Source organism: Callorhinchus milii, unplaced genomic scaffold (assembly GCF_018977255.1).
Source record: "Callorhinchus milii isolate IMCB2004 unplaced genomic scaffold, IMCB_Cmil_1.0 Scaffold10, whole genome shotgun sequence".
In the NCBI taxonomy this organism is placed as follows: Eukaryota; Metazoa; Chordata; class Chondrichthyes; order Chimaeriformes; family Callorhinchidae; genus Callorhinchus; species Callorhinchus milii.
Genome location: NW_024704751.1, coordinates 8,654,685 through 8,796,800, shown reverse-complemented (window position 1 = coordinate 8,796,800; position 142,116 = coordinate 8,654,685). Strand labels below are relative to the sequence as shown.

The following is a 142,116-nucleotide window of genomic DNA, read 5'->3' as shown; positions in this document are numbered from 1 at the left end:
TCGAGATTCCCTTGAGTTGCGAAAACCGCTATACTACTGTAAATATTCTATCACTTACTATCCGTCACTTCACTGTCACTGACAGGCATTATGAGAGGGAGAAGCTTCCCACTTAATTCCTAACACAAAAATTGTGCGTGCGTGCGCATGTGTGTGTGTGTGCGTGTGTGTGTGTGTGTGTTGCGAGCATATGTGTGTCACGCAAAGGGCAGGGAACTGGATAAAGAGAAAATATTCCTGTTACGTTTAATAAAAGATGAAACACCCAAATTCATCAGAGAGAATGACGCGCTCAACAGTTTTGCGCCACCATTACCTCATTGCATAATCAGCATTCAGCATGTAAAAAGGGAAGTGGTTTGGGGTTGGGCAATTGGGCGCTTGCAACCAAAGGACACTGTTTACACTTAATGAGTAATACTATTGAAGCAGTTCAACACGTTGAATCAAGAATGTATCTTCCGCCCACAAAATACAGTCAATCCACTTCACAGTGTATCTTGCGAAACACTGAGATGTCTCGACGATGCGATAAGGTGCTATCTCCGATGCAAGTATTAGTATTATTTTCTGCTGGACAGACGGAAGGGATATTACATTTGTAGCGTTGAGAACGGAGCAAATTGTTGCATTCGTAAAGTGAAAGTTTCTGGAAACGAACGCGAAGAGGAGAGCAAACAATGTAACACGATGTACGCTTTGAAACGTTAAACATTAACTGTTTCCCAATCTGCTGTCCTGACCTGCAACCCGAGATACAACACTTCCAATCGTTTATTTATTTCCAGTTTACAAAGCAATTCGTGTTTACCGAAAGTCTTGTCACACATTTCGTCACTGCGGAGTAAACAAAAAAAAATGATTCTGTACTTCAGCTCGCACGGTTTTAGCCAAATAGCCTGCTCTCATTTAGGTAATATAAGTCTCATGTCACTTTTCTTTTTTAATCCCCGATAAGAACACGGTTGGATCTGTGAACTTCTTAAAATGAAGTGCTCCACAGCCCAGAATTAAACTTGCTGCTCTTTCCTGAACCCCCGCCATGTACCGATGTCCTTTTGAGGTTAAGGTATCGAAAAGCGCACAAACATATTCCGGTGATAGCATCATAGCTTGACTGGTAAAGATCATTTTGATTGTAGAATCAAAAAGCCCTCTCAATATCACGTGCTATTTGATTAGTTTCCGAGCCAGTCAGTCCCCTCCTGGTTGGAGCATGTAAGAGTGAGCGGATTGCGATGGATTCCGATATGAGAATGTGAGTGGCATTGAAACACTTAACTATTCTTTTATTTTTTTTTGCTGCAGTAAGGAAATTAAATTAGCTTCGTTCCATTTTCGCTCTGGAATTACGGGGCGGGAATCGGGAGGAAGCAGGCTGCCTTAGCTTAACACGGCACCAAATTCCGAGGCTATTTCCTCTCCAAACGGAAGGATGGAAAACTAATCTTAATTTGAAGCAGTGTAAACGGCAAACGTCTATAATCCTGCCCTTCCCTGTGGAGTATTCTGTAGCTCGACCGTCATGGCAAGTGCATCATTATTGATCAAACACAGTGCAGTGGAGCTGGCAACACAATACCATTCAATCCAGCCTGACTTTCAGGGCACACTGCCAGAGAATGGCCGTCTGGCCAATTGGGAGGCAAGACGCTAGAAACCGACTGATATCCTGCGCAACTAAAATACAACCAGATTTGTGCTGCGACCACAGAATTAATAACATCTCGAACGCTAGCCCCCAGTATGAAACTGAGCGGTCTTAGTCAGACAACCCCCAGTCTGCGCTGAGTTAGCTGATCAGCTTAAGTGATCCGGAATGCTTACCCTGCGTGAGCTGCGCTATACAAATACAAGCTGTTGTTGTTGTTGATCTCAGCCAAGGTGGCTGTTGGCCACGGGGGTTGAATTTAGCTCTATGCCCTGGGCTACACAGGGGCCACAAGGGAAACATTAGAATAGTTTCTGGACCGATACAGAGAAAATCACTCTCCGAGGTCTTCTTTCCTGGAACACACGCAGATAGACCTCCTCTCCACCCCCCTGGCCCCACCTCTCAACCCTCGCCCCCACCCCCCGCCCCGCATAACACAGGCAGGCAGCTGTGTTACACAACTTTTCGTTTCAGACCGTTGATAATCACAAAGGCAGTCCTTTTTAACATTCAACAAAAATTAGCATTTACATGTGGGGTAGTGTTCCAGAGCGCGTCACAGTGGAGGAGTCTGACACCGAGCCAAGAGGAGAGGGAGGGGGGGGTGAACTTAAGCACGATCAAAAAAGGAACGTCTTCAAGCGAGATTTGAAAGTGGGGAGGGAGAGAGTTTCCAGATATTCTGACCATACATCTGACCGCACACTGTAGACCTCCCTCGCTCCCTCCCTCCCTCCCTCACTCACACACACACACACACAAATGAAAACTCACTGTTGTCTTCATAGCTGTGACGTCCATTATACACCAATTAGCATTTCGGGTCTTGGATACAAAGTGTAGGGATTTTCCAATAAGCTCTACTGTCTGTTAAGCTCGTGTTCCACAGTCCCAGGTGCCACGTTTGAAATGCTAACAGGAACACCCACACACAAAAATCATTTACCGCTGCCCAACTTAGCAAACACATGAGGAGTAAACAGAGCCTTGGAGCCCAGACTTTGCCCAGTGTGTGGTGAAAGCCATGAACGATAATCTGGAAAGCTTTCATTATGAACTCGAAGAATCTATAGCACAAGTATGCCCCCAACAGGTGATCAAACCGAGTTGGTGGGTGAAGACAATTAATTGCTAAGGGAGAGGAGGTTTCAACAGTAGGAACTGATCTGATCAGTGGGGAAAGAGCTGCACTTAAAGCACGGTACTAGCTTGAAGTCCTAGCAAAAGATGATCAGATTAAAAGCAGTACGGAGGAGTACTGCCATCGATTTGCAATCCAGCCAAAGGTTGTCATCATTTTGCCTCATCTACAAATTAGTATAACGGGGAGGGGGGTGTGTCAGTGACAGCTTCACAATTGCCAAGACCAACAGTAGAGTTTAAATTAACAGCTGGCGACCTTACCCGAGAGATGGGCCAGATTCCTAAAGAATACTTTGAAACCTAGGATTAAATAAAAATTCATCCGACAGAACCGAGGCGAATAAGATCCAACAACTTAGTTTTAAAATCTTGGATCCAAATCCCCAAAACGATATTCCTATTGAACCGGAGTTGTGGATAAATTGTCCATTAACTTACTAGGTAATATGTGGGTAACAATTTCTAAATCGCCTAGTTGAATAATCTGACTAGATAAATACATTGTTAACACACAAAAGTTGTGGCACATTTAAAAGCATCGAAAGCAGATAATAAATAATAATAATCCTTGCATTTGATATAGCACTTTTCACGTCTTCGAGACATCTCAAAGAGCTTCACAGAATATACTGTAAAGTGAATTGACTGCGTATTTGTTGGGCGAATAGAAATAATGTAAAGAGGAAGCAAGGATTATTATTATTAAGCAACTGTATCTAACGCCCAGGACAGAAATTACATTTTAATTTTACTGTAAAAATCTTTTTTTTTAAAAAAGCAGCACAATTTACTCATCCACAATCATAACAACTCCTGCATTTGACATAGCACCCGTCACATCATCAAGAACATCTCAAAGCCCTTCGCAAGATCTACTATAAGGTGAATTGACTGTATTTTGAGGGCAAACGCAGCAACCAATTTGCACACAACGACGACCCACAAGCAGCAATGGAGTGACTGACCAATTTGAGGGGATTTGTTGATCACGGAGACAGAAACTCCCTTCCCGTCAGCGTTCATCTGAACAGGCAGACAGGACCTCACTGAAAAGTCTCATCCGAAGGACAGCACCTCCAACAATGCAGCAAACCCCCAGCAGTGCATTGAAGTGTCAGTCCAGATGTGGGGCTTAAACCCACAACCTTCTGAATCAGAGGCGATAGCGCTAAATCTACACAAAGCTGACACAATTAATACAATAACCCTGCTATGCGCTACTTACACGTCCTGCTCTGACCATACTATTCATCGAGGCTTTAGCTTTAGGGTTGAGGAGAAGACTACACCTCTGGGCTCATCGGCATCCCAGGCAATGGCCAACCATCAACATTAGGAGCCAGTTCACGACTCTCAACCAGTTTTGCACCACAGCAGATAAACCACACGCACACAACCTCTCAACCACATCAGCTTATTTGGTTGACCACTAGCAAAAGGACCACACATAATGACTATATATCTTAGAACTTAAGACAGAATAACAATTTCAAAGTTCCTGAAAATAGTTCAGCATCGACGGAAGAAGCATCCACCAGAGATCAGTAAAGTGACTGCTCACTGGTCATCCACATGTAGTGTGGACACCCAGGAAGCTCTCTAAAACATGTAATATATTTTAGCGTAACCTGCCAAGATCACCTCACCACATGAACGGTGTGAATTACCTGACTGCACAAACCCAGCTGCCACATTGCTGTCTGACTTCACAAAACAGCGTCAGCTATTTGCACATTTCTTCCATTTTTTTCCAGTGACCTCTACATAACTTTCAGCACCACAAATAGCAGCAGGAGAGAGTTGTCAGGCTGGTTTCTGAACAAACACACCTTGAGTAACTGCTAAAACTCAAAAGAATGTCACAAATCCAAAACAAAACAATGGATATCAGATTGTCCTTCAGTTATGACATGAAACCGGGAATACTGTGTGCAGTTCTGGTCACCGCAGTACAACAAGGATATTGCAGCGATTGATGCAGAGGAGGGCAACCAGAATGATTGAGGGGAATGGAGGGATTTAAATAGCGTTCCTCGGTCGCGATCTGAAGATGGGGATGGAGAGGGAAAGGCAGAGGGAGAGTGTTCCAGAGAGTTGTAGCGGAAAGCACAGCCACTGATGGTGGAACAAACAACAACAACAACAACAAGATTCCATTTATAAAGCGCCTTTCACGTCAGGAGGACGTCCCAAGGCGCTGCACAGTTGGGTCAGGACCCGAGCATTGGGGGGAAATGGTCAGGGTGAGGGAGGGAAGGGAGGGAGCGAGGAGGGGGGAAATGGTCAGGGTGAGGGGAGGGAAGGGAGGGAGCGAGGAGGGGGAAGAGAGTCGAGAGGGGAGCTGAAGGCTCGGTCAAAGAGAAAGGTTTTGAGACCGGCCTTGAAGGAGGAGAGGGAGGAAGCGGCGAAGGCACTGGGGGATGGAGTTCCAGAGCCTCGGGGCTGAGAGGCTGAAGGCCCGGCCACCGATAGTAGGGCGGTTGGGGCGGGGGATGTGGAGCAGACCGGAGCCAGAGGAACGGAGGGTACGGGCAGGTAGGTAGGGGGATAGTAGGCAGAGAGGTAGGAGGGCACGAAGGACAAGCAGGAGGCCGAAGGCAGTCAGGAGGAGGCAGTGAGATACAGCACTTCAGATCTGACACTCCCATCATCTGTTCACCCACAAACATAAATGTTCTGCTATTCTGTATATGAACCATAGTTCCCAGAGCTCTATGAGTCAGGTCCTGTGTAAGGCTGCCCAACCCAGAAATGCACCATAATAGTCACATGTGAAAAAAAANCTACATTCCACAACACTCAAGTTTCTCGATTTTCTGTCTTAGTATTGAAGATTGAAGCACATTTCAGTCTCAGGGTTGGGCCACTTCCTGCATTCTGTGGTGAAGACGAACCAGAATTTGACGAAAATGTGCTTAAAATAATAATAATCCACGCATTTGATATAGCGCCCTGTCGCGCCTTTTGAAACACCTTAAAGGGCTTCACAGATTTCACGGTAAAGTGAATCGACTGTCTATTTTGTGGGTGACACGCGGTGGCCGATTGCACACAGCAGTGTCCAACGTACAGAGTCGCGGATTGAGTGACCGAATTATTATTTTAGGTATTATTACCCCGACGGAAGAGCGATCCGCCAATCTCCTGACAACCGTGAACACCGGTGGAAGGAAACTTGCCCAACATTTCTCCCTGCCCGGGAATCAAACCCACCCTTCGAGCCGAGGGCTCTGACCGCGAAGCTACCGTCCTCCACCTTAACGTGGGGTCTGCTCAAAGAAACAAAACCGATTCAAGTTCAAACCGTCCGGGTCCCGCTTCTTCTCCGACGCAGTAGGTTTTAACGCAGGGTATTAAGTTACTGTCCTTTCAATTGAAGGGGACTGTCAGTAAATATGTCCAACTGCTCTATCACCACACAGAGTGAATGCTTTGCTGTCGATCTGCTGTGTGCCCTGACTCTCAGGGAAGGAAGGACAGTCATTTCACAGACGCAGCAAATACTTTGTGAGTCATTCGTGTAGAGAAAAAAAAATCCCTTATTGGTGTAAGACAGTACAGAGGCCATTTCTCTAACTTCCTTTCCTGGGGGGTGGGGGGGGTGGGGGGGGGGGGGGGGTGAGGGGAAGCACTCATGATACCATCAGATGTATTTTTTTTGCTGCTGTGACAAGGTCACAGAGCGATGGCTGAGCTCTGGGCCACACCTTGATATCTGAACTGCAGTCACAGCCACTGAAGTCAGCCCTCCCCGACCAGACCCCCCCCCCACAGCCCCGACCAGAACCCCCCCCCCCCACAGCCCCGACCAGAACCCCCCCCCACAGCCCCGACCAGAACCCCCGACCAGAACCCCCCCCCACAGCCCCGACCAGAACCCCCCCCCACAGCCCCGACCAGACCCCCCACAGCCCCGACCAGAACCCCCCCCCACAGCCCCGACCAGAACCCCCCCCCCACAGCCCCGACCAGAACCCCCCCCCCCCACAGCCCCGACCAGAACCCCCCCCCACAGCCCCGACCAGAACCCCCCCCCACAGCCCCGACCAGAACCCCCCCCCCCACCACAGCCCCGACCAGACCCCCCCCCCCCACAGCCCCGACCAGAACCCCCCCCACAGCCCCGACCAGAACCCCCCCCCCCACAGCCCCGACCAGAACCCCCCCCCACAGCCCCGACCAGACCCCCCCCACAGCCCCGACCAGAACCCCCCCCCCACAGGTACTGCACATCACTGTCCAGCCAAGGGGTCCCCCCCTCACACAGACCATCCCCAGTGTGCGCTCCCCCCACAACGCACGTTCCTGCGCCTGAAGCGCATCCCCAGCGAAACCCACTCCCCTTCACCTCGACCTGATCCAGTGATCTGATCGGCTGCTCCGCACAGCGGATCGATAACCCGCCCCCACTGCCCCTGTGCGGGATTCTGCTGTGCGGGAAGAAAAAAAATATGTACAATCCCCCGTGAAGATCTTACTGTGGGGCTGAGGCTGGAGGGGGTCCCCTCCTCTGTGCGTTACAGCAGCAGCAGCAGCTCTGGGAGAGGGGGTGCGGTACGTGGAAAGGGATCACCGCACACACACACACACCGCACACACACATACACACACTGTACACACACACACACCGCACACACACATATACACACTGTACACACACTGTACACACACTGTACACACACACATATATACACACTGTACACACACACACACCACACACACACACACATATACACACACTGTACACACACACACACCGCACACACACACACACACATATACACACACTGTACACAGGGGTTACGAGGCACTGCACTTACCGGGGGCACTTGTGTTGAGTCGGGAGCGGTGGTGTTCCGGGGAATCGGTTTCCTTGTGTGTTCTCATTCAGAGAGACACAGCCAAGAGTCCCGGGGCCGCGTGGGGGGGGGGGGGGGGTGAGGGTGTGGGGTGTGTGGGGGTGTGTGCGTGGGGGGGGGCTGTGTGTGTGTGGGGTGTGTGTGTGTGGGGGGGGTGTGGGTGTGTGTGTGGGGTGTGGGGTGTGTGTGTGGGGTGCATGTGTGGGGTGTGTGTGTGGGGCTGTGTGTGGGGTGTGGAGTGTGTGTGGGTGTGTGTGTGGGGCTGTGTGTGGGGGGGGGGGGGTGGGGCTGGGTGTGGGGGTGTGGGGTGTGTGCGGGTGGTGGGTCAGGGCGGTTGAGCGGTCAGTGCGGGGCGGCCCCGGTGTCGGTGTCGGTGCTCGGGCTCAGTCCCCCCCACACAGTGACCTGCAACAGGAAGAGCTCTCGGCCAATCACAAGCCACGGAACGCTCAAGACAGTAGCAATATGTCGTGACGTAAGAGGGAACCCCCCCGAGGGGTTTCCCACTGTGTCGCTCTCCCATGTTCCCCCCTCCCAACCCCACTCTCCCCCCACACACTCCCCCACACCCCACACTCCCCCCCACACACTCCCCCCAACCCCACACTCCCCCACACACTCCCCCCCCACACACTCCCCCCCACACCCCACACTCCCTCACACACTCCCCCCAACTCCACACTCCCCCTCAACCCCACTCTCCCCCCACACACTCCCCCACACCCCACACTCCCCCACACACTCCCCCCCACACACTCCCCCACACACACTCCCCCAACTCCACACTCCCCCCAACCCCACACTCCCCACACACTCCCCCACACACACTCCCCCCAACCCCACTCTCCCCCACACACTCCCCCAACCCCACACTCTCCCCCCACACACTCCCCCACACCCACCTCCCCCACACACTCCCCCCACACACTCCCCCACACACACTCCCCCCAACCCCACACACTCCCCCCAACCCCACACTCCCCCCACACACTCCCCACACCCATACTCCCCCCACACACTCCCCCCAACCCCACACTCCCCCCCAACTCCCCCCCCACACTCCCCACACACTCCCCCCCCACACACTCCCCCCACCCCACACTCCCCCCCACCCCACACTCCCCCCACCCCACACCCCCCCACCCCACACTCCCCCCCCCACACACTCCCCCAACCCCACACTCCCCCCCCACACTCCCCCCCAACCCACACTCCCCCCCCATACTCCCCCCAACCCCACACTCCCCCACACCCACTCCCCCCCCACTCCCCCCCCACACCCACACTCCCCCACACACTCCCCCATCCCCACACACTCCCCCACACACTCCCACTCCCCCCAACCCCACACTCCCCCACACACTCCCACCCACACACACTCCCCCCCCACACTCCCCCCCCCAACCCTCCTCCACATTCCCACCCACCCCCACCACAGCTGTTTCCAGTTCAGTTGGAACATGGCGACCTTTCCAGGCGTTAAACCGTACGTACGGACCGTGTGGACGTTTCGTGTCTGTTCTCTGGGATCTGCGGAGTGAATGAGCGCCGCGAGAGTGCACATGGATTGCCAGGTTGTAAATCCCCTTCCGTCGCCCCAGAGAAGGCGTGAACCCGTCAGCAATATCCCAGAGGGTATGATCAACAACAACAACAACAAGAACTGGACCCTGTGGCAGAGAGGAAGGAGGACACACACATCACATCACCCCCCAGTGGGTGTTATCACAAGGCGAATCTTGTCCGAATGGCACCGGATCCTTAAATAATTGGGAGCAAATGCGGAGGGTTTCAAGCCAAAGGCACTGCGCAAAGCAGCAGCCGGAATGGCGAAGGAAAGTTCTCTCTGCAATAACCCAAGTTGTATACGAGAATGGCTAATGGTCGTTATATTCTGGTGTTATAATAATAATAATCCTTGCATGTGATATAGTGCCTTTTCATGTTTCTCAAGACGTCTCGTGATTCACTATTAAACGATTTATTAAGAAATTAATAACATTATAATATTAAACTCGAGGCTAGGCCAGCCCGCTGCCCCCGCCGGGAATGGTTCTGTAAAGATGATTGGACGAAATGGGTATCATCACGTGCTTTCACTTTACTCCACATTTCATACAATGTCTTTACTGTCTGCCTGAGAATGCAGGCGGGATCTCAAGTCTATTATCTCTATCAAAGGATAGCAGCACCGATAATGAAGCACTTTCCAACACCGCCCTACACTGGCAGCCCGTACTCTGAGCTCAAAGTCCCAAAGTGGGGTTGACCCAGAGATAAGCGATACCAAGTAAACCATGCAGACACCCGGCTTTATTTCTGGGTGTATTACTTTGCACAAAAGACATGCATCACTAACTCACTCAACAACAAAAACAACAACTTGCATTTCGTTCCTCCGGGTCTGGTCTCCTCCTCGTCCCCCGAGTCCTCCGCTCCACCCTCGGCGGCCGTGCCTTCAGCCACTTGGCCCCGAGGCTCTGGAACTCCCTTCCTCACTCCCTTCGTCTCGCTCCCTCCCTTCCCATTTTCAGGTCTCTGCTGAAGACCTTTCTCTTCGACCGCACCTTTGGCCTTCCTCCCCCTCTCCCCATCCCCCCCCCCCCTCTGGCTCAGCCCCGGGATCCGTTACCGTGAAGCGCTCTGAGACGCCGTCCGGCGTGGAGGGCGCTACTTCAATCCAAGTTGTTGTTGTTGTTTATATAGCTCCCTCCGCGCTTGTAAATTATACGTCTTTTAGACTAAACTGATTAAATTTATTTTCGGAACAGACTGCAAATTAGAACAACGCTCACTCACTTTGGAGACCATATATCCTATATTTATTTGTAGTAGTGATTCGTATTTCTTTAAAAAATGTCTGTTTATATCTGAGTGACCAGATGCATTACATTTGTTGACAGCCAACAAAGGATGCAAAGGGAAGGAAATGTGTCAACATTTCAGAGTTTGGGGAAGATTATTGTTTATCTGCAAAAATACACAACTTATACCAGTCTCTCTATAGTGACCCAGCGGTATATTTAAATGCGGGAGTATTTGAGTTGGTGCGTTACTCTTTTCAGGCGTTGGGTGGGAAGCAATATCACAAATTGGACAATGGTCACTATCTGCGGAGTTCTGTCGCTCAGTGGTTAGAGCGCTCGCCTTGGGCGAAATGTTTCTTTACTCCACACGCTTCAGTTTACCTCGCAGTCAGTCAATAGGAACCCGGTTTCTAGTCGATTGGCGGATTGCTTTTCTGGGGTACATGAAACGCAACGATTATCATCTGTGCTCTCTTTCGCAACGTGCTAAATATTAAGTAAGTCATTTCCTGTTAATGTGTAGAACCGTCCGTACAGTGAAGGCACAATGGGGGTGTCGTGCTCAGAAATATTAAGTGGATATCCTGGACATTACAGTCATGCTGGAGTATCCATGAAATACAATGTTGTTGACGCCTTTCCTCTTTGAAAAAATTGCGACACACCAAAAAAATAACTGTGTAGCTGCTGTCCTTCTCCAGTGCTGCAGGATTCTGTCGGGGGTGATTTCCTCTCTTAGCATTTCAATAAAGAAACGTTAAGTAAGTTTCTTTACTCCACAAACCTCTGTTGACCTTACAGTACGTAGGAACCCGCTTTTTAGTCGAATGGCGGATTGCTTTCCGGGGGAAATAATCCCTCCCAAAGAAAAATTAAATGTATTATGATTATAAAAAAATGTGCTGTAAGACACTATCCTGTGTGAAGGGCACTGTATATATGCAAGTTGTTGTTTTGTTGATTTGGCAACTCTCAAACATAACAAGGACTGATCCCAGGCTTACATTTGTACCAAAATAAAGTAAAGATAAATCAACATTATCATTATTATTCCACATTGTTCAGGGGGGAAATGCACCGAGGCTGGGTAGTTTCATGAAGTAGCGATAACAAATAATAAATAACAATAATATCTGCGGTTGAGAAGGTGCCTTTTCATGTCAGGAGGACGTCTCAAAGTGCTTCGTATCTGATCTGAAGGACGGCACTTCCAACAATGCAGCATTCCTCCCGCATCGCATCGCATCGCATCGGATCGTCAGCTGAGACCGGCCAACGATTTCAAAGTTCCCCCACACTCTGACTCAGAGGAGAGAGCGCTACCCACTGATCCAGGTCGACAAGAGCTTCCCGTATATGACGAGCTCCCAAACTCAGATGTAAGCGCTTCAGGACGCTACCCCACACGAAGGGCGCTGGATCAATGCAAGTTGTGCACAATCAGCATGGTGCAGACTTCGATGGATTTTACTTGGTGATTAAAGCCAGAATATTGAACTTTTTAACTCCTAATTTGTAGCGATAAATCAAATAGCGCGAGAGTACAGTTAGGAATAATCATTTGCACGCTGGGTCAGACTGTCTGAAAGTGCTATAAATGAGTGCAGCAGCTGATTGATCCCCGATGTCCTGCTGTTTGGGTTTATTGACTATTCCAGGACACTTCAACAGCTGAATGTTGCGGATCTTAAGGGAAAATGCAGAAGCCAAGAAAATGCTTGTGGACTATCTCAGGTTATTTTTAGACCTCTGGCTGCCTGTGTGCACATAGCTGTGCTGACCCACAAACTGTTCCTGTCATTCTTGCTCTCTGGCACTGTGCTCAAGATCTCTCGGGAGTCCAAGAACAAGTCTTTAGCAACAAGTGTGAATTTTTTTCTTGCTCCCTCCTTTAAAGCCCTAAGTTCTTATAGAATCATAGAATTTTACAGCATAGAAGGAGGCCATTCGGCCCATCGTGTCTGCTCTTTGAAAGAGCTATTAACTAGTCCCACTGCCACCGCTCTTAACCCATTTTTTTCCTTTATAAGGACCTATCCAATTCCTTTTTGAAAGCTAATATGGAATCTGCTTCCACTGCCCGTTCAGGCTTTTTTTTTTGGTCTTTCCCCTCGATCACAGTATTCCCATCTAAGATGATAAATAGGTTAATTTTTTTTTACCCCCCCCAGGCCTTTATCAGAAGTTCAACAAGGATATTCCAGGACGATTTTTACCCCAAGTTTTCATCCTCTTTATCCTGTCACCACGTGCTTGACTTCCACTGAGACTGTCTATCTCGGATCCCAAAACAAATAGAGTAGGGAATAATTGGCGCGTCCCACACCTGCAGCGCAGCGAGTTAGATTTAGTAAGGGAAAACTTTAAACAAGAAACGGAAAGACTGTATTTCAAAACTAGGCTCACCTCCCCAACTCCCCCCAGCTCAGTGTCGTGCACTCCGGGAACCCCTGCCCTGCGTGAGGGGCACCGCATAAATGCAAGTTGTTGTTGTTGTTGTTGTTGTATCTGACATGGCATGCTTGACAGGGTGAGGTTTAAAACAGATGGAGATTCTGGAAAATAAGTGTGTGTGCTCCACCAAGCATTGCTGTTTCAACAGTTACTACAGGGTTACAAAGGATGTTAGAAGGACAACAGGAACAAGTTTAAGTCAGTTAAATTCCCAAGTGATGTTATGATGTGCCAAGACAAGCACAAAACACATCTGTGCCTCTAGCCCTAAACACTTCCTAAAACAGTATCTGGGAAAGAAACACTAGGTCAGAAATAGGGTCACACAATTATACTACAGCAGTATAGTACGTAGTATTTATCTCAAACCCAGAGCTTTACACCGAAGAGAAGCTCAGATGAACCTTTTCCTTACTCCACACGCCTCAGTACACCGAACAGTAAGTAGGAACCCGGAGGTTAAGTCGATGGGCAGATCTCTTTTCCGGAGGTAATAATCCCTTCAAAAAAAAATGATAATAATAATAATTTGGTCACTCAATCCACGACCGCTCGGGGGACGCTGCCGTGTGCAATTGGCTGCTGCGCTTTGTCCACAAAATATATAGTCAATTCACTTTACAGTATATTCTGCGAAGCGCTTTGAGACGTCTCAGAGACGTGATAAGGCGCTGTGTCGAGTGCCGGGAATGTTCTGTTACACGCACATCAATATCAAGACCGCAGTGAATTTAGGGCAACAGTTCCTCCTTTAAGCCTCAGGTGGCAATTAACAGCCCAACAGTGCCGCCCAGTGGAATAGAGTGGAATTGCAGCCACATTTATAAAATTCTGTTCATCAACCGCGGACCCGTTTAAAAATTAATTCAAAAAATACATATATTCCACAGTAACCTCATGGAGCAGACTCCCCAGGGAGACAGGCTGCGGAAGCGGATCGTGTCGTTCGCTTCAAGAACAAATTTAGATAGATTTGGGCGAGGAAATAATAATAGCTTGTGATACAGTAATATAGATTTTTGTTGTCGCCTCATCACATCGTCAAGGCCTTGAACATTATAACACCGATAATTTCACATCAGGAGTGCTTCTCATTCTGCTTCACCGGATTTACTGCAAAGTGGAGTAACTGTATTTTGTAGGTCAACGCAGTTTGTATACGGCATTGTTCAGCTAACAGCCAATAAGTGAATGACCAATGATAATACCCTGTTTTTCTCCCCCCCGAATGGTGCCACAAGATCTTTAACCGCACCTGAACAGGGAGACGGGATGTGGGTTTAACATCTCATCTGACGTACTGGAGTGTCAACCTGTACTACGTGAGTTCAAAGTCCTGACACAGGGCTTGAACCCACAACCTCTGACTCTGAGGCCAGAGGCTACCAACTGAGCCGGGCTGACAACAAATTTTCTTCCCGCACAGTGCACAATAGACCACCACTGACCTTCACTTGTGATCATCCTTCCAGTTCTTCACATGACGGAGAGGGGAACAGAAGGGTTTGGGGATGGGGGTGGTGGAGGGGGAAGGGGGAGGGGTGCAGTAAAGGGATGGGGTGGGGGGAGACCTGTGTGGAGTATAAACACTGGCAAGGACTGGTTGGCCAGAGTGGACGGTTTTCTGTGCTGTTCGTTCTTTCTACATCCTCGTAGGCGGAGGTTAGAAGGTTCAGACACATGACTGGAAAGATGTTATATTCATCATTAAAACCACTGGATCAGTCACAAACTCCTGCTTAAAGCACAGCTTTAAGTAAATTCGGGACAAACTAGTTATTTAAGTAACACAAATCAAATATTGAAGCCGTCCACATGCATTTGCTGCCTTTATACACTGAATTAGAGGTTTTTTTTTAAGCAGGAAAGGAGTTTATATAATTGTTGCAAGGTTGGGAATACGTAATGTGATTGTCATTTTCTCTTGTGAGTCTAACAACTTAAGCCTATAAAGCATAGCTGAAGTCGTTCACAGATGTCATCTGAAGCCAAGATTAAATTTCAACCATTTACTCTCGTTCCATCTTCAAATCTTTTTTTGATTTAAGATGATGCATCTGTTTGCTTCCAGAAAATAAAAGCTTACGCTACAACAAGTAAAGGTAATGCTGCCCATGACATTGACTGACAACAGCGAGAGATTATTGCGCTGTTGTCACTGCAGAATAATGTCACAGGACTTACGGGAGAGTGTAACACGAGGATCGGTTTCAGTCCTAATGTAGATTTATCCAGGAATTAAGAGTCGACCGTACAATAAAAATTGATGGTGAACATTTAGAGGGATGATGTAATGTTTGTACACTGGAATTTAATGCAGGGAAGCTGAAAACCTCTGCTTATTCTATCCTCTAATGCACAGCTGTGAAAAGCACATTGGTTTCAAAATGAATGTTGGATGACAAGTGATCCATTAGCAACTTGTCCTGCCAAGTGCAGTAAAATGTCTTACAGTGAAATCAATTGTTAGAACCACTGGACCAAATCTTTTGCAATCTACTGTACCCGCTGGTGACCCCAAGGACACAACGACCGGCAATGTTCTCCTTTGAGTCCTGTTCCCAGTCTCAGAGGCAATATTTGCAGTAAATTCATTCTCTCCGTGGGTTTGGCCAAATATTTTAAATGCATTGTGTTTACGGGGAAGCAAGAGGATTAGCATCTGGTACGGTCCGTGCACTCTCTTCCCCGAGGGAAGCACAAAGGTTTAGACGCTCTGGGACACTACCCAGTATGAAGGGCGCTGGATATAAATGCAAGTTGTTGTTGTTGTTGTTGTACCTAATCCTCGCAGGTTTAGGTACAGGTTGGCAAGAGCCACGATTTGGGGACGCCACTGCTTGAACTTAACCAGTTAAAACCATACTGTTTACTATCACATACGCTGCCACACCAGCTAGGACCATGACTAGTCTGCTCCTCCAAGTTCTGCTGACGAAACAAAATAGAGATAGTTCCTCTATCGTCAACGCTGCCTTGAATTCCTGCAGATTACATGGGACTCGCAGTTTGGTTTGGATATTCTTACACACGGTGATGGGTTTCCACACGAGCTGAGGTAACATGTCGCCCGCAAAAAGGTTGAGAAGTGTGTCCCACATCCAACTCATGACTGAGGAATCCCAATCAGTTTTGTTTCAAAAGCTCACAGATCAAAGAGCCACAGACCTTTCAAACCTTCTAATCCATCTCGGTCTCACGATCCTTATTTTGTCTTACAGCTCAACGTCCCTCATGTGAGTCTTCAGCCCGTGAGCTTCTGACCCAGAGTTGAGAGTGCTGCCAGTTAAGCCGAACTGACACACGCACTCACACACACATTGGGGACAAAAAGGGGTAAAATCTGATAACGTCAAATGACTTTCTGCAGGACCCAGAAACGAACGACGGCAATCTCCTGAGCAACGCGTCCCACCTGAAGCGCGACAGTTAACATGACCGTTCAAAACCACACGGCCTTTCAAATTGTACAGCCCCACGACTGGAAATACCGTGAAAATGAACCACTGATATTCTGCGGAGTAAGCGACTCCTGAGCCTTCTGCGGACCTGGGCAGTTAACCGAAGTGAAAAACCCTATAGCCATTCCTCGCTCGGATTCCATGCAGAATGCAAATAGAACAACATATTCACGTTTTTTAATGTGGGGTGGCCCGAGGCACATGAGGGCTTATACTATATTTACTGCTTGATGCTCCCAGCTGCCATTCTTATCCATCTGATGTAACCATTTTTTTTACCCTCCCTGTTGCTGCTCGATGGCATTTCCTTCATGCGCGCTGAGAGAAGTGCATGAAGTTCGGGGTCACTAGTCACAGGTAAGAGGAAACTTTGTCGTTCTGTTTGCACTGAGGTTGTGGAAATGCAAGCCAAAGTAAACTCCGACACGCCGCTGGTGTTAAATATAAAGGGAGCTCAGACAACAGGAAAGACTGGATTAGTAACAAACCTCAATTTACTGTGTGTAAAGATGGGAATAATTTCTCTATCCACACTGATTTATACTGTGGACGGACGGACAGAGGCAGCAATGAAAAGTTAAGGAACGTAGAGGCTGGTAGGAGGAAACTTACGCGGAATTTTAAATCACTTATATCTAGGTTTTCTCTCTCTCCGCAGGTTTTAAGCACAGGCAGGCAAGCACTGCTTTATACCTGTCGCAACAAAATTATAGCTTGTTTCAACTAATCTGCAGTGTTAGATAGGACACAAGGTATTACCAATCAGTTATTTATCCTGCAGCTCAGTGGTTATAGCACTCGCCTCGCAAGCGAGAGACCTTGGGTGCTGTTCCCAGCAGGGTGAAACGCTGGGGAAGTTTCCTTACTCCACACGCCTCTGTTTACCTAACAGTAAGTAGGAACGCGGTTGTTAGCCGATTGGCGGATCTCTTTCCGTGGGTAATAATTCCTTCAAAAATAATAATAGTCGTAATTTGGCCATTCAATCCACGTCTGTTTGCGTGGACGCTGCTGCGCGCAATTCGTTGCCGCGTTTCGCCCACAAAAGTCAATTAGCTTTACAGTATATTCTGTGAAGTGCTTCGAGACGTCTCGAAGACGTAATAAGACTCTATATCAAAATGCAAGGATGATTATTATTATTGGTAACAACCCAAGACTAAACGGGCATGCGTGACGGCTTGGGTGTTTCAATCAGAAATCTTACCATCAAGCAATGTTATTTGAAGATGTTCTTATAAAGAAATATTTTTTGATGCTGTTCATTGTGTATTTGGAATAAGATACTAAATAGATTTTACAATGTGGCAAGATTGTTTACAGGTGAAATACGCAACAGAATTGATGTTGTTTTTTGTTTTTTGTCTAAACGTAAAATGCCAGTGAAAACGTTAAATATTCATGTACATTTTGCGGCTCGTGAATGAATATTCTGAATTACGAACGGCTTTTGTATTTATTCATCATTGCATTTAAGTTTGAAAAATCTTTTAAATGAACAGGAAATTGTGATTTAGATTTCTACCCTCAGGTAAGTGGCAAACAAGAGTTTCAATTCCAGAGTAAATCGGATCTAATTCGCAAGGATAAAATCAGGAAAGTTTGTGCTAAACGGGAATTACTCACCTGACATTTCTATCCATAGGTTTCAGTATTTGAATTAAAAATAACTAGTATTGGAAATAATAATAATACTTGCATGTAATATAGTGCCTTTTGTGCACTCCGAGACACCACTCTGCCTGAAGGCTGCTGTACAAGTGTCCGTTGTTGTGGTTTCATCACATCGTCGAGGCCTTGTAAAGTACCTCGCAGGATTTTACCGTTCAAGTGTAGTAACTGTGTATTTGTAGGCAAACGCCGAAGCCAGATTTGGGCACAGCAAAAAAAAAACTTTATGCAAAAGTCGACCCTTTAAGAATATTCGGTGTATGAAATGTGTGAGATCTAAAGTGCTACTGCCTTTAGGTGAAATTAGGAAGTTAAACGCTGTTCTGCATTCAGTCGGCTCAGCCTCAAAACTAGAAAAACTACTTCCGAATAAAAGGGGACAATAATACTGCAGTTACTTCCTTCCTCGGGATCGCTTTGCGAACTATTTTTTTTTTTTAACCGGACTCAAGTGCTCAAAGTAACAATGTTCCACGTAGGAGAGAGAGCTCGATTCATTGAGGGAGATTTAGAATATTGTGCAGAATGAACGCAGCGAAGTGACACAAGGCATTCGGGTCCGCTCCGTAACACCGGTGTGGGAGCCTCGCTATCGGGTCGTCGACCCGAAATGTTGACTCGCTTTCCTCTCTCCATAGATGCTGCCTGACCCGCTGAGCGTTCCCAGCCACTTGTGGTTTTACGCACACGCACCGCTGTGTTTTGCAGCGAGTCCAGTCAGCACTCGATGCATCTCAGAGAGAGAGAGAGAGAGAGAGAAAAAAAAGTATTTTTTATTCTTTTGTCGAGCTGCCTCTTAATCATAGCTTTACTGTTTTTCAGCTTTCAGTGTTGTTTGTCGTCCACTTAATTTACCCGAGTTGGATAACAACCGCCCGCTCCTTTTGGGCTTGTTTAACACACTCTTTGTAATCGGACATACCTCAGCCTCCGGCAAGAACAAAATCGCAAGATTTACTTTAATCTCTTCTATATATCTCTCTGTTCATGTGCACTATCTAATTATTTAATCTCACACCACAATTATGCCTTCCATTAAGTACCGCGTTTCCTCCAGATATTTTTCTTTGTATTTTCATCCTCGTTTTTAGTCTCCATGACTTCAATCCAATCCAATTTCATCCCATTCCCCGCATCCCTAAATCTTTCAACAGCCTGAGATAAAAGGTATTTTCTTCCCCTCCCATGATTGTTAAATCTTCCAAGAGTCCTCCTTTTGCCACTATATCAGTGCCCATTCCTTGCTGACGTAACCTTCTGCTTCGATGTTAGTAGAAATGTCTTCCTCCCTTATTTTCCCTTATTGAATAATCTAAAACGCCTTTAAGTCTTCGAATAATAACAGTGCATTGATTCTGAATTTGATACAGCGCCTTATCACGTTGTTGAGACGTCTCAAAGTACAATATTTTTATCCTGAAGTGTAGTAAATGAGCCACAAACAGCCATGTCCTAAAGGGATCAATTTTACTTGGGGTCGTGTTGGCTAAGACATTGAGAGAATCCATCCTCTACCTTTTACCTGATTTTTTTTCAGTGCATCTCTGGTTTGCACAGTTATACCTTCCTGTTATTTTAGCTTCTAAATTCCTCCGTAAAGTATATCAGCAGCACTCATTAACGCTTTTGTTAATCATATATTCCCAAGGAAAGCAGGGAAACAGATGAATGTATTTCATCCACTGTAGGCAACAAATACTGTGAGTCCTGAAAACAGTCGAACAAGGTGTCGGGAGGTGAATGTTTAACCAGATCAAATCAATAATTTAACCGTATATTTTAACAGCGATAACAATGTATAATTTATTACATTACAGGAAAATGAATTACTCCCCGTAAGGAGAAATAAATTGCAATGGTATCGCGGATGCAAATAACTTAACTGGCTGAGTTTAGTCAGGTTTGCCCACTGACAGACAGCAGTAAGTTATGCCTATTGTGTCCTAATCCATTTTAGCTTTTCTATTAATAATAATAATCCTTACATTTGATGCAGCGCCTTATCACGTCGTTGGGACGGCTCAAAGCGCTTCACAGGATATACTATAAAATGGAGTGACTGTGTATTTTGTGGGCAGCCGATTGCATACAGCAGTGTCCCACAAACAGCCATGAATTGAGTGACCACATGAGAGAAATGGACAACCTGTTACGGGATCTGGCTGGAGTCAGAGCGTCTGACTTTGAGCCCCAAGATTTCCTATTGACTGATTGATTGATGGAGGCAATATGGTCAGTGGAGCAATGGTATTGAGAAGCTGAGTGTTGAAGTTCACCGGTCACTCCCACACCCACACGTTGTGAAGTTTACAATCAACACGACCACTGAATCTCTGTGTGTAGTAAATCATTGTTTCAAATCTAGAGCTAAAGCTAAAGCAGGAACTGGAGCAATAAATCTTCCCTCGTCTTATACTGTACTGTACTCGACTAAGAAAGATTTATTTAAACAGTTTAAAAATATGAAATTTTGGGGAAGGAAATTGATTATCTGTTGCCTCCAATCAGTATTTCGAAGCGCTTTGAGACGTCTCGAAGACGTGAAAAGGCGCTATATCAAATGCAAGGATTATTATTATTATTACTTCAGCTTCTCTGCCCCAGTGCTTGTTGTTGTGCATCGACAGGGTTTACCTGACTGGGTGGGATTGTCGAGAGTCCTCACACTGTGTTGTCCTTGGGTCTCAGCAACGAGGGAGAACAAGACAGCCTGAGAACCGTTTAGCGTACGGCAAACAGCCATGGTGACCAACCATCAGTGAGCAGCAACAGATGGCATTCAGCGACCACAAGTACGACTTGAATCAAGAAGACATCATTGTCAATCCACAAACAGGTAATAATAATAATAATAATAACAATACTTGCATTTGTGACACAGCACCTTATCGCGTCTTCGAGACGTCTCAAAGCGCTTCACAGAATACACTGTCAAGTGAATTGACTGTATATTTTGCGGGCGAAACTCAGCAGCCAATTGCACACAGTCGTGGATTGAGTGACCAATTTTTATTCTGACTTAGCATCCCGTAGGGAAAACAACAACAACATCTTGCATTTATTTGGTGCCTTTCACCTTGAAGGTCACTAAGGCGCTGGACGAGGTTTTGCACCTGAGCTGGGAGTAGGATTCAGGAGGGGTGGGAGCCAAGGGGTGGTGATGGTGATGGTGGTGGGGGGAAGATGACCAAAGGCTCGGTCAAAGAGACAGGTGATGAGGAAAGTGTCCCCATCTTCCTCAGCTGCCACCAGCATTGTCAGGTGCCTCGAGACATCCTCCCAACCTGAGACTCACTGAGTGAATGTAAATTGTATTGTAGTGCAGTGAAACCAATTGACACTAATTTTAAGATTATATCGTTCTGTTTTGGAGGAGGAAAGAAATGTTGTCCTTCCAGCAACTATTGGGCAGGGAAACCAGCTGCAAAGATAAATCCTTTGAAATATAGAAGAGATTAATCATTATGATTTATCTACTGTTAACATGTCATTTCAAAGGTTGACACACAAAGTAGCTGAGCTATCTGACATGTTGATGGCCTGGGTGTTGTTTTCCTTCTATTAGTCAGAAGGGAAAGTGGCCAACGTTCCTTCCAGGGATTGACATGCAAATAAAAGCTTTGTCCGGGCTTGTCTGAGCTAAAGAGAAGCCAGAATTACACCGCTACGTCAAACTTACCTGAATGCAAATTATCAAAGGTATTTTAACGAAGACAGTTTCAGTCAAAGCATACACTAGATTCAAGAGTCAACAGCCAGCACTCAAGCAAATTGTTACCACTAACCATACTCACACTCAGTGCAGAGGCTGGATACCATGTCTACTTAGCCATCTTGTTGGGAAATAAAACTTTTGTCTGTTATACGTCTCAGAATCATTTGCACATCTGCTCGTTGAATGATAATGATAATAACTTGCATTTATAGAGTTCCTTTCACATAATATTATTATTATTTCGGTTAGCCGGGTGTCTGACACGTGCGGAAACCCATCACCGTTCTTGAGAGTCTCCAAACCAAATGAGATTGGCCAGAGCCCTCCGTCTTAATTAAAAAGCAATCCTGGGCCACAGACAGAACGCCAAGTGTGCCCTCCTTTAGCAAACAGAAAGCTACCATCAAACAAACATAATGAATTAGAGCACACTCTAGGGGCTATAATATAAATATTTACCACACCAAAAATAAATAGCAGTGTGAAAGCTGAAAGCCAGAATGCAGAACTAGAGCGGACTCTGATTGAGTTATTACATTTAGGTTCTGTTTAGCTTGTTACTGGGAGTGAAGGCATTGTCCTGCCATTAGTATTTCACAATGTTACCCTTACTTTAACTCAATGGTTATGACGATAATTAACGCTGGCGCTGGCGTTAATTTACTCCAGAGTTAATTATTGTGTCAGTGGTAGCACTCTCCGAGTCAGAAGGTTGGGGGTTACAGCCTCACATGGGGGTCTTGAACTCACATAGTCTAAACTGACACTCCAATGCAGTGCTGGGGGTGGGGGTTGTGTTGTCAGAGGCGCCGTCCTTCGGATGAGAGGTTAAAGCGAGATCCCACCTGCCTGTTCAGGTGGACGTTAAAGATCCCATGGGAATTATTTGAAAAGAAGGGAGTTTCTCCCTGTGTCCATCCTGGCCTTTCAATTATTAAACAATCCGCCTGATAAACCTGGTCACTCACTTCACGGCTGTTTGTTGGACAACTTGGCTGCTGCGTTCGCCTATAAAATACAGAGTCATTACACCCTTTAGAGTGTGCTCTGTGAAGCCTTTCGAGGCGTCCTGCGAAAGAAACCTATATCAAATGCAAGGATCATTATTTTACCAAACGCTGCAAATTGTACCTGTTTGTTCTCTGATGAGGATTGACTGATCAAGTGCTGTTGAATTCCCTGTTTTTACCAGAGATTGGAAAGCACCTCACCGAAGATCAGTCAACACTTTTAACTTAGCACCATTGGGCTACAAGCACTAAAGAGATTTGCGCTGTTAATTCAGACTGTAAAAGATAATCTTGATGGAATTTATCCCCATATTTAGTTTCATACGTTTTTCCAAAAATTAATGATAAATTGCTCGAGATGTCCCAGACCTTCTTTGACAAGGAGGAGGAAGGCAATAAGATGAGATGACTTCTCAAGGGTTGAACTCATTCCAGGTCCAAAAGTAACTCGATCTTGAACATGTCTTTGAACAATCCCAGCAGCTGTGGAATTACAGTAATCTACAGTTGAATCCTTTGATCAAGAATCAGTTCATTACAACCACAAGGTCGGACCTTTGTATTTTCAGAAAAATCAAGGCTTCTGTGATCTTTGAGTTGACGTAGGATTTCAACATTGTTCCCACTTGCATCCTCGCCAACATCAGAGGATTAATTACACAACTGTTTTTATATCATTTTAGTCTTTCCAATTTCTATATTGTTCTTTCGATACTGAGATTTCCCTCATAACTTAAACACCTGCTTTGACCTGGTTACACCTACATATTTTGCCATTCTGTAATATTGATTGCAGGCCAATATTATAATCAATTATACTAACCACCACCCAATAGAAATTTCCTGTTGGGCCTTTTAATAATAATAATAATAGTAATAATAATCCTCGCATTTGATACAGCGCCTTATCACGTCGTTGAGACGTCTCAAAGCGCTGCGCAGAATAGATTGTAAAGTCGACTGACTGTGTATTTTGTGGGCGAAACGCGGCAGCCAATTGCGCGCTGCAGGGTCCCACGGATAGTGTTGGATTTTTTTTTCCCCCCTTCTCTGTATCAGTCAGAATGGGTTCTTGTAGCTGAACGACTTGCCGCAGACCACCAACAATGCTGCTCGCTCTTCAGGTATCTGCTAGAGGGCATGTCACAACAGCTGGGCACTCACCACTCACTCCCCTTCCTATTCACCTGATGGGAAATCACCGAGCCTGAAGTCAACACCTCCCACAGCGGTGAGGTTAAAATGAGAGGGGGAGAGATTGAACAGCGATGTTCTGATGTTTGACACCGCTCTGCTGAAATAGAGAGAGCAATTTTCAGGAGGAAAGCATTCTTCAAGTGGACTCACCAGAGTGGGGGTATATTTTTGGCTTTGTTTTGATTCAGAAATCATCTTCCCGTTATCTTATTAATTCTGGGTGCTGTCTGCCTTCCGATTCAGGTGGGGACAAAGGCATTGGTTTTTCAAAGAAACGTGGATAAAATAATAAGTTTTTTGCATTTGTTACAGCGCCTTAGCACGTGGTCAAAAGATATCAAAGGCTACGTTGATTGACCAAATATTTTTGCCCCCCATGAGTTAACTCTACACCAATCCACATTGTGCCTCTTTATTCCACGTGGGTTTGGTATATAAATGCACGAGCCAACTGGGTTTTGTCAGCCCTTTTAATTCAACCCTCACCATCCACCCACCCCCACTCTGCACCAAGTACTGTAGTTGAGCTATATCTAGAGCACCAGCCACTTATGAACACTTAATGTACCTCAAAAGCTTTCCATCACTTTCATTACTTATCCATGAAATTAGATTGAACATTATTTTAGGATTTGACACATCTCGGAGGGGGGGGGGAGGTGGGGGGTTATCATTGATATCAACGGCATGATAAGGCTCTATCTCAAATGCAAGGACTGTCATTCTTATTCTAAGCATTGCTTTCATAATAGGATGCTTGGATCTAAATTAAGGTACTGAGCTTCTTTACCAACCATTACAACTCCAACCAGATGTACAGGTTGAAATCCTAGGACACTTGCTGGCAAGAATGGAGACGATTGCCAGACAGAAAAAGACTCCAGGCCACCAACACCCAACAAAAAAGCTACACCCACAATCTCTGCAGGACACATACGAGTTTACTTCAAGGCTTTGGTCTCGTTTGGAGATTCAGACCTTGCTGGTAAACTGTTGAAGTTTCGTGATTGCGATCTGCGATATCATTTGAATAAGTTGCCGAGCTCTACCCCTCATTAATCATGTCGAGCTTATTCATTATTCTGGCTCTAATCATGGCAGTGATTGAGAAGTTTCATGATACAGTGTTAAAAGTCCTGGTTGGGCGTCAAAACTGACATCAAGTAAATGGCAGATTCTGCGAAAATTAATTAAGGCCAAGAGCTTGAATTACGAGTTGGTTTCAAGTCAAAAACTCCGAAATGCAATATCTTGCAGCTGACAGGAAAACTCCATCACAGGAAGCCTCGACTGAACTTGCTGTTTGGTTAGATAGACCTGCAGTAAACGTTTTATCAGCATTGTCAGTTGACACAATATCAGATAACGGTGCATGAAATATAGCATTGTCCTTCCTTTGGTAAGTTGCCAAATAACTATTAGGCGATTACCAATGCTGATAAGACAGATGATACAATTGCCCGGTCTAGTTCCTGAAGTTATTGCACAATGAATTGCGCAATTTGTTTGTCCAGAGTAGAAGGTGACAGACATTTCTTTAACCAATTGCAGATTTTCTGGTGGATCAACCTCTCCAGATTCATCAAGTGCCAGTCAGTGCCAACGCCATGTTTCAAACCAACATGAATTACATGGCAGGACACATGGCTGGCAACTCGTTTCTGAACCAGCAACAAACTAACACTGAGCAAGTGGCCAGGGAATCACCATTACAACTCGTGCACGCGGTGAGTTCATTATCTTACTTACCTTCGTTTTCCACCCATCACACAGTCAAATAATAATAATAAACCTTGCATTCGGTACAGCGTCTTAGCACGTCTTCGAGACGTCTCAAAGAGCTTCACAGGATACGCTATAAAGCGAATTGACTGTATGTATTGTGGGCGAAACGCGGCAGCCAATTGCACACAGCAGCGTCCCCACACACAGCCGCGGGTTGAGTGACCAACTTATTATTATTTTATTTTAATTATTTATTTTTGAAGGGATTATTACCCCCGGAAAAGCGATCCACCAATCGACTAACGCTACACACCAGCTTCCTCATCCCTCCTCAAGCTGGGTGACTGAGCCGTACATTGACAGCCGTGAGGTTAATGCCCCAACAGAAAGTTTGCGTATGCCATTGATCAATTGAAGACAGGATTGTGAAGTGAACATCTTAACCATCAAGTTGTTTCCCAGGGCAAGGAATTGTCGTCCAAATAAAAGTGATTCAAGTTCAAGATTTCACCCACCCAAAAAAAAGTGTTTCGCCCACAAAATATACAGTCACTTTCCAGTGTATCCTGTGAAGCGCTTTGAGACGTCTTACCGATGTGATAAGGCGCTGTATCAAATGCGCGGATTATTAAGATCGTTATTATTATTCACACTCTTTCAAATTCATCACAAATGTTCACATCTGCAAATATATAGAGTCTTGCCTCAGTTTTACTGTACAAAAACGAACAATGGATTGATTTACCCGATTCTTCACGTCGTTGCTGTTAAGAACGGGGTGGGGGGCGGGGGGGAATGATTAATAATGTGCCATTTACCCCATGGGTTTTCAAAGTATTCGTAGATTTAATTCCACTCTCACTGACGGGACGCCAACTTGCAGACGTTTGCAGAGTAAACAATTCCGGCACCATCTATTCTCATGAGACACTGTGACCTTGAGTAATAGGTTCAGGAACAACAAAATAAAGAGCGTTGGCTGGAACCCGATGGTTCTCCATTTCCCATGAAGGCAAATAACTTCAGCCCTGTCCCTCGATTCCCTTCCCAAAGCTCCGCAGATCTTCGCAACCCTCTCTTTTTGGCACAAGTGATGTCATTTGTGTTTCATACAGTTCCCCAGAGAACCAAATCCTCAAAAAAAATACAGATCAGGGAAAATAACACTATTGATTTGTTACGGGTGAAAAAACCCTGACCTGTCAGTCACCAGCACGCAAGAGGAATGACATCATCTGGAAGTTTATAAAGGGATCAGTTGAGGAACACGCGATAACTTGTTAATCATGTGGCAGCTCCTGTAAGCTTAGATATACTGCTACATATAACAGCGAGTACTTCAGCCTCTCTCCCTTTGGAGCTCCACCCCACAGTCCCTTCGCCTCGCTCTCTCCCTTGCCTCCCTCAAGGCACGTCTCAAGACTCTCCTCTTTGACCACACCTCCGGTCTCCCTCCCTCTGGCCTCTGCTCCGGTCCAAATCCCTGACTTGTCCGGAACCTTGGGACGTCCTCCCAAAGCGAACGACGCTATATTATTATTATTATTGTCCTGCTTTCGTATGTTCCTTGATTCAGGACTACTGTGTTCCCGTTCAACTCTTGTCCAGCTCCATTGCATTAACAGTCAGCGAGATACTATTGATGAAATTCATCCCATTAACCTGCAGAGATTTTTATTTTTGAAAATTCCAATCCTACAGGAAACCATTCGTGGTTTAATATCCTTTTTTATAATTATCTTATAACAGCCCCTGAGCACAATTCTGTCAGAAACAATTGGAGTTGATGGATTCTAATAAATCTCTGCATTGGTTTTCAACCCCTCCTGGTAACCCGATCTCATGCTTGAGGGATATTTTTAATCAGAATATTAAAGCTTTTCTTCAAGAAGAACTGGCTTTGAAAGCACACAGGTCTGAAATTATTCCTTCCCAAAAAAAATCTGAAAAAGAAAACATCGTAACCAATGCGAAACGTTTGAGATCAGCCCAAATAATAATAATAATTATCACAAACAGCTATGGAGTGAGTGACCAATTTTACTTCTGGGATTGTTGGTCAGGACACGGGGATTGTTAACAGCCACCTGACCAGGCAGACAGGACCTCGGTTTAACATCCCCCCCACCGCCCCCCAGCACTGCATTGGACTGTCAGCTTAGTTATATAATTCCAAGTCCCGACATGGAGGTGGGGTGGGGGTTTTAACCCAGAATCTTCTGACTCAAAGGCGAGAGTTCTGCCCACTGAGCCAGGCTGACCCCAAACGGCAATAACTGAAACCCATCCTCTCTAATCCATTGATCTTCGGTCACTAATTCAGAAGCCACGAAAATATAATGGTTTTAGGCCAAATTTTGCTCTCACTGCACTCCAGCGCCTCGGGCCGTCCTCCCGACGTGAAGGGCGCTCTATAAATGTAATTTTGTTGCTGTTGTTGTTGTTGTTGTTCTGTTCCTCCCCTTCCCCGAATTCCATTAGATGTTATCGTCCATACTATAAACCACTCTTTGCCCCAAAACGAAAGCATTTCTGATGTTGACATGGAAACATAAATAAATAGATCCTGTTAAGTGCATTGCAGGTGTCCCATAAACAGAGAGCAATGTAACCACGGCAATGCCGTTCAATCCTCCCACATATCGCCAGACACTGAGAATAGCTTACAGCAACCGTCTAAGAACTGATCACATTTGTATCTTACGACAGGAACACAGATTATTAATAGATGGTGTGTGGGAAAGAGCAAGAACATTGCAATAACGTGGATTTTTTTTTTTCCTAATGAATATTGATGCCTCGATTCTAAAATAACAACCATCATTGTCGTCATCGGGTTACTCTCTCTCTCACTGTCTCCGCGGCTTCTCACCATCCTGTAGCGTACACACGACTTGATGTTGAGGTCCTCTCAAACCTCTCACGATAGGTTATCATTAGAAAGGAGGCAAACAACTTCACAGGTTCACGGAAATCCCAGACACCATGCTCTAAGACTAATTACGAGAGAGCAAAGAGCGTTTAGGAGACAACTGGTCAAACCATTTACTTCGATGTACGATGATAAACAACAAATTACGACTCAGCTCCAGAACGCAGAAATCTTTCGGAAATGTTAAATAATTCACACCAACCGTAAATCACACTGAATATCATGGCACAAAATAGCCAGAAGGAGAAAGGAGTGAAACATAGTAAAAGGCAAGTTTAACCAGAAAGGTCACAGGTTTTAATCCCCAGTTCAAAACCGGAACGATTAAGCGTCACCCAAACATGTCACACTGAAGCGTAAACCTCCGTTATTTCTGTGTTTTATTTGAACATTATTTGAATGTTATTTTTCCTGGGTCTAAAGGTAAACGTCGAAACGAATTTCTGTGGGGATAGTTTATTTTCGATGGATAATCAGTTGTCAGTCAGTCTGACTCGGTTGGAAGCAAAGTTGGGGGGCGTGAGATGTTAAACTGACTTCCCGTCTGCCAGACACACGGAAATGTCCATGTGTAGGTGGCGTACATGTTCGACCCTCTCCACTGTCTCACTCATTCATCGTGCTTCATCACTATGTTCTTTCTCAACAGATACAAGATTCAAAGTACCAGACAGACACTCTGTCGGGAGTGGGGCTCGAACAGCCTGAGCAGCAGAAGCTGCTGTGCTATCACTCCCAGCCACAACCCCTCTACTGTCCGATTCAGCCCATCCAGCAACAGGTAATTGAGATCACACCACCAACAACAACTACTTGCATTTATATAGCGCCCTTCACACCGGGCAACATCTCAGAGCCGTAGATAGTGGAATGCGAAGGTAAAGGGTTATTTCAGGAGAGACTGCAGGAAGTTTTTCTTTACCCAGAGGGTGTTTAACGACTGGAATAGGTTGGCTGGAAAGTCAGTTGAGGCCAGGACACTGGGACTCATTTAAAAAAACACTAATACAATCTCAAAGCTCAAAGGCTCAGGGGCGAGAGCCGGGCAGATACACATAATTATTACCAGCAATGCCCCCCCCAAACCATCAACCTCAATCCGAACCGACCTTGTGAAGGATTAACCCTGTTTGATGTGTGTTGCAGTATTGTGATGTTGCCGGTTACCCCGGGGCCTGTGCTGTGGTTCAGTTTCCATATCAAAGGATTGCACCTCACTTCACCCAGGAAGCACAGCACCACCTGTACCCCAAACCCATTTACTCTTACAGGTAAAGAGATTCTCTCTCTCTCTCTTTCTTGCGTGCAAAATAATTCTATCCACTGGCCGTTTGTAGAGTCCTGTAGTGTAGTGGTTAGCGCACTCGCCTCGCAAGCGAGAGGACCTGGGTTCGATATCCGGGCAGGGCGAACCCTTTACTTTATTTGGGGGATTATTGGTCAGGACACCAGGAGGAACTTCCATCTTGTTTCAAGTGGCGTCAAGGCATTTTTAACATCCACCTGAACCAGCAGATGGAGTCGGTTTAGTTTAGTGTCTCATCCAAAGAACACACTTTAGTCAATCCAAGACAGACTCTGTAAAGTATCATCCTTGAACCCACAACCTCTAACCCAGAAGGTGAGAGCACTGCCAACTGAGCCAGGCTGACACCTAAATTACTGATATCAAATGAAAAGGGTATTATAATGGTATAAAGTTCAGACATGTCAATATAATTGACTGAATATGATTTTGCCTGGATGTTCGGTCTTCAGCACTATCTGATAGTTTACCTTTGAGGTTTTTTAAGCAAAGGTTTTTTTTAATCCACGCCAGCGGTTAATTACATTTTTGCTTTCGAGCGCTTGAGATTTATTTCAGACACATGTCACAAAAGATGAGCTTCGTTTGAAGAATTTTAACATCATCAAAGATTGTCGAGCCTGAAATCGTACGAAGCTCTCCTAAAAGTATTGAGAACCATCACGTAAGAGTGACATTGGTTTATAAAAGGAACAAGGAATGCCTCTGTGATTGCTACCTTCACACAGGCTATTTTCCAAAATGAGCAAATCATATATACACTGTGCAGAGTTACAGTTAAACCAGTCACTTTACCGTAGCAGTTTAAAGTGCGGTTTCCTTTTTGAGATTTTGGGAAGCTAGTATTTCTCTTTTAATTGTAAACACGAGTACGTGGATGCTTGTTACCCAAGCTATGGCACATGTATCCACGCTACACACCGCATTTCCTGAGCTGCATATCCCCAGAGCAAACAGTTACCCCACGTGCCATGAAGGATTTAATGTTGTCTCGTATCACATTACTGCATTCTCTTCAAACAGCAAATAACAAATAAATGATAGGTGTCAGCCCGGCTCAGTTGGTAACGCTCTCGCCCCGACGAGTCAGAAGGCTCTGGGTTCAAGCCCCACATCAGGACTTTGATCTCGCAATCTGGGGGGGGGGAGGGTTGTACAGTTGGAGGTGCCGTCATTCGGGTGAGATGATGAACTGAGGTTCTCGCCGTGGCACTATTAGAAAAGAGATGGGAGTTTGTCCAAAATCTTCTGGCCAACAATCCCCCAAATAAAATTGGTCATTCAATTCATAGCTGTTTTTGAGACACTGCTGTGGTTGTGAGCAAGTGGGCTGCCACATTCGCCCACACATACACGGTCACGACACACAGAATATCCACAGTATATCCTGTGAAGCTTTTTGAGAATCCTCCCAATGTTAAAGGCGCTGTATCAAAGGCACGGATTATGGATTATCGCCACTGCACAGAGCAGAAAGTTACAGATGAACGGAACTGGTATCTTTTTTTCTGTATTACGTACAAGTTTCATAGATGTCAGTGCAGCATAATATTTTGTGACAGTCTAGACTATATGAGCTCAAAGTCCTGACGTGGGGCTTCAACCCACGAGCTTCTGACTCAGAGCCGAGAGTGCTACCCACTGAGCCAGGCTGAACCTGGTACCCAAATTACTCTTGAAAACTATTTCCCCAAAAATATCAGATCATAATCGGTGATGCAGGTCCCAGGCAATTAGTATAGGGGATGCACTACATAAATACAGGGATGAATATGTAGCACAGCACATGTGTTGGAGATATGAACGATTTCACTTCAATTATACAATACACTTTGGCGGTTGAAACCAAGTTGATAGAACCAGTTCCTTAGGAAGCAGGAAGCCACTAAAGGAAACCAATTTCAATACTAAGCGTTGGATCAAAGAATCAAGAATTTCTGACTCCAACAGCAAACGTAAATCTGAGTCTGTTCAGTAACACAATATCAATTTACTTTGTCAGTCAAACCAGACCTAAGTGGCCTGAGGGTATTTGTTAAGTAACATAGTATAATATACACGTATAATATACAGTATATTGTTGAGTAATACAGTAAAATTCAGTTAATTGAATATCAGATAATTGAATAGTTCAGTTTATTGAATAGAATTTAGAAATCCCAAACCATTTGTATGTCTAATCTAATCATACTGATCAGTTAAATGCAAGTCTGGTTATTTGAGTAGTCCGGTCTATCAAATATTTTTTACTGTCAAATTGAGTCTGCGAATATCAGAATATCTCTGTATATATCAGACGGAGAGGGTGGGGAGTGTATTAAACATGTAATAAATGCAAACCCAAATCTTCTCTCTTTTTGAAGCATTCTGATATTTATGGCTCTGAAGAACAGTAAAACAGGGAGTTTGCCCGTCAGTGAGATCTACAACTTCATGACTGAACATTTCCCCTATTTTAAGGTAAGTTGATCAGTTGCCACAAATTACCATCATAGGTATTTCTTAACAACAACAATAATCGTTGCATTTGATACAGCGCCTTATCACGTCTTCGAGACGTTTCAAAGCGCTTCACAGCATCAACTGTAAAGTGAACTGACTGTGTATTTTGCAGCTGAATGCGGCAGCCAATTGCGCACAGCGGCGTCTCCCACGAACACAGAACAAAACACAATTAAAACAGCTTTTTCTTTTGTTTTAATTCATAACATAAACCAGGTGCTCTCAGGAAGCTTTTAGGCTGTTTGTCTCGGTCAGGAATTTGTGATCACAACAATACCTTTGTTCTGATTGAAAGGTTTTATGTCGCTCAAAATCCCGAACACAAAGTTACCTTTCTCAGATCTCCCTGAAACTCTTTCACTTCTATCTTCCAATCTCTAGAAAGTTGCACCATTTGTGAGTTTATTCAAAGAATCTCCTTTCCTGCGTTATCTGTTCCCATCTTCCGTGTAACGTCAGAGGAGGCTAAAGGCTGATATAATCAAAGTGTGAAGAATTCTGAAAGGGTTTGACACGTTAAACTCTGTCCTCTGGTGGGTCTATCAGTTGCGGAAGGAAATAATAATAATAAATAATAATAATAATAATAAATAACCTTAAAAGAGGACTGAGACAAGGGGAAAGATCCCCTCACAGTGAACACTGGGAATGTGGAACAAGCTGCCCAGAGAGAGACAGAGAGGAGAATCCGGTCAATATACAGTCAATTCACTTTACAGTATATCCTCTGAAGAGCATTGAGACATCTCGAAGATGTGATAAGGCACTATATCAAATGCAAGGATTATTAATATTATTATTATCGGTGGTTATCTTACCTGGGCCATCGGATGCTCTATGGAGCAGGCTTGATGGGCTGAATGGCCTCCTCCTGTCCCTAATTTCCTATGTCCTTGTTGCCTTCAAATTAGTCAATGTTCATGATTGATTTATCACTGCCATATTCACGCGGGATTCATTCTCATGAATATTAAAAATTAATTTATATTAAAATAAAACGATTACCAAGTCTAAAATTGGACTGTCCGAACTCTGGCAAGGCCGCTGAGAAATTCAAAATGAGGAAAAAAACACCTTTGATCTCAGCAGCGTGCAGAAAACAAATGGGCTGATTAAGTAGCCATGATCTTATAGAATGGCGGAACAGGCTCGAGGGGCTGAATGGCCTCCTCGTGTTCCTATGTATAGTGTTCAGGGAACTCTAGAAATTTACAGCAGAGAATAAACCTGTTGCTAAACGTACTGTTCAGCGCTTTGAGGTGTCCTCCCGACGTGAAAGGCGCTCTATAATTGTAATTTTGTGTTGTTGTTGTTGTGGATGATCCACATACCCCACAGCTTATAAATTGCGTTTAAGAGGTTCACTCGTTTTCAAACACGACCCGAATATTTTCCTGGAGGGTGGGAGGTGGGGGGGCTTTTATTTTCCATAAATATCTTCATTTGCACATGAAAGTTCCGATCGGATAAACAGCGAAAAATTAGAAATGCTAATTCGTGAGGAGTTTAGAAACCTGAGCCAGTGCAGGTGCAGCAAGTTTTAATATGATAAATCATTAAATGATATTTCACTGTCAGATCACGAGATAAAAAAAGGGAAAAATTCCTGCACATTATATTTGGAACCCATCGACACAAAGAAGCTTTCAGCGAACAGTTTTAGGTTTCCAACCAGTCATTCTGTGTCCCCTGAATCGCCACGGGGTAATAACTCATTAAACTTCACGTGCAGTAAGCTCCTCCAGAGGAAACTCCGAGTCTCTAAGGCACGATGATGAACGGTAAGCACCCAGATTTGCCCCTCAGAACCACTTTCTGAATGATCTCCTCGGTGCTGTCATTGGCAGAGCAGGCCTCTTTTTGGGAGGTCAGCCGGGTGTCTTACACATGAGGAAACCCGTCACCGATGCTTACGATCATCCAAACCAAGCTGAGAATTCCATGCATCTATCCCACCTACACATGGAAATCCCAGAGATAGATGGTTGCAATGGAATGCGCTCTCTCTCTCTCTCTCTCTCCCTGGAGGGACACATCCTGTTTACCTAATTCCAGAAAGTATTAGGCGCAGGTTGGCGAGAGCCAAAGCTTGGGGACCCCAGAGTGTGCGTTGGGGGTAACTGCTGGAGTCTAACCGGCTAAAACCACAGAGCTTGCCATTGATATCGCTGTCCGGCAAGCCCTCCCGCTACTTGAGCAGCTAGGACCACCCAGTCCGTGTTGCTTTGCGTGTTTGCCATGTCAGGTGCCTGCCTTAGAGAGATGGAGGGTTTAAGATAAAGCGAAGTTTCACAGCTCTCTCTCTCACCAGCCTCCAGTGGCCAACGACAGGAAGCAGATCAGTCGCCTGCCTGTTTATTCTCTGAGTCTGTGAGGATAAGGGGGTTGAATGCAACCCAAAGGAAGGTGGGGGGAGTTAATAATAATATAGTAACAACCCTTGCATTTGATATAGCGCCTGATCACGTCGCTGAGGGAGTCTCAAAGCGCTTCACAGGATATACTGCAAAGTGTGGACTTTGTGAGCGAAACAACGGTAGCAATTTTACATTACGGCTTTGGTCCAACTCCCCCCCCCACCCCGCAATGCAACAGGCGTTCACATCCAGCAAAAGGGTAGAATCAATAGATTATCAAACGGTGGAAATATTTGAGATTTACCAAGAAAATCTCAGAGGTCCTCTCTTTGGGCTGTGCGATCAGTGACGCCCCTGGCCAGCAGTTGGCGCTGCCGCTACATTACACACCCCACAGCCTCTCTCATCGCTGAGCAAATTAAATTGGCTGTCGCATTTCACCCACAAAGTACACAGTCACTACACCTTACGGTACGGGTACATCCTGTGAAGCCCTTTGGGACGCCTCGAAGTCACGATCCTCTTGCGCCCCAGAGAAATCCGAAGAGCACCGTATTGTGCGACAAGAAAAACACCTCTCCCCCCCCCCCCACCTCCTCCCCACTCCGCACTCCATCTCCCCCTGGCTCAGAGTCAGACTGCCCCACGATCAAGCGCTCTAGGGCGCTACCCCATGTGACGGGCGTTATATAAATGCAAGTTGTTACTGTTGTTATTTTATTAGTAGCCGTAAACCGCTCACTCTTCATTGAACGCCTGGACGGTCAAAAGATGGGTTTGGCTCTTGAAACAGGTAAACTATTAATGTCGGACCCGTAACCTACATCGCAGTGCACATCACTGAACCTCCTGGTTACGTTACGTCTAAAAATGTTGCTGCAGAGCGCGCCGGACGGCTGGAAGAATTCCGTGCGACACAACCTGTCTCTGAATAAATGCTTCGAGAAGGTGGAGAACAAGTGCGGGGGTTCATCCAGGAAGGGCTGCCTGTGGGCCCTGAACCCAGCCAAGGTCCAAAAGATGCAGGAGGAGCTGCAGAAGTGGAAGAGGAAAGATCCATCGGCGGTGCGGAAGAGCATGGCCAAACCAGGCAAGTCAACAGAGAGAGCAATTGCATTGTACCTCACTGTGATCTGCCAGTTCCTCGGAATTTTCATGAGGATTATGTCCCTCTCTCTCTCTCTCTCTTTCTCTGTCTCACACACACGCACACGCACACAGACACGCAGACACATGGTTCTCTGGGAAGCTTGTCACTTTCGCTCACACTGAGAATATTATTAACTCAACATGTTTCCCTGTACCACCTCTGTTCCAAGGCTAAGGTAACGTAACGAGTGCTTATCGGTGGGTGAGACGGCAGGACTCATAGCTGCCCTCGCCAATAGTCAGGGTGAGAACTAACGAACCAGTTACTCACTTGAGGAGTGCCACGACTGAAAGCCACGAAACCCTCTGCAACTTTTCCGGCAGGAAGCACTGTTTTTTTTCCCTGTCTTCGATAAAAAGATGTAACGTGTGAATGAAACAAGCAACAATAATCCATCCATTTGGCAGAGCACCTTACCACGTCTTCGAGACATCTCAAAGCGAATCGACCATATATTTTGGGGGCAAAATTGCACACAGCAGTGTCCCAAATAGTCGTGGATTGAGCGGCCAAATTATTATTATTTATTTATTTATTTTGAAGCGATAGCTTCAGGCTCTGCATTCATCCCAACAAAGTTCAAAACAAACTCCCTTTGTTTTTGCAGATGAACTGGACAGATTGATCGGAGAAAAAAATGACAAAATGAGATCTTCCAAGATGACTTCACCTCCTCTCAATCCTCGAAACCCCAAATCTCCCCATCACCCGGTGGGTCACCCCCACACACTCGGTCACCCCCTGCCCCCAAACCACCCTCAGCCTCACTCGTACGGTCAGGTCAGGAGGCAGGTTAATATCCACCGGGATTGCCAACAAGAACTGTGTCACCCTCACCCCTACATTCAGGCCGGAGTCCAGGCTAACAGTGCTGAGAACTCGGCTGTTAACCCATCCCAGACACCATCCATTCACAGCAGCTCCGCCATCAACTCTCAGCTGCTAATGGAACAAGCTATGATCATTGAGACGCAGGACATTCTCATGGAAGCAGATATCAGCACAGACATCGATGCCCTTAACCCCAGTCTGGTGGACTTTGAGCTTCAAGGTAAGCCTTCTCACTCACTTTCAGATCATATTTTCGCCCACAAAATAACCAGTCACTCCACTTTACATTGTATCCTGCGAAGCGCTTTGAGACGTCTCGAAGACGTGATAAGGGGCTGTATCAAATGTAAGGATTATTATGATTATTAACCCCCTTTTACAATTTTAAATTAAAAAAAACAATAATAATCTGGTCACTAAATCCACGACTGTTTGTGGGGACGCTGCTGCGTGCAATTGGTCGCCACGTTTCGCCCACAAAAATACACAGTTAATTCACTTTGCAGTGTATCCTGTGAAGCGCTTTGAGACGTTTCGAAGACATGGTAAGGCGCGATATCAAATCCCATGATTATTGTGAGTAGTAGTACAGAGTGTGGCCTGATTTTCAGCCTAGATTCACAGCCCCAGCATCGTGTCACGCTCTCAGCCTGCAGCGCGGAGCTAATGAATCACACTTTCCTATTCAAAGTACAATAGGGTTTTCTTTCTCAAAACCTGTTACCGGTGGTGACATTCAGAGAGATGTCAGAGAGCTGTTCAGCAAAGAGGATGATCATGTCCCCCCTCCACACCCACACACACACACACACCAGGCAGCAGTCAGACACACACACACAAGCTCAGGCTGAATCTTCTCCCTTCTAATCTTCGAGTCAATGCGCCCAGCCTTGTGGCTCAGCCGCTCTCTCTTGCTTGATGTTAATTTGCTCAGCACACATCAAGACGGAATTTTGTGAGGTCCACCTGCAAAATACAATCGCCACGCTTTGCGGTTTGTAAAATAAAAAGTAAAAAAAAAAAGAAAATCCGGTCGCTCAATCCACGACTGTTTGTGGGGACGCTGCTGTGCGCGATTGGCTGCCGCATTGCGCCCAGAAAAAAATACAGAGTCACTACACTTTACAGTATATTCTGCGAAGCGCTTTGAGATGTCTCAAAGACGCGATAAGGCGCGGCATCAAGTACCAGGATTATTAATTTAATTAATGGTTACAGGCAAATTAATACATGAACTAATTTTCGAAACTTATTAATAACTTTAAAATGCCCCCAAAACACTAACCTTGGGTGTATAGAAGGTTGTCAAGTCAGGCAGGAATCCTGTTCTGGGTGTAGGTGTGTCCGTCATTGATTACCGTTTTGATTCCCAGGTAACCTGTGGGAAGAGCTAAAGGACGACAGTCTAACCCCAGATCACTTGGTCTCAACTGCTTCGTCCCCTCAATCGCCTTCGTTCTTCCCTTTCTACTGGAACGCGTTGGAGAGCAGTGATAGCACCAGCTCCCCGAGCTGTCCGGAGCCCAGCCTCGCTGACCTGCAGCTGACCAGTGTGTACTCCACATACACTGACCTAGACAGCAAGCCCAGCTCTTATCTGAACAGCACAGGCTGCACGCCTATAGCACTGATGTGACCAAGGACCATTCACAGCTCTGCATCGACCACAGCGCCCAGAGGTTGATAGCCTTAAAAGCAAAAGCAGTTTCACACCCCCCAGCACCGGACTGGAGCATAAGCCTAGACACCGAGTTCTAAAGTCACAACGTGGGGGTTTGAACCCACAACCTTCCGACTCAGAGGTGAGAGCGTTTCCGCTAATGTTACTGTCTCTGAGTGAGCCAGGCTGCCACCTCAGGTTGTAAGTTATTAAATATTTCTGATCAAGTGACCTGCCCCTGTGGTGGTTGGAAGCGAGGATAAACCTCGCTATCTGATGACAGCAGAGCTGGAAGGATGAAGGATGTGAAAGCCGACAGCAAATAGACAAATTATGGAGCAGGAAGTGCCGCTCAGAAATAACATCGTGGAGCCAACGCCAACATTGCAAACAGACAGTTTCAACATTGACTGGACGGCTGCTGGCGTTTATCCCAATCAATACGTGGGTGTTTGTGTGTTTGAGGGGGTAAGGAAGGGAAATGTTCATTAGGATAATTAAAAGGCATTTCCTCCCCTCACTCCCTCCTCCTTGTTTACCCAACACGCAAAGTAACAATAATAATCCTTGCGTCTTGATATTTGATATATAAAGCGCTTCGCAGAATATGCTGTTGTTTCGGATTTCCAGCATCTGCAGTATTTTGTGTTTTGTTCATACTGCAGTGAATTCACTGTGTACTTTGTGGCCGAAATGCTGGGTGTCCTGCATAATGTGTGGTGAGTCGATGTAACCCACAGTTGCACTGTTCAGACAGAAGCATTGCTGTGCCACTATAAGCCATAGAACATGGAAATGGACAACACCACAGGTAGGCCATTTGGTCCATCTATTCATGTCGGTGTTTGTGCCTTCAAGAAGCCATCCACCCTAGTCCCCAGTCCCTGCTCTCTCCCCGTGTGTAACCGCTTCAATACCACAACTCTGCGATGTTTTTTTTTACCCCAATACAAATTGGCTGACCAGAAACTTCTTACATAGCAGCAGGAGTAGGTGATTCAACCCCTTGAGCCTGTTCCGCCATCCTGTAAGATCATGACTGATCTGTACTATCCCTTGATCCAATACAAAATACAATACAAAGTTAGGTTTCTATATCTCTTCTCACGTCAGGAGGAGATGCCAAGTCCCTTTTGCTACCCTGACCTAACAAATATCTACCCACCTCAGTCTTGAAAATGTGAATGGATCCGGCCGTAATCCACAGCCCTTTGGGGGAGAGAGTTTCTGATTCCCATTAGCCTTTGCGTGAAAACGTGCTCTGCGTTTCAAACACCACGGCAGACTCCACGCGTCTTGCATGCGATGTAATATTCCACAAGATTTTGCTAGGTGACCAGTGTAGCAGAGTGGAGCTGTGTAAATGTTAGTCTCCAGCTATCACTTAGTATTAATCACCTGGATATCGGACATATTACTGCTGATTGATCTCAAAACGCAAAGGCATTGGGTCGACACTTACTTACTTTCCATTGAAACAGGGACCTTCTTCCAGCCAGTGCCAGACATAAAGCGTATCCCGACACAGTGCTGTAGAAAGGACGGGCGTTGAGTTCAGGCTGACCAGCTCCTTGCTAAAGGTCTAGCGCAGGCCATTTCCGACACCATATGGTGCATTGATGCATTGAGTATCCTAACATCAGTTCACGCTGACCTCAGCCACTCAGCGTGTGGGGTAGGAATTAAGGGCATCCGGCAGCTGGTTTCACAACAGCTTTGGTCAAAAGTCCCTTTTATTTTGCCAGGTAAATATTGGGTCACTTCGAGCTGTTCATTACCAGAGACCGTAATAAAATTCACTGTTCCTCTCGCTACCAAAATGGGTTTTACGAACCATTGTATATTAAAAGTCTGTTTGCCCAGTGTGTCAGTATTTAATAAACCAATGATTTGTCAATCAGTTTTTGTTTAATGTGTGCGATTGAGCCGCGATTAAAACAAATTCACATATGGCAGGCGGGGAGGGGGGTGGTGGGGGGTTGGGAGGGACCAGATTAATAATCCTTACATTTGGTACAACGTCCTTCACATCTGGGGGACGTCTCAAAGCGCTTCACAGAATGTAAAGTGGAGTGACTGTGTGTTTTGCGGGCAGCTAAATCGCCAGCAATGTCCCACAAACAGCCATGGAGTGAGTGACCAATTTTGTCCGATAGCGCCACGGGATCTTTAACATCCACCTGAACGGGCAGACGGGACTTCAGTTTAACGTCTCATGCGAAGGATTATTATGGAAAACTTACGCGTTAGGGTGAAGAGCTTGCAGTGCTCACATTGTACAGAGTGCTGCACTGTGATAAATACAGCAAGCAATCAGTTGTAAGTACAGTTTACGTAAAAGAAAGCCATGAATTTCAACACAGAGAATACTGGAATTCACAATCTGGCTTCAGAGCAGAGAGACGATTCTGCCCGGAATCTACCGCTCGCAAAGGATAATAGCTTAATCTCGCCGATGTCCAAAACACAATTTTCTGGAAAGTGCTGAGCCACAAAGAAACAGCTCAACACAATAAACATTTCCGGCAGACAAACCAGGGCTGTAGCTCAGTGGTTAAAGCGCTCACCTCACAAGCGAGAGGACCTGTGTTCGATTCCCGGGCAGGGCGAGGTGTTGGGCAAGTTTCCTTACTCCATACGCCTCTGTTTACCCGGCAGTAAATAGGTACCCGGTTGATAGTCGATTGGCAGATCATACATTCATTGAACTTTTCAGTAAATCCTGTGAAGCTCTGTGAGACACCGCGATGATGTTATAAGGCGCTGTGTCAAATGGAAGGATTATTATTGTCCTGAGAGAACAAGTCACTTTTCGAACACATACTGCGGGAGATGGGGGAAGTGGTTATGGGAACTGGGGGGTGGATGGGGGGAAGAGGGAAGTGAGGGGCTGGAGAAGCAACAGCGAGAGAGAAATGAAGAAACAACACAGGGCGGCTTTTAAAAGTTTTTTTATATTTAGAAATCTTTCAGATGACATTCCACTGCGCACCTTAACAATAAAAAGACTGGCAACTCTATATAGATTTACACATGGAGATCTCAACAACCCTCAATCACCGACAAGGTTACTTACACCTCAGCACAATAAACCTGGAAATTAATACTATACTCTAGAGGCTATCTCTAACCCACCCACCCACACCCCACCCCCCCCCCCACCCAGATCCTTCCTCTCTACTTAAAAAATAAATATTTAATTCAAGTGTTGTTATGTGTGTCGAGCACTAGGAACGGGAAACACACAATGGAATATCTGCACAATAAGATAGCGCTAAAGCGAGAATGTAATTGCACACAGACACAGTAATGTGACTGGACAGGACGTGAAGCGGACAGAGGTGATTGTCAACGGGATCTGGTGGAACTCAAACCCGCGGGGGTTGTGGGGTGGGGGAGGGAGGCGGGGGGAGGCGGGGGGATGAAGGGGGAATCTCCAGGGGACCCACCCCAGCAAAACACCGCGGGGCAAACACAGATTTCAAATCCCTTTCCACATTAAACATCAATGTGAAACACAAGACCCTCTGATTCCCACAGTCTTGGACGTGGAGTTTGGATGTTCGGCGGAAATTCGATCTCGGAGCTGGAGTCTCAGCTATGTCATGATGCAGGATAGATTGGAGGGGGGCGGGGGCGTGCGGGGGGAATGGGGCTGGGGGAGGAGAGGGCAGGACATGGGGAGGGGGCTGGGTGGATTCAAATCTTTTTTACATGTAGGTGTCATGCCCTTTGAGTCACCCCCCCCCCCACCCCACCCACCCCCATCTCCCTGAGGGCGAGTACAGAAGGATCTGGGGGTACGAAGTCTCTCCTCAACAGACAATGGGGGGAGTGGAGGTAGAGCAGAGAGTTGGAGGGAGGGAGGGAGGAAGGGAAGGAGGGAGGGAGGGAGGGAAGGAGGGAAGATATATATATATACACACACATGCACATCCACAACAGAAATGAATCCCCCCTCCACCCCAGCCCAACCCCCCCTCACTACTCCCGTCCCCACCCCACCCCCCCCAGGCCACCACTCGCTGTCCTTGGGTTGAGCGTGACTGAGCGGTCACACACCCAGGCGGGGTGCTGTGTGTGAGCTATTACGGCTGACGAGAAAAGCGTTGACGTGGGAAGGAGAATGGGGACATTGACACGCTTATCCCGACCGACCGACCGACTAAGAGTTAACGAGATACATTGTGCGCTCGGGGTGGAAGCAAAAAACCATTTGCAAATAGTCACTGAATCTGCGAGAGGAGGTTTAAACCCAGTGACGTTACGGGTCCCTGGAATCACGTTCCCTCAGTGGCTGGCGGGCGCTGGGCGGAGACGGGGAGCGGAGTCGGGGAGGTGGTTTGGGGGGGTGGGGGGGGGGCGGGGGATGGTGGGGGGGCCGGGGGGCGGGCGGGCTCCCCGGAGTGACTGTTGTGGACGCGGAAAGCCGGGTTCTGTTCCTCTCCGGGCTCAGGGCCCCCCCCCGTACGCGTAGTCGGCTTTGTTGTGCATCACCAGTTTGCTGTCCACGAAGTAGAAGCTGTCGGACTGCGTTTCGTATGGGTGCAGCACCATCTCGCGGACTGCGGGCAGAGAGGGGAGCGCTCACCAACACACGCCCGTCACACACACACACACACACAGCGCTCACCAACACACGCCCGTCACACACACACACACAGCGCTCACCAACACACGCCCGTCACACACACACACACAGCGCTCACCAACACACGCCCGTCACACACACACACACAGCGCTCACCAACACACGCCCGTCACACACACACGGCGCTCACTAACACACGCCCGTCACACACATAACACTCACTAACACACACTGTCCCATTCCCCCCCACCCCACCCCACCCCCACCGGAGTGCGAGCGAGGGCCGGGTACTCACTGAGCTCCTCGGAGAGCTGCGGGAATTCGTAGATGTGCTCACACGTGTTCTTGCTGCTGGGGATGCAGAAACCGAACTCAAAGTCGAAGCTTTTCAGCAGCTGCTCTCGGAAGTAGTGTCGCTCGATCATTCGGAAGTTATTGATGGGTTTGTCACCCACTGTGAACTCCACCCTGTGGCCAGACACACACACACACACGTCACCTACAGACAGACAGTGTCACAGACACACACACACACACACACACGCACACACACAGACAGTGTCACTGCCAGACTCAGACACCCACACAGACATCCACACAGACAGACACACGCACACATGTCACCTACAGACAGGCAGTGTCACAGACAGACAGACAGACAGACAGACAGAAACGGACAGACAGTGTCTCCGCCAGTCTCAGACACCGGCGCAGACATCTACAGACACACAGTTGGTTGAGGGGGCGGGTGGCTGATCCCCTCCATACACACACACACACACACACACACACAGCCCACGTCAGACGCACCGAGACACGGGTCCAGCTGACAAGTGACCGTTTTGTTTGGCCGGACAGGTGTCAGACACAGACGGAATTCCCTGCCTCCGTCCCACCTACACGTGGAAATCCCAGAGACAGATTGTGGGAATGGATTCCGCGCTCTCTCTCTCTCTCTCTCGCTCTCCTGCTTACCTAATTCCGGAGAGTATCAGGGGCACTTACGTGGCTCCCACCTGCCGCAGCCTGAGGAAGGCGGGGGTGAACTGGTAGCGGACAAAGCGGCCGGCGTTGGGATCGATGTCCTTCTTGTCCCCGTGATCGCGGTCTGGAAAGGAAGAGGGTCTCCGCTCGGCTCCGTCTCACATAGCGGCCGCACCCCGGAACGGCAGCTCACACGCTGCTCAGCCCCGCCCCTCAGCCCCACCCTGGTCCCCCCCCCACTCAGCCCCGCCCTGGTTCCCCCCCCCCCTCAGCCACGCCCTCGGCCCCTCACCCAGACAGCCCTCGTCGGTCCCTCCCCTCTGCGACACCTTATGCCCGTCCCCTCAGACGCGCCCTCGGCTGGGGGTAGGAGGTGCCCGCAATCGGGCACAGCGATGCCACGGCAAAAAAAATACCACTTACCGGACGCTGGGGGTTTGGTGATTTCAAACAAGACTGCCCCGGACTCCATGTCCCGGATCTTAAACCGGGTAAAGTCGATGTTGTAGATGTTGTCCTCTGGAGCGCACAGGTAATCTGGGGGCAAGAGAGGGGGAGGGGAGAGGGAGGTAAATACACCAGCCTCCAGCCCAGCGGACAGACCACCCACAGCATACACAGTCACTACACTTTACAGTGCACCCTGTGAGACGTCTTGGTGATGCGCTAAGGTGTTATCTCAAATGCAATTATTATTATCATAAAACATGCACAGTCACTACGCTTCGGAGCAAGAGCCTGGGAAAAACGCTACGAGACCCCCACCGACGAGGGGCTAAATCAAAACCGAGGATCATTATCGACGAGTACAATCACTGCCCCCGATGGAGATGGGGGGGGGGTGGTGGGGGGGAATCCCCTCCCCCCAGTCCCTCCGCCTCGGCCCCCTCCCTCCTTCCTCTTCGGCCGCCCTTACAGTCACCTCCTCCCTCCCCGACCCGGCATCGGGCTCCACAGCTGTTAAGCGCTCAGTTGTTGTCGGGATCGGGGAGGGGCCGCGAGGAGGGCGGGGTCGTGTGGGGGGAGGGGTCGTGCGTGGGGGGGGGCAGGGGCTGTGATGGAGGCGGGGCTGTTGCCCGTACCACGTGAACCACACCACAGCTTTGCCCGGATTTAAGCTGCCGCGGAGCAGGTTGCGGATAAGCAGATTGCTCAGTGTTTAAGCTCCTGCGCCTGAAGCTGCCGCCAAGACACACTCGCCCGAGCCCGAGAGCACGCCGCTCCGCCTCCCCACCCCCTCCCCCTGCGGTCGCACGCTCTCTCGCACCAACACGACACGCGATCCCAGCGGCGTCGGGGGCTTCGAGCAATCCGGAGTCAGGGAGAACCAGGATCCTCCTCCCTGGAGCCTGTGCTGAACACTGGGGCTGTGGCCGGGCGTGGGATTAGACCTTGGTTGGTCGAGGGCGCCCATTCCCCTGCACCCCCCCCCAACCCACCCCCCCACCCATATCACGACGTGATAAAGCGCTAAATCAAATGCAAGGAATATTACACCATCAACAAACACCCAGTCACTGCAGCTGACAGTAATTCCCTATGACGCTGCGTGAGCTATTAAATAAGGTGCCACTAATGTGAGGATTGGTATTGATTCATCTGTGCGACACTGGGTGACAGCAGTCACAGCCGGGGGCCAGAGGGAGCGTAATGAGGTGTTTGCAGGGTGGGTGGGGGGGGGGGGGGATACACACTCTGACTCACTATTGCTCTCTGATCATCATCCGAACATAAGAATTTGCAAAGCAATAGCAGACCAAGGTCCAACTAGTTGGCCTTCCACCATCCCGGCAGTCGCTTGACATGTTGTGACCCAAACTATGTACTGTATCCCCCCAGGTGTATTTTGAGCTGAAGCCTGGTCGGGAAGGGTTAATGCTCCTCCCCTCCCTCAGTCTCTCTCTCTCTCTCTCTCTCTCTCTCCAAGAGCAGCTCTTTGATGTGCTCTTTCTCCGATCGCATTATGCATCTGTCACATGCACCTGCCATGGCAACACGCAGCTCCCAGGCAACGGGATACAGTCAGTCAGTCAGTGCAGCGAGGGGCCTGGTCCCTGGATCTCTTTCCCCCTCCCCACATCGCCCCCCCCGCCGCCCCAGACACGCCAGCCGCCCGCTGGGATACCCACACCCTCACACTTACTCACTCACTCACGCCACACGCAAACGCACATCGCCACACTGCGGGTCGGGGGGAGTGAGAGCCACCAAGCCTTGGGACGTCCTCTCGATATGAAAGGCGCTATACAAATGCCATTTGCTGTTGTTCTTGCGAGACCGGCCACACTGCCCATCAGACCTCTTTGAAAAACTAATGCATTGAATCCCTGCCTTTCCCCCCACCGCCCCCCCCCCCCACCCCCACACATCCTGCAGATTGTTCCTCCTTCCACATCTATCTCCTTCCCTCCTGAAAGCTAATGTGGAATGTCCCGCCTCGGTCACCACTCCAGGCAGGACACGCCACCTCCCAACTCTAGATGTGCCCGGAGAAGAGGAGTGGGCTGGTGGAGAGGGGGAGTAAGGTGGGCTGGTGAGAGAGGTGTGGGAGTGAGTTGGGATTGACTGGGGGCAGGAGGGTGGTGGGGTGGGGGTTGAGTCAGGGGCTGGGGAGAGGGGTGGAGATACTCTCTGTTGGTTTATCCTAAACTGACCCCCTCCGGTCACTGACTCATCCACCAGCGAAAATGGGTTCTCCCTATCGACCCATCAAACGACTCGTCATGTTAGAAGCCCTCGATCAGGTCTACCCTCCCTCAACTCTGTCTGTTCAAGTGAAACCAGACCCACTTCCTCCAGTTCCTGCTCAGAGATCTTAGAGGTGATGGGTTTCACACACACGTCTGACCCCACAAAAAGTCAAACTAATCTGTGTTATCATCCATGTAAATCTCCTCTCACCTCTCTCATCTGAAGTGAGGCGGCCAAAACTAGACAACGATTTATACCAGTTAAGAGTCACCTCTTTGGTCGTAGTTCTATTCCCTGATTATATTCCTTCACCCACCTGCCCGCCCAGCTTTAGAGACTGCCGGACATTAACCATGAAATCAAGTGCGGAGGCACAGATAATAATACGTAACATAATAATCCTTGCATTTGATAGAGCGCCTTATCGCGTCGTCGTGACATCTCAAAGGCGCTTCACGGGACACACTGTAAAGTGGAGTGACCGTGTGTATTTTGTGGGTGAAACCCGGCAGCCAGTTTACGCACAGCTGTGTCCCACACACATTCGTCGAGTGAGTTAGGAATTTTCACTGCATCTTTTGGTGGTGGGGGGGGGGGGGGGGTCTGACAAGTGCGGAAACCCATCACTGTGCTTTAAGAGTCTCTAAACCAGACAGGGAGCCGCGTACAGATGTCACCTGCACATGGAAACGTCCACATATTGGAAAAAGTGCGCTCTCGCCCGAGTGAGGCTGCTCACTCGCGCTCACACACGCACGGTAATCTCACGGATAAGCGGGTTATTTATAACCCAGTCAGATTACGCTGGAGGTTTATTTAACTTCCTGTTTTTAATAGCAGCAAAAGCAAGCCTGGCGGGAGTGGGGGAGTCGGGCGCGGGGGGGGAGGCCAGGGGAGTTTCCTGCCTGAAAAGACATAGCGCTCTGTCACGACTTCGAGACATCACCAAGCGCTTAGCAGAATATACCGTAAAGTGCAGTGACTGTGTATTTGGCGGCCGAAACGGGGCAGCCAACTGCGCACCGCTGCGTCCCCCACAAACAAAACAGTCGTGGATTGAGTGACCAATTGAATCGACTATTTCTTAAAAATTATTTGGGTTTCGAAGGGGTTATTATCTTCGCCAATCGAACAACCGGCTTCCGACTTACTGCCGGGTAAACACAGGCACGTGTGTGGAGTAAGGACTCTTGACCAACGTTTCGCTGTGCCCGGGAATCGAAGCCAGGTCCTCTCGCTTGCGAGGCGAATGCGCTAACCACTAAGTTACAAGACTCCACGAATCGCAAAGGTGCTGGGTTTACCCCCGAGCCAGCAAGAGAAATATTCATTAATTTTCATTCTAAATTGGATTGCGCGCTGACTGTAATCTGGGACTAAGCTGGTTTGGTGCAGGCGGTAAATCCGTCTAATAAAAGGCACAGGCCCACTTTCCGCTGTAATCCTCAGGGCTCTGCTAACCAGGGCTCTTCACAATCAGCCTCGCTGCAAGTGACCTTTACTGACCAAAATAACCCGCATCAAAGGGGCCCCGCGCTTTCCTTTCCTTTTCACGCGGAAAAAAAATAGGATTTGTTCACAGAGGAGGAGAGGTGCTCTGCCCCTAACTCACACCCCCACCCCTCACCCCCCCCCCAGCCCACACCAAATCACACCCACACCCCTAGCCCCAGGCCAGGATTAATGTCCCATACCCATTCTCCCATTGGGATGGAGGAGTAATCAGGACTTGATTCAATCAATGCTAAAAGCTTTCACTGCGTGAATCGCAATGACCTGTTCACACGGCACCACCACCCTAACCCCCCTCTCTCCTCACCGCAGCTGCAAAGTTCACGGACTGTCACGTCCCCATGCCCCCCCCCCCCCACCTCCAACCCCATCCTGACTCCAGGTGCTGAGTCCAGCCGGGAGCACAGCTTATGTTGACGTGTTGGTGTTCAGATCTTTCACTGCATTTAACAACTGGGCTCCTCAGGTAGTCAGATCACATTATCATTCCCCCCCCACCACCACCACCACCGAGCAGCAGGTTTTCAAGCTAAACACATCAACAAGGCTGACTGAGCTAGCTCGAGGGGGAGAGGTGGGGGGAGACTACAGAGAGATAGAGGGACAGAAAGAGGACTCTGCGCTTTCTGGCCTTCCCACCAACAGGCGAGAGCGTGTGACTGACTGGCTAAATCGGTCGGTCTCACACTCTCACCTCTGGCTCAGGTGGTTGCGTGTTCAACGTCGGGGACTTTTGAGCTCACGGTCTAGGCTGACGTTCCAATGCAGTGCTGGGCTGAGCGGTCGTCATTGTAGCTGTCCTTCGGGTAAGATAATTAATTGTCCCGCTCCACTACTGAAAAGAGAACTGAGTTTCACCTGAAGGCCTTTTGTAAGACCTTCTTGTGGATCGAGTGACCAATTATTACCCCGGAAAGTGATCCATCAGGTTCCTACTTACAGGAAGGTAATCAGAGGCGTGTGTGTGCGTGGACTAAGGAAACGTGCCAAAGCTTTTGCCCTGCCCGGGAATCGAACCCAGGTCCTCTTGCTTGCGAGGCGAGTGCTCTAACCACTGCGCTACGAGACCAAAACTGTATGCAGTACTCGAGGGCGCGGTCCGACCAGAGAAGCCTGAATATAACACCTAGAGATCTAAAGTCAACTGATCGAACAGTGTAGCTCCCCCCCCCAGCATCCTTTTTGCCTTGTTTATTGCTGCCTCACACTGTTTTGACATGGTGAACGATAAGTCAGCCAACACGCCTGTTATTATTATTACCCAAGTTCCTATTCTTACTTCCTATATTTATTTATGGAGAAGCCTGAATTTATTTATTATTTATTCGTGTGGAACTTCATTTGACAGTAATTGACTACACCAACTGCCTGCTCGCTGGACTTCCCAACACTTCCTTCCCCAAGCTGCAGATGATTCAAAACTCTGCAGCTCGTGTCCTTTCCTGCACCAGGCCCCGGGAACCAATCTTGCCCCCGTTCTTGCCCGGCTTCACTAGCTCCCCATCCCTCAAGAGAATCGTGCTCAAATCCCTTCACTCCCTGGCACCTCTCTACCTCTCCGACCTCCTCACTCCCCAATCCACCACCCGGCACCTCCGCCCGACTGGCACCGGCCTCCTGCTCGTCCCTCACACCCTCCGCCCCCATCAACGGAGGTTGTGCTTTCAGCCACTACTCCCCAAAGCTCTGGAACACTCTCCCTCAATCCCTCCGCCTTGCCCCCTCTCTCCTCTCTCTCTCTCTCTCTCAAGTCCCGCCTGAAAACTTTCCCGTTCGACCGAGCTTATGGCCACCTCCGCCCTTCCCTCCCCGGCTCGAAGTCAGGCTCCACCACGGTTACGCGCTCTTGAGACGCTACCCTGCATGGACGGCGCTGTATAAGTGCAACTTGTTGTCGTTGTTGGGATACGGGGGATGGGAGGGGGGGAGAGGAGAGAGAAGAGACGGCCCCAAATGATCCAGAGCCAATCCTGTCCGCAACAATGTGCTGAAGAGGGGAGGGTGGCACCGATCACAGTGGCCTTTCTCTCTCTCACTCGGGGTTTGCAGCTGCAGGAAGTGTGTTTTATGTAGAACCTGTGAATGTGACCGCAGCGAAGGGGCAGGAAATGTAGATTAGACCCTCGCTGTAGCCACCGGAGAGAGAGAGACAGAGCGAGAGGGAGACAGAACAGAGAGAGACAGAGAGAGACAGAGAGAAAGACAGAGCCTTTGTGTAGAGAGCTGGAATCTTCTCAGGGCAGATGCAGGACGTAAAGCGATGGCTGTGAACGCGGCAGGAATACTAAAGTGTCTGGAATGAAAGCGCGGATGTTGTCAGAGAACTTTACACCGCGCTCTGGACTCAGACGCTGGTTAACTCTCTGTGACGGTCTCCAGTCTGGTTCCTGTGCCAAGCAGGTCTGCAGTACTCCAGGGCACTGCTGAGAATAATAATAATAATAATAATAATAATAATTTCTGCATTTGGTTTAGCACTTGTTCATGTCATCTCAAAGTGCTTCGCAGGGTTTATCGTAAAGCGGAGTGACCGGATTTTGTGGGCAAAACACGGCAGCAGCCAGTTGTGCCCCACAAACAGTCGTGGATTGATTGACCAATTTTTTGGGGGGAGGGATTATTACCCACAGAAAGCGCCCGCCAATCGACTAATAACCGAGTTCCTACTTACTGCTGGTAAACAGAGACGTGTGGAGTAAGGAAACTTGCCCAACGTTTCGCCCTGCCCGGGAATCGAACCCAGATCCACACTGATCAGAGCCCAGGCCATCGCTGGACCAACCGGGGGCAAGGACTCTTCCCACTCAGTCCCTATTAACCTTGCAACCCCCACGCACCCCACCCCCCCCCCCCCTCCCTGTTCTGGACAGGGTCACATTCCCTGGTTCAGGATATCCACTCCGACAAAGTGCAGGAAAACACTGCGAGGGGACAATGGGGCTTTTGGCAACACAGATAAACACACGGAGCAGTCGGCAGCTGTGTAACACACACAACCACCTCCAGGCACCATCTCGGCATCCACTGAGACACCCTTCACTAGGTCCACCAGCTCAGCCGCTGGCTGACAACAAGCCCCTCGACACACACACACACACACACAGCAACAACTTCAACAGCATCACAAATAACAACAACAAATCACATCTGTATAACGCCTTTCACGTCATGAAGACGTCCCAAGGCGCTGGTCAGTCAGGGATCCACAACAGCAACAACAGCAACAGCAACACCGGGAGAGAGAGATCAGAGTTTCTCTCTCGGAGGCTGACGACCGCACCAACAGCCACTCCGCTCATGGAACCCGTCCCATCCACTGCGTCAAAAACCCTTCACACAGTGCTCTCAATATCCTTTGACCAAACTCTCGCTGATCCCCAAAGGGTGTAATAACTTGTGAGTTCTAAAAAAAAACCAGAAGGGAGTTATCGACCACAGAACTTCACATTGTGGTCGGTGTCGGCTTGACTCTTCCAGCAGCACACTCACGTCGAAGTCAAGAAGGTCGTGGGTTCGAGCTCCAGGTCGGGACTTTGAAATATGCAGTGTCGGATGGCTTTCCAACGTATGTCCAAAGTATGTGAGGTGCTCTGCAATGGGGCAGCCTGACTCACGCATCCATTACAGCAACTTCACCCGATGCCCCTTGGCCAGCAATTCCCCCAGATAAAATTGGTCATTCACGTCATGGCCGTTTGTGGAATATGGATGTGGGCAGATTGGCCGCTCAGGGGAAAGAGGAGCGGGTCTCTTCGGAGCTGAGCCGGGCTGAGAGGCGACATGTTTGGCAACGCAGTGTCAGAATTGAGATAGCTGATTCCTGAGCCAAGTGGGTTTGCAGGACTCCAGGGCACTGGTGCTGACAGCCAAGTCAGCCCGGCTCATCAGCAGACTCGTCAGTGGGGGCAGGTTCAAGATGAACTGTAACACTTCAAATTACTTACGTTCAGGGCCTGTTAACCCTGCAACCCCGAGCCCTGACGGACCAGAGTGGTCCGAGCTGGACAAGCAGTCGGCAGGTTCGATTCTGACATTCCATCCTCTGGCAGGTTGTGTTCGAGCTCGCTCAGCCCCAGGAGGACTTCCAACCAGTCTTAGCCCGTAGCACCAAAATAACCAAATTGTGTGTCCGACTACAAATACAGAGTCACTGTACTTCACAGCAAACTCCTGTGGGACACTGCTGTGCGCAACTGGCTGTCACTTTTCTCCCACAAAATACACAGTCAATCAACTCTACAGTATATCCCGTGAAGCACTTGGAGACGTCTCAACAATGTGACAAGGCACTATATCAAATGCCAAGAATGAATTATCATTTTTCATATTCATAAATTCCATGTTATTAATTATTAATTGACGCAGGATTTATGGATGTGGCCGGTTTATTATTAATAATTATTAATAACGATTCATTATTAATAACGATTATACATAATTATGATCAACTGCATCTAAATTTACACGGGATTTATGAATTGATGAATTTTCTCCTTTTGGTAACAAAAATAATAAAATTATAATTCGAATAATAAGAACTTATTCAATTTGAAAAAGAAACCGGCTTCGGAACTAAGACAGGGGTTGGCTGAACGACGGTCCGTCATTTTTTCATAGCCGGGAAATGTTTGAGGCCGAATGGTTTCACGGGTGAAAGAGACCGGGTGTAAGTTTCGGGCCTGGATCCCTGGGCAGGGATTGGGATGGGAGATGCTGCTCTGTGTACCGACCGGGCTGCCCGCTCACTCTGCTTGACCCAGGGTCAGATTATAACCCAGGTAAATCAACCCTCGCCTGAGCGGCCTCAGATGGCCCAGTCTGCAGTCCCAGTATTAATAGTTCCCATTTTAATGTACAGTCGGTTCACTTTACAGTGTATCCGGTGAAGCCCTTTGAGACGTCTCGAAGACGTGATGAGGCGCTGTATCAAATGCGAGGATTATTAATATTATTATTATTATTAATGAATACAAAACGAATGGAAAAGGACAGTTCCGTCCGATTTTGCACCAGGTCACATTTAAAAACATCTCGTTTCACACAATGAGTTGTTTTTTTTTCCGTAAGCGCTTTGTCAAATCAAAAACACCTCGCAGGTGCTTTACATCAAAAAAAAACTTCTTAACAGTAATTATAATAGATAATAATGATCCTTTGTGTTTGATACAGCGCCTTGTCACCTCTTCGAGACGTCTCAAAGCGCTTGGCAGGATATTGGCAAACAGGCTGGAGGAATGGAAGCCTTTCCATTGCATGGATAGGAACTAATATGCAGAAGTGAAAGGGTGAAGGTGCTCATTTCATGCCACAGAGAAACTGTCGTGTGTACACATGTAGATCTAAGCGCAGCGATGGGTTTCCGCTCGTGGCAGACACCTGATGACTAAAAGCGAAAGAAAACGTCTGACTCAGAGGCAAGTTTGAGCCGGGCTGCCCCGCACTGAAGCACAGGGGACCTGCTGGTATGTAGACAAACGTGGCAGCTAATCCACACATTGCAACCAGATTAATGACTGAATAATTAAGCTATTTTAGGGAAATCGGATGGGGGAAGGGAACAACAACGTGAGACAGGATTCTGGATCCAGTCAAATTTTCAAGACCGAGGCAGATAGATGTGTTAGGTCAGGGTATCAAGGGACATGGCGGGTAGTTGGAGTTGAGAGGCAGATCAGCCTTGATCTTACAGAAGGGCGGAACAGGCTCGAGGGGCTGAATGGCCTCTACCATCCAGAGCACGACACCTCCGACAGTGTAAACGAGGCTCAGTCTCGCTCATACCTTGAGTCAGCAATGTAGGGTTCCAAACCACTGCCTCCTGCCTCAGAGCTGAGTGTTACTGACTGAGACAAACACATACCTCACAGCCAGTAGTTACCCAAAGAGCGACAGATATCTCTCGGGCTGATCAGGAAGCACAAATCGCAAGAATGGATTTACGATGGCAAGAAGCTCGAGAGGTTATCTGGTCACAAAAATTAGATTACAGTTTTGCAAACATCCCTATCCTTCGCCCCCAACCCTCTCCTCTGCTGCTAGAAGGCACCATAGCAAAACACAACCACAGGAGCTGGTAAATTCTGCTGATATCTCTTGCTTGTTTATATTGGCCTGCGAGTTGAAGGGGGAGCAAATACAGAAAAAATCTGCAGAAACACTACTTCGGTGAACAAGCAATAAATGTATGGAGCAGGTTCCCAAGGGAAACGGTGGAAGCAGAAAGTGTCGATGCTCTCAAAAGCAAATTGGATAGATTTCTGTTAGGAAATAATATCTCGGCATATAGTGTATAGATTGGGACACGACATGCCACGTGACTGCCAGGATGGTGGAAAGTGAACTGGATGGACCTTGGTCTTCTTTCGTCCAGCAATAATAATAATAATAATAATAATAATAATCCTTGCATTTGACACAGCGCCTGATCACATCTTCGCGACATCTCAAAGCGCTTCACAGGATATACGCTCAAGCGAATTGACTGTATACTTTGTGGACAAAACGTAAGCGATTCTCGTGTTCTTCACACGTGTGTGAGCCGAGGCAGCAGGGCACTCAACCACCACAGCCCAGGCCTACCCTAACCCTACGCGCACACAACACCTTTCCGGGGTTAGAGATAAAGTGAAACCCAGAGCGCCCAAGTCAGTTGCAGTGCCTGTAACTGATGCTCCCCGTCGAAGGTAAAATACCCACCAAGCTAAATTCAGCCCCACAACAGCTGTGGTCCCCTGGGCCCTGCCGATATTCCCCGGGGGGCGGCAAAAGGTGAAGGATGTGCGGGCGGAATCCTCCGTTTCAAATTTTTTTTTTTAATAGAGAAACGGTTTGAAAAATTGACTCGGGTGACATCACGCTTCTGAGGCTGGTCGCTGGCAGTTGAAAAGGAGATTTGGGGCCGGGGGTGGGGGTGGGTAGTATGTGTGCGTGTGTATGTGTGTGGTGGGGGGGGGTGGGGGTGGGAGTGGGGGGGGGTAAGGAATCACCGCAAAGCATTCAATGCAAACACTGAGGCCTGTCGGTCTCCGGTGTAACTGTGTGCTGATTAAACATCTTTCTTAAAAAAACAGTGCGTCTGTCGTCCCGCGAAGCGCTTTGAGACGTCTCGAAGACGTGATGCGTCGCTGCGTCGAACACAAGGATCATTAGGCATTATTATCAGTGCCAGTGCTCTGCCCTGACTGACACACACACACACACACACACACACAGATGCCCGCAAGAGGGTGAGAGAGAGGGTGGCGAGGGTGGCGAGGGTGGCGAGGGTGGTGGTGGGGGTGGGGGGGGGTCAGACAGGAGCTGACAGGTCCCTTGACTTAAGAAAGAAGCTGCTGGTCTTGATGGAAGTGAACGCCCGGCTGAGGCTGGGGTCGGCGGCTTCCCCCGCCTCCCCCAAACCCCTGCCCCCGGGTCACATTGCCCCATCCCACCCACCCCCACCCCCCACCCCCACCCAAACACACACACACCACATACCCCAGTCCTGGCTCACTCTGCCCACATCCCCAGCCCAACCAACACACCTCACCAGCCCAACCCCAGCACAGTCCTGCTCAGCACATCACCCACCCCCCCACCCCTTGCCCCCCCTCTCTCTCCCTCTGTGCCAGCCTTGCCAGCCTTGCCAGGCTCTCCCTGAGCCCTGGGGGGGTGGGGGGTGGGGGGGGTACTCACTCTGGGTGATCTTCTGCAGTCCCAGCACATCCTCGGGCGAGACGCTCTCCTTCTTGAGCAGCTCCTCCTCACTGGTGACAGACAGACCCTCCGACGAGCTCTTTTTCACCTTCATACCGACCGTCTCCTGTTTCTTACTACTACTACTACCGCCGCCGCCGCCGCCGCTGCTGCTGCTCAGGGCTTTAGTGCCAGAAAAGCTCATCTCTCTCCCTCCCTCTCCCCACCGCCCGCCCGGAGCCCAGAGCAATCCTCCTCCCGAGCGGCTTAGTGCGTGCAAACCCGACTCCCTCCTCCTCCCCCTCCCTCTCCCTCCTCCACTGTGGCCGGGCTGGGCTGGGCTGGGCTGCTGGGTGTTGTGCTGGGCTGTGCTGAGCTGTGCTGGGGTGTGCTGAGCTGTGCTGGGTGTTGCGCTGGGCTGCTGGGCTGGGCTGGGTGTTGTGCTGGGCTGTGCTGAGCTGCTGGGTGTTGTGCTGGGCTGTTGGGCTGTGCTGGGCTGGGTGTTGTGCTGGGCTGTGCTGAGCTGCTGGGTGTTGTGCTGGGCTGTGCTGGGTGTTGTGCTGGGCTGGGGTGTGCTGTGCTGGGGTGTGCTGAGCTGTGTTGGGTGTTGCGCTGGGCTGAGCTGCTGGGTGTTGTGCTGTGCTGGGCTGTGCTGAGCTGTGTTGGGTGTTGTGCTGTGCTGGGGTGTGCTGTGCTGTGCTGGGTGCTATGCTGAGTGTTGTGCTGGGCTGTGCTGGGCTGATGTCTGCTGGGGGCAGGACTGGGGCTCTCTAAGCCGTGCTGAGCAGGGCTGTCTGTGCTGGGGTGATGGGGGGCTGCACTGGCTCGGGGTGGTGTGTGTGCGCTGGGCAGGGCTCAGGTGGGGCCGGGCTGGGGGGTGATGTGTGCCGGGCTGGTCTGGGCTGGGTAAGGTGGGCTGGGGTGGGGGGTAAGGTGGGCTGGGGTGGGGGTAAGGTGGGCTGGGGGGGTAAGGTGGGCTGGGGGGGTAAGGTGGGCTGGGGGGGGTAAGGTGGGCTGGGGGGGTAAGGTGGGCTGGGGGGGTAAGGTGGGCTGGGGGGGTAAGGTGGGCTGGGGGGGGTAAGGTGGGCTGGGGGGGTAAGGTGGGCTGGGGGGGTAAGGTGGCTGGGGGGTAAGGTGGGCTGGGGGGGGGGTAAGGTGGGCTGGGGGGGTAAGGTGGGCTGGAATGGGGGGTAAGGTGGGCTGGGGTGGGGGGGGTAAGGTGGGCTGTGCTGTGACGGGGGGCTGTGAGGTGGGGGGGGCTGTGAGGTGGGGGCGGTGGGTCTCACCTGAGCGAGTGATACATACAAACCGTTACAATGTATCCAGTCAACCGCCCGCTCCATCCGCCCGCGGGGGGGGGGGGGGGGGGAGGAGCCGCTCATCACCATCACCCCCACATCCCCCCCCACACCCACAGAGGGCTCCGCTCTCTCACCCCCGCGTCCCATTCATAAATCTTCTCCCCCTCTGACCCCACAACCGCACTGGCTTTACCCCCACACCCCTCATTCGCACACAGCGGCTCCGGCAATGCTTCGCTGCCCGAACCCTCCCTCCCGAGGCGGCCGATGGTGCAGCCCTGATCCGCCAGGTTGGGGTGAGGTAGAAACCCCCCCCACACACACACTCTCCCCCCACACACACACTGCACCTGTACCCCCCCACACACACACACACACTCCCCCCCCACACACACACACTGCACCTGTACCCCCCCCACACACACACACTGCACCCCTCCCACACACACACACACACTCCCCCCCCCACACACACACTGCACCTGTACCCCCCCCCACACACACACACTGCACCTGCACCCCCCCCCACACACACACTGCACCTCTCCTCCCACACACACTGCACCCCCCTCCCCACACACACTGCACCTGTACCCCCCACACACACACCCACACACACTGCACCCCCCACACACACATCCCCCTTATACACACACTCTCCCCCCACCCCCCACACACACATTGACCACCGCCTCCACAACACACACCATCACCCCCCTTCACACTGACCACCCCCCCATCCCATCACCCCCCCCCCCTTCACACTGACCCAACCACCTCCCACCCCACTATCAGGAGGGGGGGGGGGGGTTGTGGGGGTAAGTGGAGGCTCCTCGTAGTTGAGCTGAACTAAGGAACATGTCACCTTGGAGTCAGTTCAGCTCAAGACCTGATGGGCTTCGATAGAGTATAGAGAGGTCCCGGTTGATCGAGGAATCTCTAACCGCCCCCCACCCACCCTCATCACTGAGCACCCCCCCACCACCACCACCCCCCTCCCCGCCCTCCCCCCACCTCACCGGACACCCTTTTTCCCTTCACCAAGCACTCCCCCCCCCCCCCCAGCCCCGAAACAACCCAACAGGAGGAGCGTGGAGCCTGTGAAGGACACAGCGATGGCTGCCCTGTAAATCCAGCCCTCGCTCTCGGGCCACCTTCATCCCCTGTTGGCTGTAGTCAGGTGCCCCAGTTGCTCACCTCTTGGCAGGACGCCGAGTGCCCCATACTGACGAGCCCCGGGTTTGAAAGGTTGAAATACTGAGGAACAGAAAAAGGAGATGCCGCAGAATATCATATCAGGTCAATCAGAAAAACACAAGTAGGACACAGATCCAGTCCCCAAACAGCAAAATATTAAAGAACCAATGGGATAAACTGATCAGAAATAGTTGGAGGAAACCAAATACTCCTGCCTGTAACTCTTCTCAAACCTTTAGCTACAAAGACCCCTCGATTTGTCCTCGTTCTTCACACTGAGCTAAACCAAAGCGAAGACAGACGTTGAATGGTTATTAATGTACTTAGTCATTAGCTTAATTACTGTGCTCAGACCCTGCAATTTCATTTATTCTGTAGCAGGAATTCACTGATAAACAGTTGATAAAACACAGTCATACACAGCAGTGGTTACAATGGGAACATAGCATTTACTGGGGAAAAAGTGGCCACTTAATTAACCAGTCTGCTTCAGACCTGTGCAGAGAGAGGGGTAAGGAGAGAGAGAGGGTGACAGCAAAGGAGGGAGAAAGAAAATTACACAGAGTGAGGAAGGAGCTGGTGATGACACCCATACAGGGGAGAGAGGTAGTGAACACACACACAAACAGCGAAGTTAGTGAACACACACATACATACATACACACACACACAGGGGAGAAAGTTGATCACACACACACGCACGGGTCAGTCGAGTGTCTTAACACGTGTGGAAACCCATCACCGTTGCTCCGGTCAGCGGGCTCCAGCCTGCTCCATGTCTCCCGCCCGACCCGCCCTACCATCGGTGGCCGGGCTTTCAGCCTCTCTGCCCCCACACTCTGGAATTCCATCCCACGGTCCCTTCGCCTCGCGTCCTCCCTCGCCTCCTTCAAGGCCGGTCTTAAGATCCATCTCTTTGACCGTGCCGTTGGTCTCCCTCCCCCCTCTCTGCCTTCCCTCACCCCTACACCATCCTTCCCCCATGCTCGGGCCCCGACACCTGACTGTTCAGCGCTTTGGGATGTCCTCCCGACGTGAAAGGCGCTCTATAAATGTCATTTTGTTGTTATTTTGTTCCTGGTAGGAGTATCCAAACCGAGCTGAGAATTCCATGCATCCCACCTACACATGGAAATTCCAGAGATAGATTGTTGGAATGTGCACTCAAACACGAGGGTGATAACTGGTCTCAAGCGCACACACACACACACACTTAATTACCCTCTGAGTAAAGAAAAAAACTTCCTGGTGTCAGTCCTGAAATAGCCCACACAGGGCAGAGAGCGTAACAGACACATACACATGGGGCATGGGGGTGGTGGGGGGCGGGGGGGGAGGGGGTCAGCGAGCTGAGAGTGACATAAAAGTCTCAGAATGAAGATAAGTGTTTCGCATTTTATTGCTTTGCAAACAAATAATAATAGTAATCCTTGAATTTGACACGGCGCCTTATCACGTCTTTCGGGACGCCTCAGAGAGAAGCTCACTTGGTTCCTGAGAGAAGCAACCGTAGGAAAAACACAATAAATTAATGGAACCGAAAAATAGAAAAATACCAAAAAAAAAATCTGTGCGCCTCGGGCTCCGGCAAACCTGGACTTGAGATGCTTCTTGTCTTCAGTGTATGTCTCCCATCTCCCCTTCTCTCCCCACCACCTCTCCCCCAGTCTGTGGTCAATCCCTCCCCCAAGCCCCACCCTCAAGGTTACTCCTTCTTGTCCCTCTGTTTGAGCTTCTTGCTGATCTTGAGCAGCGAGAGGAGGATGGGAACTCCCATGGGCAGGAAGAGTGGGATGTAGATGGCAAACTTCTGGTCGTCGGGGAAATACAGGAGGTGGAGGAGCGAGGGGTCGAAGAAGGCCGTCTCCGAGGACATGACGGCCTCTTTACTGGCCTGGAACGCGGGTGCCAACCTCCCCGCCTCCAGCTCCCGAAGAGACTCCTCCACACAGTCCACCGCCCGGTACACCTACCAGAGAGAGAGAGAGTCGGGTATCAGGGTGTGGCAACCACAGGCACACAGATTCCCCCCGTCCCACTGAGCCCCCATCACTGCCCCCCCCTCCAACCTATACACACACCAAGTCTCCCCAACACCCCCACGCACACACACCCCAAGCCCCCACCCCACAAACGCACACAGCAAGCTCTGTGCACACACATACACACACGCACACTCCCAAGCCCCCCGCTCCCACCGCACACAAACCAAGCCCATTTTCACCCCACCCCAACGCACTGAGCACTTCCCCCTCGCCCCTCTCTCCCCCACCCCAGTTGGGGTTGTGGAGCCCAGGAGAGGCCGGGGACCCACCTGAGCGGCGATGTGGTCGTTGATGACTATGTTGCCGATCTCATCCAGGAGCTGAGCGAGGGAGGTCAGGGTGTTGGTGGCTGTGGCGATGTTCTCCACCGTCCTCATCCACAGCAGCCGGTCCAGCTCCCAGTCGGTCAGAGCGGAGTTACCGGGGCTCTCGAGGGTGAACCCCGGGGGAGGGAGCAGCGTCTGTAACCCCAGCAGCAAGCTGGGGTGGGGGTGGGGAACCACAGCATCAGACACCCAGTCAGCAACCCCGTGGTAGCCCACAGCTCCCCCACCCATCCCTGCGCCCTCTCCCCACCCCCCCCACACACATACACACCGAGCCCCGCAGCTGTTTCTGACCGATGGCCTCTTTACCGGAGCTGAGCCAGGAAAACCTCCATCACCCGCTCCATGTCCACGTCAGCCGTAACCGGCAGCACCGTCTCGTTCTGCGGCTTCTCACCCACATTGTAAACCTGAGACAACACAAGATCACAAAATTACATTTACGCCTCGCCTTTCACGGGAGGGGGGAGGGAGGACGTCCCAAAGTGCTGGGCGGCTAAGGGTTGGGGCTCGCGGTCAGGCGGGATGGAGGGAGGGAAGAGGGTGTTTGTATGTAGGAGGGGCACACACCGAGGACAGGCACAACACACCCTCCGCCCCAAAAACCAGCACATGAACCTGGTGCCAAGTCCTGTGCTGCAGGGCAGAGAGAAAGAATCGCAGGGTTGCTGTGGAAACAGTCACCAGGAGACCTTGCTGTTTGGATGCTGTTGACAAGAGACGAGCAACGACACACTGCAGGGTCAGGGAGTTTGTCGAGTGAGGCTCTGAACCCGACAAGCCAGTGCTCAGCGTGGGCTGCGGTAGCTGGTCTCTCCCTCTCGGCCTGCATTTCACAGCCCTCAACAACAACGCGGGTAATAGCATTTGCCGGAGGTGCCGCGCTGCGGATGAGACGTTAAACCTCGGCCCCGTCCGTCTGTTCACGTGGGTGTAAAAAAGGTCCCGTGCCACTATTTGAACGGAGAAGGGAGTTTCTCTCTCCCGGTATCCCTGGCCAACAATCCCTCCCCAAATAAACTTGGGGTCATTCATTTCCTGGCTGTTTGTGGGGCAGTGGCAACAACAACAACAACAACAACACAGCGCCTTTTGCATCGGGAGGACTTCCTTACGACGCTGGATTTGGACCCGAGCTGGGGATCAACGGGGGGGTGGAGGGCAAGGTGGGTGGGGGTAGGAGAGTCTCCGAACGGGGGTGGAATCGAAGAGAAAGGTCTTAAGACGGGCCTTGGAGAAGGGGAGGGGAGGGAGGCGAAAGGGATGGAGTTCCAAAGGGTGGGACATAAAAACTGAAGGCCCGATCGCTGATGGTAGGCGGGCAGGGAAGGCCGGGGGCACGGAGCAGGCCGGAGCCCACTGAGTGGAGGGAGCGGGCGGGTTGGTACAGCTCAGGCACTCGGCACAAACCACCATCACACACCATGATGCCTCCCCATCGGGAGCTGTGGAACGCGTTGGTCTCGACAGGCTCCCCACGGCTGTCCCGGATGTAGAGAGGAGAGTGAGAGTATTCAGGCACGTAGAGAAGGAAGTTTAGAACTGGATACGACGAGGTAACACTGGAGCCTGGGGAGGAAAAGAAGGAGCATTAAACCCCTCAGCTGCCAACACACTCTCCTGGGGGTCACAGGCTGTGTGACTTGAGCTCACAGTCCAGGCTGACACTCCAGTGCAGTGCTGGGGGACGGCTGTATTGTAGGAGGTGCGTTCATGGCTTAGGCAAGTTTCCTTACTCCACAGGCCTCTGTTTACAAGCAGTAAGTAGGAACCCGGTTGTTAGTCAATTGGTGGATTGCCTTTCTGGGAGTAATAAATAATCACTTAAAAAAATAATTTGGTGACTCAACCCACGACTGTTTGTGGGGACACTGCTGTGCGCAATTGGCTGTCGTGTTTCGCCCACAAAATACAGTCAATTCACTTTGTAGTATATTCCGTGAAGTGCTTTGGGGCATCTCAATGACGTGATAAGGCGCTGTATCAAGTGCAAGGATTATTTTTATTATTCCGAGAAAATCATTGGGTCAGGCTAGTTTTGAAAGTTCAATGTCCCAAAGTGGGGCTTGAACCCACAACCTTCAGACTCAGAATTCAGCTATTTGCAGTCCAGGCCGTGGGTGGGAATGGGAGGAGGGGGCGCTATAGCAACTCCAACAAACAGCGAGTGCATTCAAATTTAGTCTGAGATTAGGCAGAGCTCACAGACAGACAGAGAACTCTTGGTTTAAAGTAGAATTAAAATGCTTGGCACACGTCTAGCGAACGCGAGACCCAGACAAAGGCGCTGTACACAGCCCCTTGTGACAAAGGTCGGTTTATTCCGCACACAAGACTCGCCGCATTCAGTCCTGCTGCTGCTAAATGCCTTGCCCGAGCAAAGCTGCTGAGAATGAGTCCGCTTCTGGCTCCTCGCTCACCCCCCCACGCCCCTCCGATCCGGCCTCCAAAAGCCATGGGTCAGCAGAACGCAGGCGGCAGGCGCCGGGGGAGAGGAAGGGAGTAGAGAAGGGGGCGCTCGGAGAAAATACAGTTGAGGGTGGGCTTTTTCAGGAGAGCGGGGACAACAGATTTGAAAGAGGAAAGATTGCAAGTGAGATAGCTCACCTTGTGGTGAGCAGCACCACCACGTGGCTGTAGTTGGTTTATAATAATAATAATCCTTGCACTTGATATATATGACGTCTTATCACGTCAGAAGGACGTCTCAAAGCGCTTCGCAGGATACAATGTAAAGTGCAGCGACTGTGTATCTGTCGGAAAAGACAGCGGCACAATTGCACGCAGCAATGTCCCACAAGGAGCCATGGAGTGAGTGACCACTATTATTTTGGGGGTGATTCTCGGCCAGGACATCGGGAGAGAGAGAAAGAGAGAGAGAAAAACTCCCTTCTCTTTTCCGATAGCGCCACAGGATCTTTAACGTCCACCTGAACAAGAAGATGAGACCTCGGTTCAACATCGGATACCGCCCCACAGAGGATAAACTCAGTTAAAAGGCAGCGTGAGGGATAATAAGAATCAATAAATGTCAAAAGATATTCATTTGTCAGTCAGACACACACAAGACTCAGTGTTTGGGGGCGGGGGAAGGGAGGATGCCTCACCGAGTTTGGCCTCCACCGGGTTGATGACATGGGGCAGACTGTCCTCCGTGAGGGTGAAGCTGGAAGATGCCTTGTCATAGCGGGGAGTAACTCCCAGAACAACATAGTACAGCACCTGTGAGGAGACACAGAGAAGAGAGGAATGAGAGAGAGAGAGATGTACACAGATAGGGATTGGGGGGGGGTGAGTGAGAGAGAGAGCCACACACACACACACACACACAGAGGAGTGAAAGTGAGAGCCACAGGGAGGGAGGAGTGAAGGAGACAGAGACACAGCTAGAGGAGGGAGTGTAAGAGAGAGACAGAGACACAGGGAGGGGGTGGAAAGAGAGAGAGACACACACACAGACACAGAGGGAGAAAGAGTTGTTAAGGTGCAGCATTAAAGCCCACTCGATGATCAAGACCATCCTACAAGGAAGCCACGTTGTGTTTGCTGATCTGGGCAGCTCCTGGTCTAGTGAGGAGGAGGAAGAGGAGTGCGGGGTGTTCCTTACCTGGGAGCTGACGGAGAAATTGGCGACGAAGGCGAGCTTGTCCAGGAAGGGCTGCACGTAGTCCCTCAGGCCTCGCTCGATGTCCCAGCAAATGTGGTGAGACCTGGGATCAGGGTTCAGTAAACTGAAGGTGATCTCATATCCTGTGGGGAGGAACGGAACAAGGCTGAAAACCCCGCAAGGGTTTTTTTTTTAATTCAACACTTTCCTCCTCTAACTTTATTCCTCCCCTTTGCTTGCAGGCGGAGGTGGGGAACGATTCCCCAGCTTTCTCCCCCCCTCCCCCAAATACACACACAAATACATTCAAACACACACAGTGTCTCTCCCAGGTCACTATGATTCACATATGAGTCAGAGACGTACCCTAACCTGAAGTAACAGCAACAATATAATCCTTGCAATCGACGCAGCGTCTTATCACGTCTTCGAGACGTCTCAGAGCGCTTCGCGGGATACGCTGCCAAGTGCAGTGACTGTGTAATTTGTGGGTGAAACCTGGCAGCCAATTGCCCGCAGCATCGACCCCCGCCCCCCCTCGCACAAACAGGAACAGTGACAAGCGGAAGTCTCACCCAGGCTGGATTTCAGAGCCCTCATACTGTCGGTCAGGGTCTCAGAGCTGAAGGTCCCCGGGGGGACGCGATCCGACAAAGCCGCCATCACCGAGTCCTCGGTGAAGGACATGGTCCCGAGAACCTGCCGCACGGCGGACCCCACGTCGCGCAGCGCCTCCTCGGGCAGGTGGGAGCGGGTGAGGGGGGAGCGCAGGAACGCCGCCCGGTGCTTCCCCACGTGCACCGTCGCTTCCGCCGGCAGCAGCTGGGAATCCTTGGGGATCACGTAGACCGTCACCGAGCCCGGAACGCCGGGAGAGAGTCGCTCCAGTGCTGCTCCCGCCTCTGAAAACGACCAGAATTAGAGAGGGGCAGAGCCACCAATGCCCCCCATCCCCACCCCCACTTCCCCCCAGAGCCCTTCCCTCCAAGCCATCAACCCATCTCCCCGAGAGTGCCCACCCCTCCCGGAGAGATCCCCACCCCTCCCCACAGCAACAGCCACGGCCCCCTCCCCCTTAGAGAGATACCCCATCTCTCACAAACATCCACACCCTCGTTGCACCTTTCTCTCGCTCCAGGAGCTCCCCACTCCCGCGCCCCCCCACATCTCTCCCTGCCTCAGAGTGGGGCGGGCAGTAGAGCATTTACTCTCAGGACAGGAGTCAGTCACTCTGTACCTTCCACAGTTTGGCTGTCGATGGCTTCCTGCTCTGTAACAGTGACGGCTCTCAACATCTCCTCGAACCTGTACTTGAACCCCGTTTTATCTGTGCGTGTGTGAGAGAGAGAGGGGGAGGGAGGGAGAGAGGGAGGGAGAGGAAAGGGAATGATTAAACACAACACGAGGGACAGGTGGGGGGCACAGGGACATAGAGGTTTGCGTTTCTAGAGATTCACAATCCGCGGGGGCCATTCTGGGGTGGTTGGGGTGGGTGGTGTGGGTGGTGTGGGGGGGCGGAAGAGGGTCAGGTACACAGCGCGGACGCAGAGCTTAAGAATCTGCTGGAATCCACACGCCACGTGTGTTACTCACGTGTCAGCTGTTTCTCTCTCTGGCTGAAGAGCGTCTGTGGCAGCAGCTTCCTGTGTTGCTCCGGTGTCAGCGTCCCCTTTGTGAAGACCACCTGCACCGGCACGCTCATGTCCAGCTGCCGCGGGGAGACCAGCGTTACTGCACCGTCAGCACCAATCACTCGCCAACCTGCGCCTGGACCTCAAGGGTCATCGACCAACACTCTGCTTCCCCTCAGCTCATCCTCAACCTGAGCTTCAAACTCCTTCGGGGTCTCGGACCACCCACCTCTACGGCCTCCTCCAACTCTGCTCTGCTGCCTGTACCAGTCCTCAACCACTCTGGAACGCTATATGTAGGGACGCTGTATAGATATATCTATATATATATCTATATATATACAAGTTGTTATTTGCATCAATCTAGCATTCTCTCCCCCCCCTCCCCCTAGCATTCTCTCCCCCCCTTCCCCCTAGCATTCTCTCCCACCACCTCCCCCTAGCATTCTCTCCCACCACCTCCCCCTAGCATTCTCTCCCCCCCCCTCCCCCTAGCATTCTCTCCCACCACCTCCCCCTAGCATTCTCTCCCCCCACCTCCCCCTAGCATTCTCTCCCCCCCCCACCCCCTAGCATTCTCTCCCCCCACCTCCCCCTAGCATTCTCTCCCCCCACCTCCCCCTAGCATTCTCTCCCCCCCCTCCCCCTAGCATTCTCTCCCCCCCTCCCCCTAGCATTCTCTCCCCCCACCTCCCCCTAGCATTCTCTCCCCCCCCACCCCCTAGCATTCTCTCCCCCCCCTCCCCCTAGCATTCTCTCCCCCCTCCCCCACCCCCTAGCATTCTCTCTCCCCCCCACCCCCTAGCATTCTCTCCCCCCTCCCCCTAGCTGTCACCTCTCCCCCTCCCACCCACCACCCCACCCCACCCCCACCCCCCCCCCGTATCCATGGCAGCCACAGTGACAGCCACCCCCGGCCTCCGGTCTCACCAGGAGCAGGTCGAGCGTGCTGATCCGGGAGTACGGCAGCGTGGCGCGGTACGTCTCCGTCGTCCTCCACCATAGCGGTATCCCGAAGACCAGCACCAGCACCGAGATGCAGCCCGCAGCGTACTGGCCCCGCAGCTGCTCTGAGAGACACAAAGGCGGCCAACGCCGGTCAGTCGGTCGGTCACAGCGACCGAGAGGAAAGCCACAGGGCAGAGGGGCAACGCTGTCCCCCCCCCCTCTACCCTAACAGCCCTAACTGAGTGTGTGGGGCAGACGCAGTCTCTGGCCTCTGAGTCAGAAGGTTGTGGGTTCAAACCCCACATCAGGACATGAAACCATATCGTCTGAGAGCTGACACTGCAATACAGTGCCGGGGGGGGGGGGGCGGGGGGGCATTGTCAGGCGGTGTGTGTGTGTGTTTGTGTGTCTTCAGAGGAGCGGGAACTGACACTGACCGGTGGGGGGGGGGAGGTGGGGGGGTGGGGGGGACACTGACCGGTGGGGGGGTGGGGTGGGGGGGACACTGATCGGTGGGGGGGTGGGGGGGACACTGACCGGTGGGGGGGTTGGGGGGGACACTGACCGGTGGGGGTGGGGGGGGGGTGTGGGGGACACTGACGGGTGGGGGGGGGGGTGGGGGGGCTGGGGGGGGGACACTGATCGGTGGGGGTGTGGGGTGGAGGGTGTGGGGGGGGGACACTGACCGGTGGGGGTGTGGGGTGGAGGGTGTGGGGGGGGGGGGGACACTGACCGGTGGGGGGGTGGGGGGGACACTGACCGGTGGGGGGGACACTGACCGGTTGGGGGGGTGGGGGGGGGACACTGACCGGTGGGGGGTGTTGGGGGGTGGGGGGGACACTGACCGGTGGGGGGGACACTGACCGGTGGGGGGGGGGGGGGACACTGACCGGTGGGGGGGGTTGGGGGGTGGGGGGGACACTGACCGGTTGGGGGGGTGGGGGGGGACACTGACCGGTGGGGGGGTTGGGGGGTGGGACACTGACCGGTGGGGGGGGGTTGGGGGGGGGGGGGGGACACTGACCGGTGGGGGGGGGTTGGGGGGGTGGGACACTGACCGGTGGGGGGGGGTTGGGGGGTGGGGGGACACTGACCGGTTGGGGGGGTGGGGGGGGACACTGACCGGTGGGGGGGGTTGGGGGGTGGGACACTGACCGGTGGGGGGGGTTGGGGGGGTGGGGGGGGGACACTGACCGGTGGGGGGGGTTGGGGGGTGGGACACTGACCGGTGGGGGGGGGTTGGGGGGGTGGGGGGGGACACTGACCGGTGGGGGTGTGTGGGGGGTGGGGGGGGGGGGACACTGACCGGTGGGGGGGGTCGGGGCCATCTCTCGCCGCCGGTAGAGGATGAGGGCCTGACACGCCGGAAGTGGGCTCAGATGCCGGAAGTGCTCTGGACTGACAGCGACAGCAGCCAATGAGAGCGCAGTGAGGGCGGGACCGGGGGCGGGGCTCACTCTGTGGAGACACATAGAGATCCTATAGAATCATATAGGAACCCCAGAGACATATAGAAACCCCATAGGAACATATAGAAACCCTATAGAACCCATATAGAAACTTATAAATTCTATCATAATAATTATGTCGCAAAGCACTTCACAGGATACACTGTGAAGTGAATTGACTGTATATATATATTTATATAAACCCCCACTGGGACAGATTGAATACTTTTGGAAGTAATATAGAAACCCTACAGGGACATCTAAACCCTATAGAGACAAATAAAAACTCCATGAATAGGGTGACCATAGATTGTAAACCAAATCCAGGGACACAATCATATAAAAACAATGGAACTCATCGCAATGGCTGATACTGGCAGTCGCTGAAGGAGCGGATAATAATAATAATAATAATCGTTGCATTTGACATAACACCTTATTACATCTTCGAGACGTTTCAAAGTGCTTCAGAGGATATACTGTGACTGTGTGTTTTGTGGACAAAACTGTGTTTCTTCGATGACTGTGTGTCTGCTTGAACGTAAGTGAATGCAGCAGCCAATTTGCACACAGCAATGTCCTGCCTTGACATCACAGGTTTGCTGATCGCAGGTCATTGTACTGCAAAGTGCGGCTACTTTTATCTGGGGGATTGTTGGCCAGGACTCCCAAGAGAGTGTCCCCACCCTACTTCTGCGACCTCCCGACTCCACCTTCTCTATACCCAGCAAACAACAGCTTGCTTCATAACCCCCCCGCCCCATTTGTCCCCACCCAACCCCATCGCCATTTCCCCCCGTTGTCTGGAGCTCTATTCATGGAGTCCCTCAACTCGCTCCCTCCTTCTCCTCGTTCAAGGCCCATCAAGACCTAACCCTTTGACCACGCTTTCGGTCATCTTTTCCTCTCTCCATCCCACCTCCCTCGGCTCCCGCCATCTCAGCTCAGGTGTCCAGCCAGCAGCGTCGAGTGCTTTTGAGACGTCCTAACCACGTGAAAAAGGAGCTGTGCAAATGTTGTGTCTTGAAGGGAAAGGCATAAATATTGCTTCTGCAGCCCGTGGATGTTTAATAATGATAACAATCCTTGCATTTGATAAAGCGCCTCATCAGGTCTCAAAGCGCTTCACAGAATATACTGTAAAGAGGAGTGACTGTGTATTTTGTGGGCGAAACGCAAGCACATTTCTCAAATGAGGGCATCCAGCCCGCGGCAGCCAAAAGCTAGGACCAGCCTGAATAAGTAATCAATGAAGTAATCAATAACATCCGAGAGAGAGTGAGGGAGAGCAGCACACAAGATTGGTTGTGTTGTGATTGTTGTTTATTGCTACTATTGCCCAGCGAGTGTGGAGTGAGTACAGGACACGATCATCACAAAAATACTGTTACACAAGACACTCGATTGCTCTCCGCTGATCATGTCCTTTGGTAAAGACAAAAATATACAAATCTAGTGCAATCCTGTTTCTGGGGGTGGTGGGAAGGGGGGGGGGGGGGGGAAGAGAGAGAGAGAGAGAGAGAAAAAGAGAGCACATGTTCCTGACACATGCTCATGCCAATCCCGCCACATGTTTGCATGTACGCAACAACTGCAGACCCCTTCTCCCATGTAATTTCTAACATGTGTGCACAATTACCCCCCCCACCACCAACCAACCCTCCCCTACGCCTACAACCAACCTTACCCCCCACCCCGCCATTCACTCCCTTTAGAAGCTACAACACAGTCACGTGGTGAGGGGGGTTGGTGTGGCAAAGGGCAGATAAGCTCCACTTTACGAATGCGCTGAAGGGGCTCAGTTCTGGAGCCTCAGACACACAGAGGCGAGGGTGGGGGCACGGAGTGATGGTGGGGGTGCTGGTGAGGGGGTGGGGGGAGCGGGGAGTGGGGGAATAGGGGAGGGAAGAGGTTGGGAGATGAGGCACATAAAGAGGATTAAGCCACAAAAACACAGCGCTGTGGTGTGGTCGGTAATACTCCTTGGGTTAGAGTAAACCCAGCAGGGTGGACATCACAGGTTTACTGACCACAGGTCACTGTACTGCAGAGTGCTGCTACTTTATACCCGAACACAACAGAGCACGTAAGTGGGAGGAGGTGTCGCCATTTAGTGCTGGCGAGTGACCGACCGACTGACTGGCTTCACAGCGGATGATATAGGCCGTCACAGCACATCACACGGATTACAAGGTAGCAGAGCTGTGGTGCCAGTGGAGGCTGCAATGAGGAGATTCTGCCTGTTTTGGGGTTTTTTTTTTTTTGTTTGTTTTTATTTTTTTTAAATTTGGGTTTGCTGGCCGGCCGGCCGGCTGTCAGGCTCCTCAGTAAGCGTGGTCTTCTACGTACAGCGATTCCCCGGCAGTGCCCGTGTCTTCATCCTCTTCTTCCTCACAGGCCTCGTACTGTCCCAGAGCGGCCATGCTGTTTATCTGCACACACAACGAAGCACACACACATCACTGAGCCTCGCGCAAACACACACACACACACACACACACACACACACACACACACACAGAGAGAAACCTCACACTCAACAACCTTCGGTCCCTCTATAATAAATAAATAATAATCCTTGCATTTGATACAGCGCCTTATCACGTCGTTGAGACGTCTCAAAGAGCTTCACAGAATATACTGTCAAGTGAATTGACTGTATTCAGCCAATTGCGCACAGCAGTGTCCCACAAACAGTTGTGGATTGAGTGACCCAATTATTGATATATTGTTTTAAAATTTTGACAGGATTATTATCCCCAGAAAAGCGATCCGCCAATCGACTAACAACTGGGTTCCTACTTACTGTTCGATATACAGAGGTGTATCTGTGTGGAGTAACGAGACTTGTCTAACATTTCGCTCTGCCCAGAAATCAAACCCAGGTCCTCTCACTTGCGAGGCGAGTGCTCTAACCACTGAGCTACAGGACTCCCCGTGGGGCCTTACCTCAGCTCTCTTGAGGAACTCATCCATGGCCATATCCACGTTGGAGGCCTGCCCTTGCCAAGCGCTCAGGGCTGAGGCCTGCAAGGCACGGCCGAAGGAGAAGGTGAGGGCCCAGGGCTTGGGGATCTGCAGTTTGTTGATGGCGTTCAGGTTGAGAGAAGCTTCCTCTTCACTCTGCCCCCCCGACAGGAAAGTGATGCCTGCACAGAGCATAATAATAATAATCCTTGCATTTGACATAGTGCCTTATCACGTCGTTGTGCGTGTGTGACGTTTCAAGCGCCTCACAGGACACATCGTAAAGTGGAGTGACTGTGTCTTTTATGGGTGAAACGCGGAAGCCAATCCCGCACAGCAGCGTCCCACAAAGTCATGGATTGAGTGACCTAATCTTTTTTCATTATTCGGCAGGTATTATTACCCCTGGAAAGTGATCTGCCAATTGATTATATACAGGGTGACCAAAAAGTCATTACAATGTCTAATCAGACTTAAAGAAATGATGATATATGTATATATATTTGGATAATAGTCTAGTTATCATGACATTTTGGTCACCCTGTGTGTGTGTGTGTGTATATATACATATATGTATGTGTGTATATATTATTTATATAAGCTTTAACCCTCTCTTTCATGACAGCTTGCTCCCCCCAAAGCTTGCTCCCCCACCCCCCCACTTGTTCCCCACAGAGCGATCAGACACAGATGTTCTTCCCCTCCCTCCCCCCGGAGCCACTGACCTGGGACGGCTGGAGGCACAGTGCGGCGCAGGGCGATCACGGTGGCTTTGGCCACTTCCTCGGGGGAGAACTTGGTGGGGCAGCTGTGGCCGCAGGTCACCATGTTGGGCTTCAGTAACGTGCCCTCCAGGTAAACGTGGTGCTCGTGCAGGGCTTTATACACAGCTGCCAACACCTGGAAAATAACAGTGATACAGAGAGCTTCAGAGAGAGAGAGAGAGAGAGAGAGAGAGAGACACACACACACACACACACAGAGGCACAGAGAGAGAGCGAGAGAGACACACACACACACACACACACACACAGACAGATACAGAGATACATCACCTTCTGAGTAATGTGCTGACAACGCTTCAGATCGTGGTCTCCGTCTGGCAGGATCTCCGGCTCTACAATGGGAACGATTCCGTTCTGTAACCGAGACAGGCAAAAGCAAGGGTGAGACAAGGACGGGCTCTGGAACCCAACCACAGAGCAGCCGGAGTCACCCCCAAACCCTCCTCTTACTCACTCGACGACCGTCCTCACTTATTGTTTTTGACGCAGTGCCTTTTAGGTCAGGAAAACGTCTCAAGATTCACTGCAGAGTAAGTCAACTCCACCAGGATCACTGCTGTCCTGGCCGAATGACTGATTAGACATCAAGTCTCTCCCCACCCGCCCATTCCCCTCCCCCCACCCCTTTGCCAGGCCGCGGGTACCTGTTGGCAGATGCTGGCGTAGCGAGCCAGGACGTTGGCATTCTCCTTGATGGCGAGACACGACGGGGTGCTATTGGTGATCTTCAGGACACAGCGCCACTTGGCAAAGTCTGCGCCGTCATTCTTGTACTGGGCACAGCGCTCGGCGAGCCCATCCAGCCCTGCAACACAGCACAGAACACGGACGACACAGTAGGGCAGAGTCAGGGTCAGTCAGACAGTCAATCAGACCTTCATTGTGCCCTTCATATGGGGCAACATCTCAGAGATTCTAGAGGGTGATACCTATCCTCCTTGTTGGGGGGGGGGGGGGAAGGGGGGAAGTGGGGGGTTCCTTGGAGCTGAACACATTCCCCTCCCTCCCTCCCTCCCTGCTCACTGCCCCATCACCCTTAAGCGTCTCAAGTCTGACGGGAGAGGGGCTGTCGAAATGAAAGCAAAATGACTTTCGTGAAAATCCAAAAGGAGATGTCAATCAGGACAGAGCGTTGGGATAAAATTGTGGGGAGTTTGGGATCCGTTGGAAAACCAGGTCCCATTGAGATCTGGGACAATCAGCTCTCCAGTCAGGCTCAGCGACACATGGCTCAGATGCTCTACCTTGAGTTGTGGTCTCTCCATTGGTTCCAGCCAAAGGAACAACACCCTTGTCAACCTGAAAAACACAACCAGTTGCCAGTTACCCGGATACGAGCCTTGGGCAGACAGTTGGGCCTCATGTAAACAACACAGAACGGGGAGGGTGGGGGGGGGGGAGGTCAGTGGTCGGGATAACAGGCATGACACTGGACACCAGTAGACACACACACACACAGACAGACAAGAGAGATACGTGGACAGACACAGACAGACAGAGAAAGAGAGAGACACACGGACATGGACACACACAGATACACAGACCGACGGACTGACTCTGACCTTGATCCCGGCAGCGATCCCTCGCTCCTTCACGATGTTGATGAAGGGGACACCATCGTCCGTGCTCTGGTACATGGTCTCGTGGAAGAAGATGACGCCCCCGAGGTAGGATTTGACCCGATCGTCAGCGGTCAGCAGCAGCTGCCGGTACTGACGCCTCATCTCCTCATTGTTCTCCACCCCGATCTGGGCAAAACGCTTAGCCATGCTCCCTGTGCCAGAGAGAGAGACCATGTTTACAGCGAGAGGGGTCTCCCCACCACACACCCGACCAACCCCTCACCTCCCATTCCCAGCGACCAGGGATAACTCGACGTCTAACTTAAACCAGTGTCTGATTTCCCCTCGGTTCTGCTTCTAAAAGAATTACCCCCAGAACGAGGGGTATATAAACCACTTGAGTTTATTAGTGTGACTCAGAACCTTGCAAAGTCTCAAAGCCTCTTCGACAGAAATTCTTGACGACTTCTGTCGGCAAACGGCTAATGTATCTGGAGGATTGTTGGCCTTGGGGTATGAGGGGCGGGGGAGGGAGGAGTGGGGGGGGGGGAAACTCCCCTTCTCTTCTCGAATACTATTCTTCACTCGGGAATAGGGACTCGACAGAATTTCATGAATCAGAGATGAAAGGGAACGTTTACTGCGTAGAGAAACGCGGAGCAGTCAATCTGCGCCATGATGTCCATTCAGAGCCAACGCTTCCCTCCCCACCCACCCCAAAGCACTGTCCGCAGCTCCCAAGCGTCTGATTGACAGTTACTCACCCACAGACTCATCTGCGGCCAGGATGCCCTTCCCTGGAGCAACAATCCGCAAGGCAATCTCGGAGAGTTCCCTCTTCTGGTCAGGACTGAGCGCGGGATATTGGTGCGTCATCTTTCAATTCAAAGCTGGAAGAGAGGACTGGTGTCCATCACACAGTCATATTCACATCTCTCTCTCTCTCTCTCTCTCTCTCACAGCATTCCGCCCCCTTCCCCCCCTCCTCACACACACATACCAAATAATTCTCTCCTCTCTGCACCACAGCCAAGAGGTGTATGACCCTTTTTTTGTTTTCATTCAGGGGAGTGCTCAACTTATGAGTGTGTGTGTGTGTTTGTGTGCGTGTCTGTGTTTGCGTGTGCGTGGCGCAATCATAACTATTAACATACGTGTGAATAAATATTGCTTTTCCACGTTGGGAGGACGTTCTTAAAATGCCGGATACGAGCGAGTGGGAGATCAAGCTTTGGGGGAAAAGGAAGAGAGGGCAAAAGAACAGTGAGAAAGATAGATCTTAAGGCAGGTTTGAAAATGGGAGAGATGGGGCAAAGTAGAGAGTCCATAATGGAGCTAAAAGAGAGCAGTTAAAAGCTCATCTGTGGTCTAGAACAGGTGAGGAATATGAGCAGCGGATCAAAAAGTGTAAGACTCCCAACCGGAAAACTGATGCGAAGCTCAACTTCCTCGAGGGACTCAAGCAGCGTCTATCTGATCTGATCTGACCATCCAATCCCACCTTCAGGCCCCATTTGCTCTGCCCCCACCCCGCTCACCCCCAGGGATCACCCAACAGGGTCCTGGAAATCAGCACTCGCCAAAATTTGCCAGGGACACAAAAAAGCCCGCACAGAGGCTTGAGAAAACAGACAGATAAAGGCAGCACGAGACAGAAAGAGAAAAGGAGAGGGGATGAACGATACAGAGAGGAAACTAGACAGACGAGAGTGAGCGAGCGAGCAAGAGAGAGGTGGACAGAAAGAGTAAGAGAGTCATCCTCACTGCCCGGTGACTGGCACCATCTTTGCAAACTAATTCAAGGTAAAACATGGCTTTAGAGATTAAGTGAAGCCCTCGTCACTCTGCCCACCCAGCACTCCCAGGTCTGGTACTTTGTGAAGTAAAAACACAGGTAATTGTTGTTGAGGTTCCCCTGTTTTTACACACGTGTTCATACAAACACACAAACAAGCCATGAGCCTTGGTGGTGGAGTCCCAGGAATGGGATTGTTGGATGGGACAGTTTAAAGGGAGCTTAGTTCTGTACCCAATCTGGGAAATGTGTAAGAATTACACAGCTCATCGGTAAAAGCGCTGGTACATTTCACAGCTGTGAGGGCTGGCTACCTGTCAAGGCTTTGGCTTGCAATGCTGAGTGCAACGCTACACCTCTAAGTCTCTTTGATGAGTCAGACAGGCTGGTCAGCCTACCAACAATGCCTTGGATCACTGCAAACCTGGCTTTACTAGACAAGTCTCAGAGACATTGCAACCCCAACACTGTACCAGACCTGAGAGTCCTGGGTGGCGAGTGTACTCTGTCCCTAACCTGTGCTTTACCTGACCTGGGAGAGTGAACGGACAGTGTAGAGGGAGCTTTGCTCTGTACCTAACCAGTGCGATATCTGACCTGGGAGTGCGAAAAGGATGTTCCTTCACACTCACAGCCCTGAGTCTGTGGTGCTGGGCTGGAGTCTGCAGGAACGCATGTTGAACATGATCATCTCACTGCCTGATCTGTGCTCCCACGAGCAACAGCAACAACAACCACAACAACAACTTGCATTTACGTTAGCGCCCTTCATGCCGGACGGCATCTCAAAGCGCTTCACAGCGGCAGAGCCTGATACCGAGCCGGGAGGAGGGAGCGTGCACACACACACACGCACACACACACGCGCGCACACATGCACGCGCGCACACACACGCGCACACAATATGGATCAGCAAAGCAGCGTTCACCACTTTCGGAAAATCCTGCTTCCCGAGTGGCTCTGGCCTCCTGCTTGTCCCTCGACCCCTCCACCAGCTGTGGTCGTGCTTTCAGCTCCCCCCCCCCCCCCCCCCCACACCCAAAGCTTCGTGGAACTCTCTCTCTCTCTCTCTGTCTCAATCCCTCCACCTGGCCCCCACCTTCCCCTCTTTTAGATCATGACTAACGACCTTCCTCTTTGACCATGCTTAAGGTCAGTTCATTCTCTCCCTCCACCCCCCCCCCCCCCACACCCGGCTCAGCCAGCCTGGCGTCAAGCTCCGTCACTGTTAAGCATCCGAGTAAGCTGCGCTGCGTGATAGCCGTTATATAAACGCACGTTGTTGCTGGCGGGTAAACAGAGGTGAGACTTGATGCAAGTGCATCATGCGTGTGTCTGTCTATCTGTCCGTCTGACTGTCTGACTGACTATCAGACTGATGATCTTCTGTGTACAGTCGCTGTTATTTCACCCCCGCACCCCCCCCCCCCCCACCCCCGACCCCTCGCTCTCTCTCTCTCTCTCTCGATGACGCAGCGGGGCACAAATCCAACAAACTCCAACAAAATAACTGCTTTCAAACACAACCGGCAGCGACCGAGAGAGCGAGAGAGAGAGCGAGAGAGAGAGAGAGGGAAATGCCGGAGAACATCCACTTGACCGTGAAACAATCGATGGTCCGTTTCATTTCAGGTCACTCACACGTTCGTTCGCTCGCGCACACTCACTCCCACAGGGAGTCAGACCCGCCCTTCGCATTTTAGTGAAATCGACATATATATTTCGCTAAAATAACATCGAAGTTAAGAATTAATGCCGCGATCCGGTCCCCCCGCAACCCACGAACCGCCTCGTCCCCCCCCCCCCCCCCCCACCCCACCGCCCCCTCCCTCCCCCGCAAACGACGCAGTCTCTCCGAGCGGATTAATCCCCCGTCCGAGACGTCTCGAAGGCGAGGATGAGACGCGGTACCGAAGACGATGACGGTGGTGATGGCGGTGATGGCGGTGATGATAAGTCAACGACAATAAATTAATTGTCAGTTCAAAAAAAAAAGATGAGATGAGATGAGGTTTGGGGCTGAGATGTGATCTCTGTCACAAACCGTAACCACTGAAACCGGACTACACCTCTGTGCCCCCGTCCCGGTGCCCCTCCGCCCCTCTCTCACCTCTCACCGCGGGTGCGGTCTGTCTGTCGGTCGGGGGGTCGGTGGGTCTGTCTGTCTGTCTGGCGGTGGGTGGGTGGGTTGCGGCTGCGGCTCTCCAGCTGCGGCTCCGCTATGTCAATGCGGGTTTCCTCCCCTCCGCCTCCCGTTAAATAAAGTCAATTGTGATGCCGCAGAGCTACGTGACTGAGAGCCAACCCCCACCCGGAGCGGCGTCACCGCCCCCCCCCCCCCGCACCCCCCCCGCACCGCACCGCCCCCACCGCACCGCACCGCAGCCCAGCGGCCAGAGGGAGCATCATCCCCCCCCACCCCCACACACACACACACACACCCCCACACACACACACACACACCCACACACACCCCCACACACACACCCCCACACACACACAACCAGGGAGCATCCTGCACACATACACACACACACACACAGTCCCATCCATACGCACACACACACACACAATCCCATCCATCCACACACTGTCCTCGAGAAGAGTTCTGTACATCTCAACCCACGGCTGTTTGTGTGACGGCACTGTGCGCAATTGACTGCCGGGTTTCACTCACAAAATATACAGTCAATTCACTTTACAGTGTTTCCTGCGAAGCGCTTTGAGACGTCTCGAAGACGTGATAAGGCGCTGTATCAAATGCCGGGATTATTACTATTATCCACACACACACACAGACACACACACACACAATCCCTGGGAGAATCCGGCCCCCATCCACACCATCCATCCACACACACACACACACACACACACAAATAGCGTAAATAGGTTGTCCCCCCAGTTGCGGAGTCAGTAGCCCCAGACACAAAAATGCAAGATGGCAACGACTTGGGGATCGGAAGAGAATTTAGCAGAAACTACTACACACAGTGAGATTGCGGAACTCGCTGCCGGAAGCAGTGGTTGAAGCAGATGGCGGAGAGGCATTCGCCTTCACGTGAGGGAGAGGGGAATAGAAGGTGTGGGAGGGAGTAAAGGGCGGAGACTCGTGTGGAGTATAAACAGCGTCACGGACTGGTTGGGCCGAGTGACCCGTTTCTGCGCTGAACATTCCTTGTAATGTGTTTTTCTTGAATTCCACTTTCCATCTACGGAAACAAAATGTCTCGGGCAAGATCTCCTCAGCCTGAATTTAGCTCTGATTAAGCTTTCAGACAGTCGTAAGAATAATTCAGATTCTTTCAGTCACTCTTGTGTGGTAATTTCTGATTGTTGATCAGACTGTAAATCATCAGTCGATGCGCTAGTGGATGCCTGGCTCAGACTGCAATACTCGGCTTCAACTACACCCATCTCTATCATGAGGTTGAGTGGGGAAGATTAATTATTAAGAGGATCGCTCTGTACTTTCTGCGAAGGTAAGCATTTCACAAAAAGAATGAACTTCAAAATCATTGCGTGTCAGCCTGGATCAATTGGTAGGTACCACTCTCGCCTCCGAGTCCGAAGGTTGGGCACTAAGATTTAGAACTCATATAGTCTAAACTGACACTCCAACGCAGTAATGGATGCGCTACGATGTCGGAGGTGGCGCCCTTAGGTTAAGACAAACTGAGGCCTGTCTGCCTGTTCAGGTGGATGTTAAAGATCTCATAACACTATTTGTGAAGAGAAGTCCTGACGTCCTCGTCAACAATCCGCCCCCCCCAAAAAAGTTGTCTACGGGACATGGCTGTGAGCAAAATGACTGCCGCGTTTCACCCACAAAATCCATGAGGAACCACAAGGTGTAATACAGCACTCAGAAAGATAAAGGGATGCACGCTGGAACTATAAATAGCAGATGCGATTAGAGGATTGAATGATGCATAATTAAATGAGGGCCGTAGAGATTGTATGGCAGGCGGAAAGCTGTACAGATTCATTTTACAATTTCAATACATTCATTTCACTGGGTTTTAAAAAAAGAGCCCATATTGAAAGCATCAATTTCTATAAGAAGATGAGAGATAGCATTTGTATAACTTTTTTTTATTCACCGCTCTGACTCGCCTACCTCACACCCCCCCCCAACCCACATCATGCACACCATTCGGGTACCACTCAGATCTTTGAGAAGTAGTCTCAGATCGCTTTCCCCCTCCGCCAAACACACAAAAAATTTGATCACTCAATCCACAACTGTTAGTGGGATACTGCTGTGTGCAATTGGCTGCCACATTTCACCTGCAAAATACACTCAATATATTCTATGAAGTGCTTTGAGACATCTCGAAGACGTGATGAGGTGCTCCATCAAATGCAAGGATAATTATTATTATTATTAAGCATTGCGAGAGGTCTTCTCGGGTGAAAGGCACTAAATAGCGGCAGTTGTTAAAAGCTTCTCCAATAATTATGGACGTTTTATAGAATCACAGCAAATCACTAAACTGTTGGCAGAGCAGCCACAGAAAACAATACCAACAATTCCCTAGTCTGCTGAGTTAGTGTCTTGGCTAAAAAGAAATCGGCATGAGTGGGGAATAAACAGGGAACGTTTTAGTTCTGAATGTTGCTGGTGGATTTACCGAATAAGCCATTGGGGAGGCAGGCTTTCATTTTAATAGATGCAGCGTGAATGAATGAATACATGAGGCGATTTAAAAGCCGGTCAAACCGTTTACCCAAATAGCAATTGTTTTTTTAAAAAAAAAACACAATGCATGTTAAAAATAGTTTTTAATTTATATTCAAAACAAAATAATCCCCCCCCCACCCACCTCCACAAGAAACGTAGCGGGCAGGCCCCTGACCCAACACCTAATCCAGTGAGCAGCCTTGCTCTTGAACATAGACCATTCAATAGTAACCAATGGACCCAGAGTAGTTAACAAAGCAGCCCCCAAAGTTATACCCATTCACACATCGTTCACTCTAGTCTTCTCCCAGCAAGTGCAGGAGGCTCTTCAGCTCCTGAGAGCCAGCCACGGTGTGAGGAATCGACAGGAGAGTCTGAAACACAAGAGAGTTACAGGTTTCAAAGACATTTGGGTTCCTGTCCACACTATAACCCTGCAATGCTTAATGGAATTCCATAATAAGGTTAGAGCATTAGAACTTCCATCAGCCTGTGGGAACTCTGCTCTGGCGGGAGCAGAGTTCCCGTGAGCCAGCATGATGCACTTCTGGTTGGTGGAGTAATTTGTACAACTTGGATTTTCCTATTAAAGAAATACCTCAAATTAGACCAAGGTATATCTCGCTCAGATTTCTGTGCCAATTAAACTCAGCAGGTGGAGGAGCGATCAGGGGCAGCTGGAGACTGAGCAAAGGAGGGGGGAGGTCTCAGATGTAGCCAATTGCTTTAAAAGGGACATTAAATCTAAAAAGGGGGACGGTGGTTAGATATTTGTTGGGTCAGGGTATCAAGGGATATGGGACAAGGGCGAGTAATTGGAGTTGAGGTACAGATCAGCCATGATCAAATAGAATGGTGGAACAGACTCGAGGGGCTGAATGGCCTCCTCCTGTTCCTGTGTTTCTGTGACGGAAAGAAACTGACCAGCCAGACTTCATCCGGTTCTGAACCCGATCCCATCAAGTTTTCCCAATAACTGTGGAGATAACCTCTTGACTGGATTACTGCCCAGTAACACAGTCCGGAATCTTATGGTATAAAGTTCCTGACCCGGGTCAATTTGCAATCAGAACTCCTCCATTGTAAAGCACCCGCAGAGGGCCCTATCCTCCCCCTATTTAATACGAAGGCCACCAAGGAACTGAACTCTCACCATCTGCGCTTTTATTTTAAAACAGGGAAGCGAGTGCTGTGCTTTGGCTGGCCGAGATGGGAAACCGCATAGCCTCTGTCCAATATCAGGCAATAAAAGTGTTTTAATTGAATGCTATTTTTGAAAGTAGGTATTCAGGCCTCATTCAATTCTGTAAATTCTCATATCCCACTCGCTCCCCACGGCGATGCACATCTTAATGCCAGAATTTGTCATTGGGTTGCGGAGCTCAGGCACCAGACTTTTACTCGCCTTCTGTGCTATAGGCTAAGATTTGCCAGCCTTATTGGGCACCTTGCTGTCCCACGGTAGCTTCACCCAGACAAGACCCAGGGATAGGATTCATCGGCGCTAATGGACCCCCACCTATCCTGTGCGTTTAGGTGTCAGCCTGGCTCAGTTAGTAGCACTTTCATCTCAGCATCAAAGAATTGTGGGGTTAAGCCCCACAGCTTCATAGAGACCACCCTGCCGTTGTGCAGTGCTCCGAGACTCTACTCTGTGTGTGAACGGAACTATCAAAATGCAAGTGTTTTATTGTTAACACTCCAATACAAGGAATTGAAGCAAATCCCCCCAAATCAAACCCTATAATGCAAAGCCCCGTCCATTCTCTTCTCTCAAACCAATGACTCACCGTTCTGATGTTCTCAATGAGGTTGTCCAGGATAGCCAATTCTCTCTCCCCCTTCCGACTATTCTCCTCTAGGGTGTTCCTCTGAAAGCAGAGATACAGAGAAGCATCACTATCAGCACGAGTCTCCTAAAATTCCACCTATTCTGGAAGATAATTTGAGCTTAAAATGGCGCAGAAGAAGTTCTCCCAGTATGCTGGATGATAATCCTACAGATAAAATTGGTCATTCACTTCATGGCTGTTTGTGAGTGCAAATTGAACTACACTTTTCAGTGAATTGCTTTTGAGACATTGACGATATAGCGTTAAATCAAATTGAAGGGAGGATTACAGTATTAGAATTGTGGATTTTTTTGTATGAAGCTTAATTTTGAAGCTGGTTTGCTGCAGTTCTGTAAAAAGTAGGTAATTCTGGCATTCAGGAGATAAAAATAAGAATTTTCCACTGTTCTGTGTAATTGTAACTTAAATCACAATGGTCTTACAGGCTAAAACTAGGTGGAATTCAGGCCTCTGAGCTGGTCTGGAATTACACGCGTAATGAAGATACAATGGCCCTAACGGTCACTTTCACTGTTTGTTCTTATCTGAGCACTCAGCCTGGAAGAGACAACTCTTTTCTTCCACAAAATATACAGTCACTTCACAGTATATTCTGAGACGCACTGAAGACATGATAAAGAGTTATATCAAATGCAAGGATTATTATTACTCACGTGTCTGCTCATCTGCTGGACAGTGTTCTCGTATTGCAGGACTCGGTCTCTCAGCTTTCTCACCTGACAGAAGAGATAAATGTCAGACAGTGACCGCCAGGAGGTGTCCCGATTCACTTCCACCTGGGGGTTGGGAGGCTGGAAGTTCTGATGTAGCTCTGATTCTTTACTTTTCCTATTGAAACCTACTGTTTAAGACACATTGCTGAAGCAGATTAGCTGCCGCATCGATTTACAGCATAGTCACGAAAGTTCAAAGTAACTCATTACTGTGAGCACTTGTCCTGTAGTCGTTAGAGCATTAGCCTCGTAGGCGAGAGGGTCTGGGTTCGATTCCCAGATAGGGCGAAAGGTTGGACAAGTGTCCTTACTCCACACACACACGCCTCTGGCCAACTCACTTTTCCGGGGGTAATAAACCCTTCAAAAAATAAACAAATAATAATTTGGTCACTCAATCCACAGCTGTTTGTGGAACACTCCTGTGCACAATTGGCTGCCGCATTTCGCCCACAAAAATATATAGTCAATCCACTTTACAGTATATTCTGTGAAGCGCTTTTAGACGTATTGAAGACGTGATAAGGCGCTATATCAAATGCAAGGATTATTATTATTATTAAGCACTGAGGCACTGGAAGGTAGGCAGGACGAGACAGCCAACGTCCCACCTGATGCCGAAGCTCCACTTTCTCTTGCAGCCAGTCGATGTCTGCAGCTGACCCGGACTCTCGGAGTTTGATCATCTCCTCACGGAATGTGTCCGTCTCGACCTGAGCACGTTGGAGCGAGCGCTTCAGCTCCATCACCTCGTCCTGCAAGGCCTGCGGCGTAAACCGGACACCAGCTCACTTACCCCTGTAATTTGTATTGTTTTNGTCTCCCGACGACATTGACTCACATTGGGGAAGGCTCCCTTTGGTGCCAGGTAATCTCCAGCACCAAAAGGAGCCTACGATGGGCCCTCACCTAAGCGGTTATGCTCCATGTACGAGCCTGATTAACAAGGGTTAGTCTATGTCAGGGTGGTAACTCCCAGCTCCCCAACTCCTAGCCCAGGGCCAAAAACCCGACTATCCAGCACCCTAGGACATCTTTCTGATGTGAAGGGCACTATATAAAATTGCTGAGAGCAAATGGAAAAGGGGTGGGGGGTAGAAAGGAAGGTCAACGATTCCCAAAGGTTTCTTTAATATTCCTGCATAATTGATGTGGTTGGACTAGCCCAGGGACACAACTAATATAGGCAACATTTATAGGTGGGATGAAGTACCCAGGCTCCCATATCACCAGGCTCGACCTGCCCCTAGCCGACACCCAGGGTTGAGATCATTAGCACTTGCTGTTTAAATAAAACTGTATGATGGCTCAGGGGGAATGAGGGTTATCCTTCCCGACCCCAGTGGTAGCACCACACACACCCAGCTGACGGATGGAGCAAATCAGTTGCAAAGCAACACATCACCTATACGGTCTCTAATTAACCCTGGGCCAACCGTATCCCCCAACGCACCACAGCAGCTGTGCTGAGTGAAGCTGCCAATTTTTCAATGATTGCTTTTCATAACTTGCTCTTCTCACTAATTTTCTCCTGAAAGTATTTGCCCCAGTTTCCTTCAAAAGAGAGTGTGTGTGTGTATGTATGTATGTATGTATGTATGTATGTGTTCGCGCACGTGTGTAGAGGGCAGAGGGAGAAATAGTAAGAGAGATGAGAAAGCACTAATGATATCATGGGCACGACCCTCCTGTACCTCATTCAAAGCCCATTATTACTCATATACTTTCTCAGTAATTTTCAGTTCATTATTTTGCTTTAGTAAACTATGGGGAAGCGCTGTAGTTTTTTTCCTTCTTAGCTTAGGGAGACTCACGATTACAAAGTTTGAATAACCCTGCTCTAGGCCATTGGTGAGGCTGCCATTTCAATTGTTATTAGGAAGATGTACACTGGGAACAAGAAGGAGATTGTTTAAACTCCTTGAACCACGCTGTTAGAGACAGGAGATGGACCTCTCAGCAGCCTGGACTGGATCTAGGTGGAAGGGTAGTGTCTGGCTTGATCCCTGCCACAGGTGTGGAGACAGATGAATCTTAGTCTTACCAGAACCACCCCGTGCTCCTTGAAGTTGGTTTCCATTTGCTTATGGAGATAAAGGATGTTGTCGTCCTGAGATGCTATAGTTTTCTCCAGATTTTGGTTAGTCTGTCAGAGGGAGCGGTTAGAATTTGTTACGCACGCACAAAATGTCTAACTTAAACAACTGAAATAGAGTCCAGAACAGCATTCAAGGGAATTAATTATTCAGAGGCACACCAGGAATCCAGAGTTTAAACCTAGCCGGAACAAGCCAGAAACTCAAAATCTTTAGAAAATTTCTGCGGGCCCGACTCCCAGCTCTGCCAGTGCGCTCCACTGCACATACAAACAGGGGGAGGCCATTCAACCCCTCAAGCCTGTTCCGGCATTCTATAAGATCATGGCTGATCTGTACCTCAATTCCAATTATCTGGCCTTGCCCCATATCCCTTGATATTCTGACCTAACAAACATCTATCCAGCACAATGCACTGAGCTGTCTCACCGTCCTTGATGGCCTTCAGTGACCAGTTACGACATCAGATGGCTTGAATCCCGTGAGCAGAAAAATTGCTTAATTCACGATCTTCTGTTTGCGGGATTCAAACAGTCGCAATGCCGGTAACCAGCATTGCAATTACACTTAGCCAGAAATTCTGGTTCGCCAGACCAGATCTCCCTCCTGTTAGCCTGGACAGTGCATTAAAAGCGAACAGAAGAGCAGAGTAAATAGCTCCAGCGAGAGAGACAACACCAGGCTGAGAGCCCATCTCCTGTGCTATAAACTATCCACATTTCTGAATTCATCTCGAAATGTGAGAGCTTTGTAGAAAACCTGCAGCATAAGCAGCGTGAGCAGCATGGACCCAGTAGCCTGAACTGTTCCGTCAACTCCCATTTGAACTGATCTTTCCTGACAATATTCCGTTCCTCTGTGCCAGATAGAGGCCCACGTGTACTACTGCACTGCACCAGCCAAGAAGCAACCAATCTTGCTCATTTTTTCTTCCTCGGTTGTTTGTTTTCTCACTGGGTATGGGCTCGCTGTCAAAAATTGGCAGCTAGGTTTCTACGTGACAAATAGATAAACTCCCTATATAAATAGAAGCTATTTCCACTGGTGGTGGGGGGGTGGTCAGTGACAAGAGGATAAAGATATAGTTGTTGGGATGTGGAATGTTGCTTCTCTCTCCCCCCCCCCACCACCAAGTATCCTTCAGAGTTGTCATTCGGCTCTATATGGGGAATGTAGATGTTCTTACCTTATCCTGTCTCTCCAGGTCTTGGCTCAGCCTCTTGTTTTGGATCTTCAGGTCTGTGAGCTTGTCCGTCAGAGTATCGCAATTCAAGAGCATGGCCTTTCTCTGGGCCTTCATATCAGCGCTAAGGAAAAGCCAAATGGATGGATGGTGAGGTCTGACATGCACACCACGCTGACGGGAGCACAGTGATCGAAAGGAGCCAGGCTTGCTCCAGCTCTGGGGTGGTGGTTGGGGGAAGCACTTACATTTCCTGTAGCAGTTTTTGTGCCTGTTGGTGGTACCCTCTCTCTCTACGCGAGGCTACATCGAGGAGATCTGACACAGCCTCCCCCAGGTCTTCCACTCTCCGCAGCCAAGTGTCCACATTGTCTAGAGAGCACGCAGGGAGAAAGAGAGAGAACATGGAAGAGAACACATGGCTAACAGGTTACCACACACAAGATCGGCAGCAGTGACTGTCACTAGCTTTCGCCACACGGTGCTCCTTACCCAGTTTCAGTGGCGTGGCTGGCTCAATGGGAGCAAACACACTCTTATGGCTTTTAAAGCTACAAGAGGCATCTCTTTCATGGTCTGGAAGGCAAACACAACAACAATAATAATAAACACAATGAATACATTAGGAACCTCACACCAGAGAACACTATAGCCCCAAAACAGTTCAGTCTCACCATCACCTCCACCACCCCTCGGCCACAAACACAAGTTATCAGAAAGAACAGAGATCCAGCAGTGAAACAGCATGGAAGGAGTTACCTTTATTGGGTTCATTCTCCTCAGGGTCTGGTCTCTTTGCTGCTGCCTGAAGAACTTCACAAACAAGTGACAAGTTCACCAGGTTCGATTGGTCATGTGCTGCTCCTGATTGACTCTTCAATAGAAAGAATAGACAGTCACACACGCACCACATCCTGTTAGGTGTCAGCCTGGCTCAGGTCTTTACCTTCCATTTACTCATCCACTTCCCTGTTAAAACCAACAATGGACTCTGCTTTTACTTGCCAGGGAGGGCATTCTGTAAGCTACATGTTACTTTCTGAGCACCCATGACAAATGCCTGAAGCATGCATTACCTGTTGACTCTGCAAAGCAGCCTCGGTGGCTTGGGTGAAAGCTTGCACCCGGTCTTTCAGAGCCGAAACCTGCATCAGGGCCTGGCACATCAGCCTTGCGTTTTGCTTGACCGTCTCCAACTTCAATCGCAGGCTGTTCTGTTCAGTCCTGGTTAAGGGGGAGAACATTTAATGGTGCATCGGGATACCGAACATGGGGTGGGGTGAGCAGTTCAAATAACTAACTAACCAAACATGCTGAATGAAGCAAACAAGGCTACTGCCAAAGCCTTTGTCACAGAGAACCTCCACACCTCTCTTACCCTTATTCTGCCGGGTGCAAGATGAGGAGTCTTAAAGGTAGAGCCAAGCTAGCAAGCGGTGTGATCCCAGAGTGACTAGGACTGTACTCACCGCAGTTCCTTACACTCCAGTTCCCGGCTGTGCAGCAAATCCACCTGAGACCTCAGATTCGCTTCTGTTTCCTTCAGCTGCTCGTGCGATAGCTTCACCTCCTGCTCCATAAACTAGGAGCAAACACAGAAAATGGCTCAACTTCAAAATATTCATTGATATAGCTCCTGTAGCATCAAAACGTCAAACCGCTTCACAGGTAATTGTGGTCAAATGGAAGGACTATCTGAAGGCAAGAGTTTGCATAGATCAGACTGAGCACTTGGGAGCTTGGTGTTACGGTGGGGATGGAAGGGAAGCCAATTTAATGAGAAAGGACACAAACTTCTATGTCCTCTGATCTTCGGTTGATAATTGGAAAACGACCCAATTTCCCTGACAAGGCTCTCTCCGGAGTTCAGGTAAAGTAGGTCAGTCTAAAAATGACACGACTGACTCCATCCTTCAGGACAGTGAGGAGGAGAGAGAGAGACACAGAGAGAGAGGAGTGGAGAAACAAAGCTGAGAATTCAGTTATAAACTGATGAGCCTTGAGACTTTGAAGTCTTCTGTGTCTATTTTGTTTAAAAATGTTATCTGAATGACATAAACGAGAATCTTGAAGGGGGTGGGGGGGGGAGAAAAAAAAAGGAGAGAATAATTTTAATAAGAGATTGCACAAAGTGCAGCGTTTGGGTTCAGTTTTTCCTACTTAAAAATGTTTCAACATATTCCTTCCAACACTTGGAAGTTGTTTTCCCTCTCTCCACATTTGCATCCAAGAGACAACATTCATACCCAGATTGTCCAGTATTCTCCTCCCCCACGCCTTCCTAGCAACTCCCTCTCCCTGCCCTCATGACTGCTATCCCAGCAACCAAGATATCAGAGGAAGGAGGATTAGAAATCATACAATAGGTTTGTGAAATATTCCAGCAGAGTTTTTAAAAAAAGTTACAGAAAAATACTTTTGCAGCAGCTTTCCTTATTCAGTGAAAGGCCTCTCCACTGAAGCTGTGCACTTTCACTAAGTGCCTTGAAGCACTTCAGAGACAAGCTTAAGCAAGATGAGAGATTCGGGGACAGTAGATGTGAAGCGCGGTCAGGGGTAGGTTTTTAAAGAAGCGATTTAGGTTTTTAAAGACGCAAAGAGGGAGAAAGTGCAAGGTGAAGGGATTTTGAGGGTTACAAAATGGAAGCTTGTCTTTTGTTGGGCGGTGGGGGGGAAATGAATCATTCTGGTTATGGTTAATGGTTATGATGCGATTGGGAGGTTGCAGTCAGGGCTCTGTCTCTGCACTTACCTCAGTATTTTCGGAGAGGATGGTGAACTGTGCCTGCACCTCAGAGAGCTCGTACAGCTTCTTCTGGCTCTCTCTCAGCGTCTCCCCGAAGAGCGCCAGCTGCTCTTGGTACTCCAAGACAAGGCGTTCCCCGGATTCCTTTTCCTGCTTCAGGCTGCTCAGAGTTTGCTCCCAGCTGTGGGGGCAAGGCACAGAGATGTGCACAGTCACATACAGGCATGTACTCAATATGGTAACTATCACATTGTCAGAAGTTTCGCTCTGGCAATGTCCCCATTTATAATGACCACTCCCCAAACAGTTAGACCGTCGTGAACCCCAAGGCTTATGGTCTCCTGCACCCTAGGACATCCAAGTCACTAGGAAGACTACTTTTAGTCCATTTTACATTGACAAGAAAGGTCATCTCTTGTTGCAACAACCTTGTACACAGGAAGTGAAGATTTAAAGCAGGTAAGAATACAAATGAATCGGTGAAGCACTTTGAGACGTCTCGAAGATGTGATAAGATGCTATATCAAATGCAAGGATCATTATTACTATTTTCCCTCCTTTCCCCCAAACCGATCAGTATTACCTTTGTGTGTTCTCCTTTATAGTGTCCTCAAGCTCTTTGTTGTGTGCCTCAGAAGCCTGCAACCTAAAGAAAAACATTCATACTAACACAGAAGAACAGTGCTTGCATTTTTTATGTCAAAATGACAGAATGCTTCCTGAATGCATCCTTTTAAAGATTTATGTTCTGGCTCAGGGACTGTGGTGGGCAATAAAAGAACAGAACCAAGCTGGAAACCATTACATCTCGCTTGGAGAGATTATCAATGATCAGAAAGTCTAATTTAACATAAATTGCCAATTCGCTGACTGGCATGGGCTGAAAAATAAACACTGGCGCAGTGAGGGTGTTCTTTTGAGTTTTGGCTCAAGTACATGAGTGAGTTAGTGCAAAGGGGCACTCAATGAGAAAGTGTTCCTATTTCCCAGCACTGACACCCCTCACCTTGTCACAAGTAGAATTTAACGCTAAAATCAATAAATAAAAGGAAACCCACTTGTTCAAACAGAAATTATGTTTTATGCCCCACTACCCACTGCCTCCACTTAATTGGCCCCGGCCTCCTGCATGTCACTTGTTCCACCATCGGTGGTCGTGCTTTCAGCCACTACACCCCAAAACTCTGGAACTCTCTCCCTCCACCTTCCCCATCTTTGGATTGAATCTGAAGACCTTCCTCTTCGACCGTGCCTAAGGTCACCTCACCCCTCCCCTCAGCTCGGCGGCGTGCTCCGTCACTGTTAAGGACGTTACCCAGCACGAGGAGAGCTATATAAATACAAGCTGCTGTTGTAGCACCAGGATTGTGCTTCACTTTTTGGGATAAAGCATTAAACTCACTTTTCTGTCATCTCGGCTAAAGTGACCTCAAGCAGTTTGAGCGAGGCCTCGGTTGTTGCCACTTCCACAAAGTACTTGGCGTTGCCATTCATCAGCTTGTCCCTCTCTACCCCCAGCTCAGTCAGCTGGTCACTCCTGGTCTGCAATTCTGAAACAGGCCAACAAGGGATTAGCCTACCGTGCGCCAAAACACGGCAGATGGCAACACATTGCTAAAATACACGACAAATCCTTGGTCCTTGACTATAGATATACATCATGCACTGTATCTCCTAACTACTGTAATAGTTTCAGTACATTCCAAGTGTCTGCACAGCACAATTACAATACGGATCTGACTCTATGCACAATGTGTCCTGCTGTCTGCCTGGAACAGAACCATAGGCCAGGAAAAAGCAGGTCAACGGGATTAGAGCAGGGAGCTCCAGTGGGAGGAGGTAGAACAAGGACAAAACTATGGGCGGAATGACTTCCTTCTAGGCTCAACGTTTCTGTTCGAGAGCAAAGAACTGAAGGAAAACACAAACCGAGAATTTAAAAGAGAAATCTTGAAAAAGTAATAAATGTCAACATGTTGGGTTGCCTCTCCCAGGGAACACACTGTAAAGGGATTAAACACAACCTGGCGTTGGAGTTGAGATACACGTACCAGATTGGAGCTGGAGTTTCTCAGAGCTCAGCCAAAGAAGTTGCTCCTGCGCATTCCCGAGCTCTTTCGCAGTGTGATCCAGCTTCTGTTGTACCTGGGAGGCAAAGTAGGATTTTTATCTGACATTGATAAGCGAGAAAAGAGTACCCACAGCGCCTGCCCATACCCAGCCAGCTCAGGCCCTGCTAACCACAGCCCCCACCCATACACAGCTCATACAGCCCCCACCCATACACAGCTCACACAGTCCCCACACAGCTCACACCCAAACCTGCCAATATTTCTCACAGAAAATGACGTCAGATTTTTTTTTAAAAAAGGGAGATTTATGGCAAAATATCTCAAATCATACAGTTGAGTCGTAACAATAGTAAATGTTATTTTGGTTAGCCATGAGCTTAGGACTCCCCAAGAGATTAACATCCCCCACACGCACGTGCATGCACACAGACACACGCACCTATAGGACAGTGGCACTCACAGTATCACGTTGGTACTCAGTTTCTTCTGCTTGACTCCTCAGCGCCGCTTGCTCCTCCAGGGCAGCCTGGGCTCTTCTATTCAGTGCTTGGAGCTGAGCCAAGCTGTGATGAGCCAGGTCTCCTGCTTCTTTCAGCTATGTTCACAGACGCACAGAGTTAATGAGCACAGATGTAACTAGCACTGGACTGTTTGAGCTCTCTCACAGGGTCAGCCGTGGCTGAGGGTGAGCACGATGGGGGGGGCAATTGGCAGAGGAATGATAAAGATTGCACTTGCTTCCCCTGTCTTCACCGCAGTCGGTGTGTGACTAAAGAGCTCAAAATGCTGTACAGTATATCCTGTGAAGCACTTTGAGACGTCTCAACAACGCGATGAAGCTCTTCTCCTTCAAACGGAAGGATTATTATCATTAATATTGTTACTAAGATTCTTTCTGAACAATATCTGTCACCAACCTGCAGCCGTAGCTTCTGCTGATTCTCCACTACCCGGTGATGTGTTGTCCCCACACAGTCCATTGTGCTCTCAAACTCCTCGCACCAAGCGCCCTGAGTGCAGGAAAGGAGAGGGAAGGGGAAGGAGCAGATTCCAATTAAAACTAATGAAATATAAGATGAAGTTCAGCGCCAGAGGCTCACAGAGCCGCGCCCCAGACTGAGGATGCATTATTTGTGCCAATCACAATGTTTAATTACCCCTCTCCCAAAGAAGCTTTTCCGCCTTGGGGATAAGTTTCACAGGTGCCAATCGGTACAGGCAAGTTATGGTCCAGATCAGCCATAATCTTTATAGAATGGCGGAACAGGCTCAAGGGGCTGAATGGCCTACTCCTGTTCCTATGTTTCTCTGTATATAAGCTTGGAGAGCAAGTACTTCCTCCTAACCTTGGGCTGCTGAAACTCATTGTATAGTGAGCTTCCAGTATAGCCTTGGCTCGGCTAGATCAATAGCCTGGGGCACTATCTGTCAGCTACTCAATCACTAGGGAGCTTGAGTGACTAAAGGTTTGAAGCAGTAGGTTCTAGAAGCACACACACACACACACAACCTGCTCAGCACCAGCTTTCTGTAGCGACGCGCACAGCTCTTTCCAGGTGACCAGGTCCAACTCTAGCCGAGCGATCCGGTCGGCAGAACTCCCAGAGAGCAGTCTGCAACACTGATCCACCTGGGAAATGAGAGTAACAAGTTCTCACAGATTGGCCTCAAGTATGAAAGCCGATTCACACTACAGACAAAAGTACTGTACGTCAGAGGCAGCCTTCCCCACAAAACAACCGGAATTATACCAGTGTTCTTTATTCACTCTCCCTCCATTAAGGCTGGCAGCTGCACTCTGGTTTCTGACAGTCACTGTTAAAGACATCAGCTCTTGTGAAGGAAGGCAGGGAGAGAATTAGTGAGGCAGAGTGGTTCGAAAGAGTTCCAGAGGACATGGGTTCTCATGAGGGCTCAGCTATCAGAGATAGAGGGAATGAGCAATAATAATAATCCTTGCATTTGACATAGTGCCTCATCAATTCGTCGAGACCTCTCAAAGCACTTCAGTGTAAAGTGTAGTGACTGTGTATTTTTGGGGTGATAGAGGAGCAGAGGCAGCAGGAAGATTCTCATGTACAGCCTGATTTTCACTCACTGCTTCCTTCTCTGTCAGTGCATTCTCCATGTTCCGCTTCATCTGAGCATGCTCTTGGAAGGCACAGCGAGTGCGTTCCCTCATGGTGTACAGGACCTCCGTGCTGCTCTTCAGCAACTGCTTCATCTCCTGGGTCTACAACAAAAAGGCAAAAAACATCAGTAAATTAACACGAGCGTTGGATATAGCACCCGACCCCCACAAAGCATCTCAGGAGCACTTACCAAAAATGTAGTTATGGTTGCAACACAGCAACTGTTCTGCACCAACAATGTCCCACCCATACACATAAATGAGAAGAGTAACTAATTTATGTTTTTGGTGAATTTGGATAAGGAAGGAATATTAGCAACACCAGTTTTGGTGATCAAACCCACAGCTTCTGATTCTGAGACCAACCAGTACACTGGCTGCTGTGTTTGCCTACACCTACGAAGATTGTATTGACAGTAATTCCCTGGGAAACCGTTTTTGAGCGTTTCGAAGCAGTGATTATCGTACCAGAAAGCCAGGAAAACCACAGCAAAAACAAAGACCCATTTAACTTCACCATGTGACCTCACCTGCTGCCTCAATTTGACTCGTTCCTTCTTCACTTCCTCATAAGCACTGGCCATGTACCCAGAGGTTTCCTCAACCTCTTGCACTGCCCGATTCTGTGGAAGAAAAGCAACTAATTTCTCAGTTGGATAACACGAGCCTCACTCACTCCCCCACGCTGAAAGTCTAGAAAGCAGACCCAGCCCCACAACCTGCGCTGCAGTTACTTTTCTCAATACAGTAATTATCTTGATTGTGTTTACGCAGCTATGTGCAGACTCACTTGTTCCTCGCGATTCTGGCAGATGAAGTTCTGAAGCTGCTGATACTGTTCCAGGCTCATCTCCAGGTCCTGCATGCGCCCGAGTGTGCGGAGATAGAGATCACGGTACTGCTGTTCAACCTGCTTGGCACAAAATCAAGACAGCTTCCATTTATCTCCCTTCGTCGGTGGGAACTGGCACCATCTTGTGGTATTGCTAACTGCATTTGTACAAGGACTGAAGGAGCAGAGTCTGATTATAGGGAACGTAATGCCCTCTAGTGACACTGAGTGGTTTCCCAGCAGCTCGGTCAACTTTTATATTTTTTTAAAAAAACAGATCAATAATTTTAGCAGCCGAAAACCAAAACATTTTACCAAGTAGCTAGAGAGCGAGTGAGTGTGTGAGAGAGAAAGAGAGCGAGACACGCACACCATGGCACAAGCTCAACCCCAGCACGTTCTGAATCAATAGGTTTTGTGTACCTCTGGGGCCTGTGTGCTGTCAGTCTGGGTGAAAATCTCCCTCAGATCAGCAGGCCCGACATGAAGACCCACTCCCTTGCTCTTGGCCAGGTCGTTCAGCTGGCTGCACAGCACATCATTCATGAGCAGCGCAGTCTCCAAGCGGCGCTCCAATACCTCCCGAGGAACCGAGTCCAGATCTTTGCGGGAAATACTGTGGACGAGAAAGGAAGGGAACACAACAGTCCACATTATATGAAGCAATTTGCCCCTATACACAGTCACTACATAGTGATTATTGTGACATTTCAAAATTGTAGACACTATGAAAATACAAGCAGGGTAAAGTGTCAGCACAATAATACTTGCTGATCATATCATTGGGACGTCTCAAAGCATACTTCACAGGATTTCATTGTAAAGTGTATGAAGTGTAATAGTAATTTGGTCACTCAGTCCATGACTATTTGTGGGGACACCGTTGAGCGCAATTGCGAAGACGTGATAAGACTCTTTATCAAATGCAAGGATTATTATTTATTATTATTATTAATATTGGATGAGGGCAGGATTGGGACTAGTTCTACACGTTTACCGAGTTCCAACCAGCGCGCTTGAACTCCCAAATCTCCCAGCAAAGCTCCTCCAAGCTCTAACATACACCAGAAGCCTCTTGCTTACTTCCACAGGAGCGAGTCTGTGAGCGTGGCACTGTCCACCACTTGGCTTTGCCTGACCTCCTCCTGCAGTGAGGTGTTGATGCTCTTGTCGGCAAGGCTCAGCGGGGTCATGCTGCTCTCTGCACACTGTGTTCCAATGGGGGTGATGGCCGTGCTCACTTCCCGAATGCAGACGCGATTACGGATGACTTCTGTTCCCAACAGTCTCCAACCAGCCATGGCGTCCATTGGGGTAGGCGTATGGAAGCCCTTGGTGTGGACCATGCACATCAGGGCACAAGTTGGCATAGGTTGCATAGGGCTCGTGCCCACCTCCACACCTGTATCGGGTAAAAAGCTCACATCCTTCTTAGCATTGGCCTCAGGAAGTTCCCTAGTGACCTCCTCAACACTGGTCCCAGGCAGAAGGCCAGTGAGCTCCTCACCTGGCTCAGAGAAGCCGTCTGTATTTTCAACACTAATGCCAGTTACCGGGATCGTCACCTCCTCACTATAATCTAGCTGGTTGGTCACCTCCTCACTGGCATCAGCTACTGGGCTAGTCATCTCCTCAATGGCGTCAGTTACCAGGTTAATCACCTCCTCAATCACATCATCTAACACGTTAGTCACCTCTTCACTGGCATCAGTTACTGGGCTAGTCACCTCCTCACTGACATCATCTACCAGGTTAGTCATCTCCATACCCGGCCCAGTGAGAGGGCTCGTGCCCACCTCCACACCTGTATCGGGTAAAAAGCTCACGTCCTTCTTAGCATTGGCTTCAGGAAGTTGCCTAGTGACCTCCTCATCACTGGACCCAGGCAGAAGGCCAGTGAGCTCCTCACCTGGCTCAGAGAAGCAGTCTGTATTTTCAACACTAATGCCAGTTACCGGGATCGTCACCTCCTCACTATAATCTAGCTGGTTGGTCACCTCACTGGCATCAGCTTCTGGGCTAGTCATCTCCTCAATAGCGTCAGTTACCAGGTTAATCACCTCCTCAATCACATCATCTAACACGTTAGTCACCTCTTCACTGGCATCAGTTACTGGGCTAGTCACCACCTCACTGACATCATCTACCAGGTTAGTCATCTCCATACCCGGCCCAGGGAGAGGGCTCGTGCCCACCTCCACATCAGGTCTTCCCTCCTCCTCTATCTGAGGTCCAGGAATGAGGTTGTGGATCGCCTCTGGCACAGTCTGAAATGCACACAGTATTTCCACAACCCGAGGGCTCAGGATTGGGGTGCTTGTGCTGCTTTCAATGTCCACCCTGGGCTGTGGGCTCAGAGCCACCTCTCCAGCCTCTGTCTCAACGGAGAATGATGGACTGCGCAGCACTGGCAATGTCTCAATGCTAATGTTCATGTCACAATTCTCTCCAATGCCTCGCTGGACTTCCACACTGGGACTGGGGCTTGTAACCAATGTACAGCCTAAAGCCTCCGAGATTCCAGGGGAACTTTCAGGCCTCTCGACCGCCTTTGTAGAGAAAGTCTCCCTCTCCATATCCATCCTGGGTATAGGACTCACGTGCACTTCTGGGGACTTCACGGCAGAGTTGGCAGTGACCGCCCCGTTTAGGTTTTCAAGACTTTCGACCACTGGCTGGGGGAAGGAAACTGCTGCCGTTTGGGTTTTCACAAGTTGATCCTCATCTCGGTTGGTGTCCATTTGAGGAACGGAGCCTGAACATACATCAGCAAGAGCCTCAGGACAAGGCTGCTGAGGTGTGTCCATCCGTCGGTCAGGCTGTGGGCTAGCAGGAATAGCCACAGCCACACAGGGACTTGGAGACTTGAACATCACTGGGAGTCTATCTCGCTTGTCCAGTTTATCCTGTCCAGGGACAGTCTCAACTTCCACTTCAGTCTCCAGCATTGAATCTTCTGGCTGAACAGCGTTGCCAGTATCGGCAGATGGTGCACACACAGATGGCACAGAGGAGTTGTTCAGAGATTCTCGGATTAGTGATGGAGTCTCTGGCCTTATGGGTCTCACAGGAGCCCGGGATTTAAGGACTCCACGAGCCACAAGTGGAGTCAGCCCTCTTGCCCGAGCAGCACTTTTGAGCAGCTCTTCTCCAAAGACATCTTCATAAACAAGGGTTGGGGAGCTTGGAATCTCGCTCTGGAAGGGAGAAGGAAAAACAATTGTGAAGACGGTTCCCAGATCATGACCTCTCATGACCTCCTACATTAAGCACAATGACTTATTGCCACATGGTTGTTGTTGGGATGCTGCTGCTGTCATTAACATTGGCTTCCATAACAACATTCGCTGTATTTCTAATGAATCCTGTTCTGTGACACGCTTCAAGTGATTTCCTTCACATGAAAGAAATAATTGAATAGTTGAACTGACCACAAGTGCAAGGGATCCAATGAAAGAACATAACACACATCGCACGTGGGGGTTCGTTTAGAGGGGTCACTGGACTTCTGAGGCCTTCTTTCCCCTCCCTCACCTGTAAGTGAAGTTTGTTGAGCATCGGCGTTAGACCTGTGACATTCACATTCATGGAAAGCCGGTCCACATCCAACTTCTTCAGCCCCCGCTGGACACTGTTCTGGAGCAACATGTCCCGCAGCGGCTGCCGGGGATCGGACATCTTGGTTGGCTGCACAAGAAATAACGGAATGAGCATGAACACGTGGCTTAGGCAACACTCTCAAACGGGGAGAATATACGAACAGGAGCAGGCCGCTCAGTCTCTCAAACACGTTCCGCCATTCTATAAGATCATGGCTAATCTGTACCTCAACTCCAATTGCCCCCATAGCCCTTGATGGTAATAAACCCCGACTGACCAAATTCAATCGTCAACCTGAGATAAGCCCTCTCTCAGCAGAGACTGATAGTAGGGAAAGGAATAATGAAGTGTCTGTAGGTTAAGAAGAAAGGAAAACGCTCATTGTCGATTCTTGTTGTGCAAGGAGAGTTCGGATGGCTCCCATTTTAGAATGAACAGCCTGCCACACTCACTGTCTCGGCTCACATATAAAACACTAGCTGTACCCTTTGCAGCTACACTTGCAGCCAGTTTCATTTAATCGGCCTTCTCTCTTTCGTGTGGCATTTTTATTTCTCCTTGAAAGGCTTGATCTTCGCTTCTTAGGCATCCTTATGACTTAAGATTAAGAACTTGTGAGTATCCCTTATTCCCATATTTGCACACATGTCCTTTTGGGAAGTCTCATGGTTGGAGTCCATACAGGTGTGATGAGCTTGTTTAGGTCACAATAGAAGATCCCCGAAAAAGAATATGCCCATGACACTCCCCCAAGCAAGATCAATTTTGTCTTTATTATTATAGAAGATGTATCCCTCTGGAAGGGTGTGTGACCTCTGTCATTACTTTGATGCAGAATACCATGCACAACTTTTTTGAGGGGGCTTAATTAAAGCATTTTTTTTAATATAGCTCATCGATAGGAGATTCCCGAGGAAAGAAATATGCCCGTGACGTTCCCCCATTGCAAGACCTTTCAGATGAGGTATAAATCATGTCTCTACCACAATCGGTTATTATTTTGTCTTATTACAAAAGAAGATTAGCTGTGTGGGGGAGGGTCCTGGGGTGCTGTCCTGCAACATAAAGAAAGCGCCTGTAGGGAACATGGGAGAAGAAAGCAAAGTGGACAAAACGGATCACTTACTTTCTACCAAACCTAATAGGAGCAGAGTGGCCGGGACGGACGGACGGACAGACGGACAGACTGACACTGATCAAACGAAATGGATTTCAGTTCAGAACAGAAATGAAGACGGGACTCACAGTGTGAAATTGTTGTGGCCCCTCGTTCTCCGAGGAAGAGGCCTTGACAGATCGCCTTTGAATCATCTTCGCCTTCACCTGACGAGAGGGGCGGGAAACGCCGCGCGTTAATTATAATAATAATAATAAAACCAGGTGGGCAATCAGCTGGGTCTCCCCCCCGCCCCCACCCCGGGACTGAACACAGCCGGAGCTCTCGCTCCCCTCACCCCAGGCTCTCTTTATCCCCAGGGCCTGGTCTCTGATGATGATGATGATGACGATCAATAATAATAATAACAATAACAATAATCCTTGCATTTGATATTACAACACCTTAACACGTCATCCGGAGATCGCAAAGCACTTCGCGGCGGCAATAAGAATAAGAATAATAATAATGATAATGATAATAATTTACTGCACAGTCAAGTGGAGTGACTGTGTATTGTCAGACGGGGGGGGGGGAAAAAACAACAGCTGTCAAGTTCGCCCACAGCAGTGTCTGACCGACAGCCACGGAGTGAGTGCCCACGTTTATTGAGGGGGTGGAGGGTGGGTGGAGGGGGGAGACGGTTGGCCACAGGCGAACTGGGGGAGAGGAACTGCCTTCCCCTTGTGGAGGGCGCTATATTGGTGCAAGTTGTTGTCGTCGGTGTTGTCGTCGTTGAAGGTCTTCCACAGCCACCGGGCCCTGACCAGACAGACCCGACCTGGGGTTATAACGTCTCGTCCACACACCCAACACCCAACACCCCCCCCACTCAGGGCCCGGGGTCTCTCTCTCTCCTTCTCCCCCGGTAACCGGACCGGGTGCTTCTTACCTTCCCCCCCGCCCCGGTGTCAGGGCAGTGCGGGTCGCAGGGTCGCAGGCCCGGTGGTCGGTCGGTCTCTCTTTACCCCCGGTGTCAGGGTCGGTGTCTCTCTCTCTCTCTTATCCCCGGTGTCTCTCTCGCTGTTATCCCCGGTGTCTCTCTCTCTCTTACCGCCGGTGTCGGTCTCTCTCTCTCTCTCTTATTCGCGGGTCTCGAGTCTCCGCCGTTTTTTTTCCTGCCCTCAAATTCAAATTTCCAACCGCCGCCGCTCATTGGCTGACGTCACGGAAAATAACGGTCGAAAGGCTACCAACGAGCTGCGGGGGGTTGGCGCAAGAGAGCACCTCCCTCCCCCGACTCCTCCGTCCGCCGCGGTCACACCCACAGCGCCACCCGGAGGTCCGCGGCCAACCTCAGTCCCTGACAGCCACAGGTTCAGATTGTACACATATATATATATATATATTTTTTTTTCTCTCTTTTTCCCCCAGAAAATAAACTGTAAAGGGCTTTTTTTTTTAATTCTGCATTTTTTTTCAGTTCTAAGAATAATAGCAATCCCTGGATTTGATATCGCGTGGTTGAGACGTCTCAAGAGCGCCTTCACAGGATATACTGCGAAGTGTAGTGACTGTGCACTTTGCCGGCGAATATAATTCCTTGAAATCAATCACATTTTTTTTTAGGCGTGAAACGTCCCTAAAAATGTAATTTTGTTGTTGTTGTTGTTGTTGTAAGTTTTTCTTTTAGGTTTTGGCACAGAGAGGGTGCTCCAAACAGGCAATGGTAAATAATAATAGTATGTTATATACATTATATTGATAGAAATTAATAATAAAAAAAACTATTTCCAATATCCATGTTGCTGACGGTGTGCCCTGTGTCAGTACTCTGTGTGCCCGGTGCCTTGGGACGCCCTCCTGAAGTGAAAGCCTCTGTATAAATGCACTTTGCTGCTGCTGTTGTTGTTGTTGTTGTTGTTGTGCTGTGTCAGTACGCTGGCAGCCAAACTCCTCACTCGGTGGCCTTCTCGCTCTCTCTCTCTCTCTCTATAGTGTCCGGGAGTGTGACGCATGCAGGAACCCATCACCGAGGGTCCCCAAACCAAACTACTGAGGGTAGCATATGTGGCTTTCAACTGTGATACCAAACATCCAGAAGGTGGTGCTTTTGAGCTTCCGCACCGTCCGCACCGAAGACGTCATCCAAGATTTTTACCCTTTGCGGTTTATGGTTTCTAACGTTCCCAGTATATTCCTGAGCCAGGCAGGTCCGCAGAGTTCCAGGTCACCGCCGACGACAGCACCGCCCAGCCTGGCTCATCGGCAGAACCTGGAAGGGCAGACCAGTCATTGGGGCGAGGAGTCATCCCACTCGGCTCCTGTTATCCCTGCCGGCCAAAGCCCCGACGGGAAGGGTTGTCCTAGTTCGACAAGTCGCTGGAAAGCTCGCCAGACAGCGATATCAATGGCAAGCTGTGCGGGTTTTACCCGGTTAGAATCCAGCAGTTACCCCCAACGTGTTCTCTCTCTCTCACTATAGGATGATTATCCAAGAGTGCCCAAAACACTGCGCCCCCCCATCCCCCCCCAAAGAGCAACTAATTGGAAATTGATTCAAATAATATTTTATTAACAAAAGAAATACAAAGAATCAATCCATGATTTAACAGTGACAAGAAGTCGATCCAGCGGGGTTGGGGGGTGAGAACATGCCGACCCCCTCCCCCACCGCCAACTCTCCACCACCCAAACTCTCCTCCCACCAGCCTTGTCTGCCACCGACTCTCCTCTTGATCACAACCCCCAGCTCGGGTGCAAACCCTTAACTGCCCAGCACCTTGGGACGTCCTCAAGACGTGAAATGTGCTGTGTAAATGCAATTTGCTCCTTATCGTTGTTGTTTGGCGGTGGGGCACTCGCTCCGCCCCACCCCACAGGAGAAAGCCCTGCCCCATTCGGGAAAGCCACGTCCTGCACGGGAAAGCCACGCCTCACGCATTCAGTTGTTTCGCTCCAACGCCCCCTATAGTGTCGCCCCCCTTCAGGTCTGGTTTGACACAGCATTAGCCTCAGTCTCCTCACCATTACCAACCTCAGGCTCCCCAGCCAGGCTCTCTCTCTCCCCGGCCAGTCCCTCTCCGGTCTCGGGGATGGTGGGCAGGGAGCCCTGTTTGGGGCTGCGCTTGCGGAGGCTGACGAGGAAGGGCTGGGGGAGGGAGAAGATGTCCACGTTATTGCCCAGGTCGATCCAGGCCAGGCTGGGGAAGGCGTGCGGGTGCTTGAGGGTGTCGGTGAGTGGCCGCAGCACGGCCCGGGTTAACCGGTTGCCGTTGAGGGAGAGGTGGCTGAGATGAGGCAGGCGGCTGAGGGAAGGCAGTAGCTGGAGGAAGCCCTGGTCTGTCAGCTCGGTGAAGCAGAGTTCAATGCTAGCCATGTGCCCTCCCTGCTGCTCCAGATACATCAAAAACCTCTCCACCTCCCTACCCCCCAGGAAGATGCCAGACAGGTCCACCGACTCCTTCCCCACCGTCTCCGACAGCACGGCCTTCAGGCTGGGAGTAGACGGGGGTGGGGGGGGGCGGTGGGCAGGGAAAGGAACTCATTAATAATAATAATAACAAAATAATAATAATCCTTACATTTCGTATCGCGCCTTATCGCGTCATCAAGTTGCCTCAAACGCTTCACAGGAATTGGAGAAGAGTGGAGTGACTGTATTTTTTATAGGTGAAACAACAGCAGCCGGTTTGCGCGCAGAAATATAATAATAATGATAATAATCCTTACATTGGACACAGCAGCTTATCATGTTGTTCAGACGTCTCAAATCGCTTCACAGGATATGCTGCAAAGGGTAGTGACTGTATTGTGTGGGCGAAACGGGGCCAATTGTGCGCAGCCGTCTCACACAAACAACTGTAGATTGAGTGACCACATTTTTTTTGGGGGGGGGGGGGGGAATGGGAGGGATTATTACCCCTGGAAAGCGATCTGCCAATCGACTAACAACCAGATACCCATAGGATATAGGCTGTACACTGTGTGGTATGTTGTACACAGTGGGGTGTGATATATGGCACAGCCCTCTGTGAGGAGGTGCTGGAGGGCACCTCCGCTGAGGGTGTTTGGGGGGGGTTGGGGGGGGAAGCCCCTTGTTTGTCGGTGGCCCGATGGCGGCCCAGCCTGGTACTGAGCCGAGGCTCACATTCCTCTCCGGTCATATCAGCTCACAGCTTAACGTTGGTTGCCATACCAACATGAGCACTGCTGCCGTTAATACAGATTTTATTACATTCCAACCAGAGTCTGTACGGGGGGGGGGCGGGGGAGCGGGGGGGGGGGGGGGGTGGGGGGCTGCGGGGAGCGGAGCTGCTGATGTTTAGGTTCTTTCCTGACAAACACGTCTGGCTTAGCTCCTCAGCCCCAGAGCCACGCGCTCCGCGGGGGGGCTGCACCCACCCTGTATCTGGCTCACTCCAGACCGGGGTCGCGTTTCACCCGCAAAACGCACGGTCACTACACTTTTACACTTGCATCCTGTGGAGCGCTCCGAGTCGTCTCGAAGATGCGGTAAAGGCGCTGCGTCAACGGCGGGGATTATTCTTACTCTTGTTATATGGTGCAGCACACATCACATTCTGCAGATCAGGCCCCGTATAGCACACCCGGTATATCACACTGAGGCCCAGCACCATATATCACACTGTGTAGGCAGTGAGTGATAGACAGTGCAGTGTGATATACGGTGTCCAGTCCACACATATCACACTGTACTGTATATCACACTGTAGCCTGTGCACCATATATCACACTGTGTAGGCAGTGAGTGATAGACAGTGCAGTGTGATATACGGTGTCCAGTCCACACATATCACACTGTACTGTATATCACACACTGTAGCCTATGCACCATATATCACACTGTGTAGGCAGTGAGTGATAGACAGTGCAGTGTGATATACGGTGTCCAGTCCACACATATCACACTGTACTGTATATCACACACCGTAGCTCATGCACCATATATCACACTACTGTATATCACACACTGTAGCCTATGCACCATATATCACACTACTGTATATCACACACTGTAGCCTATGCACCATATATCACACTGCCCCGGCCTCCTCCACCCGCCCCAGGCTGGATCCTCATTGCCGGTGTTTCCCAGGACACAGTGACCTCACCGAGCGACGGAATGAAACTCCCTGAACATCTGGCCGCCAGATGTTCACACCCCATCACCCCGGCCTGGAGACAACTGCATTTAAAGGGGCCGTGTCCTCGCAGACACAACTGTCGAGCAAATCGTCTCAAGTTTATTTATGCCAAAAACAGCCACCGAAGCCTCCTCCCACACCGCCCCCACCACCAGCACCAGCACCAGAGTGCGACGTTACCCCAAATAAATGCCCCCCCCCCGCCCTCCCTCCCTCCCATGAGGATACACACTCCGGCACGCACGTCTGTTTGTATTAGCTGTGACTGGTTGAGGAGACGTACACCCAGTCACAGCCAATATACACCTACACGGACTGAGATACACACTGACACGCACACCAGCAAACCCTCACACACACTGAGATATACACACACACAGGCACCCTCCCACACAAAGGCACAGACAAACGCCGAGACACACACACACACACACACATCCAGACTCATAGGCAGATACACACGCGCACACAGATACGTACACAGACACCCCCACCCCCACGTTATGTTCTGCACAGAAACCTACCAGTGTTGGGGCTTCCCCCTGCCCGGCCCCCGACGACGACACTGGGAATGTGGGCTCAGGTGGTAGGTCAGTTGCCGGCAAACCTTCTCCGTGGCTCCCACCGCATCGCCCTCCTGCAATACATAGACACACACACACACACCACAGACCTTGAGGCACACTGCGTGTCTCTTACACACGTGTATTTCCCATGTAAATGCGGACACGCTCAGAGCACGTCTGAGTCAGGTGGTGAAACGCGGGTCAGTCACGGGTGAGCGACAGACGGCCCCACACGCAGTGACAGACAGGCTCAGCAGTCAGGAGGGAGTACGGGGAGGGGACAGCCATGAGGACAGTTGGCTTAGTTGGGACTCTGGGACTCTCTCCCTCAATCCTTCCACCAGGCCCCCACACTCCCCCCCTCCCCACTTTCAAATCCCTCCTAAAGACCTTCCTTTTTGATCATGCTTACGGTCAACCTCCCCCCCTCCCCCTCTCTCCCCCTGGCTCGGTGTCAGACTGTCAAGCGCTACGGATTACTACCCTGGGTGAAGGGTGCAATATAAATGCGAGTTGTTGTTGAAATCCCACCTAGTCTTAGCCTGTGAGAGCATTTTGCCTCTCGACGCATAAGGTGACGCAGAAACAGTGGGGAAAAACTCTTAAACCCAGTCGTCATTTGGGAGAACAGTTTCTCTTCTTTAAGAAAAAAGCCGTTCAAGAAAAAGGGCTTTAATGATTAAGATCAAATTTAAGTGATTAACATCCCTCGGTTCTCAGCGAGCGTCCATTTCATGACAAAAGGGGTGGAATTTCGGGCGTATGAGGAAGAAGGTCATTGTATCAGTGAGTCTCCCAACAAAGACCGGCTGCTCCAGCTTGTGTAGGGGAAGCGAACAGGGGCTAAGAGTGAATTTTAGCCCATGGACATTTATTCTGTTTGTGGCTTCGTTAATCAGTGAGAAAGGCTGATCTGCTCAGCAAGAGGGCGTTCAGGCACGTGAATCCCCCCACCCACCAATCTTTCCCCCACCTCCACCCCTCGCTGACTCAGCTCCCAGGCCCTGCTGATGCTTTTCCACATCAATCACTTCCCTGTATAACAGCGGAGAAAACGGCAGGAGCTGAACAGCTCAGCAGCAACGCTTTGCACTACCTCCCTCCCCCCTCTCCCTGGGCCTCACACAAACTGGTCTCCAACACACCACCTCCCACGAGGCCCCTCCAACAACACACGCAGATTGTTAAGAGTTTCTGGGCTGGCAATCATCCTTACAGTGGATACAGCACCTTTCCCATTGGGAGGATGTTACAAAGCACTTCACAGGATTCACTGGACAGTGTAGTGACTGTGTATTTTTGTAGACGAACACAGCAGCCGTGGAGTGAGAGATTTGTTGGCCAAGACACCAGGAGAGAAACTCCCTTCTCTTTTCAAACAATGCTAAGGGAGGGAGGGAGGGAGGGAGCTTTACTCTGTCGCTAAACCTGAGCTGGGAGTGTGGTCGGACAGTGTAGAGGGAGCTTCACTCTGTTGCTAAACCTGACCTGAGAGTGCTCACCATCAGAACTCCAACTCTATGACCCTCTGGCCACAGAGACAGATCATTAGTCATGGCAGGAAGCCTGGCGCTGTCTGCACCATGATGATAAATTGCTCAGAGGGAGTCAGTGCCGCCTGTTGCCTCAATGTGACAGATCGCCCATAAAGCATACTCACTACGCTTTACGGTGTATCCTGTGAAGCCCTTTGGGACGTCTCGAAGACGTGATAAGGCACTGCATCAAATGCAAGGATTGTTATTGTTGTTATTATTAACCATCGCTGTCCTCGGGGGCTGAGCGGGACAGACTGGGTTCTGTTACACAGCAGTCTCACTGCTCCTGGGTCTCAATGTCAGGGCACAGGCATCTGGGTTATTCCTGGCGCGGTGAGCGAGGCTGACACAGGGGGTAGGTGTGAGGATTATCGCCTGAGTGTGACAGTGAGCGAGTGTGTGGTTTTTGTGAGCATGTATAAGTGTGACCCAGTGCGAGTGTGATGGTGAGTGTGTGTGAGTGACAATGTGTGAGTGTGCCAGAGCATGCGTGTGAGACAGTGTGCGTGAGTAGGACAGGATGTTCGTGTGACAGCGCGTGTTGGGGGTGAGGGGAAGTGTGTGACTGCCCGAGAATAGCACAGCCCGTTGCTGTTCCCCCCTTATGCAACCCCCCACCCCTCCCCCGGGCCCCCTTGGCCCTGTGCGGTGGGGTGCGGTGTCTGTGCTGTTGTCCCCTGGCGCTGGGTGGCGAATCCCTTACCGGCCGGGGGCAGTGGATGTGCCGGGCCAGACTGATGATCAGGTCGTGAGTGATGGGATCCACCAGGTTGCGGAAGCTGGCGTATCTGTACAGGACATCGTCCAGGGAGGTGGATTCCATCCCTAAATCCTGGGTGGAGAGAGAGGGAGAGAGAGAGAGAGAGAGAGAAAGAGACAACCATTTAGGTCAGTGGGTGATCTGACACACGCGGAAACCCATCACCGTGATCAGCCGGGTGTCTGAGACGTGGAATCTCATCACGATGCTAAAGGGTATCCAAACCGGACTGAGTGTGACAGTGAGGGGTGTCTAACAGTGCGACAGTGAGGGGTGTCTATCAGTGCGACAATGCGGGTTGTGGTGCAGAGTCTCTTGAGGGTTACAGGTTACAGCGTGTTGTAGCTTTGCTGATCGCTGGAATTATTGCCGGTTTGAGACCTGCACAGTGCTGGGAGCTGTGCTGAGCTGGGCCTGAGGCTGAGCTGGGTCACTCAAGGACACAAGCCAGCAGCTGAGAGAGAGCCAGGGCCACTCTCACGAGCTGATGTAGAGGGGGAGACCGATGAGGCACTAACACGGGTTCTCAGAGTGATGCTGGGGCGATGGCTCAGGGAACACTCCCCCAATATCAGGGGCAAAATCCCGTCTTTGGAATAATAAGGTGCGAGATACCAGCGCCCTCTTATTTGATGTGCAAGGCACTGTATCAAATTGCACGGGTTATCGTTGTTGTATTATTATTATTATTATTATTATTTCACAGGATAAACGATAAATCCCAACCGGTTCAGACATCACGAGGGTCTGTTCATCAGCTGCCGCGGGCCGGGTGGTGGGAGCTGGGAGACGGCTCCAAGACCACAGACTCCACTCAACATTCAAGCCTCTCATGTGCTTCTGTGCACTCCAACCGCTGAGTGCGCTTCTGGATAATCGTAATGATGCTAATAACTTGCACTTAACCGGCGCCTTTCACACACTGCACAAAAAGCTTTACAAACTGTAATTGATTTGAAATGAGATGCTGTTGCACAGGCCAGACCATCTGTAAACAGCAGCAGATGAGGATTTAGGGTAAATTTGGATGAGGAGAGGGAATGATACTATTATCATTGTTATCATTTTTTTTTACTACTCCTATTACTTTCCGGAATTGGGGATGAGTAAGCAGGATGCGTCCCTCCAGGGAGAGAGAGAAAGAGGGAGAGAGAGAGAGAGAGAGTGCATTCCATTCCAACAATCAATCTCTGGGATTCCCATCTGGATGTGGGATGCGTGGAATTCTCAGTTGGATTTACCGCAACGTGAAGTGACTGTGTATTTGTAGGTAAGAAACACGGTGGCCAATTTGCACAGAGCAACGTCCCGCAAACACAAACGGCCAATTTTTCCGGGAGGATCGACGGCCAGGACACCAGGAGAAACTCCCTTAGAGGAGGGACAGCTGAGGAGATTACAGACAGTTTAGGAGAGCCTCTCGTGGCCTGTTTCAAAGAGAATCAAATCAGCTGAGCGCATTGGGAATGTGCTAGCGTAGGGAGAGTTTGGGATTGAGAGACCAGGCAGACACAGGTACCAACAGCAAAGTCTTCCACAGTCGAGACTGAAGGACAGCAGGAAGCACGAAACATAAGAGGCTTGGATTTCCTGGCACCTTTCCACTGTCTCCCCAGGTTCAGCGGCTGTCTGCAGCACCATGTGTTCTTCTGATTCAGTGCTCACTCTCTCTGATGTCTCTGGGCTCCAGCACACATCAGAGGAGGGCTCTGGCCTCAGTGTGTTGACCTCAGCCCGGCTCGTTTGCTCACCCTCCCACCTCAGGGTAAGGCGATCGTGAATTCGATCTTCAAAGCGCTTCACAGGATTTACTGTGAAATGGAGTGACTGTATATTTTGTAGGTCAGGACACCGGGAGAGAGAGAAACTCCCTTCTCTTTTCCGATAGTGCCGTGGGGTCTCCAATATCCACCTGAACAGGCAGACAGGACCTCGGTTTAACATCTCATCCAAAGGACGGCACTTGCTCTGACAATGTGGCAAACCCCCATCGCTGCATTGGAACATCAGATTAGACTGTGTGATTCCCACCCGATGTGGGGGCTTGAACCCACAATCCTCCGACTCGAGAGGCGGGAGTGCTAGCCACTGAGCCAGGCTGACGCACAAACAGGGAGCTTAAGAGGAACTTAGTCACACAGATGGTGGTGAGAAAGTGGAACTCGCTGCCGGAAGCTGTGGTTGAAGCTTTCACGAGGAAGAAGTGAACAGGATGGGGGAACAGGAGCGGTTGGCGATTGTGTGGAGAACAAACGTTAGCACGGATCTGTTTTGGTGAGCGAGGTTAAGGTCCTGCTCAGCCCCAGTAGCCGAATTAGAGCAAACCGCGTTCCACTTAGGGAACGAGCGTTGTCCTCATAAACAATCCCCAAACCCCCCGCCTCCCACCCCCAAACCCCCGTTGTCAAAGGACAACGTAGACCTGACCCATCTCCTAATGACCAAATTCTCGAGCTAGCTCTGCACTCCACTCTCTCTGCTTCCTCTGTGTGAGCACGTCAAACTGCTTAGACCAGAAATACTGCCATACCGATCCCAGCCCACAGAGGTAGGAATGGGTATTGTAGCGATTCATCAGGAGATTCAGAAAGCGTTCATTCCTGACGTTCCGGGCCATTTTCTAATCCCGGAGGCCTGAAATTCCAGAGCCTTTGTGAGAGGCCATTCTGCCTTAAAATGAAGGCATAACTGTTGCCAGGAGCTCAATGAATCCTTCCCGCAATCCCCTGACTTGTATTCGTGGGTCAGATTCGGTCGTGGTAACCAACACAAGCAAATCTCAACAGGAGACCTGGTTTGCCAGATGCCAGCCTGAGGTGAATTGAATTGACTGTATATTTGTCGCCCACAAAATGTACAGTTAATTCACTTTACAGTGTATCCTGTGAAGCGCTGGTCTGTGTGGGCGCTTTATCACTGTGTTACTCTCTGCCTCCCCCTCCTCTCCCTCTCTCTGGCCTCTCCCTCTGGTCACAGTGCTGGGGAAGACGGTGCGGTAAAGCCAGTGAAGAGACACACACAAACACACGCGCACACGGCCGAGGCGCTTATCGTCATCAGGAGGCTCGGAAAGAAATCCTTCCCGAAATTCCTGACCATCTTCCAATCCGGGAGGCCTGAAATTCCAGAGCCCGGGATGAGGCCATTCTGCCTTAGTGTCTAAAACTGCACAAACCTAGAAAACGTCTTCAACACAGTGGGAGTTTGGACACTGTTTACAACGTTTCCTGAAAGGAACCAGCTTTCCAATTAGGAATTTCATAAATGTGTCCACAACCCTGAGCCAACCTTAGATTTTAAAGGTAAACTTGTTCCACAGACTGAGACTGGGTGGAATTTCGGGGGCGGGGGGGGGGGGGGTTAAAGTTGAGGAACGCAGGGGCTCAGTGAGTGCGGGGGAACGAGGGGTGGTTGGAAAGGGCAGCAATGCCAGTCCCTGGGGATGGGCTCAAGCAAGGAATAAAGTTGCTTAGTTCCGTCTCACGCTCGCTCTCTCTCTCTCTCTCTCTCTTGCACGCTCTCCCACTTTCTTTCGTGCACGCTCTCTCCCCCTCTTCCATGCTCTCTGTCCGTCACACTCTCCCTCTCCCCCACCCCCACTCTCTCCATTGCTTCCTCTCCCTCCCCCTCAATCTCTCTCTCCTGTCTGTCTCTCCCGCTCTCGCTCCCTCTCCGCTGTAGGGTGCGGAGCAGGAGCAGCTCTAACTACAAGCAGATGTTTCCACAGTTAGGACCAGTTGCGTTGCAATAAAAATCTACACGATTGAGCCAATATGTGTGTTGTGTTTTTATCCCAGAAACTCGGAAACAGCGTGAGAGAGTCAGCCTGGCCGCGGCTCATCCCTGTCACTGATCCGATCTGATCTGATGAGTTGTGAAAGCAACGAGACACGTGATTAGTTTAACGTTTGCCCTTTTGCTAAGTGTCTGGAGGGGATGTGGAATGCAGCGCGGACTCAGATGATGCGAATATTTGGGTTTCTTTTGTGAAAATTAGAATCAGGAACTGCCCTCAAACCCTCGTTCCCCTTTTGTCAGATGGCGCCTGAAAGATCTTCCTCTTCGACCGCGCCTACGGTTACCGCGCGCCCCCCCCACCCCCCCCAACCCCGGGGCTCAGTGTCAAACTCCACCACCGTTAAGGTCTCCGAGGCTCTACCCCTCGTGAAGGGCGCTGTGTAAAAGTTGCTGTTGTAAACCGTGGAGCTGTTTTGGCTTAAACAGCGAGTGTTGGTTACGTCAGTGTGGGGGGGGGGGGTCAGCTAATGAGGCTGCCAGTGTGAGACAGGTATTGCCATGTTATGATGGGTGAGACCAGCCTGTGTTAATTACTGTATCTCCACATGCTCTCCCTCAGCATCCTCGCATCATCCACTCGACACACACCGTGCCAACATCAGCCCCTCCAACCACTTCACAATGATGATAGGGATCCACTGGAGCGGGGTGGGGGGGGGGGGGTGGGCACTGACCACGAGGGGGGAGAGGTGTGGGGGGGTTTAAAGTGGGAGATGGAGCCTGAGTGAGAAACAGGAAGAGAAGGAGAGGTGGGAGACGAGAGGGAGAGCAAGTGGGAGCCAAAGACCTGGACAGGAGAACGAGGCTGGGGATCACCCGCCCCCCCCCGTGAGACATTCTTCCCCACTCACACTGACAATGTGCCCACGACGGTGACGACTGTACGCCAAAGAGATAAAAGTATAGCACGTTTGCTTTGCGGGTTTCAGCTCGTGTTGGTTGCTCTGCGGATGCCGCAGAGAGACGGGGACAGTCTGAGCCGCAGGTTTGGTCCTGTGCTAAGAGACTGCTCTCAGACAGGTAGCATTTGGGCTACAACAACAACAATAATAATCCTTGCATTTAATAATAAAGCGCCTTATCCCGTCGTCGAGACAAAGCGCTTCACAGGATACACTGTGAAGTGTTGCAACTGTGGATTGTGTGTTGGTGAAACACAGCAGTCAGTTTGCGCAGAGCGGTGTCCCACAAACAGCCACAGATTGACTGAACGGTCATATCTGGGGGACTGTTGGCCAGGACAGCGAGAGAGAGAGAGAGAGAGAGAGCGAGAGAGAAAAATTCCTCTCATGTTCAATAGTGCCGTGTGATCTTTAATATCCACCTGAACTGGTAGACAGGACCTTGGCTTAACGTTTTATCCGCAGGACATGCATGTGATAGCGGCGCACGCTGGGCTGTGGAGTGTGCGTTTCACTCCAGTTTAATTTGGGATCATTTCCGCCGGACGGTGAGGGTGTGCGCGAAGGTCAGGTTCTCTCACTGACGGCCTCAGTTTGAGAGTCAGGTTCCTGCGATTCTTGGACGGAACCAGGTTCCGCATTCAGGTGGGCATTTAAGATTTTTCTGGAATTCTGTGGCACCTTGGATTTTAAGACCAAGTCAGGTGGAAGAATCGAGTTAAAGAACAATTTAGATGTAAACAAGGTGAATCCAAGGACCTTACGCAGTGGTCTATATGAGATGTTCAAACCGCATTGCCGCATAGACTTTACAATTGTCAATTCAGTGACAAAAACTTTCATGAACATCTCCCGTAATAGCCGCGCACACTCTACCAGCGTCTTAAAATAACAACATAATTAATAATTAAAAACTCGATATGAGTATGGACTTTTGATTCATCCTGTTTAGTGGCTTTCACCTCGGGAGGTCGAGCGAGGCAGGGCAGGGCGCAGGCCAGTGCTCACCGAGCAGGGAGAGCGGCTGAATTAATAACTCGGTAAAACTTACAGGAGTTACAGAGGCTACTCCTCCCACGTTCCTTACTCTGAGCTCACAGTCCAGGCTGACTCTCCAGTGTGAATGCAGCACTGGGACGGGGTTGGGGGGTGGGGGTTGCATTGTCGGAGGAGACAACCAACTAAAATCGCCCTCGAGAGCGCTGCCTGGCAAGCTTTCCCCCTGCTTGTCCAGCTAGGACCACCCTACACGTTAGGGCTTTGGCTGGCACGGTTAACAGCTGAGTGGGAAGAGTCCCTGCTCCCAGTGACTGGTCTGCCCTTCCAGGTCCTGCCGATGAGCCAGGCTGTCATCAGCAGTGCCCTGGAGTACTGCCGAGCTGCCTGGCTCAGGGACTGGACTAGCAAGACTGCCATTCCGTTGCCAGAGATGTCACCTTGGAGCCAACCCACGTGCAAGGAGACCCCACGTACCTCTCTCCTCCAGTGACTGATGGCCAATGTGTGTGTGAGTGAGTGAGTGAGTGTGTGAGCGTGTGACTGTGTGTGTGTGCGAGTGAGCGTGTGTGAGCGAGTGTGAGTGCGTGAGCAAGTGTGAGAGCGAGTGTGAGTGTGCGTTAGCACGTGTGAGTGTGTGTGAGCGAGTGTGAGTGTGTGTGAGCGAGTGTGAGTGTGTGTGTGAGCGAGTGTGTGTGTGTGTGCTCGCTCACCTGACGCAGGCTCTTGAGGAGCTGCGTGGCCTGGAGCTGTCGGCCCTGTCGGACCAGCGTTGCCATCTCCTGCACCATGCTGACTCGGCGCTGGTATGGAGGAGCTCCCGCCCGCCCCAGCCGCTCGCTCGAGCGCAGCACCATCGCCGAGAGGAAGTCCGGCTTCTCCCGGCCCCCGCTCCTCCTCCTGGAGCCCAGCAGGCGACGGGGGCTCTCCCCCCCCTCCGAGGGCACCAGCCCTTTGGTCTGTTTGGTCCCCATGTTGGAGGCTTGCCCTCCGAGAGCAGAATTCTACAGTCCTGTCGGCTTCATGCGAGTTTCACTCAAAGGGCCACTTGTCCAATCCGTCCGGCCGGCCGACTGCTCACCCCGTGGGAAAGGCCAGCACAGAACTCCGTGTCCGCAGCACCTCCTCCACACACGCTGCTCTCCTTGCCTGCTCGCTGCTCCTGCAGGGGTCGCCCAGAGCTGGCAGCTTCACCTGCGGGCAACGGGCGAGGGGTACTCACTCTGCCACGGCCCAGACACACACCCCAGCCCCCGGTCCCCGGTTACAGTCACCTCGGGATTCAGGCGTCAGGAGCGACGGGAAGCAAAGCCCCCAATCCCCGTTTGGCCTCTTGTTTACAGTTTGCAATCGTCCATCAGCTACGGTTATTGTGGGTGTGGGTGTGCCTGTATGTCTGACTCCGTGTGTTCAAGCAAGCGGCGAGCAACCACCCGGCGAGAGGGGCGCTATATAAATGCAAGATGTTGTCTCTCACTCTGTGTGTTTATCTCTGTGGTGTCTATGTGTGTGTGTGTGTGTGTGTTTCTCTCTCTGTGTCTCCGGCTACATGTACCTGTGTGTCTCTGTGTGTGTATCTCTCACTGTCTGTATGTCTCTCTGTGTGTATCTCTGTGTCTTGTCTGTCTGTGTGTGTTGCCTGTGTGCGCGTCTGTCTGTCACTGTGTGTGTGAGTGTGAGTGTGTCAGTCTCTGGCATCTCTCTGTCTGTCTGTGTGTAGTTCTGTCTCACTGTCTGTCTCTCTTGTCTGTGAGTCTGTCTGTCACTGTGTGTGTGTGTGTGTGTCAGTCTCTGTGTATCTCTGTCTGTCTTGTGTGTATTTCTGTCTGTGTGTATTTCCGTCTGTGTGTGTGTGTGTGTGTGTGTGTGTCCGTCTGTCCGTCACTATGTGTGTGTGTCAGTCTCTGTGTATCTCTCTCTCTCTCTCTCCCTGTGTTTACGCGTATCTCTGTCTCTCTGTATGACTGTCTGTCACTGTGTGTGTGTGTGTGGTGTCAGTGAGTTTGGATTACGAATGGATGAGGGACCCCAGTGGGTGGGTGGGGGGGGGGGTGGTGTGGGGGGTGATGTGGGTGGGGGGGGGTGATGTGGGTGGGGGGTGATGTGGGGTGGGGGTGGGGGTGATGTGGGTGGGGGGGGTGATGTGGGGTGGGGGTGGGGTGGGGGTGATGTGGGGGTGGGGGTGGGGGTGATGTGGGTGGGGGGGGTGATGTGGGGTGTGGGGGTGATGTGGGGTGGGGTGGGGGGGGGTGGTGTGGGGGTGATGTGGGTGGGGGTGATGTGTGGGGTGGGGGTGATGTGGGGTGTGGGGGTGATGTGTGGGGTGGGGGTGATGTGGGGTGTGGGGGTGATGTGTGGGGTGGGGGGTGGGGGCTCAGACGGCGACTCGCGTCTCCCTGTGTCCCGGGGATCACACTCCCCTCTCACCTCCACAGTCTCCTTCTCCCCCTTTTCCTTTCTTTAACGCCACTTTTATCTTCTTCTCTCTTTTGTTGTTGCTCTTCTTTTCCTGTTTCTCTCCCCCTGAGCCGGGGGGGGGGGGGTGTGTGGGGTGTGGGGGCTGTGTGTGTTGATGTGGGGCTGTGTATGGGGGTGTGTATGGGGCTGTGTGTGTTGGTGTGTGGGTGTATGGGGCTGTGTGTGTGTGTGTGGGGGTGTGGGGGGGTGTGGGGCTGTGTGTATGGGGGTGTGTGTGGGGTGTGTGTGTGGGGCTGTGTGTGTTGGTGTGTGTGGGGGTGTGAGGTGTGTGGGGCTGTGTGTGTGGGGGCTGTGTATGGGGCTGTGTGTGTGTTGGTGTGTGGGGGTGTGGGGCTGTGTGTGGGGGTGTGTGTGGGGGGGGCTGTGTGTGTGTGGGGCTGTGTGTGTGTTGGTGTGTGTGTGGGGGTGTGGGGTGTGTGGGGCTGTGTGTGTGGGGCTGTGTGTGGGGCTGTGTATGGGGGTGTGTGTGTTGGTGTGTGTGTGTGTTGGTGTGTGGGGGTGTGGGGGGGTCTCCCCGGTCCTGTGTCTGTGTATCTGTCTCTTGTCGCCTTGTTTCTCTTTAGAGGGGAAATTCCTCCCGCACCTTAAAGGCGAGGTGCCGCTCGGCGCTCCACCCGCCACCCCTTTAATTTGGCCAGAGAGAAAAAACACACACACAGCTCAAGGCCACTGGGACGGAATGCGCACTCTCTCACTCACTCACTCTCTCACTCACTCTCTGCCTCTCCCTCCCTGGAGGGGATATACTGCGAACTGTAGTGCAGTGACTGTGTGTGTTTTTCTGGGGCGAAAAAATAAGGGGGCGAGGAATTGGCATTATTATTATTATTATTATTATCATTATAGTGATAATAATTGGTATCATTTATTGTTGTGATAATAATTGGTATTATTATGATTCCGGCGCCTCGGGAACATCCTCCCGAAGTGCAAGGCGCTATACGAATGGAATTGTTCCTACCGCACAGTAATTGCAGAGCAACCCTCTTGATTCCGACCCCCAGCTCGGGTGCAAACCCTTCACTGTCCAGCGCCTTGGGACGTCTTCCGATGTGCGATGCGCTGTATAAAGGCAATTTGTCATAAATCATTAATAATAGTACTATTATTAGTGGTTCGTTTCCCCGCCATTCGCTTCTGCGAAGGGTACAGAGCAGAAAAGCAGCATTTTTTTGATATAAAGGAGATGATTCAAGCCCGAACCCCAGAGAGAGCTGTCCGAGAGGGAGGTGAAGGTGTAATTTACAGGAGGGAACTTTGTGGATGGGGATAGCAATGGCTGTTGTTCAGCTTTGCACTGTACATGACCCACCCCCTCCACCCGGGGCGGTGGGGGTGGGGGGGGGAGGGGGGTGTGGAGAGGGGTCAGGCAGCTTCCTCAACACAATCTGACTCAATCCGTCACGCTCCCAACTCAGAGTCAGCAGGTTGGAGTGTGTTCAAGCCCTACGTCGCGGACTTTGAGCTCACAGCTTCGGCTCTGACATCCCCGCACATCGCTGGGGGGAGCGCCGCACGGTCAGAGGTGCCGTGCCTCAAATGATGTGCCCACATCACTCCACTCCCCACCCCCCCCCACAACAACCCCCCCCCCGCACCCCCACCCACGGCTAACAGGGTTTCAGGTGTGACTCCCAATATTGGGTGCTCATGGTGAGAAAGGTGCGAGAGTAGAGGTTAGGTGAAGGCAGGACGCCTGACAGAAGTCCCAGTTCCTGAGCAACTGTATCCCGTCTTCAGCAGAGATGGGGACACACATCATAGCTGATCTCTCTTGTTCAATTAATAGCAAGTTTACAATATAGAAGGAGGTCATTTGGGCTTAGTGTCCATACTCATGCTCGCTCTCCAACTGGAGCTCTCAACTCTAATCCCCTTGACCCCACTCTTTACCCATCATGTCTGTACTGGTCCTCACTTCCCCACTGGAGCTTTCCCCTAAATCCCTTTCCCCTAAATCCCTTTCCCCTAAATCCCTTTCCCGTGCTCTCTCCCCATAACCCTTAATGATATTTTTCCTCCTGAATTAATCCAGTTGCCTTTCCAATCCTGTTACAGACTAGGCTTCGGCTGCTATTCGTGATAAGACCGTCCAACAATTCCCCACATTATAACAACCCTCTGTGTAAAATAATTTCTTCAAGGCTCTCCGCCTCCTTTTTTCTTCTGATGATAAATTTCATTTCATGTCCTCTTGTTACTGACTTGCCGATCAGTAGAAATAGTTTCTCTCCCATTGGCCTATCAAATGAATTCATTATTTTGAAAAACCCTCTGTTAGATCATAGGAATCGTTAAATAATTGATGCGTTTCGTGCTCCTGGTTCCAGACTTGCACTTGAAATCCTCCCACTCTCAGGTTTTCTTGTCTGCATTGACATTTCTCCCCGCATTATTCAACCAAAAAAAAAGCCCTGTTCTAGTCTCACATTCAACATTGGGGGCCCACTCTGACTCGGGGAGCTCGGTGGTTTACGGTTTCCTGTGACCCCTGATGGAATGTCAGCCTGGCTCAGTCGGGAGCACTCTCGCTTCTAAGTCACACAGGTGTGGGTTCACGTCCCCATGTTGGGACTTTGAGCTCACTTTGAGTCTAGGCTGACTCTGTAATGTCAGAGGTTCCATCTTGCGGAGGAGATATTAAACCCAGGTCCCGTGCACCTGTTCAGGTGGACGTGAAAGATCCCATTGACACTATTCGAAAAGAGGGAGTTTCTCCCAGAGTCCTGGCCGACAATCTGCCAAATAAGCAATTGGCCATTTACTTCATGGCTGTTTGTAGCATATAATAGTAATAATTCTTGATATAATCCTTGATATAGCGCCTTATCACATCATTAAGACGTCTCAAGGCGCTTCACAGAATATGCTATCAAGCGAATTGACTGTATATTTTTGGGGGGGCGAAACGCGGCAGCCAATTGCGCACAGCGGCGTCCCTCAAACCGTCACGAATTAAGTGACCAAACTCTTATGGTTAGTGTCAATTTCTTTAAAAAAGTTTTTGGAAGGGACTATTACCCTGCCTCTTCCACCGCAGCGTCGTGGTCATTGAAAAATCAGCTCACAAATTATTTCCCCCCCACCCCCCAAAAAAAAAATCAACCGATTTCGATTCAATCAGAGAATACTATACTTTGCAAAAGGCACAGATTTTTTTTCTCTCCTGAAATGTGTAGATTGTACCACAGCGCCGCCCACTGGTGTATAAAGAAGTTATTTTGGTAACAATCCCCGTTGATTTCGGGGCGATTTTTCCTGATGCAAATTTGCTTCCCATATCGTTAGCTTCTGCCACTGCCTCTCCCCTCCCAGATCGCTGGGACCTTCATTCGCCCCTTCATCAAATCCAAGATGATGAATCGGCCGGGAGAAGCCGGACTTCCTCTCGGCGATGGTGGTCCAGATTCAAGATCCAAATCCTCACTTTCAATTCCCTGTAAGGCCTCGCTCCACCCGAGCTCCGCCGCCTCCTGCTGCCCAGATCACTCCCTCCCTTCAGCACCACCGACCTGCTCCATGTGCCCCGCCAGTTTGAGACGTCCACCTGACATGAAAGGCGCGAAATGTGAGGCAGGTTGCCTTGCTCCACGGTTGTTCGTCGATCGATGGATCGCTTTTCCGGGGGGTAATAGAATCATAGAATTATACAGCACAGAAGGAGGCCATTCGGCCCATCGTGCCCGTGCCGGCTCTTTGAAAGAGCTATCCAAATTAATCCCACTCTCTCCCCACAGCCTTGCAAATTTGTCCTCCTCAAATATCTACCCACTTCTCTCTTCATTCATTCCAGATCCGAACAATATGAAAAAAAAGGCTCCTCATCTCTCCTCTGTGTCTTTTGTCAACTATCTTAAATCGGTGTCCTCGGGTTACCGACCCACCCGATAGCGGAAACAGCTTCTTCCTGTTCACCCTCTCAAATGCCCTCATAATTTTGAACACCTCTACAAGATCTCTTCTTAACCTTCTCTACAAGATCTCTTCTTAACCTTCTCTGCTCCGGGGGGTGGTGGGGGTGGGGTGGGGTGGTGGTGTGGTGGGGGTGTGGTGCTTGGGGGGTGGTAGTGGGGGGGTGGGGGTGTTGGTGGGGGGGGGGGGTGCTTGGTGGGTGGTAGTGGGGTGGTGGTGGGGGTGGGGTGGTGGTGTTGGGGGGGTGGGGTGCTTGGGGGGTGGTAGTGGGGGGGTGGTAGTGGGGGGGTGGTGGGGGTGGTGTTGGGGGGGGTGGGGTGCTTGGGGGGTGATAGTGGGGGGGTGGTGGGAAGCAGCAAGAGGTTGTGTCAAACACATGTGCACACCTTTACGGAAGTTTACATCTGCGACGTAGCAGCTCCATGGAAACGACGTCCCAGCGGTGCGCGCGCGCGTCACGGACCTCACCAAGATGGCGGCCGAGCTGGCGGCGGCGGCCCGGGCGCATGCTCCGGGTGGCGCACTTCCGGCGGGTGAGGGCCAAGGCCGAAAGTTTTTAATTTGCCGTCCGCTGCCCAACCGCCGCCATTTTATTTGGAGTTTGTGGAGCGAGAATTACAGCGGCTTTGCCTGACCTTCCCCCCTCCCCCCCCTCCACCCCGCCCCCACCGCCTTCCCTCCCGGAGGGAGAGATATCGCGGCCGTTTTTTTTTAAAAAAAAGATATATTTATTTGTAATTTATTTCATTCGTTTTCGGGGGGTGTGGGTGGGTGTGGGGGGGGAGGGGGACGGTCTGCCCCCAGAGCCGGTCGGTGTGGGTGAAGTTTCTGGGCCGACAGAGAGAAGCGTGTGTGTGTGTGTGTGTGGGCGGGAGGGAAGGAGGGAGGGAGGGAAGGAGGGTGTCGGGAGGGGGAAGAGAGAGAGAGAGAGACATCGATATAAATCGATTGGCTTCGCTCTGGGGAGGGAGGGAGGAGGGGGCGACTTGTGAGGTAAACGCGGGAGGGCCTCATCACGGAGGCCTGAGGCCTAAGCGGTGAGAAGGGAGACCGCCAAAAGAGCAGAGCAGAGTCGGGGCGGGCGGGTGGGGGGAGACTGCTGCTGGCGGCGGCGGCGGTCAGGTGGGGGGGGAAGCAGGGACAATGGCCGCCAATTTCGACGCCGAGGACCGGAGCAGTTGGTACCTGGGCCGGCTGAGGCGGGACGAGGCGGTGAGCCTGCTGCAGGGCCAGCGGCACGGGACCTTCCTGGTGCGGGACAGCACCACCATGCCGGGGGACTACGTGCTGAGCGTGAGCGAGAACTCCAAGGTGTCGCACTACATCATCAACAGCCGGCAGCCGGGCCGCTTCCGGATCGGCGACCAGGAGTTCGAGCACCTGGCCGGCCTGCTGGAGTTCTACAAGATCCACTACCTGGACACCACCACCCTGATCGAGCCGGTGGCCTCCCGGGCCGGCGGCTCGCTGGCGCGGGCCGAGGAGGCCGCCTTCGTCCGCGCCCTCTTCGACTTCGTCGGCAACGACGAGGAGGACCTGCCCTTCAGGAAGGGGGACGTGCTGCGCATCCTGGACAAGCCCGAGGACCAGTGGTGGAACGCGGAGAACGGCGACGGCCGGCGGGGCATGATCCCCGTGCCCTACGTGGAGAAGTGCCGGCCCAACTCGGTCAGCCCGGCCGCCCTCCAGCACCCGGCCGCCGCCGCCGCCGCCGGCCCCGGCCAGGAACACGCCTCGGGCCCCGGGCCGCACCCGCCCCAGGCCGGCCCGCAGGAGCCCGGCCCCTACGCGCAGCCCAGCGTCACGCCGCTGCCCAACCTGCAGAACGGGCCCGTCTTCGCCAGGGCGGTCCAGAAGCGGGTCCCCAATGCCTACGACAAGACGGCCTTGGCCTTGGAGGTAGGTCGTGGGCAGTCTCTGCGGTGGGGACAGGTGTGGTGGCCTTCCAGGTGCTCCTTCCCCACTCCTTCTCCCCTCCCCCCCCACACCCACCCCCTTTTGACCTCCTCGACCACATCCACGGGTTGCTTTCGTGTCGCGCCTTTCACGCCGGGCGGTGCCCGTCTGCGCTGGAGACCCTTCTCAAGACCCTCCTCTTCAACCGTGCCTTTGGTCAACCCCTCCGACCGCTGCCCTCCCTCCTGATCCCGACCACCAGCTCAGGTGCGGATCCCTGGCTGTCCAGCGCCTTGGTGTTGTTGGAGTAGTTCTACAGACACTGCTGGCGTTGTTAGCTCACACGCTGTGTGAACGTTGTAAGGATAATAATAATCCTTGCATTTGATATAGCGCTTTTCACGTCGGGAGGACGTCCCAAAGCGCTTCACAGAACACACTGTAAAGTGAATTGACTGTATATTTGTGGGCGAACGCGGCAGCCAATGGCGCACAGCAATGTCCCACAAATAGTCATGGATTGAAAATGACCAATTTATTATTGTTTTTGGTTTTGGAGGGATTATTATTAGGCTCTGTGTGGAGTAAGGAAACTTGCCCGAGGTTTGGCCCTCTGCCTGGAATTGAACTCAGGTCTCTCACTTGCAAAGCGAGTGCTCTAACCACTGAGCTACAGGACTACAGGATGTTGACCATTGCGGTGCCACACAGCACTGTCTTGTCAGCATCCAGTATGCCCTCCCCAAAGCCTCCGGGAGATGCCACACTGCCTGATATTCTATTTCTAGCAAGAATTGCTGAAACCAATTGTGCCCCTCCTGCAGGTTAAACTAGAACAAAATCTGTAACTTTCCAGATCTGTAATGTCAAACTCCCCAATTCGGCAGTAAAGAATCCAGTTTGCTAATATAAATTAGACTGTTACTGAAAGTTGAGGCGAATCTGTTTTACCAAAACATCAGAAATCTGCAGTTTGTGTCCTCTGCCACACCAGGATCCACAAGCCTATCATGGCTATCATTGTTTGGTTCCAGTGACTCTGCCAGGGGATCGATTCAAATTTCTTGTCCTCGCATTCAAATCTCTCAATGGTCTTCAGTGGTTCTGCTCCATTCTCTGAAACTCCAACTCAGAGTGTCTCCACAAAAGGAGAAATTTCCTTCACTTCTGGAATAGTGTCATAGGTTCTTTAATATGCACATTAACAGCCAGCTAAGACCTTGGTTTAACTTCCCAACTGAAAGATGGCACCTCCCTCAACACCGTACTGAAATGACAGCCTAGACATTGAGTATAAAGTTCCTGATACTGAATTCAAACCTACAATGATCTGACTCAGAGACAAGATTGCTGCCAACTGAGGCAGGCTGATAAGATCAGGGCCCAAGTTGTATTGTCTGAAGATGACAGGGTTGGAGGAGAGGGAGGAAAGAAAGAGTTTGGTATTCCTGTACTAATTTTATACTTTATATTAAGTTTTGAAATGGCATGGAATATATGTCAATACTAGGTTGATCCATTGTTTTTGATAACAAAAACCGAAGTCGCTGGGAACACTCAGCAGGTAAGGCAGCATCTATGGAGAAAGGAAAGTGAGTCAACGTTTCGGGTCCACGGCCCTTCGTCAGAACTGGGGCATGTTGGGAGGGAGAGGCTTTTAAGGACTAACAGAGATGGGGGAGACAGAACAAGGAAGACAAAGGAGAAAATGGGGTAGAGGACAAGGGATGATGGGTTAAAGAGGTGTTTGTGTTTTGTCCATTGTTTTTGATATTGATTGCTCTCTTGATGATCCAGTACATAAAGGTGCCATAGTGACCCATGTCGAACATAACTTTGTTTGAAGCCGAGTTATCTGATCTCTGCCTGGGCAGAAGTTGGTGGCTACGAATTGTCCTCAGTGTGGCTGGATAGGGAAAGGCAAATTAACCGGAGTTTCTGTTTTTGATCACCATCCAGTAACCACTGCTGAAAAGCATCGATAAGCGGACAAGAGATGAGAACATGATTTAAGTTCATCACGGTACCCCGCCCAGTTGAGTAAGCTGCAAGCACTAAATTAATAATGATCCTTGCATTTGATATAGGGACTTTCACATCAGGAGAATGCATCAAAGTGTTTTACTGGACTTGGTGTAAAGTGCAGTGGCTGCATATTTTGTAGGCAAGCATGCCAACCAATTTGTGCGCATACACTGTATACTTTGACGTGTTGTGGACAAACAATCCATTTAATCCTTTGAGGAATGGCTCTACAACACTTTTATGCCCCATCCAGGATAAACTGAGCAAAACACAGGGCAGCGGTCTAACCTGAATGATCCCACATGCTCAGCTGGATGTACAGAAAATGATTGAAGTATAATTACATCAAAATTATTCCAGGGCATTGGAGTAAATAAGTATCTCAAAAGATTTCAGCATCATATTTAATTTGCTTTTTCTTTTTCTTGGGTCGTTGTATAATATAATTATACTTTGACCAAAGAAAATAACTGAATGCTTTTGTTTGTAACAACGCCCTTTTGGTGTGGAGCATCTCTAAGCATTATAATTCTGGCATTTGTAGGTCACCTACAGTAATTGCACCAATTACTGTAACCCTTGGCGCAATTATTAATGCGAATCATATACAGGTTGAAAAAGAGGTGACACCTTAAATGATGTCTAGAAACTAATTCCAGGAGCCTAATGTGACAACCTAGTATTACGCTGCAGATTTACGTGCAATTAGGTGTTGTGCTTTTCCCAGCAATGCCTCATATTTTGTCCCCTTGTTGTAAAGTCAATTTGGTCCTAAGTTCAGTGATGCTTTTTGCTGGAAAAAGTGTAATCTGATTTTGTCCAAATCTTGTCCTGTGTGCTAAGAATCGCAATTTCAGAACAACAAAAAGAAATTACATTTATGTAGCACCTTTCACGTTGGGAGGACGACCCAAGGCGTTGAACATAAAGGATTCTTACACTCCTGGTTGTGATTTCCTTAGCTTTCTGTATTAGAGAAGTTTTACGATAACGGACCTTGCCCTGTTTGCAAACAAACTGTGTTTTCTTTATTTTAAAGAATCTAATTTGGGGGTATGAGTGAAAGAAATGCACCCAACACTGTCCAGACTAATGGAGTATCAAAGAAAAACGAGGAGCTACGAAAATAATTTGCAGCATCTATATTTGCAATATTTATAATGCTTAGAGATGATCCATTCCATTGTTTTAAAAAATACAAAACGAGGCAGTTTTAATATCAAATTATAACAAAGATTAATCAGTAATTTACAGTTGTTGGAGTGCTAATAAATATTTTGAATGATAATAATTGAAATAAAATCTAAATTACTTTTAGTGTAACTGGGATTCAAAGATTTAGATATTTGTGGAACTAAACAAGAACAATTGCAAATGCTGGAAATCCAGAACAGGTCAATCAGCAGCTGAAAGTAAACTAAACAGCAGCTGAAAGTAAACTTGTGGATTGTCCTTTGATTTCATGTTTCGTATGCGTGCCTGTCTGTTGAATGCATTGTTTGCAGATCGAGCTTGATTCAGAGTACTCAATTTGGTGTCTGTTGGTTTTGATCCTAAGAAATGGGATTCATGGCAAACTTTGGAAAAACTGTCCCCAGAAAAACTTTGGGCAGCCAAGTCGTGTAGTAACATGTTGTGCTACAGAGAAATGCTTTTTCTAGAGCTGAGGAATGCAACCTCATGGATAATTTAAATTACAAAATAAGATATTGCACAGGAAGGGAGCTTCTCTTTTTTTCCTGGAACAGTGTATTCCCTCTGAGTAAGGCTGCAACAATTTCAGATTATGTCCTTTTTCATGAGTAACAATTCCATTGGTCACCAGCGATCTAATCTGATCATCCTAATTACTCAGTCAATGGATGATAGAAAGTTGTAGCAGCAAATGTGGGTAGTATTACTCTGCTCTGAAATGTGACTATTGGACAAGCACCACTGCTTATTGACAATGTTTAAAAGTCAATTTTAGAACAGAAGGAAGCTGCCTTGGATTAATGCTTTTCCGTTTTAAATTTACACATCCGCTTGATGGAAATGTGCTTTATACCGTTCCTTTTACTTCTGTTGGTTTATTTATTCTCACTAGATTTAGTATGTTGAGAGTAACTGCTTTCTCAAAATCCAATGCCTCATGATACTCGAATGTTTTGACATTTCTGTTAATTTGTTAAATACGTTTTCTTTAAACTGCATTGACATATCATTACTTGTAGTGACTGAGCAGGGGGCTGACCTGACATATGCTTTAACTGCCAAGATTAACAACCGCTTGCACTGTTGGCTCAGTTAGGCCCCTTTATAACTTATCAGAAACAGTGATGACTTTTTTTTTAATCGTTTGGCCTTTAAAGGCACGAAAGCTACTCTCGTTGTTTAGACTGCATCGGATGTGATGCAGCTTCTTTTCAAATCATCCCCTTTCGAAGTTTCGGAATTACTATCCTGGTGGTGCCGAATTTATCTTAAACAATGGAAATGGCCAGTGTTGTTGACTGATCCACAAATGTGTTATCAGATAAAGGGTTAAAGGGTTAGCAATGTTTTTGGAATGTTCTACTAAAATATTCAGAACCCCAGGGATGGGTCTATATGCTTTTCCTCTACTTTGAATGGCGTCACTGATTAGATAGTGACTCTACAGTACTCTATGCGCTCCTAAATAAATTCGTAAGTAGGTCTCCCAGAGTTATAATAATATATATATTATATGCTTGCTACTGACAGATACTGAAACATTCAGTTTTCAAGGTAATTGTGATTTAAATCTAATTTGATATGCGTGTGAGTGACTGTTCTGCTGACCTGGTTGGATATTTTCTGATACTTGTGCTGGTGTGAACCTTGCATTATGTTTGTAGGCCTGAGCATTCTTTGTGCCTAACATACCTGTAGTAATACTTGGCATGTTAGTATACTTTCAGTTTTCTGTAATGTTAGTGGACTGATATTGTGGTTTGTGGAGCAACATTTGTATTTGGCTACACCTACTGTTGTAGGTGTGTTGTCAAATGGCCTGCAGCTTACTTTGTGAATTTAAGCTATGCCGCAGAATGCTGAAACAATATCTTCTTCCCGACTTTCTCAATGGAGAAGAGAGAACTAGGAACAAAAGGCAGGAGAAATGGAACAGTTAAAGCCACTTGAGGAAAAGTTAGACAAAGTAAGGAATGAAAAATGTCTGATCACGTAAAATGGACCCCGGGGTTTTACAGCTGACTCTAAATAAATTTCTTCCAGATGTAAAAATAATACTGATCCAAGCATGACGCATAATTTAAGTTACATTCCAGGCATTGTATTCGTTGATTAACGCAGAATTCGTAAAGGGCTAGTTACATGATAACAGTGTCATTAGTCACTGCCATGCGCACAAAATCTCATTGTCATTACAGAGTTACATCTTCAAAGAAAGAATCTATTTTAATAGATTGTCGCAGCAAAAATCAGTGTCGCTTGTTATGTAAACCGTGATTGCTCAATGAGGGGCAGCAGAGATTTCCAAGTCTGCAATATCTAGGACTGAGCCTACCTGGAAAATCCCTATTTAGGAGATATTACTTTGAAATTCATATTGCTGATCGCAACTGAATATTTCCCTGTTACAAATAGCCTTGTATTTAAAGCTAAGGAAGTACCTAAAGGAAACAATTTGCTGAAAGCAAATGTTAAAAGGAGGTGTTGTGAAATTTCATTTATCATCAACTGACCGGTTAGGTTATGGCAATTGGTAAAAACTGTTTTGCACATTAAAAGAATCATTTGTGAAGGTGTTGATTCATTAATGTGGTGGACCATAGGGGTTTGGACACTGCTTCCCTGCCATAATTTCCAGGTTTTGTTGAATGTCTGCACTCGGTGCCATACAAGGTTAATATGAGTCTGCATAGTCTGTATCTAGTGGCCATTTCAAAGCAGCAAAGGCAGACGAACAGAAAGAAGCCTGCTGCGTCTTCAAGGAATAGCCTTTGATAAGAGAGAAAGTAAAACGCTCAGAGTTGTGGACAGATTGGCAGGTCAGATTTAAATAGTTTTGTTTCACGCTCTTTAATTGGTTAGACTTGTTGTATTGGTGGCTCTACACTGAGAACATGCCTTGCATTTCAATGATATTGCAGAATTTTACCGTGAACGTGAATTACCATGATGCTTTCGGGTTACATGTGCGGATTGACATGGCCTTGTTGGATATGTCCAGATGGTAGGGTAGGAAAGGGGATTAAATCCATAAATTAGAAATCATCACCCAGATCGATAATTTCTCCGTATCCTGTTTCTGAGAGGTTGGCAGAGCTCCTTCAGGTTTTACTTTGAAACTGCTTCTATATATGGTACTTCTAAATCAATTGCTTTGTTTATGCTCTTGAATGCTTCGTTCCTGCTTCCTCCCCAAGTACAGAGGGTATAGGAGGAACAATTCATCAGTTTGCATTGTCCTGCTACCCTTTATGTTGTTGAAACTTCAAGCAAAATGCTAGCATGTATCTCTCATTTCCAACTGTTACTAGAAATGTGACCTTAGATATTGCGGCTTTCTGTTGAGCGCCCTCAGACATTTAGTTAGCGTCTGTTGCTAGACAACGCCACACTCAGTGCCTGGAAGCTGTTTATTCTGCGTTGACTTTTGGAAGCGGTATGAAGCAAGTAATTTCATACCATACAATTTTGAAACAACACATCCTTTAGACGATTCGATATTGTTGCTTTTGTGTAAATTCAGAATTGTGATTGAATTCATCTTGTTTCGCCTTCTTTCCCACCCAAACTTAATTTATTTTCCCAATGTCAGAGTTCGAATGTCTTTTTTTTTTCTCAGTTTAGTCTAAAAATGTACTAATGGTTTGTCATTAATAATAATAATCCTTGCATTTGATATAGTGCTTTATCAAGTCGTCAGATGTCTCAAAGCACTTCAAAATATATTGTAAAGTGGACTAACTGTATATTTTGTGGGAGAAACATGGCAGCCAATTTCCAAACAATGAAATATTATAAAGGGAGACAAAATTACTCATTGGTTTAGAAGAGAGCATTTTAAATAAATAATGGTAGTGTATGTTATTTTCTTATATTTTCAGTTTTAAAGATATATTTATTCATGCAACTTTGTTTAAAAAATGAGGAATATGAGATATGTGAGCTGCTGTGGGTTTTCATTTTAAAGAGCGAATATTATAAAACCCACTTTATCCTCCCCTAAAATTGCAATGCTAAAAAAAATTGACATCTTGATGTAATTTACTCATGATGGCTGGTGACTCTCCAGGTTGGAGTCCTTCTTTGTTCTTGCTCCTCAGTATGACTGCATAAGTGTCAAATCAATCTTAAATGAGAAGTAAAGGTGCATTCTACTGTATTAGTTTTACATTTCTGTTGCTCCTGAAAATGCTGCTATTGTTTCAACTGTGCACATCAATTCAAATGCCTGCACCATGGGGCTTAGTTATTCCCTCTTCACAGCAAGCATTTTCTCTTCTCTCCCTTCTCTCCATACTCCCCTGACAATGCTGCCCTGACTTTGTACAAAGTACAAAACAATGTTCTAATTCTTTAGCTTTTTCAAAAGGACTCTCTGCCTTTTTGAATGTTCTCTCCTCCATTTGAAAGCAGTGACTCGTGCCAGCAACTCTCTGATCCCTTCCACAAGTTGCTATTCACGTTTTAGTCATAGAACTGTGTTGGCTCCATATAGACATATTCCATCGGGGGCTGCACAATAGCAATCGGGCAGAATTGTATCCTGACTAACTGTCCCCTCCAGTTAGTCTGGGGGAAGGGAAACAGATTCTTGCCTCTTGCTTGTTGAATAAAATGGGTAAGAAATTCCCACCTCTTTAAGCAGAGACCTGGAGCTCTTTGTGTAGCCAGAATATGCACAAATACATGTTGTAATATAAATGCACCATGCCACCCACGTAGACTAAAATCTCACTACTACCAATATTGTTTTCAATATAATTTGCCAATCCAAAAACAGCTGCGAGAAATTCGAGGTGTCATTGACAAACTGACAGCTAAGTGTGAGCTGCTGAGAGTGTGTCACAGGGTTCAGTCCAACTGGGAGTTTGAATTTTTCAACACAAATCCCATAGGATTACACAAATGAGGAATTGACCTCAAAACCCTATAGTATTCTGGTTCAAAATACATTTTTAATTAGTCTGGGGGATGGCAATGAAACTAAATTTAGCAGATTGAGTCTCTAACTCTATTGCACCATAATGTTCATGTAGTATTTATGGCTCCACGTTATTAGACAAAATGTATAAACACATTTTGTAAGCTACACTCACTATAGCATTCACTGGTGTACCATAGTGTCCAGTGGGAGCCCTGATTATAAATCAGATTCTCCTATTACTTGTGTTTTTAGATACCCTCCTTTCCTGCCTGCCCATGATGGAGAAAGCGGTTCATATCACCTAGAGAATTCCAAAAGGGAATTTGAGAAGGTTTACTGAACCTTTACATGAATATCTGTGCAGAGACCCTTCCAGGGTAGTGCTTATGCTTCTGTTGTGTTTCCTGACAGCCGGGAAATGAATAATACGAGTTTCTTGCGCTCAGGGTTGAAGCCATAAGATTGCTCTGAAATCTGTTTGGAAAGGTTCCAGTTTGGATATTGATAGCCTGCAACATGGTCACTGATGTAATCTCACCCAAATCCGGTTGTCACATGAATGGGAGTTGCAGCTCTTTTATAGTTACACTCTTGTTTTCAGAATTGAATTTTTACTTTGGGAGAGTGGATTAGGGAAGAAAATCATTTACAGGAAGGACTAGTTAATTGATTACTTTTTCAAAATAAAAGCTTCCTCTGAATCCCTTGCCTTCGTCCCAGTTTCCTGTATATTTTCCCATCGAATACCAGGCAGGTGCTCTGCTGCCAGATCTCAAGGCTCTTCATGAAGCAGCAATAGAGCAATTAGGGGGACGCATCATGTACACATTTCTGCCCACTGGAAGGAAGTACCCTAATTCTATGCAGTACCTCTGCTGCGAGCATGATCAGGGCTCAAACCATGTGAGGATGCTGTGTGTGTTATCCACTGTCCGCTCCTGAAAATTGGGTGTTTGACTGCGCATTACAGCTGTTTTGGGAGCCATGGGTCAGTGGGGAGCTTTAGCCTACAACCTTCCTTCTGAGAGCCACGATATCAACAACTGAGCCAAGCTAACAGCTTGGAAAAAACAGGTGCAGGTTGCTTCGAAAAACCCGGATGAACCAAAGCTTACTTGGATCCACTCAACTGTATGGTTTGATCTGTAGTTTGTAAAATGTTTACCACCGGATCTCTTTGAAATCCAACGATTATAAAAACAACTATTGATTCACATTTTGCCATGCCCACTTCTGTTAATGTTTAGCTTTTATTTGTTTGAAGAGTGATCACTGCTAAGTTGTTAGGGAGTGCCGCCATAAGCTTAACTGTGAAGAAACCGAATTCACGTCACTGGTGATTGTTGAAACCTCGGTGTGATTCAGCATAAAGTTGGCAGGTGATTTAAGAGCTAACTGACAGGCTCCATAACCAAACAACAACAATTTGCACTTATACAGTGCCCTCTGCATAGGGTAATGTCTCAGAGCGCTTAACGGTGGCGGAGCCTGACTTCAAGCTGGAGGGAGGGGGAGGTAGCCATAAGCACGGTCGAAGAGGAAAGTTTTCAGGCAGGACTTGAAAGAGGGGAGAGAGGGGGCAAGGTGTTGGGATTGAGGGAGCAGTTATCAAATGCAAGGATTATTATTATTATTATCAGCTGGCTCACTTGAGGAACTATTCCAATATACACATGTGGGATTCAGTCTGTATTTGCTCTTGAAACAGTAACACGAAGAGGGAAAGACGTAGACAAACAAATAGGTGTTCATGTTAATCATTGTTTGTTCTGCTTTGATTTTTTTTTAAAAAGGGATGACATTTGGGGTAAATCTTAAGAAAAGTTTAACATTTGGACTTGTGTTGAAATTTCCTCTGGGAGATGTAGGGTGTTGCCGTGATGATAACATTTCCTTCTCTTCTGAAGTGAGTCACTCTTTAGATATCTGTGGCTGTCAGCGATGAGACGGTGCACAGTATTTTCTCAGGTGAGGAAGGCACCAATTATAAAATATAAACGCTGACCTGATGCAGTAGTCTGAACCTGTCGAATTTCTAATGTCTGACTCCTTTGCCTGAAAGAATGTTAGTCTGCTCTTGGTCATCAGACCTCAGCGGCTCCTGCTCATAATGAGTCATACGACTTTTAGATTGCTTCATTCAAGCCACTGACCCTAAAGTTAATTTGCAATCAAGACTGCAATCGTGAGAGAATTCTTTCCTCCTCGTTTAATAAGTTTTTGAATCATCCAGACATGCTATAGTACCAAGTGGAGTTTGAACTCGCGCCATTAAGACTGAGGGGAGAGTGCAGCCAAGTAGCCAACTGATAACTGCTGGTAATATTTGCCTCAGGGATCGAATGCAAGGGGAAAGAGAAATATTTAGTGGATTTGTGCAATTATATGTTTCAAATCTTTTAGTTCTGTTGGAGGTTGATACAATACTTGGAGAACATTGCACAGTGAGCTTGACTAGAGGAGGATGACCGTTTGACGAAGCTTTGCCAGAATTCATTTCCTTCAGCACATGCATCGGGTGGTTCCACTCCAGTTTGTCAGACGCTTTTCCACAGCCAGGGATAATCAGTTTATACAATACACTATTGTGGTACAGGATATAGAGAAGACTTCTGACATAGAGTGAATGTCTTCTGCAGGCAAGGCAGTCTCTGTACGCCTGGTTGGCGATTACAGTAGTTTATTTAGACGAGGCCAGAATATGCAGCATTACAGTTTGGCAGAGATGTGTGAGGCACAGTTCAACAGGTTCTTTCCCTTCTTGTGAATGACTGAAATCTTTCGTCTTCCCACATGCCAGTGAATGTGCCATTGACTCTCATTATGGCTGTTGTGAATTCTAAGAGTTGGCTGTTAACTCTAATTTAGTCTGTGTTGTGGAAAAAGAAACCTTGCTCTTGTTTAAATCTTAATTCAGAAGTTAGGTTTGGATTGATGCCAGTCCCTTGACAGAATCTCTTCCAGGGTCCAGCAACAGCCTGTTTTGTGCTGATTGTGTCAGGCTACAGCTCAGTAACGCTGAGAGATCAGTGGTACTTTCTACAAGCTACAGCAAAGCCGAACATTTCTGTGGATTTGGTAGAGTGAAGCAGAGCTAAACTGAAGGATCTGCTACTCCAATATCATTGCTGAATGCTAAATGATTGTGATGGGTAACTGGTACCTAAGGTGACATGAAAGCGGCATGTGATGTTTTCAGTAATGTTTTGAAGGCTTGTAAAGTTGTATTCTACCCAATCCCAATACTTTTGAAACATTGTGTACTCGTCAAGTATTAGAATTACAAGGCAGGAAGAGAGAGAGAGAGAGCTGGCAAATTTAATCTAACTTCATAATGTAACCGATCTCTGGAGGAGGCAGAACAGTAAGCATTCCACTTCCTGATGTTGTTTACCTGATTTTGACAACATAATTGCTAGTGCAATTACCAAAAAGATTTGACTTTAACCCCACGTCTCCCTTTATTTTGTTTTGTTCTGTAAGCTTTTCCCTTTTTTCCTGTCTTTTTTTTTCTTTTCGTACACCCCGAAACCTTGAAAGGCCTATGCCTTGGTGGTATTTCATTTTCAGTGCTTGAGACCCCATTGTAATTTGTTAAAATGATTGAAGACCAATTCTAGTTCATTGTAAAACTAGCAAAAAAAAAGGATAAAATTTTCTCTGCTGATAACTTCCTCAAATTCACACGGATCGTGAAGGATATTCCTTTCATAGTTGGGACAACCCAAAATTGTTAAGCTGCAAACTTCTCATAGATTCACTGGATTTTGGAGACTGCTAAAATATGAATGGGAAAAAATATGAATCTCAGATTCTCTCCATTATTATCTTTACTTGTGCCCAATGTATTGGACAATTGACACAGAGCACCCTGATTGATTTTGTCCTTTGTCTGAGCCTCGGTTGTTGCACGTTCTTCATGTTGGCTTTCGCTATAACATGTTCTTTTCCCCCTCGTTGCAGGTAGGTGACCTGGTACAAGTAACAAAGATCAACGTGAGTGGTCAGTGGGAAGGAGAGTGCAACAGCAAGCGGGGTCATTTCCCTTTCACCCACGTTCGGCTCCTGGACCAACAGAACCCCGAGGAGGACATGAGCTGAGTGCGTTTGTTTTTAAAAACAGAAGAAAATAGTGATTTGAATTATGGATGGGAGCAAGCTTTCCTTGGCTGTTTATTTCCCCAAACTGACCCATTGATGTTTACACTAGCCCTGTAAGATCATTTTTGACTCATCAAAAGAAAGCCCTCTTTGTGTCTGCAGTGTATGGATTGGAGAGGAGGATATTGATGACGTGTGGTGTTCAGTGCTGCCGCTGATCTCTAAATCAACCTTTAGCTTGTGTGTCGAACACGATGCGCACCTCGTGTGTGCAGCCTTGTCTATCAGTTTTTTTTTCCTTCCAGTGTCATCATTGAAAATGTTGCCTCGTTACCTAAGTTGACAACCACGCCAGCATTCTGATTGGTTAAGCTGTGCCTACTAGAACGTGTATGTGTATTTAAAAAGTGAACGGGTTTAATCCATCACACTCCTCATTACACACACGTACACAAACTTGGCAGGTCTCAGTTGTAACTACTAAACACTACTGAATGGGGGAACATTTGCTACCGGTTTGGGCCCAAATTGACCTGATTGCAGGTGCTTTAATAAGCTTAATACTGTACTTTCAATGGCCTCAGTGAATCATATTTAGCAATCAGGAGAATTTTTTTAATTGTAATCTTTAGAGACAATTTAATTTTGTGTATGGGCTGACATGGTATCTCGACAATGAGTGAGTGACCTTCAGCGTTAATGCATGTAAAGTAATTCAACACGGTTTTGACAAGAACACTATACTGAGAGAATCTTAGGGGTGAGGGGGGTTTCATTTTCACCTTTCAGCCAATTTAACCTCGGATTGGTTGTGATTGCAGCCTTCTCTCAAATGATAACTTTCTCAAAAACTGAAAAATGCCAAGTCTTTATATAAACCCCTCTCCCCTCCAGCAGTGTCTATTCTGAAGCTCTCTGGCATTGCTGGAAAACAAAACACTAAGAACAGAAACACTACAAGAAAACAAAGGGGACGCAAAGGTTTCAAATTATGTTCACTGCCAGTTAATGCTGGATTAAACTATTACTGGTGGGTAAGAAGGACACATGTAATATTCACTTCTTCCCATGGTGGTGTATAGTCTCACACCAGCGGATTGAGTATTCTGTACACAAGCGATTCCGATGTAATAGACGTGAGATTAAAGTTCTCCTGGCACTAGCCTCGCTACACCTTGGGGTAATTCCTAGTTTGCTCATCGAGTCTGTCAGGATCTTAAACTGCCAGATGGGGACCAGAAGTGAGAGAATCCAGTTTTCCTTTGTTTCCAACCAAAGGTGCTCCCTTGTTAAAACGTGTGTGTGTTTTTTCACGATTGATGCCACCTGTTCGAGAGATCCAATGGAACAGCAAGTGCTCTGAAGTGTTGTTGTGAACTGGCCTGTAATCTCTAGTTGTCTTAATCTCTTATTCATGTTATTTACAACATACAACACAGTTAGATTGTAACCTAGTTATCTTCACTTTAACTTTTAATTTTAAACATTTTCTTTGCAAGGTCCAGCTCTGATTTTTTTGATTTATCCCAATCCTGTACATTTGATTTTCAAACTCCCAATGCGATTAATTCTGTATTTTCTTTGCTCTGATTTAGAACTGTAACCTACAATAAGAACGTGGATGTATTTATTGTTCTAGAATTGCTAAATGATGACTTTAGTCCCAGTATTTGGGTACGTACAACAAGGTGCAGAATACACCTTGACTCACCACACTCCAAGACAACTCATGTGGAAATGAAAAAAGAGCCGGAAGAGGAAATGATCAAGTCGTCCATGGGGATTGCTTCAGCTTTTGCTGGCCTTTGGAGAAGACTCCTAGTTGAGAGGGAGAAAGATCATTCCTTTAATCGATAGGGTCCAATTAGCTTTTAAAAAAAATAATCAGTGTTCGAACAGCATTGTGATTATAATTGTATCTTGGCTGTTTGAAACCAAAATTTTTGTTCGCCATGTGGAAACTGGATTGTTGTTGTCCCCCTGCACTTACCTTTGGGCACAATGTCAATAACAGCACACTTTTATGCAAGTAAAATACAAGTTGGAACCTGTGGTATCCTTTCGCTCCACTCGTCATCACCTGTATATATAAATCGGTGCCCCCAGAAAAGCGCCAAGACTGCATGCAACAGATTGGGGAGGGGCTAGAATAGTAACTACAGTATAGATCAGTGTAACTGATTGTGCCAAACATTAACTGTAACCTGTTAATTCCTGAATGGGTGTCTTGTAATGTTAGCTCGCCTCTGGTCAGAAGTGTCGATGGCTTTCTGTTCCCCGCTCTGTTGCACGCGGTATCAATTAATTGTTTGGGCCTAGTGTTTGACGGCTGCAGTTTCATTCATTGCTTTTTTTTTAAAACACTATAGATGTAAAGGAGGGTGTAAGGATACCATTGGTTCTATCTGACAGCGCTGAACATGATGGTATTGATTTGACAAAACAGTGTGTGAGAATTTTAAATGTAATGGGATTAGTGCTGTTGTGAGTGAACACAATTTGCTCTGTGCCAGATATAAACTCCTTGAGTGGAGAGCACTTTAACTGGTTGCATCTCCCTTCTGTTGGCAGTTACAGCTTTCTAAACGTGTGCCTGCAGGACGACAGACAGATTCCATGTCAAAGCACAAGTGTTGCTTTACGTACCAAAGGTCAGCAATGATCATTAAAATAATCACTAACTTGAGCTGTTCAAAGCTGGTGGGGGAGAGGCGGGGTGTGGTGAAGGTCTTTTTTACGTATAATACAGTTTTAACTTGGCATGTGCAGTGTTTTTGAGCGTGCCCAAATAATTTAACTGCCAAAATAAAAAAAAATTGATCTTTCACCAGTTTAGAGAAGAGCTGATTGAGAATCGCTGCAGAAGGCCACACAATGCTGTATGAAATCAGGGTAGGAATCTGTGGTGGGTTAAAGGCACTGATAATGTGAACTGGGCACATGGCTTTATATTTTTCATCACCTCGTAATCTTAAGCAATGAGTATTTCCAGCCAGTTAGTGTTTTGGACCTTTAGTTTTTTGTTGGTGATTGTATGGATTACCTTCCTCTTAACAATGACCCTAGGTGTGTAATCATCTATATGCTGATCAGTATTTTAATCATCATGTATTGAATCGTGACCGACTCCCTCTGCCTTCCTATTGGCACCATCTACCAATCACGGTTTACAATTCGAAAGTGTTGAAATGTTGATGCCTGGGATTGTTGTGTTTGCAATTTGTTTATTCAACGGGATAAGCATTAGAATTCAGGCTTTCGTTCTGGCTTCGAAGAGGAAACATCTCAAGCCAAACCTGACCCAACTCAGCTCACCTTTTCTGTGCGGCTCAGTGCTACGCCATGCTCAGCTGATGCTTGTTTTTTTGTGACCCTGGAAAAAGCTCCCTTTTCTGCAGCTATATCTGAAGCTATGGCATCCTCTTCTCTTCATGTAGATGGTTCTCTATTCATTAAAGCTGTTGTAAATGCTGAACTCTATTCTTATTAGCTGGCTGCTGGTGTCTGTGGCTCAGGATTTGAATTAATGGCAAGGCCCCATCAAAACCAATTTTGAGATTCGTGTTTCACTTTATCAACCAGAGAGCAAGTTTAGCTGCAAGTAGCCACAGCAAGTGAAACCAGGAAAGAAAATCATTAGTGGCTTAGAGCTATGATGTAGCATCATTGGCGCACTGCAATCTTGGTGGATATTCCACTGTAATGTGCAGCTTTGCTCAGAATCATGGACTGTCCTTAAAGTTGGCAAATAGACAATGCAAGAATTTGTTTTAAAAGTCAAATATTTTTGCACCCCCTCCTCCCCAAGGTCTATGCTGACCTCTCAATAGGAAAGACCACCCCTCCCAGATTATAGCCCGCATCAGTCCAGTTCTGTTTTTTGCTACTGGGATGTGTGTGAAAGTAACCTGGCCTATATCTCACCTGTGGGCTGGCAAAATATTGTCCCGGGTTTAATATCGAATGTCTTGATAATGAAACTGTTTGGTGAAGACCCTGTACAGAGAAATTGCACCACAGGCCCAGATTAAGCTGGTGCGTCATGCTCACAGATCATCCATTAGATGCAGCGATTAGCCTGGTTGTCCAAATAGATTTCATAACATAACTGCTTATTAGATGTTTACATTCCCAAGGGATTAAAATACGGTGTCTGCTTTAACTGCTTGCTCTTTAAACTGTCTGTAGGATCAGTGACTGATCTGCTCAGCTCAGCACACGAAACTCGAGGCAAGTGAGATGTAGACCTGTCTTTCTAGTCAATAAACGGTTAAAAGATTAATTATCACTAATTCTCACCTCGAACTGTGCTAATTCAGCTAAGTGTTTTTTTTTAAATGACATCAGTCTGGAATATTGTCACTGTGCAATGCACAGTTTAAAGACACACAACAGATGCATGTGTGACTGATGGAATTTCATTGCTGAGCTTTCTTTGCTGGTGATCCAGTGTCACTTCTGCCACACACTTAGCCATTTAGTGGGTCATTGGTTGGGTTTCATTACTGTTCAGAAGAGAAAACTTCTCTTTGAGTTGGTTTGGAAATACTTTTTACGTAAAGTTGAGTTCCTGCCATTCAGTGAGTTGTGTAAACACTTTAGTTTAGAGCTTGTATTTGCCTAACTAATATTGAACAGGGAGGGAGATGAGAAGAATAATCACGTATGTTAAAAAGAAAAACGAGAAATTGGGCAGGAAGGAATAGAGATGATTTGAACCATTGAAATCCTGCTCCCTGGCATTGCTCAGCTTACCCAGATCAAACGATACTGACAGTATTTGAAAGTGTGTAGTCTGTGTAAAAGAAAAGTATCAATCCCAAATCTATGCAAACACAGATACCGGGCATGATTTTGTGTTAACAGCAGCCTCTTCTGATCATATTTGAAGGGAATCCTGTTGATATCCCAACTTGATTGACACTTGAAGAATTAATGACCTTTAATTGGTGCCAATCGAGTATTGTATTCGAGCATTATGTGAATTCTAGAGATGATTAAAGTAGATGTGGAAGTCTGGGCTTGTTCTCAGTGTGATGACACTACACTGTGCAAAAACACTAAACACACAAGCAAGCCCCAGCTTGCTCCAATTAAGCTTTTTGTAATTTTTTCAACCACTACCGTGTGATTTGCACAGCTAATAAACGGAACAATTTCAAGTAGTTTGCCATGTGTATTATTTTGTTGTGACATTATCAGTGGTTCTTGTGGAGATTACTGGCTAGTTTCTATTTCTGACTTATTAATTTTTTTAATGTATTCCAATCATTTTGTCGCAGTTTTTACTGTACTCGGCACTTCTGTACACGGCACTGACAGCTGACTGCTGTCCATATATTTCTGTAATGCACATAAATAATCATTCTGTTTATCGGATAGTTTACCTGAAAAGCAAAGTCTTAAATCGGATTCTGAAACACTACTTTGACCAGATACAGTTCATGTGTACTGTTGTGTTCTGAAGGTAGACGGCACAGACTTTTAATCTATAGTTCTCATGCTTTTTTTTTGCAATGTTTTTTACAATCTTGAAAAGACGAGTTAGCGATCTCCAGGTCCACAGCGACACGAACACTGTTGAGCAGCAACTGAAAAAGTGCAGCATCAGATGACTTTGTAATAGGAGGTGGGATTAGAAAAGCATAATGCATCTGCCTCGGTGGCTCAGTAGTAGAGTGCATTCGCACACTGTGCTTTTCAGCCAGGAACATCCCAGCTTTATGGTAGGTTAGCTGATGTCAGCCATTGTGGTAGTACAATTGGCCTGAGAATCGGAGTGGGGATGGGTAGGAATCAAATAAAAATGCTGCTCCTTTATTACTCTCCGGGCACGTCTGTTCGATGCTAGTGTAGACATGACCGGATTCAGCTTTGACGTCGGCTACAGTTGAACCTCCAGCCAATGCCGTCTAATAGAGATTCCCTTGTGTCTACGGACTCGTCCCAGCGCAATTGGCGTTTTTAGAAGCAAATTGGGGATTATAATCTGACGTGAGGAATCCGGGGCAAGGTCGCTGGAGTTCCGAAAATCACGTCCCTGTAGCAGTAGCTCCTTGTATCAAGATCTTGTGATGTCCCCTTTTTTTTCTCTCTGTTGTATCAATAGCTGTTGATACAGTGGAATCCTGATTTCCTGTTTTGATGGCCACACTCTGGAATGGGGGTGATTCCAAAATACAATGCGTTTGCTGCTGCTGACTCGGTCTTTTGCGCTGGCTGTGATTAGCTCTTACCGTAAAGCTTTGACGCCCATCTACACCAAATGCACTTCAGTCCTGGATCGGCGAAGAGCTTTGGGTACCAGAAGTCACTCACTGCACTGAATAATTTCCCATTGATTGGTCTGGACGGTGTACTAGGTGCAATGGGAGTGTAGAGAATACCTCCAGCAGCAGAACAAGGTCGCTCCTTCCAGTACCCAGTGTCCATATCCCGGACTGTCCCAACGCCTTTGGGCATCCTCCCGACGTGAAAGGCGCTGTGTAAATGCAATTTATTGTAGCTGAGAGTGGTGGGTGGGGGCCCATTTCCTCATGCTGCAGTTGACTGGCTGCTAGGAGAAAGCCCCAATGACTTGATCACTTCTCTCCCTCCCTCGATCTCCCACCACCTCCCAGCAGAAGCTTCCTTCGGATCGCAAGCTCGGCAGTAGGGGATTAGAACTTGTGTGGCTTTGCACAGCGTTGCCCTCTATTTGATTCGGTATTTGAAATTTCTCTTACTTGCCGCCCTACCAGTGAATGAATGGCCGACCGCATCGATGCGTATTGGTTGAATCCGAAGTTTGGTTGCTTGCTTGCACGTGGATTGCTCAGAATCAACTTTCACGCACGTTCTTTGAAATGAATCTGCGAATTTGTCTCAGTGAAAATCGAAAACTGACCAGACAGGGGAAGGTTCGGGGGCTGTGGGGGCGCGGGGCAGGGTTGATGATTACAAAGGAGAGGGGTGGGGTGGGTTAAAGAGAAGAGAAAAAACATTCCGACCTATATCTAAAATAGCCCTTTGCGCACAAAGTTCTCTGCCAAGTGTCTTGGCCCATGTGACGGGTTGAGAAGAAATTGCATTAGCAATATTGTCTGTTCCCCAGGGAACTCACGGCACTATTGTCAGCAGAAGAAAGGAGGAAATCCAGCACTCACGTGGACAAAAACAAGCTGAATTTCTCTGCAATGCAGCAGTTTGTGGTCAGAACACTTGGCAGAGATTTGAATGTGAGGAAAATACTGAGATCTATCATTTGGCGCAAGGGTAGGGACAGCTTTGTGGGATAATGTCTTGAGTATTGCACAAGCGATCTGTCCATATCTCGACAGCTTGCTTGTAAAGTGCTCAGGTTGGAAAAGGTTTAAGTTTCGTGACTATGAGAAAGATCTCGGTGTTCGCACACTGCTGAAACATTTATGGGTCAACTTAATGTTGCAGGATCTGCTCCTGTGTGCCACTCAGTCTCAATAATATTAAAATCCAATTTGTTCTCAGTACTTCGATGCAAACAAAGATTTCTTCAATTTTATCGCATTTTTTAAGAAAAATTATGCCTTTTTTCCATAAAGAATCACAGTGAACATACAGTAAAATCAAAATGAAGCTGGTGATTTAGTCTTGTTCTGTAAAGGGCTTAAAATCAGAAGACTGGTTGCAACTTTTGACACTAAATTTAAATGATACGGTACTTTCCGAATAGAGTGCGAGCATGGATATGATGCTTCAGTTTGATGGGGGTACAGAAATCAGCTGCTACTAAATAATGTGTTAACAAGACCATTCTTCTGGATGGCCTTGCTGGTGTCTCATTTCTGTTTCTGTGTCGTTAAAAGTAATCGTGAGCCTGAAAAAGTCCGTCTTTGTTTTTGGGACGTAACCTTGCACTTTCAAACTGAGCACAGCCACTAACGGTTCTGGGTGTTCAACAAGTGTACGCTTTTCCATCCCTACACTTAACATTCCTCTACCCCATCCCTACGCTTAAACATTCCTCTACCCCAAGCCACTCTGAATTCCTGAAAACAGTGAACATTCCTATTTCTCGGGAAGGGGAATGAATGTCTAGCTTTGTGGGCAAGGAATACTGCAAGGGGGTAAGGACCACAGACGAGGAAGGTACCCGATTCAATCCCGGGGATCAGGAGGGTCTCTACAATGGAGCTTGGTGCCTCTACAGAGAGGAGGGAGAAACCAAAGGGGAGCTTGCTCCTGTTCACTGCTGGAAAATGTTTGTGAATGGAGCTGGGATGATGCCAGGCTGTGGTACCCTTCGTGTCTGTTTGAATAGCTAGCCGACACTCACTGTCCAGCAACCTCACTCACCGAGGATAGCTACAGCCAGAGGTTAGTGGAGGGCCTGGGCTCCAGCAGTGCCTTCGTGAGAGGAGGGAGGAAGATTGAACAGGGGAAAAAAAACTATTTGGTTTTGTTTTTCTTTTATAAAGGGAAGGTTGAACCCGTGACTTTTAACATCCGTCTCCCTCACAGTAAATGCAAGTCACTATTCAAGAGGCTATTTTTGTAATTGTATCGTGTCCTGTTCGTGTGCTGACGGAGGAGTGAAATCAGGATTATTATTGTGGAAGTATGAATCCATTGTGTTAATATGAAGAGATGTGCCATCTATAATACTATATCCTCCACGATGATTGAAATCCACCTTTTATTTTCTGTAGCATGTAGTGTAATGTATGTTTATAATATACCTAGCCAATAAAATCACCTGGGAAATGATGGCTTGTGGAGACTTATTCAAGGAAGTCGCAGAGGTGAAAGGAGCCACACTCTATTGCACCGTATCCTCCAGTCAGGAGACCAGCTTTCTCATTAGTTTATTTGATTACTGAGAGACTTTATTGTCCAATTTTCCTGGGGTGAGAAAGCAAATATTTTATTCAACTTTGTTCCTCTTGCCCATCTTCCAAAGGTAGCCCTAGCCCCAGACGTGCTGACAAAGCCATTCTTCACCAGCGAGGTTCAACAGCACAGCTCAGCGGGTTTTTCTTGCGTGGAGGACATGAGAGCAGAACCAAATCCAGCCCAACAACATAGTCGCTGCTCTATACTGTAAATCCTGTAAAAACAGATACCTCCTGACTTGAAAGGTGTGCCACAAATTACACAGTCAGTCCACTTCACGTTCTCTGAAGCGCTTTGCGACGTCTCAACGACATGATAAGGCGCTATACATAGAAACAAGAGGAGGCCATTCAGTCCCTTGAGCCTGTTCTTCCCTTCAATAAGATCATGGCTGATCTGTACCTCACGTCCAATTACCCCCGCTTGCCCCATACCCCTTTATACCCTGACCTAACAAATAGCTATCCACCTCAGTCTTGAAGCTATAACAAATGCAACGATTA

The 142,116-nt window shown here is 49.0% G+C and overlaps 8 protein-coding genes across 11 annotated transcripts in view; 2 read left to right on the top strand and 6 right to left on the bottom strand.

Moving 5' to 3' along the window:
- Positions 1-7,661, bottom strand: part of LOC103180563 (unconventional myosin-Ic) — a 47,782-nt gene extending 40,121 nt beyond the window's left edge. The window contains exon 1 of the mRNA XM_007896497.2: positions 7,618-7,661. The gene's annotated coding sequence lies outside the window, so the exon portion shown is untranslated. The remainder of the gene's footprint in view (positions 1-7,617) is intronic.
- A 13,085-nt stretch (positions 7,662-20,746) lies between these two features.
- Positions 20,747-38,954, top strand: LOC103180566 (forkhead box protein N1). Its single transcript, XM_007896499.2, has 8 exons — positions 20,747-20,885; positions 25,523-25,698; positions 29,278-29,409; positions 29,775-29,899; positions 32,298-32,394; positions 35,676-35,883; positions 36,551-36,994; positions 38,148-38,954. Exons 1-8 carry the CDS (start codon positions 20,822-20,824, stop codon positions 38,408-38,410), a joined length of 1,509 nt encoding a protein of 502 aa, XP_007894690.2. The 5' UTR covers positions 20,747-20,821; the 3' UTR covers positions 38,411-38,954.
- A 3,885-nt stretch (positions 38,955-42,839) lies between these two features.
- Positions 42,840-56,214, bottom strand: unc119a (unc-119 homolog a (C. elegans)). Its single transcript, XM_042338674.1, has 5 exons — positions 55,887-56,214; positions 44,433-44,546; positions 44,031-44,133; positions 43,321-43,493; positions 42,840-42,999 (listed from the first exon to the last, which is right to left on the bottom strand). The coding sequence occupies exons 1-5, from the start codon at positions 56,089-56,091 to the stop codon at positions 42,887-42,889; spliced, it is 708 nt and encodes a 235-aa protein (XP_042194608.1). The 5' UTR covers positions 56,092-56,214; the 3' UTR covers positions 42,840-42,886.
- Positions 56,215-59,767: 3,553 nt separating this feature from the next.
- Positions 59,768-68,312, bottom strand: pigs (phosphatidylinositol glycan anchor biosynthesis, class S). Its single transcript, NM_001292188.1, is given in 11 exon segments — positions 59,768-60,353; positions 60,699-60,909; positions 61,065-61,165; positions 62,179-62,324; positions 63,863-63,977; positions 64,363-64,505; positions 64,938-65,264; positions 65,600-65,689; positions 65,956-66,070; positions 66,924-67,063; positions 68,248-68,312. Coding segments are annotated over 11 exon segments (1,674 nt in total). The 5' UTR covers positions 68,270-68,312; the 3' UTR covers positions 59,768-60,089.
- A 2,198-nt stretch (positions 68,313-70,510) lies between these two features.
- Positions 70,511-77,829, bottom strand: aldocb (aldolase C, fructose-bisphosphate, b). Of its 2 annotated transcripts, none has more exons than XM_042338541.1 (9): positions 77,610-77,829; positions 74,468-74,593; positions 73,704-73,915; positions 73,386-73,440; positions 72,786-72,946; positions 72,412-72,495; positions 72,082-72,256; positions 71,339-71,538; positions 70,511-70,821 (listed from the first exon to the last, which is right to left on the bottom strand). In XM_042338541.1, exons 2-9 carry the CDS (start codon positions 74,577-74,579, stop codon positions 70,714-70,716), a joined length of 1,107 nt encoding a protein of 368 aa, XP_042194475.1. In that variant the 5' UTR covers positions 74,580-74,593; positions 77,610-77,829; the 3' UTR covers positions 70,511-70,713. The 2 variants fall into 2 exon arrangements, with proteins under 2 accessions (XP_042194475.1, XP_042194476.1); XM_042338542.1 differs by lacking the exon at positions 77,610-77,829 and adding an exon at positions 77,544-77,564.
- Positions 77,830-80,319: 2,490 nt separating this feature from the next.
- On the bottom strand, positions 80,320-99,714 carry spag5 (sperm associated antigen 5). Of its 2 annotated transcripts, none has more exons than XM_042338778.1 (26): positions 99,458-99,714; positions 98,655-98,732; positions 97,344-97,496; positions 94,893-97,006; positions 94,233-94,425; positions 93,768-93,887; positions 93,508-93,600; positions 92,945-93,079; positions 92,357-92,476; positions 91,764-91,856; positions 91,307-91,441; positions 90,826-90,919; positions 90,177-90,324; positions 89,358-89,420; positions 88,781-88,955; positions 87,498-87,610; positions 87,105-87,252; positions 86,788-86,902; positions 86,521-86,604; positions 86,277-86,400; positions 86,032-86,152; positions 84,794-84,895; positions 83,361-83,513; positions 82,690-82,752; positions 81,974-82,054; positions 80,320-80,557 (listed from the first exon to the last, which is right to left on the bottom strand). In XM_042338778.1, the coding sequence occupies exons 2-26, from the start codon at positions 98,718-98,720 to the stop codon at positions 80,480-80,482; spliced, it is 4,884 nt and encodes a 1,627-aa protein (XP_042194712.1). In that variant the 5' UTR covers positions 98,721-98,732; positions 99,458-99,714; the 3' UTR covers positions 80,320-80,479. The 2 variants fall into 2 exon arrangements, with proteins under 2 accessions (XP_042194712.1, XP_042194713.1); XM_042338779.1 differs by having other exon boundaries at positions 99,620-99,714.
- Positions 99,715-101,059: 1,345 nt separating this feature from the next.
- Positions 101,060-114,720, bottom strand: lrrc75a (leucine rich repeat containing 75A). Of its 2 annotated transcripts, XM_042338875.1 has the most exons (5): positions 114,661-114,720; positions 112,947-113,427; positions 106,481-106,609; positions 104,198-104,310; positions 101,060-102,002 (listed from the first exon to the last, which is right to left on the bottom strand). In XM_042338875.1, exons 2-5 carry the CDS (start codon positions 113,205-113,207, stop codon positions 101,492-101,494), a joined length of 1,014 nt encoding a protein of 337 aa, XP_042194809.1. In that variant the 5' UTR covers positions 113,208-113,427; positions 114,661-114,720; the 3' UTR covers positions 101,060-101,491. The 2 variants fall into 2 exon arrangements, with proteins under 2 accessions (XP_042194809.1, XP_042194810.1); XM_042338876.1 differs by lacking the exon at positions 114,661-114,720 and having other exon boundaries at positions 112,947-113,711.
- A 5,008-nt stretch (positions 114,721-119,728) lies between these two features.
- crk (v-crk avian sarcoma virus CT10 oncogene homolog) lies at positions 119,729-141,487 on the top strand. Its single transcript, XM_042338527.1, has 2 exons — positions 119,729-120,522; positions 132,626-141,487. Exons 1-2 carry the CDS (start codon positions 119,767-119,769, stop codon positions 132,761-132,763), a joined length of 894 nt encoding a protein of 297 aa, XP_042194461.1. The 5' UTR covers positions 119,729-119,766; the 3' UTR covers positions 132,764-141,487.
- The last annotated feature ends 629 nt before the right edge of the window (positions 141,488-142,116 follow it).

Coding starts and splice junctions, on each gene's coding strand:
- unc119a (XM_042338674.1), bottom strand. CDS start 56,091: ATGAGCTTTTCTGGCACTAAAGCCCTGAGCAGCAGCAGCGGCGGCGGC. Junction 44,547..55,886: donor ACTGCAGAAGATCACCCAGA/GTGAGTACCCCC, acceptor TCTTGCCCCCAG/ATTACCTGTGCGCTCCAGAG. Junction 44,134..44,432: donor CACCAAACCCCCAGCGTCCG/GTAAGTGGTATT, acceptor CTTCCTTTCCAG/ACCGCGATCACGGGGACAAG.
- spag5 (XM_042338778.1), bottom strand. CDS start 98,720: ATGATTCAAAGGCGATCTGTCAAGGCCTCTTCCTCGGAGAACGAGGGG. Junction 86,903..87,104: donor CTGCTTTGCAGAGTCAACAG/GTAATGCATGCT, acceptor TTTCTATTGAAG/AGTCAATCAGGAGCAGCACA. Junction 86,605..86,787: donor GGAGAATGAACCCAATAAAG/GTAACTCCTTCC, acceptor TTTGCCTTCCAG/ACCATGAAAGAGATGCCTCT.
- LOC103180566 (XM_007896499.2), top strand. CDS start 20,822: ATGGCATTCAGCGACCACAAGTACGACTTGAATCAAGAAGACATCATT. Junction 20,886..25,522: donor CATTGTCAATCCACAAACAG/GTAATAATAATA, acceptor AACCAATTGCAG/ATTTTCTGGTGGATCAACCT. Junction 29,410..29,774: donor TTCAGCCCATCCAGCAACAG/GTAATTGAGATC, acceptor TGTGTGTTGCAG/TATTGTGATGTTGCCGGTTA.
- aldocb (XM_042338541.1), bottom strand. CDS start 74,579: ATGACGCACCAATATCCCGCGCTCAGTCCTGACCAGAAGAGGGAACTC. Junction 73,916..74,467: donor GGCCGCAGATGAGTCTGTGG/GTGAGTAACTGT, acceptor TCTCTGGCACAG/GGAGCATGGCTAAGCGTTTT. Junction 70,822..71,338: donor AGTTCCTCAAGAGAGCTGAG/GTAAGGCCCCAC, acceptor TTGTGTGTGCAG/ATAAACAGCATGGCCGCTCT.
- crk (XM_042338527.1), top strand. CDS start 119,767: ATGGCCGCCAATTTCGACGCCGAGGACCGGAGCAGTTGGTACCTGGGC. Junction 120,523..132,625: donor AGACGGCCTTGGCCTTGGAG/GTAGGTCGTGGG, acceptor CCCTCGTTGCAG/GTAGGTGACCTGGTACAAGT.
- lrrc75a (XM_042338875.1), bottom strand. CDS start 113,207: ATGGGGACCAAACAGACCAAAGGGCTGGTGCCCTCGGAGGGGGGGGAG. Junction 104,311..106,480: donor ACATCCACTGCCCCCGGCCG/GTAAGGGATTCG, acceptor TATGTATTGCAG/GAGGGCGATGCGGTGGGAGC. Junction 102,003..104,197: donor AGGGGGAAGCCCCAACACTG/GTAGGTTTCTGT, acceptor GTCTACTCCCAG/CCTGAAGGCCGTGCTGTCGG.